Here is a 144,179-nt window from a genome sequence, read left to right as displayed (position 1 = left end):
AATGCCTTGACATCCTGCATGGATCATCTTTTGCTGGCGCTGCCCTTCTCCCTATTTAGGAATCTGGTTAGCATCAGAGAGCTGGTGCTAATTTTAGGCACAGTTATGCTAAGCAGGTCCTCTTTGGACTCACAGCAGCTCCCAGGATGATTTGTGTGGATCTCATTTTAATGCCATCATCCAGGCTCTTCCTTTGGATCAACTTTGCTAGCCAACCCTTTGCCTTTTCTTACCTGTCTGATAAATTATCCCAGCACACAAGTCCCATATGGCTCTATTCCCCTTTCTTACCCTTTCACCTGTTTCCTGGCTCCTTCCTCTGCTGCCCTAAAAGCACAAGAGGCCATAGCAGCTACTTTGAGGAGAACCTGTAATTGCTGCTTGGGCAGCCACTAAAAAGATTGAGGCAATTTTCTTTGTCAAAATTCCACCAGAAAAGGACTAAGCTGGCAGTTCAATGCTATTTTTCATATACCAACTGAAAGGTCTTCTAATTGATTATTAATTAGCCAGTTTTGAAAGATTCAGGATCAGACTCACAACTGGTATAAATCAGAGAAATCCCACTGAAATCTCTGATTCATTTTCTAAATGGTAAAAAATCCAGCAGGAGCTTTAAATTGCCAATGTTATCCATCCAACAGCTGGCTAAAATTCAGAAAGATAACACATTTTCTGTAATGCTCTTTGGCATTAAGTATTCCTTATGGGCCAGATATAATCAATACAAGAACTAAAGTGAAAATTCAGGGGTTAAAAAAAAAGCAGAACCAAAGAAAGCATGGATCTGATAAAAGTAAGTCTTAGGAATAAAAGTGAAAATGTGGAGTCAAATTTTACATTTTTACAGATGTGTGTTTGTTATCATAATGAATCACAACTAAGTTTTAACAGTTCTTCTGTCTCTTGTATGAAAGTTGGCACTCCTGTCGAAGTGACTTGAAGGATTTTGCTAGCTCTTGATGGGGGGTGAACTGCATCCCTTGTGAAGCCCAATTCCCTAGCAGATGTGGATGTTGCCTGTGTGCACAGCACAGTTGTTGCATTTTGTTTCCTTTCTCTTTTCAGTTCTGCTTCTCAAAACATTCAACTCTCGCTGTACCAGACAAATGTTCTAATGAAACTGAAGGCCCGGGAACTGAACAGCCTTGGGAGAAGGAGTGTGGCAAAGGAAGATGGGGAAAGCTCCAGAATCCACCCTTTTCTCCTGTAACAGACAAAGACTTTGTCTTAGGAGATAAACAAACATTGCCTGAACTTGCTTCATATGTTCTGGGAAGTCCAATAGCAGGTCTGTCTCTAACATCCATATATATTAGAAAACTTTTGGAAACTTGGTAATGCTGAGGGCACTTCTTCCTATATTTTCTTCAGCTGCCTCACAAAACAGAACTGGTTTGGGGCTGCTGCTCTTCAGTTATGCATCTTATTTCTGGACATAAGTTAGGCCATGCTGTTTTCTCTGTCTGCCTCACATTGTTGTGCAAGCATGTCACTGCTAGTGAAGTCTATAGCATATCAAGATAAGACAATTATATATGTCATATTGAGTGGTGATATTTCATTTTACAGGCCAGAAACTCTAATAATCATTTAGATAAATGCAAGACCAGAATGTAAATTACATATTTTCTTTAATCCTCTATTTATTTAACTTATAACCAAAACCATTTCTGACTTTAATAGAATCAGATACTTTTTAATATTTACTATACAATAAATCACAATGCAGAATATAAATCAATATAAGAAAACATGTATTATTAAAATAAAAACACTGTACTCAGGAAGTGGAGAAAAGGGTTTTACCACCTATAGGAACACCCCCTTCTTCCCTCTCAGGAGTTACTTGTAAACCTTTTGTGCTTATGTTGCCATAAGTGAATGATATTAAAATCTGTGCTGTGTTCTAATAAAGAGTGATCTTCTTGGTAGCAGAGGCATGTATTAGTCCTTATTTCAGAAATGCAGTCATTTAAACTAAGGACTTTTTCCCTAAAAGCTCAGCTGCCATCCTTCCTCCCACTCTCTGGGAGAAACTCGCCATTGTCTTGTTTGTTTAACATAGTTTGTGTAACTCTGACAGATACAGTGAAAAGCTAGGAAAGTCTTTGCCTTCAGTACTGAGCCAATTCCAATGACCTGTGCCTGAAGATTTGGAAAAAGGCTGGGCTTAACTTAGCAAATTCCATGTGCAGCAGCAAACTGCAGAGCTGTTCCAGCTCTAAACAAATCTACAGGGAATAAATACTCAAGCCTTCACCAGCCACATCCAGTGAGGGTTAAAAAAAGAGCCACATTTTTCACACTTCTAAATACTGAGAAAGTCCCATTTAGTTGAGACTTCATTTTTCTGTGGGGAGTTTGTAGTTTTGCAGGGGACTGTGAAAACTGATCTGAGTAAGCAGCCTCATTGGCTAAGTTAGAAAATCCTGCATTAAATTTGGAGCCTAGTAGAAAATTCAGGCACCAATTCAGCTGGTTAGGGTTCAAGTTATATTAAAATTTAGATGTAATTCTGTAATTTTCAGAATGTGGCATTCTGAAATGGTCTTCTACCAATAGAGCACAAGGTGGAAGTATGTAAAAAGATTCAAGAGATACATAATTTGTTCCACTATTCTCAGTACAATGACACTGGTGTTTAAATTATTCAATATAAGCATAAAATAATCTCTCATGGTTTAGGGTATGAGGACTCAGATCGGTAGTTACATTTTAATCCACTCTACATAAAAATGGGAATAATAGAAACATGCTCCTCACTATTAATCTGACTCATTAGGTATACTAAGGAGCCCTATTCTCATCAATTTCAATGTAGAACTCAATTAAAAATGAATGTGAGATGCAATCTGTACAGAGTTTAAAATGCTGTATTTATTAGTGTTATTGCTGAGCTTAAGCATCATTTCAGAGAGTTAAGCACCTGAATTATGCCAAGGCAAATCTACTTTGCACTTGACTGTCAAACTGATTTGCAGCAAAGCCCCAGCCTGGGATTAAGATCAACATCCAGACATCTGGAACTGGTTGAGTGATAAAGAAAAGTCCTGACTGTAATATCAAGCAGCACAAATGGGCAAGAAGGTGCAGCGTTACCCTTCAGCTGCCTCGAGGCTAGTGGGAGAAAAATAATTTAATACTGAATAAGGCAGGATGGTTGGGGTGAGGGCTGCCTACACTGGATCAGAATTGCTGATTTAATTTGTAACACTAGCTGAACCGTGCTGTCACACGGATCTGTACCTCCTAAGTGGCTGAACATAGAGATGGGGTTTGCCTGATTGGATCTACATGAAGAAACAAGGCCATGAATTTTACAGCCACTTCATGGTATAACAGCAGCCAGGTGCCAGTGTCAAACATCTGTCCTTTTCCAGGATGACAGGAAACAGAAGAGAAACAAGAAGAGGTCTTTTTTATCAAAAGCTGATGGGATATGTGGTACACAGTGCCAAAGAATTACTAAAAATGAATGTTCAAAATAACCTGAAATTCAGAATTAGTATCAGACTTCCCATTTCAAAGTGGCTCACAGAAAAGCATGGGAGGGTGATCAGCAGGTAATTATGTCAGAGCAGTTTTCCTTCTGTCCTGTTCTCATTCCCATCTACAACTTGTTAATTTTTTGTTAGGCCAAAAAACATTTAAGGTTATTCTCATACCTTATACCAAAAAGTATTGTCATAATCCAAATCACATAGGATATTTATTTGTTATCTAAATGCTCAGTAGTGTATCAAAATCTACCAACTTGGGTAACAAGCACTTTTAGATATTTCTGTGTTTAGGTGTGTATACATACTTCTTTAAAACATGTTTTTGCTTGCAATGCATGCCTTCTGATTTATTTTAGGAATGTTCTAACATGGAAGAGACACCTATCAAGATGACAAGACCCTTGTGGTGTAACTCTCTGGGAGGCACCCCAGCTTGATGCTGGGCCTGCTGAAACCAAGGGAGCTTACCACTGACTTCCCACGGCTTAGGGTCAGACTATCAAAAGCCCTGTGCTTATCATCTGCCCCCTGGCTTTTATTTTCATGCATTGTTTCCATTTGATATTGCTAAGAAATGTTTAGTCTCACAAACATGAAAGAAAGAATCACAGTTCATACTATAATAGGAGAAAGTATGTTTATTATATTTAAAAGCATCCATTCTCGTGGATATACAGAGATTACTTAATTTTATCACTACCACTCAGCAGGTATAATAACACAAATTGAACTTCAATCCACTGCAGGAAAAAAAGTGTACAGCTAGAATAATTTTTTTCCACTGTCAATTTTATTACAACACATTGCATTTTGTTCCACATCCCACATTGCAATAGTTTTAACCATGCAGCTGCTGAGAGCTCAGGTGCAGATTTTCAGGCCTGCTTAGGTATCTACCTCTTACTATAAAATAATTTAGTCAGTGTAATGGTAATGTTTGGTATGTCTAAATCTTAAGGATATAGGCACTGAGAGAAACTCATGATGTGAAGTTTAAGGCATCTGATTCTTCACAGGATGCTCTATGATGGTTTGATCCCAGGAGAGAAATGTGCAAATGCCAACACATCAGTTAAAGATGGAAAAATGTAGCCAACAGGAAACACGTAGAGAATAAAACAGAAGTGCAAGAAGTTATAAAATTAGAAATCAGAAGTGCTCTTCACAGGAGAACAGAAGAGAGAGGATTTGATCTTAGGAGTGCAGCTGATACAAATGTATGCAAATGTATCTCCCACAGCCGTGTCCAGCCTCAAAAGGAGAGGGATGCTAGCAGAGGAGTCAGAAGGAGCACCTGGATCAGCTTTCCCCATGAGAACAGACCATGTCCCTGGGGTTTGGGAAGCATCTCTTCACTGTGACATCCTGCTCAACCTCTCACACTGCAGATCCCAACTTCCTGACACTCACAAAATCATCTGACCTGCCAAGACTGTTGAGATATTGTCACATTCACATTTTCTGAAAAATCCCTTTGCCCAGGATTTTTCTCCTGGGAAGCTGAGAAGCCTCAGAGAAAAAGGAAACAATAATTATCTTGTTTGCTTCTCCTCTGTTTTGCACATGTGGAATGTGTTTGGAGATTGTTTACTCACGGGTGATTGTTTCATTGGATTCTGCTGTGAGTTGTTTTCACTCTTTGGCCAACCAGTGCCAAGCTGTGTCGGGACTCTGGAGAGAGTCAGGAGTTTTCATTATTATCTTTCTAGCATTCTTAAGTATTCTTTCTGTATTCTTTAGTATAGTATAGTTTAGTATTCTTTAATATAATATAGTATCATAAAATAATAAATTAGCCTTCTGAGAACATGGAGTCAGATTCATCATTCCTTCCTTTATCAGGGCACCCTGCAAGTACAATAAGATATAAACCAGCTAAAGCTCACTGCAGGTGCCCTCCCACCTCAAAGGTGCACTTCTAGTTTAGCTGCCTCCCTTCAGTGGGGCTATTCAGTGGGAAAAATCTGGGCCTGCATACCTGTATACCTGGACAGACATTTATACAGGACCACTAAGGTATTAGAGACAGTTGCAAATTTAATATACTGACAGAAGACTTTATAAAATACTGTTTCACTCCCCTATTGTTCAGTTACTGTGAGTGGGACTATCTTTCTGTAAGATGTGACCTTAATGGAGACAGCGAGAAGAGTCAAACTAACATCTAATTCAATGCCACTCAGAAAATGTTGAAATATTTTGTTCCCTACTAACATTTTGTATCCTACTTGAGCCCTGCAGCACAAGCAAAATGTCAAATGAGTAATTTTACACCCTTCCTTTGAAAAATTTACCACAATCGTACTCTGATTTTTTAAAAACTGCATTTCTCTGAGAAAGCCATTCCACAAAAAAATTTTTAAAAAAGTCTCTAGTTTTCTTCACTATAAAGATATGCTTCAGAAAAATTTTGGTAGATATTCTTAATTTTTTTTTAAATAAATAGCCTGAATTAAGTATAAATTTTTTTCTTTTAAAGAAGGATCATTGTAGAGTTGATTAATTTCTTATTGATTGGCTGTGGTTTAATCACAGTCTCTCCTAACCTAAATGGAATCTTAAATATTTCACTCTACAATGGAATCCTGTTAAAAAAATAATGAAAGTTCTTCTCACTTGCCTTCTATTAACATAATGTTTGTTCAATGCACAATTGCTTTTCTAGCATAGTTATTACAGCAATAACTCACTGAGGATATATGAGGATAATAACCTATGTTTAAAGAAGGACAAGCTGCTAGGAGGTGCAAATTCACAAAGGCCAAAGCCTGATGGGATCTTTAAGGTTCTGAAACAAAAAGAAATAATAGGAGCAGGTGGGAGTTGGATTTTATGTTGCAAATGTTTGCCTGGATCAAATAGAAGAAAAAGCAGGGAGCCCAGCACAGGTTTCATTATCCCTGTTTTTCCTATATCTATTTGTGTATTTTTTTTATCCAGCTACACATATTCTCATACAAAGTTGTATATAATACTACTGCCTCTAGCATTACTTATTGATTTTATTTTAAATAGTCATAGCTTTAAAAAAAAAAAACATAGTGAGAGAATTTGTTTTGGACTAGAATATATGCATTCTTCTCTCAGTATATATACTAATATACTAATACTTTTTCTTTCTCAGCTCCTGACTGTTTCATTCCTTTTTATCTTGTGGAGGGCTCAAAGCATGAATACCTTTATCACACTGAAAGAGGAAAACTTCAATTCACTCAAATGGAAAAGAAACTGGGAACTCCCTTCATCATTCATTTTCTGGGAGGATGGTCTATCCAGTATGACCTCCAATATGGCATGGGTAAACTCTTCCTTTCTTTACCAAGGAGAAAAGTGACCTCATGCTGTGTTATTCAGAAGCAGCAGTTTTCTGCTGTCCTGGTGGTACCTGTCAGCTGAGCAGAAACCAGGCTGCTGGACTGCTGAACAGCCCCATCTCAGACAACGGGGTCGAGGGCCCCACATGTTCCTGAGATCTGTGCATTTTTCACTCAGCTCCACTCTCGCTCTGTGCTTGATGGGCATTAAACCTCCGGGCACAGGTTTGGATTTTCTCTGGGACAATGACACGCTCAGCCCCCAGCTGCGGAGCATGTGAAACGCTTCCTTGGATCCACTCTACCTTTCCTCTTGACTGACTGAAGCCAGCCCTTCGACTGAGCAGCACTTAGAGAAGGTAACTGCAAATCTGGGGAAGGCAGAGTCTGCAGAGCTCCCTGGATGGTCCTCAACAACTTTAACTTCAGCACAGTCAGCTCCTTCATAGCCCTGACACAGCGGCAGACAATGTCTCTGCCGTTATTTCCAGATCTTCATTTGACCTTTCTCCTCTCACAATAAATCCTGGGTTCTCCAAGGTCTAGGAGAATATTTAAAAAATATTAGGCCCAAAAATTTAAATGTAGATATGTTGAGGCTCTTAAAATTCCAAGATCTGGAAGGTCTTAAAATTTAAGTGTAGATATATTGAGGTTCTCCAGGTTCTTTGCACACATGATATATTGTCCTGACAAAGATGCCTCCTTCACACCTCAGCTGCTGCTGTGACATTGATAACGTGGGGCTCAAATTCAGGATCAATGAATTTTTTCACTTATCTGCAGTTTCTCTGTAAATGGTAGAAATTTTAGCTAATATGAGACTACCCACTTTATTTTTTCCTTTTGCATTCTAAAAAATATGCAATATGTAAGGAGTCTGCATTAATTAATTCATCTGGGAAAACATAAATTTCACAAATTTACATTATTATTATGGATTTTTATACTGAAAATACAGTCCTGTTGAGGAGCAAATAACTTCAGCAACTTGTATTCCTCAGGAAACACCAGTGTGTAGACCTTTGAAGAAGCCATGATATATGCTAGAAAAGCAGGTGATGTCAGTGTGGCTGTGTGGCAAGACTGTGGGTGTCTAGAGCTGATGGAGAAGCTCCAGAAGCTTGCCTTTGTTACTTGGCAGGGGTAGAAGGAAATTCACCCTCCTATTCGTATTGATTCTGACAGAGACCACATCCAAATGTTTAAAAAATTGGCTGAAGTAATTGAATTTTCTGGGGACAACTGAACACTTATTTTCAGCCATTCATTCTCATGCTGGCTGGGTTTTCTATACTGTCTGCCAGGAGAAAAAAAAAGCCCAGAACACCCATTTCATACAGCTTTAAGGAAAAAGTCTTTTTTTGTGACAAAGTTTGATGTGTGGCTTTCTGAAAACTCCAGGACATGGCAAAGTCTCAAAAATCAATCTTTGATTTTAACGTGGCTAGGTCTGATATGTGGTGCAAAAGCTCTCCATCTGATCTTAACAGCCTGCTTGATTTTTCTTGCCCACACACAAGGACAGTTCTCATAACCTGACAAATTGCTGAGCACCACCACTAGACCTTGTCTGGTGTGCTAATCATGCTCTAGATAATTTCCTAGTGTTTTACCCAGCTGGAAGGGAATTTGACCAGGATGATAACTACTGAGGAACAGTCTTCCAAACTGCCTGGTATTAGCCATTGGCTTCCTACTACTGGCTACCTCACAAGAGGCTTGTTAGGCCAGGAAGAACTGACCACATTCCATGTTGTCCTGGCTGGAGGACAGCAAAGACTGGTTAAGCACTCAGCTCTGCTGGTGCCAAGTACTCAGGACTGGTGCAGTCAGATACTCTCTGTTAACAGGGTAAAATGGGGATCTTACACAATGCATTTAAGCCAGGCTAAGGTTTAGCTCTAAACAAGTTAAAGTCATATCTCACCAAATAACAACACCTGCAATCCCCAGGGCATTCTCTCCAATAGTGTTAAAAAGATCTTGCTACAGTGAAAAGAGTAAAGATATCACTGTCAGGTTAATTCAGCATCTCACAGCCTTTCTAAAGTAATCCAGTAGTACCTCACAGCCTTTCTAAAGTAATCCAGTAGCATGTTATGAGGCTGTCTCCCAGACTAGGGCTTCATTCTGGTCCCTATGAACTATATTTTATTATGGCTAAAGGTTTGTTGTCTAGATTACTGTGAGTATTAAACTGAAGTTGCAAACTTAGGTATGGCCTGAGATGTTGGTAATAAGGAAGTGAATAAATTGGGAGGAAAAAAAACATTTAATCCACTTTGATGCAAAAAATTAATCACAGTGATTTGATAACTCATAAATTAGGAGAAGCAAATTAAATCCTTTCATTAAAGTGGGATTTTTTTACACAAGAATTTCCCAAAACATTTCCTCAGTTCTCTTTTTGTTGATAAGGGGAAGGAGAGAGCCATTTTGCTATGTCAATCAGTTGTTTTCCAGTCCATCTCCAATTTGAAAGCTGTGATTCCAAAGGCATGCATTGTTCTTGCTGCTTTCCCTAGGAGCTCACTCAGATTCCTATAAAAACCTAGAAAAAGCAACTGTAAATAGGCCCACACTATAGGAGGGAAATACCAGCATTGTGCAAACTTAAATGAAAAACAAAGTGCAACAATTGGCAAATTTTAAGAATTTCAGTTACAATATTCTTTCAAATTTACATCCTTTCTCATTTTGTTCCAAGGAGATGTCTCACTGTCCTGCTCATACAGCAGGCTGTAAGGAGAAGGTATTTGGTGCTTGGATATTTATCCTTAATTTGAACCATGACTAAGGATCAGCAAACAGTGAATTACTATGCCATGAACACAGAATTTGAAAGGCCATTGATAAGCAAGTGAATCCCTAGACAACATCACTGATTTAGGGGAGTTTGAGGGCCACAGTACATCAAGAAATGACTTGATGTGAAAAAACTTCACAGAGATATGTTGTCTGAAGGGGAAAAGAGGCAGGAACTGGACATAAAATGGCAAAGAGGGTGCAGCAGTTATTGATGTCTGTCTATCCTCTCCTTGCAAAGCTAAGGAAGAGCAAGCTGGATAAAACCACCAAGGCAGGTGTCTCCATCTCCTTCAATGTCTTCAGGAGCAAGAGAAGTGAGGCCCCTTGCTGGGCAGGGCAGTGGGTGAGCACTGGTAGTGATAAAGGAATAGTGAGACCTGATAGAAGAGGAGCTAATGCTCCTTCTCAGACAGGGTGCTGACTTGAGATTCAGTACCTGGGATGAAATTCAAACATGGCCTTCAAAAGCAAATACAGCTCACTTGCTAAACTCCGAAACAGAGAACTGGGGGCTGCTGGTAGTGCAGTCACTGTCTACAGGTGAGAACAGAACCAGGGCAGTGACAGACAAATCATGCTGCTTTTTCAAAGGAATTTTACTGCCTTCATCTAGGTTCTGGGAGGATATCCAGAATCACATTAAAAAGGCCGAGGATAATGGGCTTATCTCAAAAATACTGTCATGTGTGTGCTTGTATGTGCTCAGCTGATGTGAGCAGTACTCTGTTCTGGGGCCTGGACCAACATAGGTATTATGGGACTAAATTATATGATTTTGAGGTGGAGGCATGCAGAAAGACTGTTGGTTCCAATTTTCCATTCTTATGTATACAGAACAAGTTGCTAAAATTTCTGCCTCAGTTTCCCTTCTAAAAAAAGGGCAGGTGTCTGGGGATTAGTGATTGCATACCTGAACAGCAGAAAGTACATGAGGGAGGATTAATGTATTGAAAGCCTCCTATGTACTACATCACATTTCTGAACTCCTTTTAATCCATTCAAATGCTTGCTTGAGTACAGCCTAGTTAGGAATTAAAGCAAACAAAAGCAGGGAAAAAAAGTATATTCAAGGCTGTGTTTTTTCTTCAGAACATTGCGCTCTTTAAAGCATGTGGATAATTAGCATGAACCAGCAGAGCTGGCCCAAGTAGGAGGTTTTCCATCCTGATGCACCATCTGCAAGAATGGTTAAAGGATAAATGCAGCCTACATTGTTCCAGCAAAATCTTCCAGTAGAGAGAAATAATAAAGACTCCTCTCTATGGCCTAGTCAGATATACACAAATACAGGAAAGCATAATATTGGGATGCCATGGAGGAAATCCCTATGGATTCATTCAACCTAAACTGAGAAAAGTACAAAATGTTTTTGCTGTTTCCAAGGGGTTTCTAAATGTCAATGGAAAGACACAGGGCTGCAAAGCTATCTCAGAAACAGGAAAATTCATTGTTCCTCAAAACTTCACTCTTTGGGCAGGAGCCAGTGTAGTTCTGATCATGGAAACTCTAATTATGACAGTCAGGCTATAAGTAGCATTCCCACAGGCCCTTTGGTTTGCTTTCCATTCCTAAAGCAATTGTTTCCTTCATAAAAGTTGTTGCACTTTCTTCAAAGGAAGAAATATATGAATAACATTCAACATCGTTTGTTGAAATATCCCATTTCAGTTATGAGTTTCCTGGACTTTCCTCTGTAGAAATCTTTTGCACCACACTCAGTTGCAGGCCCACTGAGGTCTCCAGTGTGTGCAGCTACCCCGGTGAAGACCTCAGTGGGGATCTAATAGTTAATGCCATGTCTTTTTTTTCTGGATGGGTTTGAACTCTGAAGTTTTAGGATATGCCACCATTAACATGGATTACTGTGATGTGCCTGCCCTCTTGCCTCAGCTAGGGGGCTTCAAACCATATAGAAGATTCTCGGGTTCAGTACATCATACCTCAGGAAGCACAGTTCTGTCAGGCATTCCAGGAGCCTTGAAAGGCTTTCTCTCCCAAACTAGTGGCCAGGCTGATTTCAAAGTGAGAGAAGTCCAGATGAGTGCTATGTGCAGCCATGCCAGGGCTGAACGGTGAAGAGTGCATAACTGTGTTCCAAGTACTTTTGCAGCTTAAGGGATGACATTGGGCAGATCTCCCAGTCTGTCTGTAAGACATAACAGAAAAGCTATTAGTATTTATATATATAAATGTATGAATTGATATTGTTCAATTCTAAGGCATCTATCGTGCTAACACTGAAGAAACAAGGTGAGCACAATCGAACCCAAACAAAGGGGAGAATTCCCAGCCAAAGTAAATTTGTGTAAGTCTGGAAGCCAGCACACCACAGTTGCTTTTCTCATCAATTCACCGAGGGTGTTGCCATCACTTCAGTGGGCCCCAGGATATCTTAGTGTTGTGGCTGTAGCAATGGAAAGCCTGATGAAGACATGGTTTCCTTATCATTCAAGCTTTCTCAATAACAATCAGAGTGACTCTGAAATCAAACCTTGGTTTTTATCCCCATCTTCACAATTTCATGAGCATCCCTGGCCTGTCTATGCAATGCCAGCCAGAGATACTCCAAATAGCTCTAAACAAGCACACATATTTCATTGTCACTGGGCAGTACCATAAAGGGATCCAAGTTCAAACCCCTGATAGCAATAAAGCAGATGCATGAACACTTGTCCTGAGCTATTTATTAGCCTGCCTCCACTATAACATGCAGCTAGTGCCTTCCAGACAATGTCTGATATCTCTGCACAGCGCTGCAGTGTGCAATGTGGACTTTGTTGCTAAGGCCTGTGCCACTAGCATGGGCAGCATCATTAATCACAAGGTCCCTACAGCAAAACCTTCATATTTATACGGAAGAGAGAGAGTCATATCATTTTCCAGCTCCAAGATCTCCCCTGCATTCAAAACCCTGGGAAAATCCCACACACCTATACAATCAACCATCACGGATTTGTATTTGAGCTCTGTTTTTGTTCTTCTTTCTCAGTCCTAGCCCACTTTTTTATCTCTCTTGGGATTGTGACCTACTGGAGGTGAGGATCACGGGTGGGATATGGGCAGCCAGGCTGTTACATATGTACTGCTGGGAATGATGTAGCTATGCTATCCTTCCTGTCTCTTAAAACAGAAACACAGTGAGGAATATCTATGCACCTGGGGTGCATTTATGGGCCTCCCCAGTCCCCTGCTTTTCTGCTATTTTAGGGTAAGCCTAGCACAACTTAATTTCATCAAAACCATCCACATCTAAGGTAACCAACCTAGGTATTTTTAAAAAGCCTTTGATGCTTTTAGGATATAATCTTCTGACAGTCTGAGGCACCAGATTTTTTTACAGCATACAAGGTGTGCCTGTTCCCTCCCCCTGCTGACCAAGCAGCCCTGGAGCAGGAGCAGTGCAGGAGGGGCAGATGCTGCAGAACTCAACGTTTTGTCAGAGAATCTCACCCCATGAGACTCACAGCACATAGCAAACCCAGGTTTTCAACTCAGTACCCACATAGCCACAGCAGCATTACTGAGCCATTTAGAAAAAGCTGTTAAAGAAAATTAGCCTGATTATTTCTCAGAAAGCATATACCAGAACTCAAACTTGGCAAAGACACTCAGGGCTTGTCAGCATTAGAGGGAGGCCAAACTGAATTTCTCACCAAAAGGCTGCACAGCCAAAACTGGAAGATGATTATCAGTTTGCTCTTTTGAGGAGACAATCAACAAAAGGACTACTTTCAGAGAGTCAGACTGCCCCATAGCTGCAGGGAGATGGAGAAGAGGGACAGGGACCTTCTGCCAGCCCAGCAGCCCTGATCCTTGCAGCATGCCTGGGATCAACATGTACTTCTGGCTTTCCAGGAGGGTTCCATGGAGGCTGCAGCTCTGCTGGTCAGCAGCTTTGGCAAAAAAAAAAAACAAAAACAAAAACAAAAACAAAAACAAAAAAAAAAAAAAAAAAAAAAAAAAAAAAAAAAAAAAAACAGATGGAAAATGCAGACCTTGCTGTGCTGGGGCACTATTGCTGAGCACTGCTCTTGGAGTTCTCAGAAAAACTGAGCTGTAAAAAAATCCTGCCAGAGGGCAGCAAATCCCTACAATTGCTTGTTTTTCACATTGTGATTCTAAACTGCAGCGAGTTTCCCTGTGCTACCACCCTGTGCTCCCTCGTTTGTAGCAGAGCAGACTGGCCCAGGGAGGTGTCACCACCTGTGCTGGGCACATCCTCAGGTGAGTTCCATGATCCCAGGGAGCACTTCCCACGCAGGACCTCTGTCACGGTGTGACAGTGGTGTGCCCTGGCAGGCAGCCATGCCCTAGGCCACCTCGTGGCATCCCACCAAAACCCGTGGGGCTCCCCAGAGGCTGCCCTTCCTGGGATCTGCCCACCAGTGGGAAGCAGGGTGGCTCAGCTCTCCCACTCTGTGGGTCCACGCATCTCCCCTCAGGCAGGACTGGGGTGCAATTAGCCCTAGGCTTTACTTCATGCTGAATATACTGATCTGCTGCTCCAAAGTCCTCTGAGCTGGCACATAGCAAAGTATCAGCAAGATGAAGAAAATAATAACAATAAAAATAGCAGCAGCAACAACAATACAACAACCACAATATCATTATAGGTTACTGAAGACTGCAAAGTGGCAGAGCACCTTGACCCCTGAGAGAAACCTTTCCTGGGTAACTCAGCACAGAAGGATATTTGCAGGAGCTCTATTGTTTAGGAGGAAATGGTTGCACTTTTTTATTCAGTGTCATGGCAAATCATTGATTTCTGACTTCTAATTTTATTCCATTTGATACATTTAGCCACAACACACACACAAGCTCCATCTGAGAACAGTCTCTTGTTTGCAATATGCAGAAAGGATGTGCCCAAGCTCTGCTCAATATCTTTCCCTTTCCCCAGACTTTTCAAAGTTGTTTCCAGTTGTGCAGGATTGCTAAAAAATTGTCCTCCTCTTTTTGCTTGGTATTTCTTTCACTTGTATCTATCATGGTGAACATATCCTTTCTGCTAACTACATTTTCCTTTGGCAAGGGGAGGCAGCCCATCTTGGCATCCAGCTGACAGAGAAAATGCAGAATGAACAGAAATTTCCAATGCAGAGAAAGTAAAAACTGTGACTTTACCAGGCAACAAACAGTCCTAGATAAGACTAAGCAAAATCAGCTTTAAAAAGGCAGTTCTGAAGTGAAGACACATAGAGAGAAGTACTTGAACCAAAACAAAAGATACTGCTGAAAAAAATAGCTGGCAAAATGATAAGAAAATGACTTAGCATTCATCAGTTTATGTAACCCCTGTATCTCTCTCCCCAAATTAATCTAGAACACAGGAATTCATTTTCAAGCTTTGTCATCTATCTTGTAACCTACTCCAGTGATGTTACACTATTCATATCAAGAGATTACAAGAATTAAGAATAAAGACAATGATCTTTTCTCCTTTCTACAACAATATGGCATTGAAACAGCACAGCCTTGATAGGCTTCAAGCAGGCTGTCTCAACAAGCAAGCCAGTTGCCAAATACTCTTATCAAAGACAGGAATGTTTTTTGAAAGAAGAATTTTCACACCCACAGAGATCCAATAAAATCCCTGGATTTTTACAAAATAATCCTTTTGTTGACTTTTTATCAGCAAAGCTAAAGTTGATACACTCAAGTCTGATGATGGAATGAGTTTTTTCCCAGTGGAAGTCATGCTGTCAGCAGTGAATTTTGCTGTCTGTGCTGGACCCAGATTTGGTGGCAATGTGCTTGGGGGCTGGTGGCAAAGGAAATGACCTGGAGAGCCACAGGGTCTGCAGCAGCCTCAGGCAGGGGGGCATGACAGGATGCACTGCTGCTGCCTCTGCCTTTCCTCACACGGATGGGGGCTTATTGGATCAAGGCAACCTTGAGAGATTTGCCTCATTGATATTCTGCAGGGTATCTCTCCTATTTTAGTAAATGAAGGGGATGGAATATGCAACAAAATGAATAATAAAAATGAATAAATAGTAATAAAATGGATCTCATTGCCCAATTATCTGCCTGACCCAGTGACACTGATGGCTGATTATAGCCACGATTCAAACTCTTTTAGTACAGTCAATCCTTCACTGATCCTGATGAAGGTGCTAGAAAAACTGAGCAGCATTAACTGCTGAGGGACATTTCAAAACTGGAGCAGGGCCTCCTCAAAATGCTACAAATTAAAGTATGAATCTGATACAGTAGAGCTATTTCCCTAGCACTGTAAGGAATGAGTTGAAAAATTAATCAAAAGTTAAAATGCTGAATTACTGGAAGGTAATTTTGCAGAGAGAGAGATCACATTTAGCAGACAAACTACAACTGTATGTTGGGCTCATCAGGACAACCATTTGGCCTTTATCATCTCAGCTCCTTTTGTTACTGTAGTGATTTCTTTTTCCTATTTACATGAGAATACATGCATTCTGGTGGCTACTAGATAGCTGGACTTCTGAACCTAAAAATGTCCCCCACTGCCCGCTGCATAAATATCTCTTTGTCTGCAGACAATTAGACCTGACAGCGGTCCAGCCTGGGAGATTAGACTCATGCTTAGTCCTAGCAAAAGGCAGATGGTTTGATGGATTGATTTAATGGCCCACTGAAACATCCATAGAAGCAGTCCTTCTGCTTAGCTTGTACTTTCCTTATGCTCTTGGTGCCAGTGGCTGGGTCATTTGTGCACACTCTGAAATAATCACAAAGCCCCTTTGGCCCATGTCCAGCCTTACAAGATTCTCAGCGGTCAATAGCACAATTTTACACCTGTTTTAAGCCCAGAGGTTTTCCAGAACTTGCCTTTTCCAAAGATGGCAGCCTTTACCCTAGGAGCTATATTTTGCATGCTTACACTATAGAGTCAGCACAGTGGCCTCAGTTGTAGAACAGCTGAGTGGGCTGCATTGCTACTCAATTGTCTTCAGGGGGTATAGCATATTAAAAATTTTATGGATTACAGCACGTACACAGCAAGAGTTTCACATTCTTTGAGGGTATATCAGCCTTATGACATAAAAACTCTGTTCAGGATGGGCTTCAGCTGGCTGCCAGGACATCCAGGTTTCTTGCCACACTGCTCATTTACCTGTAGTTCAAAATAAGCACGCTGCAAAGAGTGGGAGATGGGGCATGTGCTCAGACCACAATCCAGCATAGCCAGCCTCCTGCCTTCAGGCTGTGCTAGGGAAAATGTCCATTTAAAAGCATCAGAACTGCTTGGGCTCTCCCTCTGCCTCTCTTACAGAAGCTCAGAGCATTTTAAATTGTGCTGAATTGGTTCTTTTGAGAGGCAGCTTTCCTCTCTGCCCTCTTTCCTGATACAGATGTAGGGCAAATCCTAAATGAAAACTAAACCAGTGACGCTTAATGTTCCACGCATGTTCTTCTCATGGAAATGAAACAGAGGGTTAGCCCTGTGCAACAGAAAGGAGCCGACTCTCCTCCCACCGCCCTTCCTGGGGTCCAGCAGAGTTACTGTGTATTTGAAGTAGGGTGAGATCAGCCCCCGAAGTGAGCAGAACAAGCAGAACACGCACAGTGGAATGATTACAGCTTGCACCCAGCGCCAGCAGATATGGGGGACATTCCTCTCTTCCTACTCCTACAGAATAGCTGTAACACAACAACAATAACAACAAAAAGTCTGGTTTTTTTTAATCCCCACCAGCTGAGCATTTGATTAGAGCTAAATGTTAGTGTTGCAGAAAATGCAACAATTCAGTGTTGTCAGTCTAAGGGATTATTGCAATTATTTTAAGCCAAGGGGTCATGTAAACCTGGTTAAGCCTCATGTATGGATGGAGATTTGAACAAACCTAATGAGCCTCTCTCAGTGGCCATGCCCCTGTAGTGCCTTTTCATCTAGCTCTTGTCAGCTGTCACAGGACCTGCTGGCTCACTGCAGGGAGCACAGAGGGGATATTTCGAGGAACTGCTACTTACAGTCCTTACAGCAGCTGGTGGGTGCTGGGAACTAACAGACTAACACCTGTATAAAAGGAAAATTCCAAGGCTGAACAAAGCAAAGGTGAATATTTCATGCCTGCTTTTCAGCTACTCCACATCTATGATGACAAACTGTCTTACAACAAATAAGGTTATGCCCCTTTAAGAGTGGAGAATGCAAAACAAAATTAAAATAGGAGATTTTTTTTCTGGTGAGGTTAATGTGAAAAGTGAAGTATCTCTACCACTCAAATTAGCATCTTCAGTGAAATCATCTTGGCTTATTATTGGTTTTAAATCCAAGTATGCTCTGACCTGTGAATGGCTGCTGAGATATGAATACCCAGTGGTGCTTACACATAATTACCCTTTCTAAATCAAAGTGTATCGGTACCTGAATTCCTATGGAGGCCCACGGAGAATTTGTCTCGTTCCTCCCTACTTCTAGCTTTGGAAAAAATGCCCAGATTCCACACCATGAAGTTTTATGCTGACACTTAAGAAAAGAATACTTGTCCAAGAAGCAGTCCAAAGCTTCCAAAGGACTTCAGTTCATGCTTGTATTAATCCCAGGCGAAGAGCATCACTGTCCATTTAAGCCACTGTCCAGCAGGTACTCGAGGTCTCTGTGGGATCTTTGAGCCTGACTCGGTTTTATGAAGCTTGAGGAAGCATCTTTGATAGAGCAGTGAGTGGCTGCACTGGCCCTGCCTCTGTCCTGTCCCTACCAAAGCCAGCTTGCATCTTGCCTGGGAGAAGTGTTTCCCCATCCCTGGGTCCCACTAGAGGAAGATCAGAATCATCACCAGGGCCTTTGGTCTCCCATGTAGGGAAATCCTGTATCAAACTGCCCTGCCAGTGCTTTGGGTATTCCCCGTACCCACAGAGCTAAGACAGCTCAGCAAGGGAGAGGCAATAGCTGGCATGAGCCTTTTTTAACACTCCCACTGGGAGCCACGTGCAGAAATGGAGAGGCAGACTCCCTGGGCATTAAAATGCTCACTTCTCCTCAGGATGGAGACAGGCAAGCACAGCCACACACGGAGGGCAAGAGTAGCAAAACAAGGTGAGTGCAAGTGTCAGCTGAGAAACCCAGCTGTCCTCTGTGTGCCCGAGCCACTGGCCATACTGCTGTCCAGGAGGGAGGCGTCAGCCCTGCAGGGCTTCCACAGCACACAGGGCCGTGGGACACGAGCCAAGGCAAGGAGCACCTTCAGCAGAGGGAAAAACTAAATGCTTTTAGTTCTACCATGCAAACTCGGCATTGGAAGGAGCAATACAATAAATGCTCTTAATAATCTGCTGTCTAATTGACTGAGAAGGTTATTACTACCATGAAAACAAACATAATTTTTTCCAAAAACTGCCCGTAAATATGAGACTTCTTGACTGTCTGAGGAAAAAAAGCAGGACTGATGCTACAGGCTGCTTTGTTTTCATAGACATTGGAGAGCACCTTAAATAAAAGCTAGGAAAGTTTTTGCTGTAATGGGAAAATGACAAAAGAGCTCTGACTTTCTCTGAGAAAACAGGCTGCCAGTGTGTTAAAATATCACCCTAGTCAAAAAATCAATAAAATTTTTGAAGAGGCCAGATTTAATGTTGAAACAGAAGCAGCCACATAAGTGAAGTTTAAAATAATGTTGTTTGAAACTATAGAAGTCTGCTTATTTTTAGCTGGTTAGATGCTGTTAGCTTCCTGTATAAAAGGGGTTACATAATAGACATAATCCGAGCAGCAGCACAGGCCATGCATGCCAGGCTACAAGGTTATGCAACTGCTCCAAGCTTGCTCCTGCCAGGCAGAAAACAAAGCCTCACACCCCTCAGAACTGTTGTACTGCTTCTGAGTCAAACTCACAGACATGTGCAGTACAGTATGAACATGCATAGTCTCATTTACATGTGCGTGTAGATGTCTGTGGCTACCAACACATATTCACACATCCCCTGCTTTTCTTGTTACAGCTTAAACAAGGTGCTCCTTGAATCAGAAAAATGCTGCCGTGGAATTACTCTGTTGACATTCAACAGGGGATAATCTGATATGTTGTAACTGTTAAAAGCAGCAAAGTTAACTCTCAGAGTTAAATCAAACTTAATTTGGGAAGCCATGGAAGGAATTCTCCCCTTTTTCCTAATGGGACCTCTAGCTGCTCCTTACTGCCTCATGCTATGGTATTTGGAAGGTACACGGTGCCATGGCTGAGTGAGAACATCTCAGAGGCTTTAAATTCATTAAGCAATATGACAAAGCATTGTTTTTCCTTAGGCTTTTAGAAGAATAGAACTTTTGTATCTGAGAAGCTGCACTGTTCCCAGTCAGTACAGTTCTTCAAAGTGTACAGAACTATCATTTCCCACTTGTTTTTACAGTAACCTGTGTTTGCAAACACTCCCACCCTCTGAGTCCAGCACAGATTGACAGGAAATTAGTTTTCCTGAAAGGGAAAGAAAAGAGAAGTTGTGTCTGCCACAGCATCTTAAGCATCAAATTTTCTTTGGCAAAAAACTTTCATATGTACCCTTATTGTGCATGATGTGCAAATTTAATTCATTATCTACAACAAATGGTTTCAGTGCAAAACTGATATAATTTTTAATTTAAGCAACATCTTTTTAATCTTAGCAAGGAATTTTAAGAGAAGATTTGTATACAAAGATGTATTTATGTGCAGCATTACAAGTCCCAACTGTTCTCAGATTTCATTCTGTTAGTTTCATTGGTGAGAGCTGTTAGCTCCCTTCTAAACAATCCTATCATTCCCATTTTTACAAAGCCACTGATCCTAGCTGAGAACACTGCATTTGGAAAAAGCTGATGAAACACAAAAAAGCTATGTGATTATGTTCAGCCAGGAAGCCTTTCTCATCTTTTTTCAACCTTAAAACTCAATGGCAAAAGGGTACTTCAGAAAACACATTAAATATCCATGTTCCTGAGTTGGGCCATGCCAGGAGAGTTTTACCTATCCTGACTCTGGCATCTTGTGGGGCACCAAGGTCTGGGCTGGTCACTGCAAGGAGCCCTCAGTTTTGGGGGATCCAGCAGGTGCCCTGCCATGGCAGTGTCCCCATCCATGGAGGCAGGGAGGAGGGCAGAGGTGCCAGGCACTGCCCTTCCCCTGCCACACACACCCTGGGCTGAGCTGGGTGAGCCATGACAGATGCTGCCAACTGCATGCCAAGGCTGCTTACTCACAGTTGATTGTCTTGGGTGACAATACTCAGCTTATGGCTTTGTTACCACTTCCTTGTGGGTTTTGTCTGCTTCCTTAACCCTGGCTCAACATTATAGGCAGAACCTGCTCAACATTATGGGCAGAACCATGTGAGTCAGATGGAGGAATTCATGTGACTTTCAGAAAAAAAAGCATTGTGGGAAAGCACCTGTATTTTAACAGGGGAACATTTGACCTGGTGGGTTTCCCAATCCAGATCAGGTCAAGGGTCCCTGAGCAGCTGTGTCATCACAAGCAGGCAACAGCATACCATGATGGATAGGAGTGGGAGGAAAGTTTGGGAGTGGAAAGAAGATGCCAGTGGCACCTAAAGCTGGCCAAGCTGGAACCACAATCCCACACATTTACCAGTGAGACTGAAGTGGAACAAAATGAGTCTTTCTATATTTCATGAGTTGCTCAAAATATGAATTTTATTAAGTGCAACACCCAGCTGTGGTGAGAGAGAAATAGGAAATGACCATAATGCTTCCCCAAATTTCAGTTTTTGAGTGCTAAATCAGAAAACGTGATAAAAGCTGAAAGCCTGTCAGTGTGTTGGTATTGCTTATCCTCAGCTAATTAGAGGAGTCTACAGCTCAGCATTTGGGAAGAACTGGGGTCTGGGTCCATGATCATCTTGAAGCAGAAGTGGTTCAGATAAAATAAATCAAACTCCTATTTCTGTTGTCTCTGGAAATCAATACCTATTTCCCAGGATCAACTGTGGTTTAGAACTGGTTCCAGCTAAGAACATCATGGTAAGTGTTCTCTGCTGCTTCAAACTCTCCCTTCTCCAACAGTTGTACTACAGATACAAGCTGGATCGTGTCTCTCCAAAGACTGAACTTACAAACTGTATTAAGTAAACCTATTAGTTCATCATTTAATTTTAAGAGTAGTATTAATTTAAGAGTAACTGAAGGAAGAAAACTGCTCGTTACCAAGGTTTTCACTATATTTTGTGTTCTCCATGTGGTGCATGCTCTGTGGTCCTGCCTAGCACCAGTTTCCAGCCAACCTGGCATGATCCCTCCCTGGATTTTCCCTGGTAAAGGGCACTAATGCAGCACCACAGAGTGACACTGTCCTGGAAGGTGGCCCATTTGTGGAGCTAAGGAATCAAATACATCCTAACTTTGGTACTGGCTGGTGTAATTGGTGGTCCACATGGGAGCACTCAAGACATGAGATACCTGACATTCAAATGTGCAACTTCTACCTGTCCTCAGTCAGCAGCAGAGCTACCTCCAACTCCACCTCTTCCAGGGACATTGTTGTATGGTAAATGTTGTTTTCTTCACAAAAGAAAGGGCTCAAACTTGGTGAAATAGAAAATAAATTGTAAAATTACATTCACTTAGATACTTGATTCCTTTAATAATTATTAAGTAGCCTAGACCAAATTCTGATTTTGGTCTTCTACCTAAGACAGCCTTGTGATGCAGATGCAGACAGGGCTTGCAGCTCTTTACAGAAATATATGACCTAAATTCAAAAGCTTTTGTATCCAGATAGATGCACTACCACAGACACTCACACACTCTTCTGTGTGAAATTGTACCCTAGGCTACAGGAGAACCACTGGACAAATTCAGGCCTGACATAAACTGACAGAGCCTTATGTACTTGTACAGGTCTCTACCAGCATTTCCTCATACAGGATATCACCACAGACTGAATCATGAACATGGACATCTCACTCACATCATTTGCTTAGTTTGTATAAATTTCCCACAAGTTATCATAACTTTAGCTGATGAAGCCCTTATTGAATTCATACTACCCAAATAAATCTTCTATTTAAATCTCAACATCATTTATTCTTATAAGCACACGGAAATAATGAAAACACATTATGAAGTGACACAGAACATTTTATAAAGACATTTCACTGACACAGTGCATAAGCATTACATCTTCACTTCAGCTCTATGAGGCAGCATTACAGAAACCAGGAGCATCCAGTATAAATACAGACTGACATTGGTGACAGGTATTTAACAAAACTTGCTAACAGTTTCTATGCTTTCAAGATACTAAAATAGGTGTAAATTCCCAGAAGTTTAACAAAATCTGAACTGAATAAAGGAGGTAAAGTAGAATATAGATATAATATTTTATAAGGTAAACACAATTACTTCAATTTAAAGACTTAGTTCTTAATAGCTGTTAGTTTTTCTAAACTTCAATTTTAATCCTTCCTCTCCCCCACCAAAACAAGGAAGCTTTTTACCTTTACTTTTGCTGCCATCCATTGCTGTTACACATTACAAAGCAAAAGGTCAGTGGCAAAGCTCTCCTGGAGCTTCTCAGCACATGACATTACAATGACCCACTATAGGCCCCAAGTCACTCAGTCTCAAGTGAAGTCTGTTCAATTTCAGTGTCTAGGTTTCAAGGCAGGTTTAGCATCCACTGCAGGTCTGTAATGAACTGGAACTTTGGTTAAGTGAAACTGAGCATCACCTTTCACACCAGCTGTGAATCAGGTCTGGGCAAAGCAAAGACAGTTTTTGCTATATGGTGTTACCATGAAGAAATATTCAGAGATAAGGAGATTAGAGAGAATACATCAGATTATAATTCATAGAGAATTCAGACCTCCTTACACAGTAGGTGCTATATCTTCTCCAGATAGCCCTGCTGATGTTAATCAAACTGCTAAAGGAATGGTGTGCTGTGTAATGTGAGCAATGTAGTCAGGCCACAGATGATCAATACAGACACTTGTAAGGGCAAAAAAGAAGTCTTAGACCCACATGTGGGCTTCTTATTAATGTTTGTGTCCATGATCTGGAACAATATTCAGTCCAATGCATCATACAAAAATCTCAAATAAAATTATTTTATTAAGTCAGTGTGGTGTAGGAAATTTCTTGGGCTTGTCTTCAATTCAGTGAAGGTGTCCATTGTTTGTTACATTGAAAGGCTGTGTGGAACACAGATAGGTCTTTCATGGAATACATTTGTTCACACATGAACGTGAATCAATGAATAATGGCAAATGGACATGGCACAGCCCGACAGAACAGTGTGTTATGGACGCTAAATTAACCAGTAATCAGTAGTTCATTAAGCTATACCACCTTCAGAGAGGTCCCCATCTGAAGCCAAAGGCTGCAAGCCAAAGTATTTCAATGAATAAAGTTCTTCATTTTCTCCTGACCTGCTGAGGGAAATGCACACTGACAGTAGGATCTGTCAGCCTGTTCTCATTTCCCACTCACTGACCAGCCAGCAGAAAGCAAAGACCTGCAGCAGCTCCAAAGGCAGCAAGGATGCTTCCTTCCCAAGGGGTTGGGGTGAGCAAAGAAGTGCTTCCCTACTTCCTGCCCAGGCAGAAGCACTGCTGGGTGCCAGCTGCCAGCACTGCTCTCAGAGCTCACAACCCCTCACCTAAAAGCAATTGCAGAGATGTTCAGTCAGACAGAATCTTTTAAACTGATGGCAGAACACTAGTACTGGAAATACTTATACCTCTGGAAGTAACACAAATCAAATTAGGCCTCAGAATACTGAAATATAAATTTTTAAAAGTGTGTGCTGATGTCTAACTCTATACTCTTCACATTGCTTATGCAGAAGCAGCAGGATCAATGGATGTGGCTCTGGGCACAGTGCAGCTGCTCACACAATGTACCACTGGATTTCAGCAAGAGCTGCAGAGAACAGTTCCCAGTCCTGGGTCCACAACACTCTCCTCCTCACCATCTTAAATCACCCACCCCCAAAACAAAGAGGTTCTGTGTTCTTCTTTTTAAACTTCTGCATGGCTGAATCATTGTACAAGTTCATTCAACTTTTTTCCTCAGGTAAAATTTCCACTGCAACAACAGAATCTTTATCTGTCAAACACATGAGTGAAACACAAGGTAGGAGTAAAGGAGCAGGTAAAAAATGCTTTCAAAATTTTTAATGTCTAAAAAAATTCCAGGAGTAGAAAATTGCTAAAACAGAATAAAATCATTTAATCAAGAATGCCTTTTCCCTTTACAATATTTTTTTTAAGAAACAGGACTCTTAGAGGCACCATTTTTATTCCCTTGCACTTCCTTAGAAGACCTTAATGTGTAGAACAAAGCAGAAGAAGCTGCATGGCTCCTAAGAGGAAGACAAAAAGGCTTTGTTTTCTTGATCTACTAAACACCACATGAACCCAGTGTTCCAATAGCCTTTGGTCAGGCAATTCACAAAATATTCCTGTCCAGCCCTGGTAACACTGACAAATAAACCTCTGCTTCATGGCTTCAATACTCTCCAGGCTGGGTTTACCAGTCACCTGGAACCTGGGGCCCCTGTCTGAGTGACGGTCGTGGATCTTAAAATCAGCAGGTGACAAATGGAGGTAGGCAGAGGAGTCGCTGTTCTTGCGGATGCATCTGCCGTTCTTCTTGCACAGGACTTTGCTGCAGAGCTTGGCTGCTGAGGTCACATTAATGACATAATGTCCCAAAGGTCCGTCGATGTACCGCTTCACCGTTAAGCAGCTCTCCTGGGAAAAACAAACAACCACAACACATTTCTAGTATCTAGCACTATGTCCAAGTTTATTGTGTCTAGAAAGATGCAAGTACTAAACTGTTCTTGTCTAAAGTAATCCATTGAGATAAATCTTGTTGGACTTACATACTTCAGGGATCTATTTGGTTTAAATGAGTTTATTTCCATGTGTAATATTAGAAAAGTATTGACCTCTACTATAGTTTCTATTTGAGTGCCTGGTAGGAACATATAGTGTGAGACTAGGGAGGAGTCGCAGGAAGCAGAGAGGTCATATGGTTCACATCTGAGACTAACTGGTTGCTTAAGCAGAAATTTCTGGTAACTGCTGACTAGGAGAAGTGCATGTTTTAACAGGTTTTAAAGCAGAAATTAAGTCATCACTCTGGCCCTGATCACTCTAATACCTTCAGTTTACCAGGAGCCACATAATATTCATAAACCAGCACAGAAGTTGCTGCAATTGCAATTGGAAAGTTTCAGTTCAGATTTCCTGGTTCCTCTGACCAAGTCAGTAGTACTTTGCCAGAGACTTCAGGAGTAGGACAGCAAACTGCAAGAAAACCTGGGCACCAAAGAACAGGTTTAGGAATGGGGGTTATCCTGCCATGCCTCCTGGGAAACTCCAGTCCTGTCTCCCATCTCCTCAAGAAGATTTATTTATGAAAGTCTGAAGAACCTGGGAGAAGTAACTAGGGCTTGTCTTGTGACATTATTTTCCATGTAACATTTCAAGATTAGCACTGGAGAAAATACCTCACCTCCAGGCTCCATTCCTTCCCAGTCCATCTGGACAACTGCTGTAGTTACAAAGTAGAACACTGTAAAATAATCTGTGCTTATATTTGTATGGCATTGCTTTGAAACACATCTTTCTCCTCACCTGGACTCACTATTCCACCGAGCTACAAATGACCTGCCCAAAGCAATGTGCTCTGGAGCAACAGGACTTGTCAGCCTAACAGAATTAATGAGACCTGAAATTATTACTGAGCCATCATCCTCAGCTGTTGGCTGATGGCACTGATAAAGATAGATATGGAGGGTGTGGTGCCAGACAAGAGGTACTGAGGTGATTCCTGAGAACTGGCAAACTGATCTGACCGACCTTTGAGCTGGCATACTGCATACTGCCCCAGAGAACAACTCCAGCTGCTCCCAACGCCGCGCTTTCCCCGATGGTATTGACCAGATCCCTCTGAAAAAGAAAGCCAAATCCACACATGAGAAAAACAAATATACAAAAGTTAAAGTAAAAAGGCATTGGGATATGGGCATGGCTTCCTTTTTTTTTCCCCAGAGGGAACACTGGTCCTGCGGTATATTCTTCTCAATAAAATCACTGTTTAGTTTAGAAAGCTCTTCTGTATCTCTACAAAGGTTTGCATATGTGGCATTCATCAGTGTGCCTCTTAAATAATGAAATCTTTATCATTTATTCACAAGGGTTCCTCCAACCAAGCCAGTGGAGTAAGAATTTAGTGATCTGTTTTATGTACTAGTCTTTGAATGATTACCAAACCTACCTAGGTAACATTTTTGGCAAGTGGTGTTCAGTCTGATCACACATCAGTGGATCACCCTTACAGTGTCTAGCTGCAGCTGATGGCTTTAGGCAGGGTCTAACTCGTGCTGCTTTAGCCATGTTACAAACAGGGCTGATGCTTCTGCCAGCATGAGTGCCATTAGTCCAAGAAACATATATTTGAAAAATGAACCTCTCTCCCTGCTACAAGTGCCAAGTGGGGGAAAAACCAAATGCACACACCTGCATATTTAACCATGTCCACTTTTAGAACTGAACCAATAAGCAGCTGAGTTATAGCAATAGCAATAACACAACTCTACCAGAGCAGCCTGAGTGTGCAACAGCAGTCACCAGTGCCTTGCCAACCACATGGCAATGTATCTTGCAAGTGTCTTAAATCATTCTCTGAGATTATGAATATTGTGTCTAGAAAAATGCAATTAAATCTTCAAAAATATGTAGGAAGGAACTTCTTCCCCCAAATTTCGAGGCATACTCATTTACATAAAAAATCATTTCTGTCTTCAATAATTGATTAAAAAGTAATTCCTGATCAGTATTTGTAATGACAGACATTACAATATTTCTCAATTTGAAAAAGAGAAAATTCCTTTTAAAATATTCTTATGGTCTTTTATACAGTCTTTGCAACTCTTTTAGAGAACAATCAAAAATACCAGCCAAATTATCTCAGTACAGTGTTGGCAAATTTAGAAAAGCAAAATTACAGAATGGAAGAACTGTGTTATTATTAATTACTACTAAATAACATATTCCTCTGTGTAAATGGGCCTGCATTGATTTATCAATGCATTGTTATGGAATTTCCATTCCTGAAACATCTGTGGCCTGAGAGATACAAAAAAAGCACAAATAAATATAATGGGAAAGGAAGAAGCCACTGAAGAGCTGAAGACAATTACAGAGAATTTAGAGGGAATTTGACCCTCAACTAAAGGTTGGACAAAAAAGTGCAGGAGAACCTGCAAAAGTCTGGAAGAGTAGAGCTTGCCTACTGGTTCTTAGTGCAGAGTTCAGAGTGATTTAAGGTGTAACTGGTCTTGCCTGAAGCTCCTGTTGCTGCTGATCACCCAAACAGTCTTTTAGAGACTCTTAAAAGCATACAGATGAGTAGTACTTTTTAAAGGCTAGTGGTGTGGACTGCAGGTGTTGTTTTCAATGGGGTTAAGGAGGATGGGTATTTCCTACAGGAATTAATTAATCAGTTTTTCTTTAAAAAAGGAGTATGCTAATTAAAGATCAAAATATCAAGTGTTAGAAGAATGTGAAATTCTGACTGTTGTGTTGGTAATGAGAGTTCCCAGGCCTTCATCATCTGCAAAACATTGTATGAAGTTTACCCAGATGCAAAGACTGGACTGTGATTCTACATTACTCACATGACAGTTGAGTGATTTTGCACTAACACATTTCATACCTCATTAAAAAATGAATTCAAACTTGTCAGACCTCCAGAACAAATAATCAATAAATATTTAAGATTGCTGGATGAACTAGGACCTGAGAAAACCCTGAAATAAATTTTTTGTAAATAATATGCTCTGGGAATTAGAGTGCTTGACCAGAAGTCAGTAAATCTAGTTTTTATAACCCCATATGACTAATTTTTCTTTTGTTAGTTTTATCAGATCCACAAAAATATTACAGCACTTCATGTCTAATTCATATGGATATAAAACTGACAAAACTAATCCTTAAAGTTCATCTGGGCCTCTAGATGTGTGAAGTTCAATGGTACTGATAATTTCACACCTTAGGAGCCTACTCTTCCTCTTTCCTGCAATCTAGAATTACCACCTTGACAACACTGAGAAATTCAGCACTTATCTTTGGCTAAGGCCAAAATTTGGCATTTTATTGGAAGGTATGTTTTCCTAGGGATTCTTAAAGGACTCTTACAGCACCTGCACGGGTGCTAGATGCTGGTAAAAACAGCAGTTTACCACAATAATATTGTATAGTGGGACTTCATTTAAATGCTTTCCTTACACCTTACGTTTCCTCTTTTTGTATTCTTTGAAACAAAGGTCAGGTGCTCAGAGTCCTTCCCAGAAGGAGAGAAATAGAAAGAGCTGGTCTGATACATAATCTGCAGATAACCCTGTGGAGAGGGTTACATTCATCATGAGGTTTCAGGTGACATCTCTGTCTGATACCATTTCACTTTGCACCAAGTCAATGAATGCTCAAAGGAGAGAAAGAGAAATAAGTGGGAACCCAAGTACAGCTTATGATAAATTTGGGTTAATAATGAAGGACTGAGTGAGGCACATGAACTCCACCAGCAGCCTCAGACACAGCAGTCCTGGCTTTGAGACTGAACCATGTGCCCCTTCTCACACAGCACAGCCTGGCATTGGTGGGGGCTCACTGGAATGGCTCTTCTTTGAGAGTGTAATAAAAGCCTCATACGGAAGAAAACATGCAATTAAAAAAATAGATATTTTAAATATTAATATCTTAACATTTGTCTAGCTGGGGAATCCTAATTTGTTTCTTGTGTCAGACTTTGGCAACTGGTATTTGTCTAAGTGATTAACAAGTCAACAAGCTTCTTCCCTTGTGATGCTCATTTTTGTTCAAGCTTTTGGGAGCAGTGTGCAACTACCTAAGGTCCTTAAGACTAGGCTGGGCTACTCCCAAATGGACACCTGATTCAGCAGGGAGGAGGAAGCTCTACTGTCAGTCAATGTTTCTTTGTATTTAGATCACCCAAGTCACTGCACTGGGCCTTAAAAGACTAGGAGGTGAACTAAACCATTAGTTTTAGAGCTCAAGATGAATGTGAAACAAGACAGTCAATTTTAGTTACATGTTGAGGAAAGAAAAATATCTGTAATCTTGAAGATTGTTACAGATGAGAGTTTTCTGTATTCAGCAATAGTAGTTCAAGCCTGGCATGGTTGCAGGGGTTGGTCTCTATACACATGAACACCTGGTCATCAAAGACTATCTGTAGGGGAACAACAGGACTGCTATTCATTATTAATAATTTGCCAGTTGTCATCCTGCTTTATTAATGATTTCAGCCATCTAGTCAGGAAGCACAGATGCTACTGTGCAACTTCCCTCCCCCACATGCTTAGTAGTGAATTGTCTAAGCAGAAAGTTTCTAAATACCCTACAGATGGCAAAGTACTTATACACATTTATAGCAAATACAAAAACCTTTTGTAATGATTTGGATCCCAGTTCAGAATTTATAAATTGTTTCCAAGACAAAAAGCAGGATTAATTTCTCAGGCACCTCATGCACAACTCACCTGATTTCCAGATGCAGTCAGGGTGAAAGGTACAGCGCACACAGCTACTGCATCTGTCTGGGACCTGGGCCTTTCATCTTTCTGAAGGTTTGATAGACCTGTGTCTCTCCCTCAATGACTCTGACTCACAACCACTTTTTCTGACTCCACTGTGCAATTTCACATAAACCCTTTGTACAGAAGGGCTTGCACACAAGTCTTGAATGTCAGTAGTGTTTCTGTTGGAATAGAAAGTACAGCTCTTGCACAGCTCGATGGAGCAAGGCTGTGGTTGTCCTGGCCCAGTCCCTGCCAGAGGTCAGGTAACTATCCCATCTGCCCACTGTCCTGATTTTTCTGTGACCATTTAGCCTGGATGTCATTGTCCTGGGACCTTTCCTTGCCACCTTCATGCACATTGTTTCTGGAGCTCAGAGGTTTCATGCCTTTTTTGTAACTTTGTGAGCATCACTTAAGGGCTTGGCATGGGTCAAATGAGAAGCGCCAGCCTAGTCTAAAACCTGAACATACAAAACCTCCACATTTAAATCATCCTGGTGGCTCCAGGGCTATGAAAGAATACAAGAACATTATTTTTTGGATCATTTCTATGTTTTTAAATACAAACCTGCAAGTTCCTGTCAGACCCCAAGCTGTTCTCACAGATTATGTGAGTAGTCTGGCCACATTAAATGCTGTCCCATGCTGAGTACCCTGCTCATGCTGTCCTTATTAGAAAATATGTAGTGGAGCATAATCCAAATATGTTTCTCTGACTATGTAAAGATCTTTTTAAAGTTGTAAAGCAATCTTTCAAGTATCCAAAAGTAAATGGCTACATGCAACTGGAAAGCAGGCTGGTGAGTTAAAGAATGTAACCTGAGAGAAGCATCACTACAAATTACTACTGTACTGTTCAGAAAATATCTTAAGGTAAAACAGTAGCTGTGTACTACCACAGATTTTGAACTCACACATAACTGGTAACAGCATGCTAGTATTTGTGACTTTCAGTAACATTCATGGTATTTTTATATTGGTCAAGGGACTAATTAATTTTATAAAAATGTATTATTAGAGACTGCATTTGAAGAATTCTTATGTACTTCCTAGCCTGAGTTCTTCAGTGAAGGTGTTCTGGGTGACATCCTGCCTGTGCTGACCCCAGTGACTCCTTGCCTTCAGGACTAGGCTGGCCCATAATTTCTGAGTCAGCTAGCACCTGTGATTTCCACAGAGAAAACAGCTCCAAGAGTTCCTGGTAGCTGAAAATGAATGAGACCAAATTGCTGATTAGTTCTATGTACTATTTGCTTCTCAGGGGCAGCCTGAAAGTATAATTTTCTTTCTGGGGTCAGCTTGAAACATTTCTCAGGCTCTCAGGGATCTGCTGCACCTCCTCAGGTGCAGACCCAGGCTGAAGCCCCCCACAGCCTGTGGCTCACTGGACTGAACTTTGCCTTTTCTCTTGCCAATTCTCTCCCTTTTTCTGTTCTGGTTTGAGTCAGGAACTTGTCTCTGGCAGCATTAGAAGGAATGTCTCACACAGGTCCCCATAAAATAAAGGGAGGGAGAACCCCCAGAAGCCCTTTGTCATCAAGGGGTTATTTCCATGAGTTCCCGGTCCCAGATTTTCTCCTTTCTCATGGAATTGATAGAAACCAAATAAAAGCCTTTGGCACTTGAAGCAATTATTAGAGAATAAGTGCCTGTGCATCTGTGCATCTCTATTATGTGCATAAACAAAGTTGGAGCAATAATCATCATTACATATCCAGAAAGTCTGAGATTTTCACATGTATAATTTACCATCAGTGTTGTGGCCACTACATATTTATTGCACCTGAACACTGGTTAATGGAACAATTCATGACTCAAAAACTTGGTTTCTTTGATAAAAGGACACCACAGTTTAGCATTAAATGTTAGACATGAACATGTTGTACTTCTGAAAAGTGAGATAGATGGCCAATGCCCATCATGCAGGAGTTAGGAACTCCAGGACAGATTGCTTTACTTGAACTAGTTTATTTCTATATTGAATGAATTTACATTTGCATAAAGAAAAAAAAAAGCCCTGAGGATCCTTTGTCATGAAACTTTATCTTTCCATTGCACTAATTAATTTTAAATGTCACAATATCTGTCAAGCTCATTCCACAAGCTGCCCTGAAAAATAAAAATATCAGAATGAATTACTTCCTTAAGAAATATATTTCTTTGTACTTTCTTTCTAAATTACCTTCATTAAAAGTATACAATGCTATCTCACAGAGGTAGACCAAACCACTGCAAGATTAACTCTTGAAAGGCATAGAGTTCTGTACTGTGAGTACAGTACTTCCTCTGAGGGGTCTGCCTTAAATGTGAAAAACAAATGTGTAAGTGCTGTTAGAACATATTTCTTCTAAGAGGCTATTTCTAATTCCTACATTTTGAAAGAAGTCTGTCTGCTTACCTCTGTTAAAACATGAAAAGTATAGGCATAAAATGGTCTGGAGTAAACAAATACAGGCAAAACATAGTCTTTTCTAGCAATTGAGGCAATACGTATTGCCTCTTTAACCCGATAGTGAACAAATTTTAGTGCATTTGGACTTGACTTCAGAATATAATCCAGGTATATGGAAGGGTAGAGAGCAGTGCTTTCCTTCCACAGCCAAAGCAGGAGGTCGTTGCGGAAAGACTCGATGGGTGGGCATTTCCCTGTGTATGTTTGGGGGTGTTCTTTGTAATCGTAATTGTAGCAGTCTGGGTAAAGATAGTAACCCCACAAACCGTCTGGTCTCATGTGCTCAGCCAGAAGGATGGTGTTATTCATAAAATTCCTGCCAGCATTTTCAAATTCCTCTTTAGCCACTTTCCTAATTTTGTCCTCTGACCACCGAGGATGCCGTCTCCTAACAATCTCCAGAGATTTATTTCTATAAATGCTTTTATTGCCCCAGTTCCTATCCCACTGGGGCCTCCAGTTTTCCCAATCAATGACTGCAAGTCCCTGAAATTTCTTCATGGGTATGCAATAGTCAATGTCAGACTTTGCTTTGCTAAGGTGTTTGATAAGACTTTCGTTCTGGGGCAGCCCTCCATTAACGGGATCTCCATTATCTGAGTAGTAGGGGTAGTGTCCCAAATGGGTGTGATAGAAGATTGTCACGTTGGATCCACTCAGAGTCTCATTGATGTTGGATGCAATGTCAAAAACACCGAGATCCAGGTCCACCTTGTAGCGCAGCCGGCACTGCTCGGTGGGCGCGTTCCAAACGACCACGAAGGGCTTGTGCAGAACCGGAGGGGCCCGTGCCGGCTTCGGCAGCGCGGCGTCGGCCAGGGCGAGCAGCGCCACCGCTGCCAACGCTGTCACCCGAGCATCCATGGCTTGGGCTTTTCTGGGAAATTGCTAGGATGTGCCCTTGAAAACAAAAACCAAGATAAAATGTTAGAAGGGCAGCATGGAGGCAAGTTTGATGTAAGGGAATGTGTTTTGGTTTGATGTGCTTCTGATAACATTGAACTCGGCGCAAAGAGAGAAAAGTGCAAAACTGATCTTGTTAAAGTTAACGCTAATTTCAAATGCTTTGAAAAACGTTTTGATGGACTACACTGTCTGGAAACTTCACTTCCTTTTCATCCAGACTCCTCACACAGTAGTTTTAGACCTTTCCATAACATTTATTTGCTCCCTCATGTCTACAAAACTAGACAATAAAGTAATAACCTAAAATGACAGGATAAAAAAAGAATGTGCACTCATTCGAAATTTCAGCTTTCAAACAAGCTCTACTATGGTCAGCCTGACTTGCCTAGGAATCATCACAGCAGGGCTACAGCCTTTACTACCTGTATATTCAAATGGTCACAACAGGAAAGGTAATATAAACAAAAGGCAGACACTTCTACCTCATACAGATTAATGAAGACAACTCAGAAACTGCAATTTTCAGGATATGAAAATACTGTTACCTACCTCTGAATTTCATTTTCATTTTCTAAATGAATAGATGCAAGTATGATAATCAATCTGCAGGCTAGGAGAGGGATACTACTAATGACATAGTGGTCTAAGCTACTTATTCCAAAGACAAATTAAATATCTGTATGTTAAAGAAGATAAATTACATTAAACAGATCTGAACTAGCTGAAAGAACACGCCGTGTCTTTGAAAAAGGGGCTAGTTTTTAGAAATTAGGTGTTTTCATATTAATTTTTCCTTTCAGGGTCTGATATTTTCCCTGATGGTCACACTGGCTTGGGGCTGCAGTACTCTGGGAGCTGCCAGAGCAGCAAGGCTGCTGGGACCCCGGACACACCCCTGCTTTGTCCACAAGTGACTGCTCCAGAATTTGCCTCTGCTCCAAAATCTGTCTCTGCTCCAGTCTCATCATCAACAAGCACAACTCAGCTCTGTCCTGGGTTTGTTATTCAGATTTCTTTGCTGATCTTTTTATGCTATAGAGATTATTTAAAAGTTTTCTCTATGAATATGCATGGTTTATCATCTCAGTTGTTATTTTCTATCATTCACCATTTTAGGCACATGTTAAATTACTGCAATCATTGTGTGCGTTGCAGGTTCAATTCATGCACCAGACATGTGAATTTTAAATGTCCTGAGACTGGATGTTTCTCTATATTTACATCCATTTTAGTGATTTCTTTCCTTGCCTTTAAAGTCTAGCTTTACTTGTCCCTAGTATTTCCTCAGTTAACCACTGACTAGGAGAGCTTTCCCCTGTTTGAAAATATGTTTGCCTTCATAAGTTATATACTCCCGGATTTCTTCCTCTTTCATTTGTCCTTCCATGCCATTCCTCCATCCTCTGGGTTTGGTGGATCTTTTTCTGTCTGACACTGCTCTCCTACTTTTTTGCCTTTCCCTTAAACTCTACTTTGTCCATATGTCTCCTACAGAACAGTCCTGCTCTATTCTGTTTTGTAGTTTTTCATCCTCAGTCCCAGAAAAGCATTGAGTTCCCTCACCTGTGGTCTGATATGAGAACAACTTCCCAAGATGAGAAGGAAGCAATTTGCAGGAACTGTGGCTGGGGTAGGGAGTGAAAGATGGGACAGCAAGAAGCCAAGACGCAGGATTTCCCAGGAGCAAGCCCTCAGTACCAAGCTGGAGAGTTACGTTCTGTGGTTTCCTCACCCACTCTCTGAATGCTTGTTCTGTCGACCTAAATAAAGATTTAGCACCCAAGTTTTAAAATGTTGTTCATAATCCTCTAGATCCTATTAAGAACAACATCCTTAAAAGGACAGAAGGTTATTTTCACTGCACTGATCTGTTGGAAGGAAGTCTTATCCTTGCAACTGGTATATTTTTCTCCATTTTCCCGCAGTTTTGCATAATTATCTAAGTAAAGCCATGGCCCGAGAAAAACAAACAAATAAACAAAAAAGCCACAAAACCTGCCTTTCCCTTCCCGTTTTTAACGAATTGAGGAACACACCACAGTACTCTGCATTTCTTGCTTGATGTAGCAAAAGATCTTTCTACATCGGTAAGTGTTTTTGCATGATTTGGACTGGATTGCTTTGCAGTACATGTGAACAAATCCATTAGATAAACACCAATTTTCTCAAAAAGTGTTAGCTCAGATGAAATGGGAAGAGCATCAGGAAAAAGGAAAAGAGCTTTAGTGAATTTCTGTGTAAGAAAAGATCTGGGAAACGATCCCAGCTTCCTGTTCCCACAATCCAAATGCCGGATTGTTCAGCCTTGTGTTATTATGCACATATAATTAGATCAGCTTTTTAGATATCAATGACTAACACAGTACAGTTCTTGTCTAGATCTGAGACCCCTAGACATTAGAATATTGCAGATAATAAATCATAACAGAGCTAGGTCATGAGAGAATATTGCAGGGTAATTTTAAGTTATGTATTTTTCATTCTTGGGAAATTCTTGTTGCCTGACAAGATTTTAAAGCCCCTGACAACACTTTAAATAACAGAGTAGTTGAAACTGGAAGGAATGTCTGGAGGTCACCTGGCTCACCCCCAGAGCTGTTCATTCAGGACAAAACATCACAAGTGACAAAATGAAAACATTTATCTCAGGAAATGTCAAATAGTTCTCAAGATTTGAATTGACCAAATCCTTGAAATTGTGAAGAAGGCTCGACATGTTGCTCATCTCTAGACATGCAGATTTCTGCACCTACAAGATGAATCCCACAAAAAAAAAAAAAAAAAAGAAAAGTGGAAATCTGTCTGATCCTGCTCAAGCTGTTTATAAGTTAGGATCTGATCAAGGGCAGCCATTCAGGATCCTCTAGTGAATACTTAATACCTCCAAAAGTTGCTGTAAATTCCTTATTTAAAGCTACATATTAGCTACCCAGTGATCTCTATTAATCTATATATGATGATAAGTGCATAAATAACATGCCTACCTTTTAAATGGTCAAAGCATCTCACTGCAATTAAAGCACTGCCTTTCATTGCAAAGCATCTCACTTTTCATGCTACTTTTTATACCACACAGGAGACATTACCATATACACAGTTCCTTAAAGGGGAGATAATTAGAAGAAAAAGATCATAATTTGAAAAAGTTCCCATATAGTTTCATTAATCTGCAATTAATTCTCATGTTATTTGCAGATGGGAATTTAATTACAGACACTTTTTCTTTAAAAAGTCTTCTGAAGGCAAGGGAAACAAGTTTTCAAAGAAGCAGACAAGCCTATAGTTCTGAATGACAAGAAAATAAATTATCTGTTTTTTCACAAATGCATGAAGGAACCTCTAAACAAGAACAAAACATCTTTTATTACAATTTCCATTGCTCTGTCTTTGGACTTCGTCCTTTTTACTCTCATGCATGGGCACTAATTGGAGTGCTTTAATCCCTGTTTTTAATGAGCACAGACACTAACAATTCTTCCCTAAAGCTCATTATCAACTTTGGTTCAAATTCTCCCTTTTTTTTTTTTTTTTTTTTTTTTTTAATTCAAAGACACATTATCATGGTCAGTTTAACTTCTCAAACATGCAGATCGCTTTCTGTGGCACTACAGTCTTTTCAGAGCAGAATATGCTATCAGAGTTTCTGCTCTATATTCTAAAAACAAAAATTAGTTCAGAAGTGAATGAAATGGGGTCTGATCACAAATCTCGTGAAGCTAATGAGGGTTTCTTATTGATTGTATTCAGGAAATTCTCAATCATGTTTTCATTGCACAAAATAAAGTAGTTTTCTATTTGCTTCAGTTCTGTTATGCAGTCTAGGATGAAGCAGGTTATGGCTGGACTTCAATATATGCTTTAGTAAGTTTGAATTTTGCCTTTTCTTGAATTTCTTGAAAGATCAGTTCATTTCTGCATATTCCTCTCATAATTTTTGTAAAAATTGAAAACATTTACTTTTCCCAAGCAACTGTTTAGTCCAACCTGTACTCAACTGTGTTTATTAGTCAGAATTCCACTCTATTTTGATTTCCAAATAGTCAAAACCAACTGAACTAAACATCTTAATTGCACACTTTGATTACAAAATATACCACCTAAAATTCATAAAAATATAGTCTCTCATGCTAAAGAAACCTATTTGCACAGCATGTGTTCCAATACAGATCAATGGTGTTCTCTAGATGGACAATTCTTCTCTAATGGTTTTTATTGATTATCCCAGCATTTTTTTCACTGCAACACATGACATTACAGCTGCTGCTTATTACGGTTTTTATGTTGGTCATATAAGCAGACAACACAACTCCATAACAGCCAGCAAAGTTATCCTCTCATTATACACTCATTTATGTGCTGACATGAAGTATAGTCCACACAATTATCTATAAAACAATTGATTTAATCTGTGAAGTATGCATAATACTGCACAACTGTCATTGAATTCAATAATTACTTCAAAATTCAGAAACAAACTTAAAAAAAAAATCTGTAGATCCTATGGTAACAGCCACTTATGATTCCCTTATAAACAGTATCTGATTAACATAATTTAAAATCCAGAATATGAAAGAATACAGTTAACTCACAGAGGAAAAGTTATTTTTCCAACAAAAGAGTCATGTTTTGTAATTTAAACCAGATTTACAACATTCCTCCAAGTTTGTTTTCAGCCTCTCATAGATGCTATTGACTCCTGTCTTGGAACTGCTGAGCATACTTCACACTTTGTTTTGTGGCAAACATTCATTTTAACTAGTGTTTCTCATCTTCATAGGAAATTATTTTTCTAGGAAATGAAATAACTGGCAGCTAGAAGTGTCATTTTTTGAATGCAGTCTGACATCATTTGGTGTAGAAGTTATTATGGCTAAGAAATACAGACATTTCTACTGTATTTAAGAGTTTTGGGTTTTTTTGCCACACAATCACAAAGTTGCTTGCAAATAATTTTAAAAAATCTTGTGCATGGATACATTATTCCCTATGAGGTATAGTTTATATGCATATCATATGCATTTACAATGTGTTTATCTATGTGTTTGTATATTTCTCTATCTTAGGAAATACAGGAATGACCAAATCTGTCCATTTTGTCTCTGTCTTGGTCTGACCCTGTGTTATTTTTCTGTTTGAAAACTATGCAAAAATTCTTGGGTTTTTTCTCTTTTTACTGAAGAATGGCTTTCATGAGTAAGCTGGGAAAATGGACGGAGAATACCATCTTAACAGAAGTATTCTATCTTGCAACCTTCTGTGGACCACAATGTAAAACTGCATTAGAGCCAAATTAAGCATCCACTGTACCTCACAACTACCAGTTTTCAGTCTCTTGACTCACATATCTTTTTCATTCTCCAGTTATATTTATCAGATTAGGTTCCAAGCTAAAAAGTGGACAGAAGGACAAGAACACCCTGAGGAGAAGGACTTGGTGTGTTGGTTGATGAGAGGCTCAGCACGGCCCAGCACCCTGTGTTTGCAGGCCAGCAAGCCAGCCACACCCAGGGCTGCACGAAGGGAATCGTGACCTGCAGTCCAGGGGAGCTGATTCTGCCCCTCTGCTCTGCCCCCGTGAGAACCCACCTGGAACGCTGCATCCAGCTCCAGGACCCCCAGTGTAAGAAGGACATGGATTTGTTCCAGCGTATCCAGAAGGGGGTGATGAAGATGCCCAGATGCTCAGAGCACCTCTCCTGTGAAGACAAGCTGAGAGAGTTGGGGTTGCTCAGCCTGGAGAACAGAAGGCTCTGGGGAGACCTGAGAGCAGCCTTCTGGTACCTCATGGGGGCCTAAAGGAGAGATGGAGAAGGACTTTTTACAGGGACATGTAGTGAAAGGACAAGGGGGAATGGCTTCAAACAGAAAGACAGTAAGTTTAGATTAGATGCAGGGAACAAATTCTCACTGTAAGCGTGGTGAGGCTCTGGCACAGGTTAGCCAGAGAAGCTGTGGCTGCCCCATCCCTGGAAATGTTCAAGGCCATGTTGGATGTGGCTTTGAGCCACCTGATCTAGTGGGTGGCATCCCTGCCCAGGACAGGGGTGTTGGGACTGAATGATATTTAAGGTCTTTTCCAACCCAAACCATTCTACAATTCTGGTTCTATGTTTGTAATCTCTCATAAAGATCAAAGATCAGAAATTAACCTATGATTGACATATAACTGTTCACTTCCATTAGGTGAGCATAAATACCAGACTGCAAAGCATGGAGTAGCATCTCTTTATTTTTGTACAAAATATATGAAAAGAAATTCAAAGACCAAGGAAATGGAGATCCAGGCATATGCTATCATTGCTGATGTTTTTGTGAACTGTGGATTATTCATGTAAAAGCAAATGGAAAATGCCAGAGGACATACTTTGGTGCATATCAAAGATTTACAGTAAATAATTTTTGGGGCAGAGTTTTGCTTAGGCAATTCCTGTTTAGTTTTGTTCTTTCTGTTATGTGCAGCTTGTGTCATGCCTTAAACTGAGACAAAAGACTGCAAGGAAGCATGGAAATGAAAGGGAAAAAAACTGGTATTGACAAGATATTTTTCCCATGGAGCCTGAAATGATTCTATTAAAAATAACCATTGTAGTACTTCCTATGTCCTGGTCTATCCTCCTCTACCTGTAATGCATCTGTCTCTAGTTATTAGAGGCCAGACTGCTACATGTTCACACATGTTGTTTCTTATGCCAAGTCCTTTCACTAGCACCAGCAAGATTGAGGGCTACTCATCACAATGACAGAGAGAAAATAAAGATACAGATCATGAGTCCCAGCTTTATACTAGTTAAAAGATTGTGCTGTCATTTTAAATCACTGCAGATTATTGATGACACTTTGAATACCAGGGGAAGATAAAGTAATATGGTTTAAATCTGTCTGTGCTGTAGAGGGAGATTGAGCACATAGGTGCCACAAACAATTTTTCAATTACTGAAGGATTGAGTAAAAGAAGTATTTTGTGTGTGGAGAAAACATCTGGAGTATTATACCATTTTATATATCAAATACATGAATTTAGCTTGCATCTAATACATTAATCACTGATCTTTTTATGCAGAAGCCTGATGCATTGTTATTTTCAATTCCAGTCCATCTGCTTCTATTGCATTATAAACTGAAGACAAAGGTATTCTAGGAAAAGATATTCCAATATTTAAATTGCAAAATTTATGTCAAAAGTTTAGACTTTTATATGCAATTTAATATCTATTTCTTCTCCATATGCGAAGAATAAAGGAGAAAAATAAATTGGTGGGTTATACCTTTTAAAGGAGCCATATTGATTATCAGAGCTGTTAAAGCCTTAATTCCCTGAATAATTCAGACTAATATCCTCAGCATTGTTCAGTACCCTCTTCTGGCTCTGACCTTCAATGGGTAAAAGTTAAAGTGCCAGCCACCAGCGTTCTGTAAAGTTCTCACTTTTTAATAGATTTTCCTTATAATTTTATCACTAAATATTCTTAACTGAAGACCATGAACATTAATTGACACTAATAGAATACATCCTACCTTCTGGCATGGAATTTTAATAGCTTATAAGAATGCATGAATTGGTAATACTGTACAATAAATAATACATGAGTTTACATTGTTGCAAAGCATTTAAAATGGTTTAGCTTCTTTCACACCATCTGCTAAATTCACACATTCATTTTCTGAAAGGTTTATTGTTATTAGAGGCACTTATAAGAGAGAAAATTAAGTCAAATTGATAACAGAGAGAATGCCTACAATCAGGCCTTGGCTTATTCTTGAGAAAATGCTCTAAGCTAAATTAACTTTAGCTCACACAAAGATAAATTATGCTTTCAGACAGTGTAATTCAAGAAAATTCAATTGAAATTAATTGAAGGGTATAAATCTGGAAATATTCCAGTTGAATTCATGGAGGTATTAAGCATTTATAATCTTGTGAGAGGAAAAATGTATCCTTTACTCAGCTAAAAAATCCTAATATGTTGGCAAACTCTTAAAACATTTGTGCATTTTCACGGTAAATCTCTGCTTGCAGTAAATAATTCCTATTCTTTGGATAGAACAAAAGGGAATATTACACTTGGTGACAGAAACTCAAAACAAATTGGAAAATACGTGTAAAGCATTTGAGGTGAAATTAGCTTTACACTTGATTAGCATGCCAATACACAGCTTAGTTTGTTGTCTACATTGTTTCAAATAAATGAATTTAAAATACCTTTAGCTCTACAAAAACCCAGCACAATATATTGATACCAATCATTAATGAATAGAACTCATTTTCAAACAACAAACTGCATCTTCTTTTGGGCTCCTCTTGAGATTACTTTAAAATGCAATGTTCATAGGTGTGACTGTCATTTGGAAAAAGTTCCCCTGAATATTTTACTTCTAATGAAATAAGTATTTTTTTATTATTCCTATGGGATTAAATACCCAAACAGCATACTATTAGCTGTCCTCTGGGTGAGCAGTGCTGCATGCACAGCCCAGTGTATTTAAGTACTAAATTGATACATCAAATTCTGAAATATCCTTTAAGTCAAAACATTTCTATTTTTTAAAAAATGTGAATCTTATTCGTAAACAGCATCAGTATCAGTTTGCTAAACTAAAATTGTTGTTACACATTGGAGTATTAAACACCAAATAGCTATTTGACAGATAAAAATACAAATCAAGAAATAAAATATAGTCCAGAATTGACATGATACAGAAAACAACAGAAAAATCCTTCCTAACTGGTAGACTACAAGCAGCAGTGAAAACTTTGTCTTTAATGACGGTTAACTGAGTAAATAACATGGCACTTACCTCTATAAAATCAATGAATAGCAGAAAACTTTGCTGAAACAATTTACAACAGCTGATGTGTTTGTCCAGGAATGTGCTCCTCCTAATGAGTGGGCTTTTAACTAATGAGAAACTGAGGGCATTTGAAGATGAGAGCAGAATTTTACCTCAACACCCATCATATAATTGTAAAATAAGTAAATAAATTCATTTAAAAGGTAGATGTACTACTTGAAAGCATCTGAGCTCTTTCTGTAATAATTTTGTATCGCCTGCTTTTATGACCTGATATGGGATCGACCAGATTGGTGTTTGAGGGGAATTGTGTTTTGAGAGTTGCACTCACTGGACTCAGCAGAGACAGGCATTAGCAGAAGGGACATCTAGGTCATTGCAGCACGGGGAGAAGCAGGGATGCTGGCAAAACCAAGCAAACAAAGAGTAGTTCAGGAAGAGTTATTTCAAAAACTGGCTTGGGTGGCTGAGTCCAAAGATTTGGTGGTGAATGGACTCAAATCCAGTTGGCAGCTAGTGACTAGTGGTGTTCCCCAGGGATGATCTTTTCCAGACTCATTCCATGATTCTATCCTTTGTTCATAATCCTCCCTAAAACTAAATATGAAGTGCTCAGTCTTTGCTATTCCTTGAACATGACACATGGAAGTGGAGCTCAGGGACCACTGTTCCCTGATCCAGTGACTGCATGCCATGGGATGGTGCAAGTGACCGAAGAAGGGCAGAAGGGACCAGCAATATCACAGTTCCACAAGGAGGCTTTTAAAGTGGGTCAGCATGACAACAGCTTCAACAGCTACATGCCACCTCTATGACCAGCCAAACCCCCATCAGACGTACAGGGATGGATAGAAAGCTGTGATGGTCAAGGGCATTTGTGTATCCTAACAATGCAGACTAACAGGTCAAAAATGTCCATATCCCCATGTGGGAATTGTGAAGCGTAAAAAAAGGAAACCTTGGGTTTCCTCGTCTTGTCAAGCATGACTGTTGCTTGCCATTTAAGTATTAAATGTGAAACAAATACAGGAAACAAGTACAAAGAATTATTGGAACCACTACAGACACTTTTGTTATTATTCTTGCCACCTTTGTCTCTGATTCTGCAAAGCTATTTGGATTAAATAGGAAACAGGTAGCTCCCTGAGCCTTGGGAATAATAAAGGCAAGTTTCCTATGGGCCTGTGTCTCATCCTTGACTGAGCTCCAAATTAAGGTTTCCCCAGGCTGAGGCATGTACAGAAGATCTCTCTGGCTCTGGTTCTCCAGCTTGCAGCATGACTCCCTTTTTTCTTGCTTCTTACTCAGCAGGTTGTTTCCACCAATGAGTTGGTTTCTGAAAGGTATCTGATACCTGAACCACTCTGAGTCTGGCTAATATTTGCTGCCAGGGAGGGACATTCTTGCACAGACAAACAGACAGGGTTTTGCTCGTATCTGTATGGTCAGCGAGGCTCTGAAGATCACTCCTACAGTGGGAAATGCTGAAATAACTTCTGATTACTGGCAGTCATACCACCAATACTGTCAGCAGTTCTGCCTGTAGCTGCTGTCGCAGGCATGCCCCAGTGCAGCCCTGCAGTGCTGCTGAGGTGGGTGCTGCAGTGCTGCAGCCCGGCAGCGCTCGGGGTCCCACGCAGAGCACAGCCAGCAGCACCAGCAGGCACTGCTCTTCCCGAGCACCTGCCCCATCTCAGCACGCCTCATTCAAAACTAAGGGCCATCTCTTTGCCTAAAATAGATTATAGGACAAAGGGTAAAATTAAACAGACAGCTTTTCACGTTTGGCCTTACATCCATCTCTTTTTTAAGCCAAATTATCTCAGCCTCTAGGCTTGGGAGTGGAGGCCAATCTGACACATGTTTGAGATGCCTCTTTCTCCATGTTTCTAGATTAATTTCTCCTTTGGAGGGTGGTTGCTGTTGCAGGTACTGCCCATCTGCTCCTTAATACACGCTTACCCTTTTTGCAAGGGTTAGCATCCCCTTGGACCCTCAGCTCTGTGAAGCCCAGCCTTGACAGATCTGCACTCATATACCCTCTCCTGTACTTTCACTGTTCTTCTAGGTCTCATTTCACTTCACTTAAACATTTCCTTTTTTCTTATCTGCACTCAGAATATGAAGCAGAGGCATAATTTGTGAGGAATTTTTTCCCATTAATCTCTTTGTTCTCTCTGTTCAAAAATACCTGCAAAGAATAACTTCCCAATTAAATATTAATAAAATATCAGTATGCACGGCTAAAGTATGTACACACTGTTCACATGTATTTGGGTTATATACATTTGAAGGTAAAATCTTTGCCATAGTCAAAAAATAGGGCTGAACACACTTAAAATAGAGTGGAAAAGTGGAAGAAACAACTTAGATAAACCAGTAGAAAATACTGTATTTCCCCAAATAAAGTGGTAAAGAACAACAAATTTGAAATATTGCTTGTTTTAATTGATATTGTAGTTCATCTTGATATTTGGGAAATGGAGATCATGGGAGAGATGCAACAATTGCCATGAGTCAGCAGCTATTGATTCCCACCATCTGACAAAGGATGCCTCTGTGTGTATATATAATTCTGACAGAGAGGAGAATGACACCAGGATTTGCAGTCTAGCTCCTGCCAACCTCCTCCTGTGCCATACAAAACTTCTGCTAAATATAAAAGCCCCGAGCAGCTCTGCTCTGTCACCCTGAACTCAGGGGGTGGGCATCTACATCAAGAGCCTTCCCAGGTCCTGCTTCTTCTTGGCAGCCATGCAGAAATGTTCTGGGGGACAGAAGGAATGATGGGCTGAATCAGACGAGGGGGAACTATAAGGAGACACATTTGGATAAATAATTCAGAGAGACACTTATGCTTTGGTTTTATTTGAATTAGAAATGAAACCAAGTTCTTTGTAGTGGAAGGAATTTGAGAGAGAGTGCTATACTTTATGTAAAGCAGCATTTGTTTAGAGGTTGGGAGAAAGCTCAGCTGTCTCCAGCTTCTTATTATGTATCTAAGAATAATATTTTTATTTTCAATTTTATTCCTGATAAATGTAATTCAGCATCCAATGCACCAAGAAAGAAATGCCTCAGGAAATTCCAATACCTATGTGGGTTGTCACTTGAATAAAATGTAATATGTTCTCAAATACACAACTGATCTGATTTGGGGTTTTTTTTTCAAACAATTGACAAAATAATTAGAATACATGTTTTCCAGTTACTTATCAAGTAGTTATTAACATTAGCATTTAAAGACATTAAGAAAAAGACCAAGTCCTTATATATATTAAAACCCAGGTTTTGTGCCATGTCACCAAAGAATTTGGAAGAATAAAGGCTTCTAAAAATCTCACATGTAATTTAACAACTGGGGTAGCATAACAATTCTATCCAGAACATTCATTTAATAACAATATTACTTTTAATAGTTAAAAAAAGAAAATCAACACTGCCTATAGAATAACTTCGTTTTCTTCATAGCTAGGGAAAGAGGGTGAGAAGAGCATGGGAATAATTTAGTATTAGTCTGAGTTTTAACAACCATTTTTTAAATAAGTGTCAGGTTAATTAGACCTGTGGACTGTGGGTTTCATTTCAAGCTCATACATGTATCTGGAACTGAATTTTGCTCCTGAATCCCCTTTATTTAAAGTCCATGTGAAGCAAAAAGGCTTATCAGATTTCCAAGTCACATAATTTCCTAAAAATACAAACAGGCACTTGCTGATGCTGTTAAAAGCAGTTGAACTGATTGGGCCTCATAGGACTAAGGGTCCATATCTGCAAAAATATTCAAATATTTATTCTTATTTATTGGCAATTTCATTGCAGTGAGACATCTAGTTATCATTGGGCATGAGACTGATGGCACTGAGCCAGATTACTACTTTGGAAAGTATTAGATGGTTAACTGCACTTTAAGCCCTTATGTACTTTTATAAATCTATCCCTTCAAGGGTTAAAGGATTTGGTCCCTCTCTTGCTTCTCTGAACATGGTTAATCACGAATAATAGATGTTTGATTTTGTGGTTAGATAAACTACAACTAAAACACACCCTGAACCTATCCAGCTAACCATGAGACAGAATAAGTTGCCTCTCCCAGTTTTCTGTTTGGACAGGGACAAGTTTGGGGTGCTGGTACCAATTGTTAGCCACCTTTTTGTCAACACTTAGCACCAACACCTTTTTGAGGAACCTGTTGTGACAGGTGGAGTCTGGCTGAAGCTACGGATGCTTAGCACACCTCTGCCAGAAAAGTGCTTGGTCCCTGTTGCCAGCACCCAGCCTCCAACCCAGAGTCATATCCACCTCCCTCAACTTGCAGGACCAAATCCAACATATCCCACATATTCCGTTTGGAGGCAACTGCCAACGCAACCCCCAGATGCCAAAGCACACATACATACAAATATATATATATATATATATATATATATATATATATATATATATATACACTATACACACACACACACACACAAACTCTTCATGTAGGAGTGTCTCTGAAAAACATATGTACAAGCTACGTGTGAGTGGCACTTCTGCCACACAGGAAAGGAGAGTGGGCGTGCACAGCTTTAGGGTGAAAAAAAGGTCAAACCTGTGTATACCAGGGCAGTTACAAACCAGTCAACACCAGGGTGAAGTTTGGGCTAGCAATCAAACTTCATCAGGAGGAAGATCGGGGTCTAATAGTCCTACATGGAAATTTTGCTTTATGGTTAGAGGTTCTGCCCAAGGAACATCTGATGCTTACTCTTAGTCTAATACTAATCATGAGAAAGTCAAAACAACACCCGTTCACTTTTGTTTTCTTTTCTAAAGAACCAAAAATTTCATTTAAGACTGAACCTCTTACATCAATGCCTCTGCATTTCCACAAATGTTTAATTCCATAGGTAAATGTAAAAAGCCCGTCCTTCAGTAACATTCTCTGGATCTACACAGTGGTTTGGCAATCTTAGTTTTTAGGGATTCTTGCAAGTAGCTCCTGAGAACACATTTGGCATGATGGGCCTTTGCACTCAGGAATCTTACATGGCCAATGGTCACTTACAATAAAAAGATAGATGTGTTTAAACTTCAAAACCTGCAAACATTTATAAGCTTATCACTCTCAGAACACAGTTTTGGAGAAATTAATGCATTATTAACAACTCTCACAAAATCAGATCTACGGTGTCCCTGCTCTTTGGAAATCTCTCAAACAGAAATGTGGGGTCTGAAGATACAAGTTACCAGGTCTGAGACACTGATGTCTGAAGAGACACTTTACTCAAGGAACTTTTGCTAATTTTTTTTTTTTTCTGTGATATTGCCATTATTTTGGCACTGGTTTAGAAAAAGATGTGTGGATTCACTTTTTTATGAGCATAGATTAATTTTCCTTGTCACACCAAAGGGAGTTGGTAACCCAGTTGCACAGGAAGAGAATAAATAACAGACCTTGCCCCAGCGGAACAGAGGAATGAAGCTATATTTAAAGTGCAAGGAGGAAGAAATGGAATTTATTGTTCAGCTTCATGCAGAGAGTGGCTGACTCATAGGCCTGTGCGACTGACGGTACTTTCAAGCAACAGCAGGAGATAAATTAATAATAAGAAAAAAAAATGTTATATTGACTAAAGAGGAAGCTAAAGAACAGCCATGACTACCCACATATTCCTGCATGGCAACTTTCTTCTGTTTCTATTGTATAGCCAGAACGCAGAAGCTGAGGCCTGTGGCTAAGTCACATCTCATCAATTTTCATGTATTTTCTCACACGATAAGGAAGCAAGCAGGACCACTAAAAATCCTCACGAGATCAAGTTATTTCTTCATATTGAAATAGAAGAATTTTATCTGCAACAACAAGTAATTTTGAATGCTAATAGAAAATAATAAGACAGCAGTTGAGAAAAAAATCTTTTTTTTGAAGAATAAGTTTGCTTTTCTTTGCGTGTGTGTGCATACAGGAGTGACAGTCAGAAACACACTATGCACAAAACACACCTCACACTTCAGACTCATTTTCTAAAGTCTATGCTGTTAATCAAAACGTGGAGGGTAATAGTAAGCTACTGATAAAATCAAGAATTTTGTTTATTTGAAATTATTTCATCCTTTTCTTTGTTGAACATTCATGTTCATGAAATCTTGTCAAAAACTTGTTTGCCAGTTAGTAGAAATATCATAAATATAGATATTTGCAGAAGCGTTCACTTTGGTCATGCCCCCTGAACTTTCAAAAACACTCTGGGTAGGAGAACTGAAAGAGGAAGGATTGTAAAAAGTGCTGAAGATGAAACAGGGATGGAGGAACAGAGAACCAGCCCCCAGGCCCACAGGCACTGCACACCTTTGTTACAGCACCCCAGGACAGAGAGCACACAGCTGATGCTCCTGGCAGTGCTGTCTGTGCAGGGTGCAGGGCTTGCAGCCCTCTGCTCCAAGGAGGCAGCAGCAATCAGCGGTGGGGGAAATGCCACTTCAATCCTCTGACACAAGCCTTTCTAACAACCATCCTTCTAAAGTATGAGTTTCCTTTCCAGCTTCTTTTCCTTCTTTGCAGTACTTTTTTCCAATCCTTTCTTCTTTCTGTCTGGCTGAGATTCTATCCTCACCAGGCAGATCACCTTAACCCTGCTACATTTAGCTTAGTGCAGCAAGATAAAAACTTCTCCCAAACAATTGAGATAACGAAGGAAAAAAAAAGTTTTCCATGAACCGTAGAGAGGAAAATAAAAGTAAAAATGCAAACGTGTTCCCTGGTTTGAAGATCACAGTTTGGATCATGTGCTCCTAAAGCTATCCAGATACAGAAGCTGTATTTTCCTGCCTTTGCTATGCCTTCCTCCTTTCCCTTCCTAACAAACGGCTTTATTTTGATTTACAAGGAAGTATGATTCAATTTTAACTGTGAAATACAAAAGAAAATGTCTCAAACGAATGCACCTTTTTTTCACAGAATAAGCATTAATTATGACTTTAAAGAATACTGAGAGAGGTTATTTCCTCCAAAATATGGTGTAATATAAAAATATTATATAATATAAAAATATGGTATTATAAAATGGAACTATTTAGAAATATGGTGTACTGAGGTTTTTAATAAGCTTGAACTCAAATTAAACTCAATTAAACATTCCTTTTAAAATCTTGATTTCAAAGCTTTTTCTGTTTTCTTTCTCCCTTCCCTCTATTTACCTTTCCTTTGTTGCCATTTTAGTAAAAAACAAAATGCCATTTTACTTCTTACATAACTAGTAAAATCCAAGGGTCTTGCAACATAAGATCAACTCCAGATTTCAAGGAAGTAGTACAGTCATTTTCCATAGAATGTCATGTCTCATCCTTAATATAATTTTTGTTTTTTAAGCATAGGCAGCATATGCATGTGGGGAACTCCCACAAGGAACAGGAGAAACAACCTGCATGACATAGGCTGGCACGCATCCTTGGGCTTGCAGCTTGCCTAAACAAAGGAGGTACGGAGTCATCAGGCTGCTGTGAGTCACTCAGGATCCCACACTTATGCAATCTGAATTGCAGGATCTCTCCTGACACCCACCGGGATGCTGACATGCCCCAGGAGGTGAATAACTGGTGAATAGCCTCCAGAAGGTGGGGTTACCTGCATCACCTGGCCAGGGTGGGAGTGCAGAACCACCTTGGGACAATGACTCGCTTCCTGGCTCCGAGCTGGACTCATGCTTTGTCACCAGGCTGCCTATGTCAGGGTTTCTACATTTCAGGAGAGTTTGTCGGGCAATAAAGATGCTTGAAAGCATTTCAGTTATTCACACTGCTGTTCCTATCCGTGTGAAGGGAAGCAGGTTTGGGTTACACTCTCAAATAAGCCTCACCAGTCTGCCTGAGGGATGTAGGAGGCTTTGTGTTTTGACTTTCAGTAGGAATCACTCATGCAATTCATTTGAATGAAAGGTTGATTTTTCCACCTTAACTACAGACTAGGATTTCCATGATAAAACACATTACACCTCTATTCTTAGCAAAGTAAAACATAGTCTCATCACATGTTGTACTAGTAATGATGCACGTGGTCAAGTTTGTCCAATATTTTTGCATCATTACACCCTACTTTTGGGGTACTTGAACCCCAAGTGAAAGCAGGGAGACACTCCATGCTCTTTTGCTCCCCTCTCTTGGGATGACTCAGAGGAAGCAGCTACTAAGTGAGTGTGAGGGGAAGCAGACAGGGCAAACAACCAGGGAAGCTGGCAGAAGATTCCTGGAGAAGGTCAGGGCAAAGCCAGGGCCTCCAGAGGGACCAGTGGGGATGAGCAAAATGGAGCCAAGCATGGGGACAGAGAGCAGCCAAGGGACTGCCTCTTTTGCCATTTCCTACTCTTTCAGCCTCTAAGATTATTTTACAAAGTGCTGTACAAACCATAGGTTTTTTTGTTTTTTCTTTCTCTTTCAGGGGTTCACTCACATAGGCTGAAAAGAACAATAAACCACGGTTAGTATCCCAAAAGGTCTTCTTCTAAAATGGTTCTGAAAAGAAAATTGTGAATGGGTCAGATGGGTTCTCAGCCACACACTGGCAGCCACACTGTTCTTAAATTTCAGTTGTGTCTGTGCAGGTCACCAATCTTCAGTACACTTCCTCAGACATAAAGCTTTGAAATTTGCTAAATAATTGGTTTTGTGGTACACAGAAAGAAAGAGAAACCCACTCAGATGGAGCACCATGACTTGCTGAAGAGCTGGCAGTGACCATATGCACTAAAAGGCTATTTCTGTCACACAAATTAGCAAATATGTCCCTGAATTCAGGCAGGATGTATCCTAGTCTGCTGCAGAGGGCCAACACAAGAACCATATGTCATCTAAATGCCATTTAAATGCTATTTTAAAGGCACTAGTAGGACTACTCGGCTCCTTCACTCTTTCCATTTGGATTAATTTCGTAAATGTAATTTTTCTACCGTTCTCAATGGCAAATTATACTTTAAATTGAGGAAGTGGCACCATCTTGTGGCTGAAAATGAAAGTGTCTTTTCTTCAGCAAACGAAGTTGTTTTTCACTTTTCTTTCATTTCCTCCCGCCCTTTTTTTTTTTTTTTTTTTTTTTTAAGGTTCTCATAATTCTACAGAGCAGCCCTTTGAGTCTAAAAACTAATAATTGTTTCAGAAAACTTTTGCACAAAGCTGAGATCTATTATGCAAAAAATGCACAATATTATGAATACCTACCTTGCTACACAGATTTCTGACACATTGGCTAATGTCACAGAAAGATTTTTGAAAAATTCTTTTGAGGTCAGCTTCATAAAATTAGAAGAAAAGGTTACTAAAACATGTTCATCAAGAAAAGAATGCCCACATTTGCAGTGGCAATGTCCTACTCCAAGAAGTGAGTCAAAATTCTTCAAATCCACATGCAGAAGATTTGTTTATATATTTAAGCCTATAATTTAAGCCTCAGTTAAATTATCCAAACTAGATTTAATCCTAATGTGTGAATTTGTTTTTACTCATGAGTTTTCAGGACCATTAGTAAAGTTCCTGCAAGTTTAAAGTTAACAATATAGCTATGTAGCAATTTATTTAAAAACTGATACCCCTGCCTTCACTCTTAGAACTTACAAGTTGCAGACTTTTTTTTTTAATAACTAAATTACTTCTTTTAAAGGACTAGTCAGAATTGTCAGCAATCTAGAGGATATTGTGGAAGCTGAATATTTCTAGATTGCTTAATATGCAAACAGCTGTACAGCTAAGAGTAAATGTGTAGAGCTCAAGCTTGTTTAAAGGCTGGATCATAAATACTGGCAGTCAACTCGGCGACACTCACCTCTCTTTAGATTTCACCAGTGCAAATGTCTATGCCTGAACTGGTCACCAAAGCTTGTTTGGAAGTCTCTAGGGAGTAAGAGCTGCTTTTAAGGTGCAGTTCATCTCATCCTGTACCAGATATCAGAAGTTGATAAGCTGACTCATTTCTCTTCTTTGGTTATAAAAGGAAAATGATGTGATTAGCATAGGTGCAGAAAACTCCTGCAATGATCTGTGCACAGTCAAACAAATCCACTGTTTGTGCCTCACAGAAATAACATTATCAAGATTTTTTGAACCCTGTAGATGACATTTAATTCAGAACTCCAAATTACTTTAAAAAGAGAATCTTAAATACATAGTTCAAGAACAACCTCTAAAAATAAAATAAAAATTAAGAGCTATTAAAATAGCCTAATATGGACTACACATGCTGTGTCAGGAGGTTGGCATTATCCTTTGTGGTGAACCTATGAGGGGAACTATATATTATAGCAGCAGTTGCTTTACATTTAGAGGTACTTTCTGTTCATTTTGCCATTGCTAAGTATATGTAGAAAGTGGCACTAACAAAGATTAGCGTGAGAAGTAACAATAAATGCTCTTTTTAATCACTGAAATACAATGGCACCACTTAAAAATGAGGTAGGAAAGGAATATAAAGAGCTATAAATATAGATATACAGATATATATATATATATATATATATGTATAAAGATGTAAAGGCAAATCATAAGAAAATGCTTCCACAAAAACTTATTTAACAAGACCATAATTACCTAGAACGTAGGCAGCACAGATTAAAAGTGTTTATTGCAAACCAGCTCAATTATTCAACCGATGAGAAAAGATACCAGAACTGCACAATAAATGTAATTTAGGATGCTAAACTGTGTGATTACATATCCAGTGTTTAAGGAAATGACAATTCCTAGCCCAGCACGAAGCCCTGTAAGAATTAAGGAGTTTGCCTAGGCTCCCTGACTCCATGTTTGTATGGAAGCAATTGCACAGACCAAAAGTATTACAGAAATATTGCCTTAGGCAAGGCAAGGATCTGGTTGACCCTTTAGCCAATTATTGAACTGAAATTCTTTTGATGTTGGAAGCAGTCTGGCTCATCTAAATGCCAGCCACTCCACCCACCTTTTTATCTCCTGCTGTGCTCCTTTGGTAGAAAATGTCACCAAGATTAGAAACTGTTCCTGCACTATCCTGGGCCTGACGGCAAGTGTGGTGCATTTCCCCAAATCTCTGCTCCTGCCATTTGCATCCCATCCTCACAGAATTAAGACAAGGGCATAAGTTCAGTGGAAAACCCTCTGAACATTAAACTTTGCCTCATCAATTTGAACAGAATTTTGAGAGAGCCTGAGAGAACCCAGAGCCAGGTTTGTAATTGCAGAAAGCATTGCCACCATCAGTTGGTATACTGATTGCCATGCTAATTGTCATGTTCTCTGCACTTCCTTGATGTGCCTGTATTAGAATGAACAACACTTATTATAGTTTCTCTTTTTCAGTATTTTTGGTGGGGCCAAGTGAGAGATCACTAGAAACACTGGAAACAAACATAACATTATGAAACAGAAGCTATAAGAAAATTTATCCAGATTTATTTTTATCAATATTTATCAATCAAAAAAGTTGTTAACATTCTGACAAAAATATGGCACAAAGCAGAATAATTGGAAATTTCTTCATTTAATAATCATACATTTAACAAATCTTAATACTGATGATCCAGTCTCTGTACCTTTACTGTCTGTAACTAAACTGAAGAGAGGCATAAGACTTCTTGGTAACAAACCAAAAAGAGACTTCATAGAATAATTTAGAATTTTAAGTCAGCAGTGGCTGAAAAGAGACTACAAAAGAGTTGCGTACTGAGCTATGGCTGTTTTCAGGTCTGGAAAAATTCCCACACCTTTTCTTAGTAAAGACATCATCTACCTCACTTCAGGTAAGACTACACACTGGAGAATCAGTCATGTTTGCAGTGCATTTGAAGTCTCATACATCTGTTGAACTCAACATGCACCCACTACAGATCTCTTTGATTCATTGTAAATGTTTACCATAGAAAGAGATTTACATTTATAGGGCAACTGCTTACAAAACTTGCAAACACATCAGGACTTTGAGAGTGGGAGGTTTTCCACATGAATTTGGATTCACATTTTCTTGCATGACCAGCAGTGATTTCAAAAATCCACGCGAAGAAGCAGCGCTATTCAAAGCTTTCCAATAAAATGCATCTTGGAAATCCTGCCTCTCCTGAGGTCCTGGGCTATAACACCTCATCCAGCCAGGAAAGCCACATTAAAAGTCCAGTTACAGCCTCTGCTCCTGGAGAAGCTGCAGTATAAAATGCATTGGAAAGGCCAAAGACAAATGATGCTCTGCAAGATTGTTGAAAGTAAATGGTTCTTCTCTTATCAGAGTTTACTCAAGTGGACAGGATGCATCCTTGTTGGAATGGAAGTGCAGGAAACAAAAAACCAGTGGTTATATATGTACAAATAATACATACATATACACATAAACTACCTACACATATGTACACATGCTCGAATGCTCCCATCTCTGCAATACAAGGCAATTTTAATGAAACCAACTGTAAATAGCTGTGCTGCTCTCTGGATTGTGGTCTGGCATGAGCATGGAGTGATACAGACCTGTAAAGTGACTGTTTTGCTGGAGGGAGAGAGGTTATGGCTGGTGGGAAATTACTGCAAATCTTAGGGAGTATATTATGGCTGATTAATTTTATGGACTACATTGGTTAATGGATTATTTTGTTTCCAAATACTTTAAATCTCTGATTGCTCAGAAGAATGCGTAGAAACAAACTCACTTGTGTAGATTCTTTACTGGATTCTGTTCATTTGCTTGTTCAAACGTTTGGCATAACTTTAGCTATTCAGTTTTACCAAGAGAATAATATATGTACAGCAAAGCACAAACTTTGATCCTTTATTAGTAGCTGGTTTTGAGTGAGAAGACAAAGTTAGAGCAGCTGATCACTAGCAGTAAACAATTTACTTTAAGAAACAAGAAATAACATGTAGAAGTGGATGTTGACAAAAATTATTGCTACAAGACAGAAAATGTTAATAGTAACACCCTTGAACAGTGGCAGGGCCTCACTGCATTTCCCTTTTGGCACCCCTGCATTCTGAGAAGCACAGTGCTGATCTGCACGGGGCTTGTGTCCACACACGTAGCTTGCAATCACCTTGCAATGCCCTTCCCCAGGAAGCTACTACCAGTGCAGATCTTAAGGAATCTAGAGGTGGTGATAGCAAAAGGGTGAAAAGAAGAAATAACTTGCACAGCACCATGTGTCTGACCTGATGTCAGAAGGGATTATATCAGGAGTGGTGTTTTTTAAGCTCATGTAGCTGTGTAGACTTTGAGAACTGCTTCGAGAATTGCCACCACCAAGCATCCGTGTCCAAAAACTGAGCCCAGCCCAGCAACCAGGGTCAGCATCACAAAATTGTGGCCACACACTGGCATTTATGAGTGCCCAGATTGAATCAGAACTGGGATGTTGTGCTTTCCCAAAATAGCTGCTGGTGATGGCTCCTCTGTTGTTCCAGAAATCTGTCCAGCATCTTCACATATCCTCTTCTCAGCATTCTTCCTGTGCATCATTACAGTATCATCTGTGATCTCTCCAGTTTTCTCCTTCATGTGTATGGTCAGCATCCCAAGTGGGTTGACTGGCATTACATTTGCCAATTGTTTTAAATATGTGAAATTGTAATTTCCCCTATGCATTATTTCGTGTGTGTGTGTGTGTGTGACAGGAGTGGTGTTTGAAATTTTTAATAATTTTGCACACATTGACATTTTTCACATATAGGTAACCCAGAGTTTACAGGGGAAAACTCAAAATTAAACCAAACTGATAGTTATGGGAGACAAAGTTGAAGAAAACACGAAATAAGTTTAGAGGACTTTTTTTTTTCTAAATTTTGTACATTAAAAATACAAGCCAGGAAGTATTGTGATAGCTATTTTCATTTTACTGAAATACTTGTTTCAAGTGATGTTTGCAAGAGCAATACCCAGCTCTAATGTGATATTGAAAGAAACCCAACAATTTTTTATTTATGTGGCTGTTGCTTTATTCCTGTGGGCAAACACCATTTAGATAATTGCTGCTGGCTGATGGGCTCTGTACCATTAGATATCCTGTCCTCCTGATGGGTGTTCCAGCCAGGCAGATGCCAACCTTATGGCTTCTCACAGCTACATAAACTCTCTGCAGGTCATTCTCTCAGATACGGCACCTCAGTGCCCCCGCACCCAGTGAAAGGAATTTATCCCTCAGCTTTTATAGAAGTGCATTGTTTAATAGGGTTGCATTTAAATTTCTATAAAGGTTGTCAATCCAATGCTTATGACTCACAATGGAAAATTCCTCCCAGAGACTTTATTTAACCACTGACTACTAGATTCAGAGAATGAGCAGTATACTGCAAAGACAGGTAATAAACTTTCCTTTCTTTTAAATTAACCAGCAATCAGTTCTGGCTTCAGAAGTTTTATTACTTTTTATTAAATGCAGAGGAGATTGTCTGTTATTGGAAAATGCGAAATAGAATGAAAAAGCTTTTTGACAAGACCCATTACACATATTTTATCATGTATTTTCTATTCAAAGCAATTTCAGTGCTGTAGACTAAACAGAGACTTAAATTAATATTTGACAGATTTGTTTGGAAACTACTGTTCTTCAAAAGACCCCCAAATCATTATTCGTTTTAGACAACTTCAGACAGAAGGATTTTAAATTCCTTCCATAGCAGTGATTGGGTTTATTATTACTTTTTAGATGGCAAGATACCTAAAAGACAAAGATGAACAGAAAAACTAAAGGGATTTTCTGAATTGAGTCCTGTCCTTTGGCGTTAAAAGCAACACTGTATAGAATCACTTTGTCTTGAGCTCCAGCTTTAAAGCAGTAAAATCTTTTTGCTCCCACTTAATTCTGCTCGAGACACATTACAGACTGTCCTCAGAATTAGGAATCTGTACATTTCTCTAGAAATGTATCTGGAACGAACATCATCTTTTACTTAAAAAAATGTATTTCCTCCCTGTTGCTCATGAAGTCCCTCACCACCTGAAAAAATTACTCTGTTGATTGTTAAGAAATTTCATGTAGGAACAGAAATTATATCAAGTCAACAGAAATTATACCTATTCATTGATCAGGAAGTATATATATTTTTTTTTTCTTCTGTCATTTTGTTTTGCCATGATGCCTCATCTCCTCTTTCCTATTTTCCCAGACATGCTATCTGTCCTCTGAACCTGTTCCTATCTAAATTCACTTCTAGAAAATGGACAGAGAGAATCATACACATTATTCCTGATAAGGTGCTTTAGGGCCTTGCACAGTAGCACTAATGCCTCCCTGGCTTTAGTGGGAATCTCTTACCAGAAGCCCCAGGGACCTGCATTCATCTTTCTAAGTCCACATTGCCAGAGCAACTCCCAACCACTCCTGGATCTCCCCTTTAGTCATCAATCCAGAAACTTAAGCAGTGCTGTTTTTACTACTCAGTTTCATCTCATTTCTACAACTCATCCTCAAAGCCACGTGCTATTTCTGTCTAATATTCTGATCCTCTTCATATTTGAGCACAATAAATAATGGATAAAGACAGCTCATACTGTAAAATCAAGCAGAATGCAGGTTATGGGTTGCATCATATTTGAAATAAACCACACATGGTCATAGACTTTGGCAAATATCCTGTATATTCAAGAACAATATTAAGAATTGAGTGAGTTATTATTTCATTTCTTAAAAACCCAACAGTGCAAATATGAACTGATTTTGTCTTATCTTTTGAATGTTTAGAGTTTGTGCATTTATTTTAGTCCATCTGCTTTATACCATTTCTTAGGCAAACACTGGGTTACTTCAGTGTGAAGGAAGTCTCTGCATTCCACAGGCCTGGGTAACTTCAGCCTTGACCTTGCACATGAAGAGGGCCAGAGAAAGGAGAAGTATAGATTCAGTGCAGCAGTTGAATACACCTAAACCTGCTTTGGAGATTGGAACTATGATTGAGTTATACTTGAGGAGAGATTCTGGGTTACAGAACATCATAAAATTTAGAAGACCATTCATATTCCTACAGACTTACGTAACAACTGACAGAACCAGAGGACACAGTCTTAAGCTGCACCAAGGGAAATATAGGTTGGATATTAGGAAAAAGATTTTTACAGAAAGGGTGATAAAGCTGGAATGGTTTGCCTGGGGAGGTGGTGGAATCACCATCTCTGGATGTGTTTAAAAAAAGACTGGATGTGGCACTTGGTGCTAAGGTTTAGTTGAGGTGTGAGGGCATGGGTTGGACTCAATGATCTTGAAGGTCTCTTCCAACCTAGCAATTCTGTGATTTATAATAAGCAACCTAGAAATGCAAGGTAATTTATTTCCTGTTACATGTTGGCAATCTAGATGACATTCAGAAGAACGAGAACGTAATAACTAAAGGTTGCTTCTTCTGCCTCTAAATGTTTCTCGTGTTTTCTTGTTCTGATCACTCTAACTAGTAGAAATAAAATCACCTATCAAAAATAATTGTCATAATGTCTTAATGGAAATAACCTTATATTGCCTATACATTAAGTACACCTCAGCCTACCACAATGTGTAGGCAGAGTTAAAATAGCATAAAAATCTTACGGAGCCTTATTCCACTTGAATTGAACAAATTGCTTTCCACCACAGTTAAAAATGGCTTAGCTTTTAGGAAGTTTAGTGAAAAATTAAACCCCCCACCTTTAGCAAACACTGCAGGCTATGCTTATGGAAAATTATCCTCATGTTAATCAGCTGTACATGCTGACAAACTTGTTCTTTTCTGGTTGCCTAGCTGTCTACCAACCTCCTCTGGCTCCCCGCCATGACCTCTGTGAAAGAGCTGCTATAGCAGTAGCAAGCATGTTCTCAGAAAGCCTTATTAGCTGCGCTGTAGGTATCTAGTTATTGAACAGCAACTCGTTGTACTTTAATTATTGTGACAGTACATTAAATAAAAATGCTGGGTTTCTTTTTTTAAATAGATACGAGAAAATTCAAGGTCAAGAAAGGTAACCCAACAAAACGGGTCAGTGTTAAATGTTATGCTGTTGCAGCAAACACTATAAAGTCAAATCTACATTTCAAAATGGTAGATCTAAAGCTGTCATATGTATACACACACATACACATATATATGTATACATAAATACATATATCTACGAATAAAAAAGTTACACATCTTTCAAAATTTATTTGTCACAAAGTATAGAAACAACTAAATTTCACTACTTCAGTCTGTAGCACACAGAATCAGTATTTATTAAAGGCTGGCTAGTTTTAGGAGGGGGACTGCTGTGGATGTTCTCCAAGTTTAACAGTTTCTCCCTAGATCAGCCACTGGGTTCCCATACATGCTTAAAAGGCAGTTGGGCACCAAAACTATCCAGGGCTTCAGGCAATGCTATGCTACACATATATCAGCATTTTAGTTATAAAAAGTCAGGTAGGTATGTTCTTATTGGACAACTACTTCTTCAGGTAGAGTTGGTGAGCATGAGCAAAGTAGATATCCACATAAAGCACTGACATAATTTGTTTATGCCATCCTAACATACCATAGGAAGAGTCCTTAATTGAAAGCAATAATAGAGTAGCCAGGAATGTACCAATTAAAATAACTTGTCTGTCAGTGCTAAATTCCAGATATTCCTAAGGTCTTAAGGAAATTTAACTGCCTTTACTTACTAGAATGCAAAAACAAAGAATTACTTTTAGACTTAATTATCTCAGAGGTGAAGCAACTGCACAGACTACAGATTTTCTTACTGATGGGTCATATGCACTAAGCAACATAATTGTTTTGAAAAAAAAATTAAATTAATACTTTTCATCCACCTTCTCAAGCCATGTTTGAAGCATGTTCAATTTTGGTTTGTTTATATATGTTAAAACTCCTGCAGCATACATTTGTTAAGCTTTTAGATTTTTAAAGTATATTCTCTTTTGCCTAAGAAAACAATATCATTCACTGTACCAGTTGCTCTAGTTGGCCTGCAGCTTATGTAAGTGACCTCACCAAACACAAAAATCAGGCTGATCAAGATATGCATGATCTCAATCTTGCTTTATGAGGTGGAGCCATACACCTGCAAGAACAATGACACATAAAGACTGCTCTGTCTTTTCCCCCTCCCTCCCAAATATTTGCATCAACTGGCAAAACCCACACAGAAGCAAAGCAATTAAAGAAGTACCAAAGACAGTACAATGCAACAGAGAAGCCCCAGGTCTGGACCCGAATCTGCCCCTTGACAGGGTCTCAGCTTTTGGCCTCCTGGAGAACAGCAGCAGCAGAGCAGGACTGCCAGGACATGGCCAGCCCTGACACACCACAGGGGTTCAGTAAGGATCTGCTCAGCACAACCTCAGTGAAGAACAAAGGTGTAGTTCATGCCAATCCATTAAGGTTATTATCTGCCAGATAGAGAATTAAAGAGAAAAAAAAAAAGGAAAAAAATAAAAACTAAGTAAAAGTTATTAAGTCATCCATCAAAAGGATAAAAAAGTAATTGTTGCTGAGTTGCATTACATATTTGCCAGTTGCTCATTGACCTGTCGGGAGTAAACTATTGACCTCAAGGCAGATTTTAGAGGGCAAGTATGTACTTTGTTTTTAGCACTTACAGTAAAAAGGGTGCATTTGGAATGCACTTGCCTGTGCTTCCCTCCTCTCAGTAATGAAGAGGCTTCCTGGTCAGAACCATGCTGATCGGGGTGGGAGGTCAGTCACGCTGCAAATAAGAACTGACGTTTCAAAGCCAGAGCAAGATTTTTGTTGTTAAGGAAATGTGCTCTAACAACAGATTTGCAGATCACAGTAAGGAACGAACATGTTTCTCTTTTGCTTTTTTTAACTGGTGAACTTCTTGAGCTCCATGGTGGCTGACTAATGGCTGAAGGGGGATTTTATTACATTGAATTAAAAAATTGTCAGGAAACTTACAGGAAGGAATAAATATTTCCTTTAACACCTGCAAATAAAACAAGATTAATTTATTTACTCCACTCATGGTTATTGTTGAGTGTAAAATTCAATAAGTCATACCTTTACTGAGCTAAAAACCAAGCAAAGAGAATAAAAAGAGTGTTTCAAAAAAACCTGTTCCATACAATTTTGAAGATGAGCTCTAATGCAAGGCTAGATGCTAGCTGGGCTGGGGAAAGAAAAATGTTTTCCTCTAATTTGCAGAGCACCTATAGAACTGTTGCACAGTTGCTGCAGGTAGTGATCAATAAATAAGAGGAGAGAGAGGACACCTCAAATTCCAGTATGTTTTGGGTCCATCTTCCTCACAGTATTGAAAAGGAGAGCAATACAGTCTGACGCTTCAGGCCACAAAGGAATTGCTGAGGAGCTCTTGAAAAGAGCTAGATATCCCCATAGCTGGAAAGTACAATTCTGTATCCAAAGCAAAACTAATCTTATCCCTTGCTGAGTAAACTGGAAGGGCACAAATTTCTTTTCTTCAAGTAAGCAGTCTGATGTCAAAAATGAGGGCTAGAAAAGATACAAACAAATTATATATACAATGGGCACTACAGGAAGAGAAAAGTTCTAGCTGGCATCTAAGACAGGATTCGTGCAAGAAATGAAAGAACTTATTGTACCACAGCACTGGTTCTCAGGCTGCAGCCTGCTCAGTCTTGCGGCAAGGACACTCTGCTGCACAGCCTGCCCACCACGGGGGAGGCTGCTTCCTACTGACACACTTCCACATCCACATGGAATCAGCAGAGGCTTTACTGACCAATTAAAAAAAAAAAAATTAACCGTCATCTCTGGCAACTTTTGTTGCTAAAACATGTTGTTCTGTTATTGAAACCTACAGCGTACAAATTCAGTATAGAGCAAATAATACACCATAGGTTTGATCCTCTTTTTTCCAGACTATTTCTCACCTGAAACATGCAAATCATGTTTCAGGTGAGAAAAAGATCATGCAAAATTTCTGAGAAAGATTCAGTATAGAGCAAATAATACACCATAGGTTTGATCCTCTTTTTTACAGACTATTCCTCACCTGAAACAGATCATGCAAAATTTCTGAGAAAGGAAATACAGCAACTGAATCCGAAATGAACCCTAACTTAATGGATGACTCAGTTACCTCTGGGGGCTACCTCTCAGGGCTGCAATTCCTCAACTTCAAAGGCTCAGAACACAGAGAGCAGAAGGGAATGAGGCTATTATCACTAAAGTAACTAACATGTTTTTTGACATCAATTCAGTAACAGTGCAAACCCAATCCTCTTCAATGGGGTGTGTGTTGAGAAAAACATGATTTACCCAAAAAAAGAGAACTTGTGTCTTCACAGCTGCAAACCCACTTCCAATCACAAAGACAGTTCCTCATTTTCAGTTACCACAAGCGGTTTTGCAGTGAGCAGACTGGTGTTTTCTACAGGCCCAGCCAAAAAGGGTATTGAGGGAAAGGCAGCTTGCTTCACTTTTGCTCATTGCCAGGCTGCCTGGTTGACATACCCCTCCTGCATGGTCACAGTAATCGTATGTTCTCACTCCTGATCTCCCCCAGCCCTGCTCTTGCGGTCGCTGCAGCGAGGTTTGCACTGTCCCAGACCATACCACTTGTCACTGCAAATAACATAAGATGGTAGCAAATTTTTTTCCCCATGGAAAGTCATATTCCCTGTTACCCTTGCTTGTTCTTTGATGTAATCAACTCTCTCTTCATTTTATGGAAAACCAATAAACCAAACCATGACAAGATCAAGATTTGGAAAATGCAGTGATGCTACCAACAAAACAATAAATCCTTGGATAACTTTTTTTTTTTTTTCACTTATATACTTCAGTCACTAATAAAATCTTTAAGTTATGATTCATAGCACCAGAAAAATTAAGTTTAGGTAGCAAGTTTCCCTCACATGCTTACTCCATCTTCAATTGCAGAATGTTACTTCTGACAAGGATGATAAAATCTATTTATTAAATAAGTATTTATAATATGGATCTTTAAAATCAAGACGCTTATTTATAAGGACAGACATTATGCAATTTCCAATGTATTTCAGTACCTTGGTGCTATGAGTTGGTATCCTGAAATGGAAAAATATGGAAAAAGAGCAGCTTCCTAAGAAGCTCACAGACCTCAGCAATGGGTAACACAATGTGAACCCTAAGGAGTGCAGTGAGAAATTCAGAGGACAGCCTCCAATAAACAGCAATTGCCCTAAATCAGCAAGAGCACTCCTACATCTTCAAAACACACAGAGATAACTCTACTTGGTGGCTTTCCTTGAGAGAACTTTTCATCAAATTGTATGTTTTATGCAGAAACAGCAGGTTTTTGCTGACATTACTGCAAACATATATATCAAAGGAAAAAATCTATTTTTCAGTGGATCCCATGGATGTATTGACAGACATTGGTATTTCCCCTTTCCTTCAGCACTCAATGCTTAACCACAATATGAAAACAGAAAAAGCTTTTGAATAATTAATGAAACATAGGGACTGAAAATAGACCTCTTTCCTTCCCTTCCCTTTCCTGCCTCCCATTATTAAAAAAGCAAACAAAATCCTAACAATAGATCCTGAAGGTTTAAAGGCGCTTAAGAATACCTACCAGCCAGCTGGTCTGAAAAGAACAGTATGAAGCAAAATGCATCACCTGTAACACCCAGGCAGTATGGCAAGAGCTACACAGGAACAAATATCAAAAGTTTTTAGAGAGAAAACAAAATCAAATGATTAGAAGATGAGGACAATAACAGCATATACCCATTGAAGGTGTACTGTATTTGTTATTTACACCACCAGCAAGGGAGGCATGTAAATTTCCCCAAAATGGCTTCACCTAGACAATAACTGTTTTGTTTATGAAATAAAAACCCCAAACAAACAAACAAACCTTAAAAAAATAAAAACCACAAAAAATACCACAAAATACTGTCTTGTAAAGTGCTTCCAAGTGTTTTATCTTTTCACATACATTTGTAATGAAAGAAATGATGCCAATATTTTATAGCTTAAGCATTTCCCACTAAAATACACACGTACTTACACAGCAAGTGTGTACTTTACAGAAAGTTTGTAAAACTGAAGAACCTAGGATTGCTGAGAAGTACTTTAGAAGCACTTGGTTCCTACTGGTTTCCCTTTACAGTAAGACTCAAGTCACTTCCGAGAGACCTGCATATTGAGGAGTCCTGTATATACATGCATTTCAAACTATTTTTATGGTGTAAAATCAGGATTTTCTTCCATAGTCTCCCTTCTTTTGGGCACAATTACAAGCTCTTAAGTACAGGAAAAAGGGCCTGTAAGTGGAGCAGGAGGGGCTGTCATCTTGTCCCCACCTGATCTTTTGGAAGACACAAAGTCAGTACAGCATCATATAAAGACTTGTGTTCCCAGGCCTTTCTCCTGTCTTCCCTGGTTTGTTTCCTCCTGTACTTCTTCAGTTCTTCTGTCCAATGTATAGTAATTACACTGGGGGACCTTCCCCCTTTCACCTACCACCTTCCACACAGACAATTAATTTATCAGAGGATGAGACACACTCTTCACCCAAAACCACAGAAAACTAGCAAGTTGATCACTTTGATATCTGTTTTTCACCTTTGCACGTGAGAAACGTGAGCATTTCTTTTGTGCAGCTGAAAGCTGAGTATAAGCAGCAGTGCTTTGGGTCTTTGAGTTTTGAAACGTCTTCAACCTTCATAGCAGCTGGTTACCGCTGTCACGTGGAGAGAAGCAGGGGGAAGAGAAATCTGGCTGACAAAGGCTGTTGAGTGTGTACGTGATTTCTCCTCAGCAGCTGGCCCCCGGAGAGCGCGAAATACCTACTGTTCACCTCAGGCTGTGGCAGGCAGCGTTTGCCGGGGGGGTGGCTGACACCCCCGCCCGGCCTCCGCGCCGGCTGGGCAACAAGCTTCCTTTCTGCCACAAAACGGGAAAAGACTTTTGGGTTACAAACTACACCGGGTTCCAGTGACAGCTGAAGGGCTTCCAGCACACGCTGGTTCCCGCATCCCCGCGGGCGGCCCGGATACCCCGCGCTCAGGCGATGTTGTCGGGGCCCCTTCGCGCTCCGGGCGATTCCCCCACGGGCCCGAGCACCGGGCGGCACTGCCCCTCACGGCGCCCTGGCGGTTCCCACGGCTCCGGGACAGGGGCCGCGTCCCTACGGCGGCGACCGCTCCTCCTTTTCATCATCTTGTCCTTCTTCGTACCCTGACCACCCCTCTCCTCCTCCTCTCGTCCCCGCGGGCCGCCCATGCCCGGCCCCGCCCGGCCCGGCAGGTACCGAGGGGGCGGGCGCAGAAGGCGACGCCCTCCCCTCCCCCCGCACGGCGCATGGTCGCGGCGGCCGCGCGCTCGCCGGGCTCCCCCTTGGCTGCCGCGCGCCGTGGTCTCGCCCGCCCCCGCTGCCATGTTGGATCGCGCGGCCGCCGGGGCCGGGCCGGAGTTGGAAGTTTAGGGGCGGGAGCGATCGGGATCGGCCCCGGCGCGGAGCGGCTCCGGCGCGGCTGCACCGCCGCCTGGCACCCCCTTTCCCGACCGCCCCCCTCCCCGGCACCCTCCCCGCCGCCCCTCTTCTCCTCCCTCCTTCCCCGGCCCCGCGAAGAGGCTCCGCGATGCGGCTGCTGTGAGGCCCCGGCGGCGGCGGCGGCGGAGGAAGGGGAGGAAGGGGCCGCGGGCGCCATCGGTCGCAGGGCGGCGAGAGCAGCGCCGGGCCGGCCCCGGCCATGAGCGGCGCCCCGCAGCAGCAGCCCCCGCGGCGGGTCACTAACGTGGGCTCGCTGCTGCTCACTCCGCAGGAGAACGAGAGCCTTTTCGGCTTCCTCGGCAAGAAATGCGTGGTAAGTCCCGACCGAGGGGGGCGAGGGGACTGGGGCACCCCCAGCCGCCCCACCAGGGCGCGGCGGGTCGGGGCCCGGGGCGGGCGGGGGCGTGTGAGGACAGCCCGGCCGGGCGCTGGGAAGTTGAGGCTGCGGAAGTTTCATCCCGCTCCACTGCCCCGTCCCGGGTCGGAAGGGGGGCGGCCCTCGCAGGCCTCGCTGCTCGCCCGGCTCGCCCGCAGCGCGGGGCGGCGAGCGGTGAACGGCGGCGGCAGCGGCCCCTCGGCCGGCCCGGTCCGGCGGGGCTGCCGGCACTGAGCGCCGGGCCTGGCCTCGCTCCCTTGGAAGCCGGGCGGCTCCGAGACCGCCTCGGGCACCGGTGTGGGCGCCGTCTTTCCGCGCCCCGCTGTCCATCGGCACATGGATCTCCCGGGGGCCGGGAGACTCCCGCTGCCCTGCAGCCCACCCGTGCGCTGCAGGGGAAGCCGGCCGCAAAGGAGCAGCCCCGGGGCTCCAGCGGCGTAAAAGTTCCGTTGCTCGACGAGGTTGGGACGGACCCCAGGTGCACCAGCGGTACAACAAAGCAGTGTTGGACGAAGTTGTAGGAAGGCTCGTATCAGTGCTAGGCCTGCCTTGGGTTTAGTCTGTACTTTTCTTAGTGTAAACAACAAGTTCGTGTACTTAAATACTGCATATTTTCCTATTTCTCTGTCAGTAAGTTCGGTTTCAGAATACCTTCTTGCATGTAATGTAAAACTGTACTAAAACTACTTATCTGTATTAAAGAACTATTTGAAAGCTTCAGAAGATAACCATTTTCACTGGAAAAGAAGCTGCTTTTAAAAAATCTTATTTTTCAAAACATTGTGCATTGTGTTCCATACCTAAAATACTGTTAGGCACTTGCTGTAAAGCAAGTGAACTTAAAACTGTGACTTCAAGCAGGATATCCATGTAGTCATACTGATTCCACATAACTTTCTGGACTTTGAAATGGTATTGTTGATCAATCTGAGTGCTGCAAGGAAAACATAAGATGCAGCAACGGAACAGGAAGTAGAGAATATTTACGTTGGGGTGGGTTTGAAAAGATGCTGTCACAGTAACTAAGTTGTGTGTCAAAAGGTATGACCCTAAAGTGTATGTTTTGAAAAGTATAGAATTGTAGAAATGCCTCAGTTAATTTCAGGCAGCGTTTCATATCTTCAGCTTCTTTGCTGAGAAAGAAAAAAACCAGTATCAACTTTTCTCTAAATATGAAAAAATAGTGCATGAATTCGTGTGTAAATTGATTTTTACTTTGCTTTTCTATAACTTAATTTTTTTCTTGTCAGGTGAATGCACTTCTAATTTCTGTTATACTCAGCTGTAAGACTCACCTAGTTAAACTCCCAAATTTTCTGCATAAGTAGTATGTTGAAAGCAGACAGAAGTAAATATCTTCACAGCATCTGGGTGTCATGGGATTTATGGCTTGCTTGAAGTTACACATTCTTCCGATTTACACAGAATATTGGATGACTTTCCAGTTGAGGTTCTTAAAATTGTGGTCTGTTGTTTCCTCTTTTGCCCAGTCCTTTGTGCTCTATAAGTTAATCACAGGCTTATTTTAGTTCATTTGAGGTTCTCTGCACAATCTTGAGGGCTTGAGCATTGAAGATCTAGAGATACTTAACCAGGCATTTTTGGCTTACTGTGTGGCACGAGCCAGAAATTCGGAAACAAGTGAACACATTGAATATTCTGCCCCTTGGAGGGCACTGTCTTAAGCAGAGTAGTGGAATGGGTGCCTGGAGATGGTGACAGCCTTGGCTGTCTGACTTGAGACCACAGTATCTCTTGGAGCCCAGTAGGACACTCTTAGTACTCTTGACCTTCTAGGTTGACTCAACATGCTGTGCTGATAAATGCCTTTTTGCTGTAATGTTCATGGTATTTGGCCTCATAACATCCATGTTTGAATTACTCATTAGAGAAGTTTCGGACTGTAAGTGCTGCTTTTTAAGACAGGAAAATTTTGTGAGTTCTGTAGGACGCTAAATGCTTGCTCTTGTGATCACCTGAAAAATCTGGGCTGCCTTGCTGCTGCAGGTGGTGTTTCTGTCACTGTGGGGCATGGAGAGGCTGGCTCTTGGATGTGATGTATATCAGCCACATTGACATAATTTTAGGTTTTCTTTGACTAGACCTCATGTTTAGATCACTACTGCAATGAACACCAGAGTAAAGTTGAGACATTAAATTATGCTCCTAAGATACTCTTTGTAGTAATAATTTATAGAGTTCTTAATGGATGCCACAGTGCTGCTATCAGTCTTGAAGGGCTTAGTTAAGAAAGCGTGTTGTGCTCTGAATCTGATTTATTTCAGTCTTTCCTTTGTTTCTGACTGGTAACAAGGCAGCTATTTTGAAATAACATTGAGGACTCAACTATCTGATTTTTGTTCTATGGAAAAGCAAAGGAATATATCAAGTAATATAACTTTGTTTGAGTACTCACAGTCTCTGAACTCAGAAATGGACATAGTACCAATGGAATCTTAAGTAATGATCCCTGATAGAAAAATTTCCTGTGAGTGGGGGAAATGGTGAAGAGTTGTTGCTCTGTGTGTTGCTGAGGTTGATACCATTCTGCAGACTGATACTTTGGGAAAATCACTAGGAGGCAAGTGTACATACAGAGGGTAATTGATTTTTTTCTCTACTCTTTTTTTTTTTTTTTCCCCTCCAGTTGCTGAGCTGTAAAATGTTTATCTGAATCTACAAGCAATTAAAATACCTTTGCCCATGACAGATCAGGCTTTCAAAACCAAGCCACTGGCTAATAGTCAAAGCTGTAGCTATAGTTAATTTGGCTGAAATATGAATCCAGATGTAGAACTGTTTACAGAATATATCCAGCATAAGCCCTTTAGGACTTCCATTGTTTAGGCATGTAACTAATTTTCATTCAGGTTTGTAACCTTTGTTATCTAGGTCAGTTGTAAAATTTGCTATCTGTAAAAAGTTTTCTATAGCTTTCTAATAATAATGTGGAAATAAAATTTTATGTACACTTATACTAAGTGGAGCTATGAGATTAGTTTTGTGCATATTAATGATTTTTGTGGTTATGCCCAGCTTAAAAGTTTTTGCATAAGTTCTGGTTAGTTATTAATCATTACTTTAAAGAATGATGAGTTTTGTAAGAAAAAGTAAATGCTAGGTGTCCATTTTATAACCTGTAATAAAGAAGTAACTTTTATAATTTGCATGATTAATATTGGTCAGAGATGTCAGTAATGAAAAACCAGTTTATTCTGTAGAAATAATTTTTGAGAAAGGAACCATGAGAAGTATGTACTTGGTAGCATTAGAAGTAGGTAGAATGGAGAACAGATATTTTATGCTGCTTAGAAGTGCAGCTCAACACTTGCATAAGGTGTAATGAATAAGGCTAGGAATATGTTGTTCTGTGTAAGACTTTGCCATGGTTCATATGGTAAACAGGAACTGGTGGAGGATGCAGAAAGAGGAGTGACACAGCAGTAAGCTAACTAAGAAAACTGTTTTGGCTGCTTTTAAAAGTGCATGTGACCAGAATAAGTTTGTATATCAGAGCCAAAGAACAAATTGCAGTAATAGTTGAGATAACACAAAATAAAAACTTGAGTGGCAGTTATAGCTCTTAATTGATAAGAATTAAATGTTTTATCAGGAAGGGACTTGTAAGATTACTTGTGCTTATGAAAACAGTATGAACTAGGACTTGAGGGTAGACTACAGGTCTAAGTAATGGACAACTTCACATGTCTGAGAAGTGTTGGGACTCCTCAGTTTGGGTTTAGACTGTAGTCTGTACATCCAAAAAAGACTGACATTGCAGTTTAAAAGACTTATCCCCTGTACAAGTAGGGAGAACTGAGTCATTAATTCAGTGGTGATTCTCTCATCTTTGCATTTGTTTTTAAATAAGATGTGGAGGGAAAAGATAAAGTGTAAAGGATGGGGTCTTATGGAACAGGAGAGTATTGAGAATTGCACCTGGATTTCTTTTGAGATTTGCCCTGTTCTGCAAAAGACATGTGGCATCTTTAGACACCTCACTAGTATCCACTAGAGTGAGTTCTCTGAACTACTAGTCAGTGATAATCTTCCATTGTAGAGAGAGTGACAGTGGGATTTTGGTAGTTCTTTTGAACCAAACCTGTGCCTACAAAACTGATTTTCACAGTAATGGATCATATCAGATTCTGTAGAGCAAGTGATACAACCATTGTCCTTATCACAGTGTGTTTCTCATGCTCGCATCTTGCTATTAATGTCTTTACAGCATAGTTCACTGCCTTAACTTATTAACCCATGAATGAGAAACGTTTTGCAACTGCTTAGGAACAGTCTAGAAGGCACTGCATCTCATAGCTGTATGTATTTGAGACAAAGCATCAATTCACAAAGTGCGGGATATGGCTAAGAAGACAAGTGTTAATTTAGGTGTTAAAATCCCATAATTGTCAATAAACCTCACTGTCAGTTATCTAAATCTCTTATTCAACTGACTTTAAGATAGAAACTCAGCCAACAGAAGTTTTTCTCTTCAGTGACTGTAGTGGTTATATCTCTCCTGGCTGTTCTTGTACCTCATGTGCTAGACAAATTGTGTCTTGATATGAGGAGTGAGTCCTGCTACAAGTTTCATTCAGTGTGTGTCTGTTGTGAAGCATTATGTATTGCTGAATGAAGGGTGATCTACTAAGACAGACCTGGAACCTGTACCTCACTCTGTTAAGGCTCCAGCATTAAGCTCTTCTGAGCATCTTTGTAGTTATATTTTATCTGTTTTGGAGGCAGTCAAGTGCTGAAAGTCTCTCAGCATCTCTGTGGTTAATCAGATGGTCAAGTATGCCACTCACACTCCTGATAAGTGCTCTGGAATCCTATGGTATACATACACAACAGGATGAAAACAATTTGTAGTCACAAGCTGTTATGTTGTAACTTACTGGTTTTTCACAGCTAAGAATCATACTAAGGAATTTAGAAGAGGGCAGAGTTTTAATTTAGGATTCAAATGAACAGTCAAGTTTTGACTGCAAGTTTTTAATCAAGATGTTCAGATAGCCCTTGCTTAGGAGAACACCCAAGGAAGAGGTAGGTTCTTGTTAGAAGATAAGGATTGAGTTTGCTATTTCATGCAAATTTTTAAATGTAAAGACTACTTTGTTCTTCCTTTAATGGAAAATTGATGTGATTTCTTGGCATTATGTGCTTGTAAATATTGTTTTGAATTTTTTATCACTAGAATGTTTTTTTCTCTGCTTTTTTCTTTTGGGGTTTTGAAAGATGTAGTACTAACCGAATTTTTTGCAAGTGAAGCGTGTAAGATTCATCTTGTAAGAGCCATGCAGTTTCGGGCTAAAAACATGAAAATGGGGAATGCTCTAATTTTAGATCTTGAATATCTTTTTGAAAGAGTTCTGGTACTTCTGCCTGAAAAAACTCACCTGTTTTTTCTTTAGAACTTCCTATGACCCTTACTGCTCTACTTTGTGCCAGCATTAAGAACTCATCTGCTGCTTTCATTGATAGTGGCTGCAGGTACCAGCAGTGGCAGCAGCCACTGGCAGCTTCTAGCTTAGTGCTGGAATGGATGGAGTGAAGCATTGAAGATATTTGTATGTGATGAGTGAGTACCACCTAGGAACCTTGTACTAGTTCATTAACCAGCGTGAAAAAAAGCCCTTTCCTGTCATTGATTTTTTATAGGCAGAACTGTCTGTACATGGGGTTTGTGGAGCTCTAAATGCTCAGTTTGCTGAGAAAATTTGCTGTTGACTTGGAGCTGTGTGGTAAGATTTATAGTGTCCTCTCCTCCAGTGAGTGTGTTTCATAGGCTTGTCTCTTGAGGAATCTTTGTAGTACAGAAATAAAACTTAGTATACAGGAGACTTATGGTTTCATTACCTAATACCTAGATAATAAAATACAGGAAGTAATGAAAATGTGTCACAGGCACTAGACAGAGTTGCTTATTGGTAGGTTAGGGTACAGTTTCTTGAAGAAAGGCTGACATTGTGTTACTTAGCACAGAGGGATTTTTTTTATTGGCTAGTTTGTTTTCCTTGTAACAGTAAATCTTGCAGAGTGGATTTAGTAGAGCTAGAAGTGTGTCTTCAGGGGTGGTTTTAAATGGTCCACTCTGCTAGGACGTGGCTCAGATGCTATATGAGATAGTTTAGTTTCTCAGGGTATTTGCTTGGGTACACTGCCACACTGTCTTTTGTGGCTTCCAGACATCTTGTTGGTGCCTGGATATCCTATAAAATGGGAACAGTAGGTTTGACCTTCAGGTCAATTGTAGTTAAATTTGAAGATCCTGAAGTGCACTGTGATCGTCACATGACAGGAGCAGTGTTCTCAAAGGTCCAAACAGAAAAAGAAAATATGCAGTTCAAACAATCATAGGGACACTTTCTTAGAAAGCTGCTCACTTGCTTAATCCTTAAAATTTACTAGTGTTTTCTCAGACACTTCTGAGTTAAAGGTAGACAGTTTTGCTGACACCTCTTTGTGCAGTAAGTGACACTTGAGGTATCTCAAATTAGAATGTCTGTGTTAAGAATATATTATTCTGGAGTAAGTTCATTAAATGAATTACTCAATTCCTGTAGACATAATGTTCTGTGGAGATGATCATTGCTGGCAAGGAAACTGTTGCTGGCTGCAGAGCTCCACAACACATTTGCAGATTGCTTCTCACTTCAGGCACTTGCTTTCATACATGCATCCTCACCTTGGTGGGGCTGTTTGCCTCTACTGTTTATTTAGCTGTCCTTAAAATCCTCACTCTTAAGGCAGCATTTTCTTTTTAGGTTTTCTGAGACACAGTGTTAATACATTTTTCAGTTCTCCAGTGTGTCTAGTTTAAAGCTGAAAGATTGCACTATGGTTGTGTTTCCATTTCTGTAAGACAGTTTCACACATCATTTTCCCCTGCAGAGTATCGTGTAATTCAGAATTTCCCTGCATTCATCTCCTTTACTTTCAATGCAAATGTGTTATTTTGCCTTTATCTCCCCTTGCTCATTAGCCACTATGCAGCATCAGGGTGGTGTATTTAGTGAGCACAGATACGCTCCCACGTAAGCACATTTTGTATGTGAAGGTAATGTGCCTGCAATTTGAGAAACACCAACCCAGCTAAAGATAGTGTGAGTTTTGCCTTTTTGAACAGCTTAGAAAACTGTTTATCATTATTTGAACTCTTGATTATGCAAATGTAACTCTTCCCTCTGAGATTGCAAATACTTTTAAAAAACACGTTTACTTCAGGTATTACTGATGATAATGGCTTTCCCAAAAGTTAGCCAGCACTTGCTGAGATTAAGTAATAAGCCCTAGTACTTGCTGTCTAGGCTGAAGAACAAGAATATTTGGAAGTGGGGATTTGGCAGTAAATTTTAAATGTGTTCTCCCCTCTCAGGATCACAGCCAATTTACCTGTGTGTGGTTTGTGGATAAGAAATTAGTATTAATTTGTTGTATTAATATTTTTCTGTGTTGGGGATAAAGAAAAGTGACAAATTTTTTTACAACCTCCCTAGTACATTTTGTAACAGAAGCAGTAATTTATTGACTTGAAAAGAATTTTCTATTTGTGGAATCAGTTTAACCACTATTTCTTTTGTAAGCCCCATCCTACTGATGTACCTTGAAGTCCTGCATGGTGACCTCTGCCCTCCAAATCTCGTGTCTCTGCTTTTATCATGTTCTCATCGTGTTCATCTTTTAACACGTGCTTTTTATGTTTTCAGTAAGTTTTCTGTCCTGTCCCAGTAACAGGGTTTCCTCCTTTTCTGTTTTCCTCTTGCACCTGAAGTGCTTCCAGAATTTTCCTTTCTCCCTTCAGCTTCTGCATCCATAATCTGCACAAAGATCTCCAGGCAGGACTGCCTCTCTTCCTCACAGTGTTCTCCCCTCCACTCCCTTATTCTCCCTCCTCAGTTCCTCAGCTCCTTTGTTCTTAAGGATGAACAAGGAAGGATCTGATTGGTGTCTCATCAGATGTGCAGTCCTACCCATACGCAGTGCTGGGATAGACATGGCATGTATTGTAGCTCAGCAGAGCACTGGACAAGGAAAGTCGTGAGGAGAGGAGGCAATGTCTGTGCCAGGCAGCTTTTGCTGCTGCAAACATATGGAGTGCACTGGAGCCTGGGACCTGGCCATTACACATTTCTCACCTATATTTGTCTTCACTGGCCAGAGTCTTTGTTAGTGTTGTTATAGGAAAGAGAACTTTTAGTGGATATGAGAAGGGTACACAGAAACAGGTATGATATTCCTCAGGCTTCTTGCACTGCTCCACCCTTCACTGCTGCTTCTCCAGGCAGGACTGGACTCTCCAGTTTGTAAGCTGCTGTATTAAGAAACTGTATACTGGAAGATACAGCTTCAGCAACTCTACAGGCTCAGATTTGAAACCACAGAATTGCTTAGTCTTGCTTCGACTGAACTGTAAGTTATTTCCTGCTCCTCTAACCATGTGACAGCTCTCTCTGAGCACAGCTAAGATGTGGTCATTCTTTCTAAGTAGACATTTTTTCCCTTTACTCCCCCTCAGTCAGCCAAAGCAAACAGAAACATCACTTGGCTTATGACACTAAATATACACAAAGGCATCCAAATAAGCTCCTCTCTCTAAAACTGCATTTGATTTTTGTGGTTAACTGAAAAGAGGAAGAAAACTATGAACATCCTGTAGTGGTGTGTGTTCTGTGCAATACCACAGGCAAAAGCTTCCCCTCGCATTTGCAGAGTAGGAAGCAGTAGTTTCTAACAAATTAAGTGCAGGGCTATTTTTTCCCTTATTTGCTTTAGGTTTTAGTTAAGAGTGTCTCAGGTATGAAATTCATTTTATAACTGGATTTGCATTTATTAGCATTTATGTTTTTATCAAGCTGATAATTAGGTTTTTAAAAATTCAAGGTTTGGGCTTAATTTTGTGTGATATGTGAACCAATATCTTTTAGCCATACAATAGTGTTGTAATTTTGCCCTTTCTTAAATAATGTTGGCCTCTTTGTGTTACACTGTACAGTTAGCACTGTGGTCAGTTTGTGTAGCTGGAAATTTAAAACCTTGTATAGCTTTAAATTTAAAGTGTGATTGTGACAGAAAGTGCTGGTTGCATGTGGTGTCTAGAACTCAGTGATTCAATACACCATGTCTTTATTTTAAAAAATAGTTTTGTCTTTAAAAGATTTGTCCATATCATATTCAGGTGCCAGTATTTCTATACCTGAGAGACTCATAATACAGCTGTTGCCTCTGCTCAGGTCATGACCCTCCTTGCCTTAATTCAAGCATCTAGATGCAACATACCTATAGTTGTGTTAACAGTTACAAAACTGTTATAGTTTTTTTAATAGGATGCATGGAGATGGATTTGGTGCTAAATGTTTTGCTGGGATATGTAGATCTCACTCCATGTCATGGTTTTAACTTCATCTTTTTATGTAATTTAGAAGGTCTTGCTTTGAATGCTTCAGTTCGTCATTGAGGCTTTTCCTTAACAGCCTCTTCGAATACCTCTGGTCTTCTCTGCCTGTAAATGACAGAAAAAATCCTGTTTCTCTGTCCTCTTTTCATATTGTTTATGGAAATTTGTTTCTCAAAAAAGCGTTCATGCTGCTGCTCCAGGCTTCACACTGTGTTACCAAGAACTCTCTCACACTGACTATACCTGTCTGGACCATACCTTTATGTTGCTGATAACGTTTAAGCTTGGTGGCAGAAGGATGCATCTTGTCTTTTTTCTCATTTGTGGTCTGTCAGCCAGCTATGCTAACAAACTTAAGTGGGGCAGTAGCATGAACTCAGGCACTGTTCCATGACCATCCATGGTGTTCAGTTTGTTGGCACACTTCCTGGCACAGTTTTGAGTGCTACCCTTGTAGTTGCTCAGATTAGTATGAGTGTGGTTTTGAGATTAGAATGGTGTAAAGAGCTCCTGGTACATCATATGGGGTAGGGCCATCCTTACCCAGTTTGTGTTGTGTTGGGAAGAGAGTTTGTTCCTCTGTGCATATATGCATTCTTCACCATTTCCCATCATATCCAGAAAGTGGTCCCCGTCTTACTAACTCATATCTGTACAACCAGGGAAATCTGCAAGAAGACAAAAGCAGTTCTGGGGATGGGGAGATGTGAACTGTCTGTTCTAGCATTGTCAGTAGCATGTAGGTCACAGAATAAGTGTCAGCTCTGCTGCTGTGCACATAACTGTCTGCTTTGACATTAAGTTCAAGTCAAACCTGTTTTTCCTGCCAGCAGCAAAATCCAGTATTGTCTTTCTGCTCCTAGAAATTACTTTTGGAAACTGGAGAAAATGCAGGTACCTAGAAGTTTACAGCAGATGAAAGTGTGCCTGTGTACGTAATCACCTGATGCAGTGGACACATTATCAAGTCTATTTGATACTGATACTGTGAATACAGGCTCATAAGGTTTCTGATCTCTGATTCCAGCAGGGAAAAAAAGATTTTGCCTGCTGGTAAGGAGATGTAGCTGACTTGTAGCTGTGCTTCTACAGAGTGCATGAGGTACAGCAAGGATGACCTTAAAGGATGCTGCATTTCTTTTATTTCACTTCTTGTTTGTAGAGCAATGGCCTAAGAAAATGTATCCCTTCTGAAGGTTTCTTTTCTGATGGGTAGTTTGGAAGTAATTTTGGAAAAGTTCTGTGCATCTTCAGAGCCTCCAGAGATATGCTTCGTTCTCTTAGAATCTTAACTGCATTCTGGAGTGTCGTAGCAGTTTCCCATCAGCTCAGATGCAGTAATTTGTTTCCTGATTGACTTCCAGAGACCATTCTAGGGTGTCAAATAGTGTAATTAGTGATAGTTTAATCGTCACATACTGTGCTGGTATGTCACCTTAGTTGTTGGTTCTGTCTGGGGTATGAGCTCAGGAAACTTTTCAGTTTGTTCTGTCTTCCATGTGCACAAGATCTGCTAGATAGCGTTTGCATGCCTCAGTTCTGTAAACTCTTCTCTCAAGTTTTTATTTTATCATTTTTTCCCCTTGAGTGTCTGGTTATTCCCTCTCTCCCTTCAGGCCATATTTTTTCCCAATGTCACTTTTATAATCAGCACTGGCAGGAACTGGTCCCCTGGTGAGGCTTGGTGCTGTGCAAGCAGTTTTCTCCTACAACAGGTTGCATTTGGTTCAGAGCAGATGAGTGTTTTTAGTCTTTATTTCAGGATGGTGACTTGCATGTCAATTCTGGCTGCAATACTTATTTTAGCAATGAGATGATGCAGTACCAATATCCATTTGACTGGAAATAACTTCTCCAAGGACGCCACGTACAAAATATCACTATGGTGCAAGTCTGAACTAGCAGCAGGTGTTACATGGTTGGCTTATTCCAGATAAACAAATCAGCCTTGAATATGGATGTCTGCCATGCATCATCAAAGGCTGTTTTTCAGTTCAGGTGCTCTGGGCACTTTAAGTGCAGCATGGTGCCTGCTTTTTGAGAGTAACCTACTCCTGGAATGGGCTGACTGACATGTTACTTCTTGGAGTCTGGAATTCTGCAGGGGACTGTTGCATTTGTTGCAGAACCGAAGCTTTTATGTAGGGATTGGCAGATTTAGAGATATTAGTTCCACATAATCTAATAAAAAACTCTCAAGCTGTGTGTAATATTGCACCTGGTGGATGGCAGTGGCATTCTGAAGCATGCACTTTTGAGTAACAGATGTTCAATGGGATACTTCCATTGGTGAAGCTAACTAGCTTTCAGTGTGTTCTGTAAATCTGCTCTGTGTGCCCAGGAATGGATACTAGACTATGAGGAAATCAAGATTTTTTTTTTTTATTTACCCCAAACCCCTCATCCCCCTGCAAGGTTTATAATACCTGACCTGAGAGTTTAAACACAAATCTTGTGCTGCAAAGGCCATGCTACAGTGGTGTTTTCAGCTCCTAGGGGAGTTTAGGGGACCAAGTAGCAATGCCAAAAGCTAAAGTAAACTCTCCCTAGCATTTTTCAATGTAGCCTGAATCCTTTGTAAATGAACCTAGATGATGGGGATGATGAGATTACCCCTATTGAAGGGCTGTGTCAGAATTAGGCTAGAGTGCCTAGTTTTCAAAACTACTTCTTTTTGGGTGGGTTGTCTTATATTTTTTTCAATGCCTACATACTGAGACTTCACGGATTATTATTGCTCAGGGCTTTTCATGGAATAGACCACTGAGACATTCCGAGTACATGGGAAGGTTTGAGTCATATACATTGTACTCTTTAATCTTCTATCATAAGAATCACAAGTTAAATGTACTGTGTAAGAAATAAGTGTGATGGTGACTTAGAGAAGCATTATTAATTTTGTTACAAAGAATTTGCAGCCATGGTTGGTCTAGAATAGAAATAGGTGATTTAAACTGTAAGTCTAAGATCTGTGTACATTCGGCCATCTAAGACCACCATTCTGTGACACTGCTTCCAAACTAATGTTTCTTTACAGACAAGTGAATTTAAGTGGCTTTTGGTCTCCACAGCACGTTGGTAAATGTAGTGCTGGTACCTGCAAAGAAGGAGCCCCTTTGGGCAGTGATAATTGAAACTGTTAGCTGTAATAAATGTCACTAGACTTAAGGGGCTTCCCCTGCCCCGGTGAAAGAATATCTCCATTTCCTTACCTAAAACAGATGTGGAAATTAACCTGTCTTAACCTTTGCTATTAACAGAGACAATCATGTTGACACATATCCCACACCCTCCAAAAATAATTTCTGTCTGTGACAGCATAATACTTCTTCATCAGTAGTTCTCAAAGCACTTTACAGTGATAGAGGTCAGTGTCTCCCTTACATGGTACAGATGAGGAAACTGAGGCACAGGGGACAAACAAACACTAGCATGCAACTTCTTATTACCAGAACAAAATGAAAACCAGGAGTCTCCTGGGCATTCAGCTGGGGTCTAATCTTTTATCCTGCAGTAAACTTTGAATATAGCAAGGGATCATAGAACTAACACATCTTCATGCCTTTTTTTCCCCCCATAGTATATCAACTTTTTAAGACTTGTCACCAGGAATAGCTATTCATAGCAAATTCATTTGCTGGTATATATATATTTTTTTTTTTAAAATCTTACATGCAGTTATGTTTTATTGTATTTGACTTGAATTGCCGTAACTATTCTGTTTAAATGTGAACTACTCAAGGAGGAATTAATACATGTTGAATTGTGGCACAGTGAAAGTGTGAGGGGGGGGTTGCATCTCTAAGTACCTTTATGTAAGTGGATTGAGTCTGCTTTACAGGACAGGACACAAGTTGTATACACAATTGCGAGACCAGTTGCTGGCTATTATTATAAAAGAGGTTTTACTTTTAATAGCCTTTTCTCATATTTCTTAATATTTTGAAGGGAGTTCTTTGTTTTATGTTGGCATGTAATTAATGCACTCTTTTATAAAAGAGTTCTTTTAAACTATTGAAGCTGCTTTATTTCAATCTTCCCTAAGTATCAAAAGTCAAAATTCCATGTTGTTTTCTGTCTTCAGGTGTAAAGATCATGAGTGAAGTTCACCTAAATATCATGTCTGCAAAGCAAATACTCATTTTTTTAATCTGTTTTTTAAATCTGGGCCTGGGAGTACCAAGGGGATGCTGAATAGCATTTTCAATGGCTCATTAATGAGCGTTCCAGAGCTGAGATAATTCATGAATCCCTGAGGTTTATGCTTTGCATCCTTTCCTTACTCAATTTACTGTTCTGCAGATTTCTACTTCTAAACTTCATGATACCTATATCACTGAGTGGGTTGATAAGGAGCTGCATGGATCTAACTTTAAAAAAATGGGCCTGAATTCTGATGTTTATCTCAAAGCACTCTCATATCTTCAAAGTGGTTACGAGGATTTCCTTATAAGAATCCGCATTTAATATGCAACTAGTATGTAGCATCTACAAACAAGTTTCTGCGCAGAGAATGGAATGGTTGAAGGCTGAAGGAAGAGGACCTTAGTGCATGAAGGCAGTGAGTTGCTGTAGAAGAGAAAAGGGAATGTATGGTCAAGAGGCTGTGTTTTCTTATAGCTGGATGGGCAGTGGAATAGGACAAAACAGAGGAGATTTCAAATTTTATCCTGTGCGTTGCATGAAACTTGTGATTCTTGACTTGAATCTGCAATTTCTGTGTATGACCATGAAACATAGTTTTGAGAGCTGGTTAATCTATGTATCTGTGCAATCTCTTACATGGTTATATAAGGTTCATCCTAGTGTTGGGAGTCATGATAAATTTAAAATGGATCAAAATTGAAAGGTAGACTTCAGCATTTCATCTGAAAATTCCCTGAGCTTTGGCAAGAACAGTCTTACATGCTTTGAATCTGAGTGTTTCTTAGGAGACTGGAGAGGGAGTGGAACTGCAAGACAAAATGTCATCTTTAGTGAGAATTTCTGTTCCATGGCAGTAGACAGTAACAAATTTATGGAAAGCCTGTATGCAGTCAGTGTATTATCTATTTCTGAAAGTAACTATATGAAACAACTTCAACTCCAGAACACGGGTAACTGTTTTGCTGTGTGTGCTGTTTTGTGGCCAGCCAGGGTTTCAGCAGTATTAAGCAGTGAGGTGCAGCTCAGTGAGTGATGCTGCAGGTAAACAGGAAGTGACAGTGTTCAGTTTGCTCATCAGTGGAAACCACAGCTTGTGTATGTCAGCTGGTAAATGATCTGCTAGACTGAGATAGCTTGGAATATTATAATCTGCAGCATGCTTGTGGTTATGGTTATGTCATATCTCAGGAAGGCTGAAGTCTTCCATGTGCTGTGCTGAATGGAGGGTGTAGGATTTAAAAATATCTTCGTGCTGTATCTGGTAAAAGAATGTCTCTCTTAATCATGTGCTATTTGATTAGGTTTTATATGCTGTGCTGTTTGCCCACACCTTAATTGTTGGTTTTCTGTGATCCACCATTGAGCAATGTTTTGAAAAGGAGTTGGCCAGCTCTAACTGAACTGGGGGGTTGTGGGAGGTACTGGAAAGGCAAATGAATTTTTATCTGAAGACACTGATTAAAATGTGAGCTGTCTGTAGCTGGCTGACTGAGGATTAGGAGTGAAGGATGTCTTTACTGGACAACAGCAGAGTTAAGTTCAGACAAGCACTTTTATGGCTTAGATTTGTCAAACAGCAGTCCCTTGTTTCATCCCTGTTTTGTTCTAACATCACTTAGTGATCACTGGTACCTTCTTCACATCAATAAAATATCTTTAGTGAGGATGTTGCAGCTGACTTGTCTGGTTGTCAGGGCACAGGCAAGACAAGGAATCTGTTACTAAGTGTTAAATTTTTGGTCTCTTAATTCCTTAAATGTTTCCACATAACACTATGCGTTATGTGGAGTTGTCTTCTCATGTTTCAGAAGTGATAGGAAATACCTGAAGTGGCTTTGTTACTTCTGAAAAAATTTCTTTCTTCCTTCTGCCTTCAAATAAGAAAAATCAGCATCTCTTACACAGTAGCTTTATTTCTAGTAGCCTAACTTTTTGTATAGTTGGAAAAAATTACTATTTTCTTGGCATCTATGTATGTGGCATTTTTTAATCAGTGGGTCATCATTGGAAATTAATTAAAAGCGAGCTTTAAGCTTAAAATTAAACACTTGGTAATTGTAGCAAATAATTTCACAAGCAGTAGAACTGGTGAGGCCTCAGTGTTTTCAGCTGAGTAATTTCTCGATTTGCACAAAATAAAGTTTTGCTCCTGTGGTTGGATATTTACAAAAGGCTTTCTTTTGTCACTTCTGTCAAATAATGTTAAGTCTTGTTTTAGTGTTCCTGTCTTTGGAGCAATCAGTTGGTCTTTGGAAAACAATGGGGCATAAAAAAGGGCATAAAAATTAGAAGATTGTTTCTAGCTGCTTAACTTACTGAAAGTTGCTAGCAAACTTCTGAAGTTCTGTATGTATTCTTTCTATGGGAAACTAGTTTAAAATCATGTTGGTAACATCTGAAGCTAGCTTTTTTGCAATATGCAATTGTCTTTAAAGACGAGATTATTAAGAATTTGCTAAATATATCTTCAGAAGCTGTAATAGCTTTAAAAATTGAAGTAATCACAGTTTGTCCAAATTAAAAATAAAGTAGTAGTCAAATCCCCACTGGCTGAATGCTGTCACATTTAGATTCAGTTGTGAAGATTCTGGAGGCAACCTGGTGTGAAAACAAATTATAAACCAGTCTGAGAGTTGCGAAATCTGACTGATGAAAATTTAATTTTGTAGTAAAAATATTGTGGAGTCCTTGAAGAGTATTTTAAGCACGCGCGTGTGTGTGCATACTATCAAGACAGTATCATCACGCTTCTTATACAAGATGCAGTAACCATAAATAGCCTGATGCACTGTTTTTAGAGGGAGAAAGCCTAAAAAGCCAGTTAGATGCATCTGTTGTGCTTATTCTGTCGTCTGGGGCCCTAATCCTTGCAGTCCTTCAGATAAAGGTGTCACCAGTAAGCAAGAGTAGTCTGCCTTCAGCACCACCAGTCCTTTCTCTCTCCAATCTCTTCCCATCTCAATCCTTTCCCATCTGTAACTGAAAAGCAATTACAAGTTGACACTTGTGAATGCTTCCTGATACTTCAAAAATTTGGTGGTGATGTTATTTTGTGTTTGTATTTCTCACTGTTAGGCCTGAATTGCACCTATACCATCATACCATATACACCCATGCTTATGAAAGTTGACTTACCTACTCTTCAGGGCTTATAAATATTGCAGGATTCTGAACCTAATTAAACTCTTTTAGGTTTCTGTGAAAGTGCTAGGAAGTCTTTTTGTCTACTGTAGCAAGTGCCTCTGCTACTTGAAATGTTGCAGTTGTTAGGGAAGCATACTCACATGTTTTTTATGTGGCTTAATTACTTAGGGGTCATTTCAATAGTGGCAGGCTTAGTCAATCTGTTTAAAATTACTGTTGGTAGAGGTTGCAGTGCATGCCTTCTGTAGGAGTGCATGGTGGAGAGAACGTTCCCTCTGGAAGTGGGTTATCAGCTCTTCCTAGCAGGAAGGGAACATACTGTTCCCACATGACAGGAGACTCCTCAATGCCAAGAAAAAAAGCTACATTTTTTTTTTCCTTGAAACAGGTCCACTGTGCAGAAGGAAAATTAAACTGCCAGAAAGAGCAAATAGAGCTTGCTTGTGTAGGGCACCAAAATCTTCCTTTGAGGAAGGGGTGGAAGTTCTGGTGCCTTGTCCCTGCAGCAGGTTTTATGTTTCTGTATTGAATGATGAGATTAAATGCATAGCTGTATTGAGCACTACAAAAACGTTTTTGGAAGCTCCATGTATTTATGACATTGAAGATAAGGCAATTGCAAAACAACATTATCACTGTCTAATTACAATTGCATTTGCATTGAATTACATGGAGTAATTTAAGTACCAACATTTAAAAATGTAATTGCTAAAACGTAAGCTTTTTTTAGAAGAACACCTAAGATTTCAAGTACTGTCTCTGCTTGATTAGTCCGTGCTATATTTTGGTTGGTTTTTTCCTTCAGAATATTTCTCATCTGGAGAAAAAAATGTCAGCCACTGAATTCTATCTAATTGCAGCTTTTTCTGTGAATGAAGGTCAATTTTCTATACAGCCTGGTCTCACTTCTGCTTCTTGTTTTTCTCATTCACAAATCTTAATGATGTTTCTGTATGTTCTTTTCTGAGTCAGCTAATGCTAGGCTATTAGAGATTGCTTTGGTACTAGGCTTCCTGCTGTTCTTGTGGTCAAGATTAAAGTTAGGCCTTACTAAGCATTTCTGCAGTGAAATGGTACTTGATAGCATGCCTGTGTTCCTGAACCCTGCTCTCTGAGAAAAACTAATGCTGCTGTTGTAGTGTCAGAGAAAGCCAACAGCTCTTCATTCTTGAACAGTCACCCTAGAAGCAAACTGCAGGCTATCTTCCTGGTCTTGTATCAAAGAAGAAATGTGTTAACCAGGAGCACCCTACATCATTTGTCAGACTGCAACATGTTGGCTTAGCTATAATGAAAATTTCCATCATAGCATGTCTTGAAAATACTTGCCATAGGTATCTTCTCACCAGCTCTAGTATTTATTAGGACGTTTCCAGACACCTGCTTTATGGAAAAGAGAAGAGAAGAGAAATACTGATTTATATTGTTAGAGGGTTTGGATTGCACACAACTATTCACCATAGCTTGCTGTTTTTCCCACACAAATGTAAAAGTAGCTAATTGAGCTGAAAGTCCTCAGACTGACTTGGTGAAGAAGCTGCAGCCATTGTATAGGCATGTGTTTTTTCAAGAGGTTACTCTGCTTGAAAGCAACTGCTACTACTTGCATTCTTGCATTACAGGACAAAGTGTTCTCTTTTTTTATTTAATATTTTTTCCTGGTTTTGTTTGTACGACACTTTCAGGGGCTGGGAAGGATAACTTGAGAAAAGCAAGCCTGTCATGTGATTAAGTTCTGTGTGTATGCATGGTTCTGCCCCTTTATGGGAAAAAACCCATCACTCTTAAAATTAGGAAAAGTTTGAAAGTTGGTGCTGGTATGTTTTCAGTAGTACTGTCAACATGTAACACATAACAATACTGAACCACTAGAGAAATATGTGAAACCTAGATGCATTTGTACAAGCACCAAAATGGGAGTTAAGTACAGAGGTGATTTTGTAGCCCTTAAACTTAACTGGACAGAACCCTGAGCAAATAAACTCTAGGCTTTTAATAACCCTTTTTGTGAGCAGGAGCTTGGCCTGGAAGACTTGGAGAGGTCCACATCCAACCAAAGTCATTTTATGAGCCTTTGATCTTTGCACCACAACCTGTTGTCAGCTGTATGTAAACACCGGGACAAAACATTTAAATGGGTCTTGCTTTCTGTTCTGCTGTATACTGAGGTGGCTGAATGTCTTGCAGCTTGAATCTTGCTGCCACTCTTTGTTGTGACTTTTGGCCCACTATGTTGTAATGTCTGTCAGCCATAAGCCATGCATTGTCACGATTCTTTTTTGCAATGAGATGTGCCACTGACTGGGTTGGTTTGCTTTGCTGTTTTTTAAGAAGACTTGAGTTACAGCAAGTCAAACTTGACAGGCCACTGCAGCAAATGGTCACACCAGAAGCCGATCAAAGTACACGTCTATCTGCTGCCCGGTCGGAAACTGTCAGTGGCTGTTGTGATCGCATTCTGCAGACGTGTGATGACTGGTTGTGGCTGTGTCTTGCAGGCAGAAGGTGTTTTCATGAGCCTTTTGTTGGTACCACATATCCTGCAGTATAGGTCCAAGGGTAGGACCAGCTCTTCCAGTGAGGCAGCCAATGCACAGCTGACAACACAGGCTTGCTGCTTCATAGCTCATCAGCTTGAGGGGTGTGACAGGTTCCTGGAATCAATGGTATGTCCTCTAGCTGGAGGCTGACTGTGGAGAAAGTAGAGGGAGCTGAGCAGGGTTGGTTTTCACCTCCACGGCCCATCAGTTTTTAGTAGACTATCTTATTTCTTTCCCCTATGCACCTTTTCTAGGCATACAGCTATATAAAAAGGACAAGGTCCTCACCAAAGCTCTTAAAAAAAGCAGTAGTGACAACTTCAAAATCCTCCTGAAAATAAAGTAGTAACAAAGTAACCTACTATGTCAGAAAAAAATACAATCATTACATTGAATCAGTGGTCTGACCTATCTGAAGAAATATTTACATATAAAAGAACCCATACTTTTAAATGCAAGATTCTCTTCAAGAATGCTGTGAGAAACTGAAACAATTAACTACATTAATTGGCTTCAAAATAAATAGTAAATACTCAGTAAATGCAGTAGAATATTAAAATATGATATTTGTGTAAATGTTCTCAGATGCTGCAATTATGCAATTAAATTAGAACTTTTTAATTTGAATTTATGTGGCTAGGATTCATATTGAATAGCAGTAGATTAAGTTTTATTTTCTCAAGTTTTAAATTTCACTATGAGTCTGTGCAAATTTCAAAATCATGTGGAATCATTACTTTTACTATCTTTGTTCCAGAAGCTGAATAGCAGAAAGCTTGGCACCACTGCTCTACATAATGAAAATGAACAGGGGAATGAAGTAAAAGGAGTTGTATTTGATTGTCCTCTTCCCCCTACCCCCCAAAATATACTTTGTATTTTTTTCCTTTAATGCCCTTTTAATAAAAAAACCTGAGTGGTATGACAGCAGAATTTGTAGCTTTATATTCTAATATGCAAAAGCCTCATTGTGGCTTGTCAACACTAGGAATTTGTACAATTCTAATGCGTATGTTAAAATGCAGTTGAACTCTAGACTTGGTAGACCTCAAAACAAAACCTACTTTAGATTCAGTGAAATTGTTTTCTATCTTCTAAATCAAGCTCTAGTCACAGGGTAACCAAGTATATACTAAATATATTATGATTATGCAGAATGAAGACACACTCTGAGTAATATTCTTCTTTGTACTCATGAGGTAGGCGTTGGTTCAAGGTTTTATAAGCAGTTGTCAAGTTACGACAGTTACTGGTTTACCCAGATACTCCAGTTGGTGCTTTTGCTGTTAGATATGATAATAAGCAATGTATAAAGAGCCATATCTTGACAGAGGTCACTGTTTCCTGTGCCTTGAATTTAAGTTGTATAACTCCTTCCAAGACCACCCATTTCTGTGGGAAGTCCTGTTGGGTAGAGGTTAGTGAAACTGGACTTGTCTTGGAGTATTGAGAAGGTTTCTTGCAGGGGTGGAGAGATAGTTGCTGTGCTTAAATGTGAACTGTAGAATGGCCCATTTTGCTCCAGTGTGTTGTCTTGTGTCTATAAGGTTATAAATTTAACAAGTAGACAGTATTGGAGAAATGAGTGGGAGAGGCTGTTAAAGAAGCAAAGATTTTGAACAAAATCTGCCTGGCTGTGTCCAAAATTAGGTCATTTTCTGTTTGCAACGTAGAGGGGAATATGGAATCTCTTAGATGACATTAAGGTGCAGATGTAACTGTTTTGTTATGGTAGTATGGGTAATTCTTAGGTCCCTTTCTACTTATCTGACAAGTGCAGTTATGGTTAAATTACTTGTATTACTCTGCAGATTATAGGGAGAGAAGTTTTACTCCACATTTAGTTGTAGAGCATTTGAGGAAGCAACTACAAAGCACTCTTTTCATCAGACAATCATGCTTTAACTTCTTCTGTAGGTTACCAGTAAGATTAGTAGTCTGACAACTTCTGATGAGGTGACTGCAAAAAGAATCAGAAATATATCTTGGCTTGTGAAAGTTAGCATCACAGTGTCTGGGCAAGGGTTATATAGCTTCCCTAAGGTGTAGCCATCAGTCTGACTGTGTTATGTTGACTCTATTTTAACAAAACTGAAGGGTTTTTTATTTAAAAAAAAAAAATCCAATGAAACTTGGGTTATTCTTTTGGGGTTTTAAGCCATTTGAAAAGTATGACCATGGTGACAACAACATTTAGTAGATAATTTTATAATGCAGGAAGGCATGCCTGCATTCTGGATGTCTCCTGTTTGGGCAAGTAGTCAGTGTCAGTGAAGGGAGAGTAATCCTTGTGGAGCAGGTGGGGAAAACCTAATACAGAGCCCATTACTCAGGTAAGGTATAAGCCATCCAGAAAGGTCTTGGAACTGTAACAGATCTAAAATAACATCTGCTTAAAATTTTGGATGATATTAGTGATAAAGGAAATGCAGCTTTTTGACTGGTAGTGAAATAAGTAGAGAACAAAGCAGAGAACTGTTATTGTGATCCTATGTTCAAAGGGCTAACAAACTGGATTCATACAGCATAAGTCTCATCCCTATGCAAAGAAGGACATAGTAGGACTAGTTAATATCCATGTAAAAGTGACAAGGGTAACGTGTAGTATGATTTTTTTTTTCTTGGTACAAGAGTGACATAAAACTAGTGTTGCTTCCTAAACTTCCTAAAGAGAGTGTAGAGGCCAAAGAAATGTGGCAAATATCTATAAAAGGATGTGCAGCATAAAGGAGCAACTGTGAAGCCATCAACACCATCTCTTAGTGTGAGAGTAAGGAGGGACAATCAACTGAAACTAGCAGGTGGCAAAAGTCTAGATAAAAGGAGCTAATTATTCACACAGTGCATAAGAAAACTGTGAAACCCAATCCTCTGCAGTGTTATCATGCTTAGAATTTCACATGGGTCTGAGTGAACAGACAAATTCACAAAGAAACAATGCAGTATGTGCTGCTGACCTGGGGATCTTTGAGCTCCAACCTAGCAGTTTCTGGGGATATGCTTCCATAGTATTCAATGTATTCTTCTTGCGTCTTGTATTCTTAGCTTCTTTTGGCATCTGGTGCTGCTGGAGCATAGATCCTAGGCTAGACAGCCTCTGGTTTGGCCTATTACAGATCATTTAAGCTTTGTGTCCTTATGACTTGGCTGTTAAATATTCTTTGAGAGCTTCCATTTTCCTTTCCTTATGGGACTCTTAAGGTAAGGCACAGATATACTAGAAAATATGCCCAAGAATGTTCTAGTGACTGAAGCAATCTGGTTTGGAATAATCTTCAAGTCTTACTAAAATCTCTCTGTTTGAAAGCAGGACAATTTTTGGTTGCTAGCTGGGAATGAGCCTAGCTCATGTGAATTCTCAAACTGTGCCCAGGAATTTTTGGAGTTCACTAGTTGGCATAGGTTAAAAATGTGCCAGAGACCACTTAAACAATTAAGCAATGTCTTCCAGTACCCATGAGTGTGTCCAGGAACTGTGTAATTTACAGTTTCATCTTCAGTATTGTGTTTGTATTCAGTTTGAAGTACTAAACAGACATTTCCTTGAGCAGTAGGGCTACTCTGTGTGACCACCGTAGTTATTGATCTGCTTCTTACATGCAAAATTTCTTTGCTGTTTTTCATGAAAAAGAATGATAAGTTCATTTGGGCTCTTAAGGTGTCTAAATCTTGCATAGAAGTGACATCTAAAGCACAGGAGTGATTTGGGGACATTTGAACCTTATGGTGTTAACTCCCTGGGAAATCAGCAAAGTTGCTGCCTAGAAGGAGCAAAACTAAAAGATGCTTTGGAAAAGGATCAATTATAGAATTTATGATTTTTTTTCCTTAAAAGTAATAGCTACCTTTTCTTTTTAGACGATGTCTTCAGCAGTGGTTCAGATATACGCAGCAGATCGCAATGCCATGTGGTCAAAGAAGTGCTGTGGTGTAGCTTGCCTTGTAAAGGACAATCCACAGAGGTCATACTTTATCAGAATATTTGACATTAAGGTAAGCATCTTTTTTCTTTTTCAGAGCCTTTAAGTTTGGTTGTATTCATTCTCCATTTTGAATTCAATGAGTATAGGTTGCAGCTATGCATTCATAGAAATTCTCAAGTGGTTGTGTTTTAAGCTGTGCAATTGCAGTTGTTATCAATAGATAATTACAACTTTTTCAGGTACTCCAAATTCGAACAATTTCATATATGTCATCTTTAATGGATGAAATAAATATCAATTATTCTTACAGTTCTCAGAAGCTGTCCTCTACAGATGTGATTATTCACATTAGTGGAAATTAGTTTAGTGTCACTGATATGGATAGCTATCAAAATTCTAGCAGGTGTCACTACTTTGGATGGGTTAAAGAAATAGATGCTGTCTTATGTATGGGTGGAAACAATCTTTTTGGTCAGTGTGGTGCATGTGAAAACTACAGGATAAAGAAGTTGTGTGTTCTGACTTTCTGGGGGGTGGGGTGGGTGGCTTTTTCTTTCATTCCCCCTCCACAAAAAATAGAGTCATACTGAAGATCTTTGTCCTATTACAATACTCCGATCAAGAGAGTGGGAACTGAGAGACAAAGTGTCCAAGATGTGTTTTCATAACAAAAATGATGCTACGAAACCTAAGTCCTACTGACTGTGCTGAGACTTTGGAAAGCTTCCCATTATCTCTGCAGCCAGGAAACAGCTCCTTATCTGTCAGCATTCAGTGCTTGAAGTTTCTCAGATTTGTTCAGGATTGCCAGTTGGCACTTGCATTTGACTTTGTGATTTGGTCACTTGATTGTTAAGACTCTGTCAGAAACTTCTTCCTTGGGTGCTGAACTGTAATGTCATTTAAATACATGAGACTTTTTAAAAATATGAGATTTTTGTTCTCTTTAGTCAACTGTTTTCAAGTCAAGCCTGAGATAAGAACAGGAGACTGGAAGTCTCCTTAATTGCAGTTGCTGTTTTGTCACTGTATTCTTGTGACTGGTTGCTATTACTGCTCTCAGTATCACTGTTGCAGGGTTCTAGAACTTGAAAGGAGTTTTTGGAAATATCCAGGAATTTTAACAGAACATAGTGACCCATTGGAATAGGCTTTCACAGCTCTTCCACAAGCTCTGGTGTACTTTGATTTGATTGAGCTTATCTATTGGGTTAATAGCAAGGCAGATGTTTAACGCTATGCTGTGTCCAATTCTTAATCGATTCTGTTGTAAAAGAAGTTAAACTCTGGAATTTCATCTGAAGTTTTATAGTCTTTTTCTTTATTTGTTTTCTTCTTTTCAGGATGGGAAATTATTGTGGGAGCAGGAGCTGTACAATAACTTTGTATATAATAGTCCTAGAGGATATTTTCATACCTTTGCTGGAGATGTGAGTCTTAATGTCTTTGAATACATATTTTAAAATGCCTTTGGTTTTGAACAGTACTTCTTTTAATGTGACTGTGGTTATTAATTCTATGAATTATTTGTAAAAGCTTATTTATTAAAGGAATTTTCGTGGTATCTCGACTAGAAAATTTAATATATAGTTCAGACGCATAAAATGTGGCTTTTTAATTTCAACTTTCTTTAATGAAATTACATTTTGACTTGCAGATGATATTTATGACATATCATGTATTCTTAAAGCACAAATTTTCCTTTCCCCTCCCCTCTTTGATTTGAAGCTACAATATTTTGCTCATGCCTGTTAGTCATGATCTTTAGAAACTTGATTAGTAGACAGATGTTCCTAAGATAAAATGTTTCACTAAGACTTGGTTCCTAATTTGCAGTGATTTTTTTTTTAGTTATACCTTTAGAAAGGTGTAAGATAATATTTAAGAAAGCCTTTAAAATATTTTCTTAGTCATGGGTGGGGAAATATTAATGTTTTTCAGACATGTCAAGTTGGTCTTAATTTTGCTAATGAAGAAGAAGCTAAACTATTCCGCAAAACAGTAACAGATTTACTTGGACGACGGCAGAGAAAATCTGGTAAATATTCAAATTAATCTTAAATTCAGGCTTGTTTATGTTATTTCTGGGGAGAGGCAGGAAGCTACTGCTATGTGTGAAAGCCACTGGAGGCACTACTGCCATATTTATATTTTGAAGTAATTATGCTATTAAACCGTGCTTCTTTCTCTAGTGTGCAAAAGCTAGTACTTTGCTGAAACAACTCACCTTGGTGTTCTGTTCTGAAAGTGTAAGCTGAGACCCCAAGGTTGTGATTTGAAAATACAGATTGGGGGAAAGAAAAATTGTAAGCTGACATTGGGAAAACTAGAAATCTTTCTCTTAAGTTGTTTTCATATTTGAATAAACCCTCTTTTAGCCCTGGGCTGTTTATAACTGATTTGTTAAATTCTGCCCAAGTGCATTGTTACAAAAATTTTACCATCTGGTATGTTCAGTAGTTCATGAATTTTTGGCATTGATCCAGCAGTTAATAGAGAAATATCTTTTATTCAGAACTAGTGATCTTGGCTCAGGCCAAGAACAGAAGACATAATGTGCCTATACTATCCTTAGGAGCACAGGACAGCCAGTGAAGCACAGCATGCTTCTTGCCAGCTGCAAGATTGCCTTGGGAATGTGGTTAGTGCTTTAAAGGCAGCTCAGGCTTCCTACAGATCTTGTCTTGGTCATTTTCCAGGGAGCCCATAAACAACTTTCCTGTCTTGACAGCCATAAGTCTGTGAAGGATAAAGTGATACAAAATACAGGCTTGGAACCAATAGATGTGTTCAGACTTGCTGTAAGAGGTAGGGTGGACTTGTGTGCAAGCTACAGGATGCATTTTTGTAATCCATTCTGGAATCGCACTAGCAATGCAGTAGGGATCTGTAGAAGGAGGAAGCCTTCATCCTGGAGAGCTGCCCTTGCAGCAAATTATCTGTATGTATTCACTTGAATTTCACCAAGGCATGGTGACTCAGGAGCAGAGCACTTGTTCTGGGAGCTTAAGACTTCTTTAAGATTCCCTCAGCTCAGAATAAGTTCGTAAGGTTTCATGAGAAGAAGGGGCATCATTAAGAAGTGGCAGTTATAAAGTTTCTCATACTCACATTGCAAAAGTAATTTTGCATCTACTGTTGCTGAAGTTTTCTTCTATTACATTTGAATCACAATGCTACAATGCACAGACGTGATGTGCGAAGAAGTATATTTGCATTATTGGCCGTAGCAAACCTTTTTTGAAAATAGTGGTTCAGTCAAAATTTCTGTTCAGTTTTCTTCTTGTAGTGATTTTTTTTCTGCAGAACCAGATTAAGTTTTTCTTGTTTACTCTCTGAACTAATACCTTTGTTTGTATGCTAAAGCTCCTGTTACTTTGGATATTGTTTTAACAAACAACTCCACCTCCCAAACACCTGTAACTTCAAGACAGCTTTTATTTAAAAAAGAAAATGAAATGAAAACAAAACAATAGCCTTCAAAACAAAACACTTCAGGTTTTTCCTTCCTAAGAGCTGGAAACCAAGAATTTAAAACAGTTACGAGATTCCTTAGTCAAGCCACCAGATGGAGTTCTGTATTTGTCCTTGTGACTGTTTATTTGTGCTTCTAAAATAACAGGCTTTGCACTGTTCAAATCAAAGCTGATTTTCTGTTGGTGTTTATGTTTTTATGTATTTATAAATGTTTATATGAAACATATAATAATTTAAGTGTACATTTATATATTTATATACAAATGATACCAGAGTTGTATATCATCTATAATATTAATACATTTTAATTTCTTAATCACAGAGATAATAGTCTGATAATTTTGATGCTTTTCTGTTTTAACGAGATTTTTACTTTCATGCCTTCCAAACGATGTTTCATTTCATAGCAGTGCCACTTGAGATGCTTTAAACTCAACTAAGTACTCCATGTGGTCATTTAGCTGCCTGTTATGCCATTCAGGGCTTGTTAGACTTCTCCAGGAATCTTATGGAAAACTTACATTGTTGAAAGGTAGCAGTAACAGCAGTTCTGGCTCACAATGCTATGGCTTGGTGCTGAGGTTAGGACACAAAACACTGTCTGACAGCTAAGAGAAGACACAACAGGGTTCTGCTCTTCCTCACTCAGCATGAAATGCACTCCAGTATGCAGACAACTACTGAGTAAGTGCATCTGGAGTTCCAGAGAGGTGAAAGTTTGGCTCCAAACAGAGAATGTACAAAAGCTTGCAAATGTACAAAATATCAAGTAGAGTGAGGGACAAAGAATATCAAGAATGAGGGACAAAGGTAGAGAAAGAATTCTTGATTTGTTGTCTAAATCTTTATAATAGTGCGGGGTTTTATCTAACTAAACTCTGGTTTGGGTTGGCCTTTTCATTTTGGGAGTTTTGGGTTTTTGGTTTTGTTGGTTTGTTTTTTTTTTAGCCAGTTAAATTCTTAACCTTAGATTAGAAAAAAATTGCTATAATTCATTAATTTGTCTGTAGATTTACTTAAATAATCTCTCCATTTACTTATTAAACCAACCCCAAATAGTTCCCCCAGTAAACAGGATGAACACAGTGTGTCTCTCCTCAGTGCTTGTCACTGTATTGTGCTCTCACTTCGGGTATTGCACATAGGTACCATTACTTTTTATTTTTATTATCTCGCCTCAGAAATGGTAATGTGTGTATACACACAAGTGCCTTCTCCACATGCTGAGCACTCATCCCTAAAAGGGAAATAGACAGTTGTTCTTAACTGCAAGTAGTTCTTTCTGAAATAGGAGACTTGTCTAATTTTTATGTACTGCTTGTAGCTCATGGGTGGGAGCTCTGTTGACCTTCCATGAAAGTGCTTTTTTCCTTCACAAGCTTTTGGCTCCTGAGTACCTTCCTAATGGACTTCATAAGTTTCAAGGTAGATATTTTCATATGGAGAGGGATTTTTTTTTTTTATTTGCTTTGGTTTTTTTTTTTTTTCGTCTTTGGTCACAGATTTTGTTTTTGCTGCCTGGACAACAAGGGCATCTCTAACCTGCTCGGCTTGCATTGGGTTCAAGTCTTGGCAGAGATTATTCTCATTTCCAGGAATGCTTATTGAAGGGAGCTGTGTTTTTTGTACATAGGCAGCTGCTGATATTCATCTGTTTTAGATCAGTAGGCATGTTCATCTTCAAAAACCGGAAAATCTGCCACTCTCGTCAGGTCATCTGCGCTTCAGGGACAAAAGTTCATACTTTCTTGTCAGCAGTGGTAACCACAGAAAAACAGAGCTAGTCTCTTTGGGCCACAAATTAATCTAGCCAGTAAAAATTACAGGAAGTATATATAATGTTTTGGGTTGTTTCCCACTACTTTTTCTCTTGAACTATTTATTATAGTGAAAACTTTAAAGGATTACCATGATGTGACTCAAGGCCACCTAACACTTCCTATGAATGCTTCCTGCTTTTGCCATCTTCCCATCCTCTGACAGGTGATTTGCAACTGGTCCTGCACTCTCCTTTGCTGTCTCTGAGTTTCTGACTAGAACTCTGCTTATGGTCCAAAGGTTGAGGTGGGGGTTGATTTATTTTTATTTCTTTCTAGGGGACAGTAGAAGGTGTGGTTTTTTAAACTGAATCTTGTAGGAGGAGAGAGCACGGTACTTAGTCAAAGAGCCTTTTTTCTTTTTCTCACCTCAGACCTGATGCTGAGGCACCCTTGCAGAGGTTCTCCACCTCTATGCCTGAAACTAGCCTGCTGTGACCTAACAATCAACTGTCTTGGGAAGGCTTGTTCATCAAAAGTTGACTCTCAATGGGTTTTGGTCACCTTCCCATGAAGGTTTGATCTTGACAGATTCCTTTATTCCTACCTGAAGATCAGCAGACTGACATGAGGCTGATTTGTCTTGCATACTTAGGATTGTATATTTTTGGGGTTTTAAGTATTCCTAGGACAAGGTCAGCACCATCTATGGAGACACTCTGTCCCTTCTTATGTTTGTGAGTCTGGAAAAATATCAACAAGTTAACAGATTTTCTGGGCCTTGCTGGAAAGTGAAGTGCCTGTGTACAAATTCTTCTTACACAACTCTTGAGAACCCCTGTTAGACTACAGATACTCCAAATCCTTAGAGAGCTGTGGCTTTTGCTATAGTGAGATGATAAACTGCTTGCCTTTATGGGTGCTGCTAAATCCAAATTTCTTAAGAGTGTGTCTGTAGATGTACTGTGTATAAATATGTACTGGGGGTGTAGAGGAATTAATAGTAAGTGAGGGGAATCTCCTTTAAAGGGGAACTTATTATTATAGGCTGAGAATATTGAGGTGTAAAAATGTTACATTTTAAATCATCAAGCCAGATTCTTCAGTCTGTGAAACACTATGGTGCTGTGAACAGAATATCATACTAATATCAAGGAGATTCTAGTTCTTTCCATATAGTTATCTGTTTTTGCCTATGGTATCTGTTGGATAACATAGGTGAAGTGTCTTACCCCTGTGTGTCCTATTTTTTAGGCATAAAGCAAAAATGATTTAAATTTTAGATTCTGTGAGGGAACAATACTCTATAAAAGTGCTAATTACATTTCAGATAAAAATGAAAGAACAGTTTCATTCAGTGGGCATCAGAAAGCATAATGCTTCAAAAATCTTACTTTGACAGGTTGTATTTAAAACAGATTATTTTTGAATATTTCACTCTACTTCATAGTTGAAATGCCTGAAACCAAGTCCGTAGCTGTTGCCTTATATGCTCCTGCTCAGTTTGTACACTTCAAATCAGTGCTTGTTAACTAAGATAGGGGGTTTTTTTGTTCTGTATACTTTTTTTCAACTGCGCAAGTAGACTTTAAGGATTTTAATAGATTCCTAAGTTTGAGGTCAAGGTCATTGAAAGCTTCACTAAACACTAAACTTTAGAATTCATTTTTCCTGTGATACCTATGATTAAATGGCTCTTTTTTCTTTTTCAACAGAAAAAAGACGAGACCCACCAAATGGTAAGCTTTTTGCATGAATCACTGCATTTTATTTTTTCCTTCTGCTGTCATTTACTGTTTATGTATACCTTTGTTTCAGATTTGTTCAGGATAGTCATGTAGTGACAAAAGCAGTAAAACTGGAGGTTACAGTATTCTTTTTGTTTCTGTTCTTCAGAATTTGTTGTGGCTTAAGAAACGTTATGGCTTAGCTGGCATTTGTAAAGAATGTTTCTGGAGAAGCATGTTTTGTTGCAAGTAGGAGAGGGGGCCCTTCAGCTTAAACTGAGAAAACTTTGTGGCATGTGCTTGCTGCTTGATCTTCAGAATATGCATGTGTAGGATCACAGTACAAAGTTAGTCCATTTGTCTTAATGTCAGGTATAATAATGATGGATTTAATAGCATATAATATTTCAATTTCAGTATATCTGGCTAACCATGTAACATAATCTTGCGGGTTTATGTCATATGTTCATCAATATTAAACTCCTTTTGAATGAAGAATTATTTGAATCTCCTTGCCTCTCAGGAGCATGTCTCACTAGCATGAAGATACTGGTTCCTTAGGAGATCCTCTTACTAAATCGATGGAAGGAATCAAACTGTGTGTTGATTTGGTACAGAACTTTTTTGCTATCCATTCTGAAATCATGAAAAAGGCACATCAATGAATATCAAGTTTGGTACTTTTGATTTCTGAATTCACACTGAAGTTAAAAAGGGATTTCTTCTGTCGTATTTCTGTCAGTGATCCAGATCATATAGGTCACAGCATGTATCTGTGAGCTTGCTGTTTGAGCAGTGGTAGAGTTAACTGATCTTCAGAAATCTGCTTATGGTTTGAGGTGATAGCCTTAAAATTTGTTCTGACCAAGTCATCCAAGCATTTCTCTGTAGGTCACCAAAATAGGTAATTCATAACTAAGCCTGAATTATGGGAACTAATGATTCCTTTCATATACCCAGATAAAACCTCCCTCATATGGAATACTTCTCAAAAAATTGCTTTTCCTTTTTTCATAATCTTGACGTTTTGAGGAAATTCAGGCAATCATCAGTTTAGGTCAGGCATTTTTAGTATAGATAAAAGTTTGACTGGGCTGTTAAGTTTTGAAACGCTCACAGTAGTACCATGCGTGATAGTCTTGCCAGCTTTTCTGAGCTTTCAAAAGGTTTTAACTGCTCTGCTTACCTAAACAGCACATCCCTGACAGCAATGTCTGCAGAGCAGATGGGAATTAGAGCAGCAGTGGTGATCATGTAGTAACACCTCCCACAAAAAAAATTTAACCTTTATCTCTGTTATAACACAAACAATTTATTGGTCTAGTTTGCTATCCTTTAATAGAACAAGATATAAGAAAACTAAGCCTGCAAAAATTTTTGTGCTTAAAATACTCTCCATAACTCATGCCATAAGACCTTGAGAACAATATTTTTCTGAGAAAAATTCTCCCATACTAAACTTGCAGTCATTATCCCTGTGCTGAATTTATTCTGAGTGTTCTGTGGAAGACATAGGGTTTATGCTCAGTGTTTCAGAATTATAATCACTTCATGTTATATACAGGTTTCAGCATCTGTTTTTTAATAAACTGTTTCCTTGGGACATCCACATACTCTTTCAAAACCTATTAAAACCTTTTCTTTTTCTGATTTTATCAAATTCCGTAATGCCTGGCTTCTCTCTTGGTGAGAAGTTGTGTGGCCATGTCCTCAGCAGTCCCAGATAAGATGTGGCCAGGGCGTGGATTATAGCCTCAAGTTGTTGCACCCTACACAGACTTCTCATTTCAGTATATTGAATTAAGACTAGTGCAGATACATACTATCAGCATGTAACTGGACCCAAAAAACCCACACCTATTGTAGTAACAGCTGCTTTTTATTTTGCTCTCTATATGGAGTTGTTTCTCAGAAATTCTGTTGGGAAGGAAGGATGAAACACCTGCTTTTTTGTGCTGGGTATTAATGCATTATTAGCTCTAAAACTGAAAAATTAAAACAGTCACATTTCTGTACTCACATGACCCATGGTTGAAATATTGTGAGGAATTTTTTTTCTGGGCTTGTTAGTCTGGATTTTCTGCATACATTGAAGCTGCATGGAAAAATCACTTGGTCTTTTGTATGACGTTTTCAATGATAGGGATTTAAGGTTTTTTTGTTTTTGTAGAATTGCAGGATTAAACTCAAATTGGCATTAACAGTTATGTAAAATGTATTAGTCTGTAATTTCCTGGGATTTGTGTTCTACTCATTTGTAATTGCTAGGTCTCTTTATGCAAATAAAGAAGAGTTATTGTGGTTGAACTGACCTCGTAGTGGAGTACTGGATGAAATGAGGATTTGTCAGAGTATTAGGTTTTGAGGGAATCTTGAGGAACCATGTGGCAGAATTTTGTTTCAGCTGTTAACTAGAACAGTTTGCATTTGTTGTAGAGCTGTCTGTAGTCTGGGAGAGATATCTAGAGAGGCTTTAAATAAAATACAGACTGGAATTAACATTTCAAAATGTTCTGTACAACGTTTTCTGGAGCCCCTTCTGAAGATGTCACAGATTTTGATAACAGTGGATGCTTAAGGCCACTGTACTGTCAGGTACTTCCTAATGATGAGCTCTATATGCCTCTTTCATCTTCGTTTATTGAGCTGTCTACACCTGCTGGGGAAGGTGCATGTGTAATGATGGGAAAAATTTTACTGGATATAAATATGGCAGTTCTAGAAGAGTACAATTCTTTCCAAGGTTCTTTTATCCCTCGTGGACATCTAAGGTCTAAACCAGATGGTAAGAAAAATTTTCATCTTTAATTTTACTGTGACCTCTTGTATGAATATTATTGTCAAGGAATCAGGCTATCAGTCCTTGTTTTTAGCTCAGCTGAATTAAACTTCCCCTTTGCAAATTGCTGCTGCTTTACAGGCAACTGACCATGTTTGGTTAGTTCAGGATTTGATATACAGAAAGATGCACTTCAAAGACTGCTAAAAATTGAGCGAAGAATATCACCAACTTACTAGCATTATAGAGATACCTTTTGCTTTTTTGAATGTCAATGCAGCAATTGAAACTGTAAATACGAATATAATAGGTAAAAATGGGCAGAATATAACAAAAAATGCAATAGGTGATTAAAGTGAAGATTAACTCATAGTGTTTTGTACCAAGGAAATTAAGACTGTAATTTTCAATTCATTCTGAAGATTTTACTGAACTTCTTGTTAAGTTTAGAGTCGATAATATTAGAGGATTAGTGAATTCAGTGCTAATTTTAAGTGGAACTCTTAACAATGCAAATTGTTTTGTGTAATCTTACGTGGTCAATTTATGTTTTGGTATTCTCAAAGGACAGTTGTCTAGATAAAAAGATTTCTAGATAAAGCATTTCTACTTAGCAGAAAACATTTTAGAATTTTTTCATGCAGTTTCAATGCAGTTTTTAATCTTGTCTTTTAAGACTCCTGCAGAAGTGTTGGAGTTGTCATATGTTTTAGATTAGTTTTGTGTAGCCCAGTGTCATGTTTCTGTTTTTGTTTTTTGTCCTGGCCAGCACTAGGTGCCTCCCACTAAGGTGTTTAAATGCAAGTGTCAGCTATGTTACCTGTTGTGTTGTGTACTTATCCTTTCTGATTTTTATATTGCACTGTGAACATAAGGCTCGTTGGTTCTTTCTGAATGCCGTTATGAAAAAATAGTGTCAAAACAAGGTTCAAATTTATCAAAGTCTAATTATACATTTTTATCATCTGCCCAGTAAGACTGTGTCTTTAGTTCATTTGTTAACTACTGGCTCCTAACTCACAGGGAGGTAGGGAATGTTTTCAAACTATTTCTGACAAACTGGTTTTAAATGACTGCTTAATCTCATTCTTCGGAAATTGAAATTACTTACCCTTTTTGTAGTTTTCTTTAAAAATACTCCTGTGTATATATGTATATAATAAATGCATAAATTGCCTCAGTATTTGAGTACTGCTGTCACTTGCTTATGTCAGGAACTATCTTCTGTCAAAGCTAAAAAACCTGAGTGGAACATACGCTAGGTATGTCAGTATTGCTAGTATTACGCAAGTAATACAATATTAAGATGCTTAAATGAGCAGGAGTATAATCCAGATGCATCTTAAATAAATGGAATAATAATTCAGAATTATTTATAATTAAGATCAAAGTTTGAGAAAGTACACAAACACAAAAATTAGAAATTGTATTTCTAGTGCTCTTTTTACTGTTTCTGCAAGCTGTTTCTTATCTGGGACTTCACTGTTTTGAAAACTTGTCAGAGAGTAAGACATAAGAAATTCTGAATAGTTCCACAGATACGGTCCTGTGTTTGAAAGACAGTAGTGTGTCCAGAGCAGCTTTCTGAAGCCATTGCAATGCTCAGGTTGTGTGTGTGTGTGCGATGGCAGAAAGCATTCCCACTTGCGGTTTATTAGAGGAAGGTTGTGTCTCCTGTAAGATCAGTTTAGTGTGCTGCCCAGGTGATGGCCTGCTGGCTCTTTGGGTCTAGCTGTTTATGAGAGTCACATCTTTGATCTTATCTAGGATTGTAGCTATGTTGTATCTTACGTGACTCATCATTCCATGTGTTCTGTGCCTGTTGTGAAAAACAAGCTGTAGTTCAGAAAATATTCCTGTTGCTCTGCTCTAGCAACGTTTTTTTAAAAATCATATATCTTAGTTTATGCATTGACATCCAGAACCCATCTGGATGCATGTGGCATGTGGAGCTGCAGGTAGAGTACAGGTATTCTACAGGTCAAAAACAACTCCCAAAGTTTGTGGATTGAGCATGGCATTGGTGAAACACAGTAGTAAAAATCCTGTACTTTACTTTCACAGGCCCAAATCTACCAATGGCAACTGTTGATATCAAAAACCCAGAAATTACAACTAACAGATTTTATACTCCACAAGTCAACAATATTTCATATACCAAAGAAAAGAAGAAAGGAAAAACTAAAAAGAGAAGATTGACAAAGGCAGATATTGGAACTCCATCTAATTTCCAGTAAGTGTGTTCTTAAGTTTGAGTTTGGTTTTGGATAGGTGGGAGTTTTGTTGCTTGGGGTGGTGGGGAGGGATATTGTCATTTTGCTTTTCCGATTTTTTTTTTTTTGTGTGTGTCAGTTACACTTGAAAATGGCCAGCTCTTGAGCTTGTGTAACCTGAACTAAGTGAATGCTAGCTGGAATGCTATGGGGTTTAAAAGAAAGTTAGCTTGTACACAGTTGAGAATTTTCCTGTGGCTGTAAACTAAAAAGTAGCTTGTTATCAGCTTAGAAGAGACTTGAGCTGCATAGAGGTGCCTTATTGAAGTTGTCAGCTCAGTGAAGACTCATATTCAGGCTCAGAGGTCAACTCTTTAACACTGATTCCTACACCTGCACATACTTAGCTGTGCTTTGTCATATGAAATACACATTTGGGTCCTGACTTGTCATAACTGCAGAAATTACTTACCATGATTTCATCTTTGGCTTTCTGTTTACAAACTTTCTGTTGTATATCTTGTGATGAAAGTACAGCATACGTCCTTCAGAAATTTTTCCTATTGTCATTTCTTACCTATCTTTAATCTTTTGGAGTAGTTATGATGTACCACTTTGAGCTTCGCTTTCATGAAACTTAGTTTTGGTCACTTTACTCAATTAACTGTTGCTTTCCTGAACGTTAATTGTTGTAATAATCGTCTGCCCTTTAAAATAAATATACTTTATTTGCTGAAGCAATTTAGGAACTTAGAGCTTGAGTTAGTTACAGGAGAGATCAGTTTCTGTGAAGAATGAGAAAATCAGTGTGACATTTACATGCCTAGTGAATGTCTTATTCTTTTGAAGTGGTATGTTGTGTCATTACACTGATGTATATATAATATAATATAATTCCATTAAAGTAATGTTGGCATTATTAGTTACAGTAACATTACTACACAGTGTTTTGGGACAGTGCTCTGTAGAATGGGATAGTGGATGGAACATAAAAGAGGTGGGCTAAAACACTTCCCTAAACAGACTCTGCTTAGAAATTTCAGGCGTCAACCTTGTTCTTACTGATCTGAGTATCAGTGAAGTGCTGCATCTGTTAGTGTCACTTGAATAAAAGTGACACTAAAAGAAAAGGAGGAGGAGGGAAACAAAAATGAAGAGTGCTTAGTAGCTGGTCACTGTTGTGACTGTACTGATGCAGACTTGAGCATATGTAGACAAAATTTGCATTACCCTGTCAGACCTCTGTTAGGAATTTGTGGAAGGGGTTGTGCAGTAGCATAGATATAAAATTACTTTGAGAATTTGTTTATGATATATATCAGATTGTGACTTAGAGAAGTTGAGAGTAAGGTGATAAAATATTTAATGACATTCAAACAAAATATGTGTTCCAGTATCATATAATGTAACATTAAATTGCAAATGGTGAACCTTTACAAAAGAAGTCTGTTGAAAGTCCTTTTGGCTTGAGGTCTAAGTTTCCTGTAGAGTGCAACAGCTATGTGTCATCTTATTATGTAAGATACTTTAACTGCTGATTTTGCATAAACATATGGAAACTGGCATTTGGTATTGTTAGGCAAATAAGCCAGTAGGATAACTTGTATCACTTGTGCTATGATACTTGTGAAGACCAGCATTGTCACTATTTATGCCAGATCAAAGTTGCAATCAGTAGAGAAAATTTTTGAATGTCTTCTGTTAGACAGGTGTGGAGTTTCACTGTTTTGAGAAAAAAAACAACAGTCTGTACTCGAATGTAACTTATTACTGTGTACATTCTTCTAAGTAGCATGGAGACTTGGGGTTATCTGTTAAGTATGCATTTGCATTGAAAAGATCTGAAAAATGTGTGTTAGAGTCAGTGTGTAGAAGTAATTTATCTTACTTTGAAGGGTGAAAAATGAACAAAAAATAATGCTAAAACTGTGGCATATAAAACTTCAGTCAATTAAGTGCGCTAAATTGAGTTGTATGCTCACCTCTTAAAAGATCATCCCAAGTCACACAGATGTGCACAAATATGTGGGTAAGATTATATTTGTAGTGAACTAATGTAAATTTACATAGGCCAGGTTAATACATTTTGATCAGCTGCAAGACCCTGTTAGGAAATGCGTGTATAATTTATGTGAAGCAAGCTGTATCTTAGCATTCAGAATTCTGTAAACAATTCTGGTAGTTAGTTAAAGGCATTTAAATAATTAGGCAAAACAGCTTTTCCTTTTTTATGGCATAATTTCACTTTAAACCAAACCTTTTACTTTTCTTGCTTCTTAAAATAAATAGTTAACTAGTCGTAGTTATACCAAAACAAAAACTGATCATTGTACTTCAGTATTTTAATGAAGAAAACTTGTGCTGCTGATAAAAACAGACCCAAGCAAGAATACAAGGTCTGTTGTGCAAGGCACTGTTTATCAGCAGCCAAACAGTCTCAGTAATTTATCAAGTTTAGCCTAGACTGCATTGGCTACTAACAGCTGACCTGGTAATTTTTATATCTCTGAGCTGAACTTCATGAAAACTGTATCTTCCTTCTAGAAGTCACCATATGTGAAAAGAATCACAAAACATGGAGTCCTGGTAAAATTATGGTTCTCTTTTCCATATCCAGTAGCAGTATTGTGAAGTAGCTTGGAGGGGCACAAAATCTATCTGTGTTCTAACTGCTCATAGCATCACGTAAAATAATACTTTAGTACCCACATGAAATGACTGACTGCTAGAAGCTTAGAAGATGGCAGCTGAAAACAGTCCTGACTTATCTTTGAAAGATGGGAATGGGAGAGGGGTGATATACACAGTGATGACAGGAAGGATGAGGCTTTCCAGCTGCATGGCACTGAAAAATTTGGCAATAGCGCAAGGTCCAGTTGCTATGTGAAGGCTAAACTTCTCCTTGATCTCTGAGCAGTCCTTCCATCATTGTCCGTATGCACCACAGGGTGGCATGAAGCCTTCATGTTTTGCCACAGATTGTAACCTAAGGAGAGAAATTCTCCATTTGGTCTTCTGGACATGAGACAAAAAGTGAAAATAAAGACATTTTACTATTCCATTCTCAAGTGGGGCACTGAGGAATAAGAATTGCTTGAAGCTGGTATCTCTGGTTATCTTGGTGTCCTCTTATTTTAGTTAACAAGATCCTTTTTATGCTGATTAAATGGACTTTTCTGCTTTTTTAGACACATTGGACATGTTGGTTGGGATCCAAACACAGGTTTTGATGTAAGTAATTTAATAAGTTGCTGAAGAGAATGATTAAAACTTTAGATACTTTTTACATTAAAGAACAAGTTACCATAAATTAAATAGTTATAAATTGGGATTTTATGATGTGATGTAAACAGAGAGATGTTGGAATAGAAGGGAATAGGCAAGGGGGACTGAGTGGGGGGGGAAAGGTTCAAAACCTTCCTGCCAGGTACCTTTCATGCAGGGTACTTCTTCTCCTAGAGTGGTACTTTCTGACTTGAAAAGTCAGCTCAGAGACATGTACATCACCTTGCTGTTCCTTTTAACTATATGGTTTGTGGGTATTTTTTCCCCTAATACCAACGATATTTTAAAAATATGTCCACATTCCACGCTACCTAAAACTATGTATCTCACTTGCAGGTGAACAACTTAGACCCAGAACTGAAAAATCTGTTTGATCTGTGTGGAATTTCAGAGGCTCAACTAAAAGACAAAGAAACTTCAAAGGTCATATATGATTTCATTGAAAAAACAGGAGGTGTGGAAGCTGTTAAAAATGAACTGCGCAGACAAGGTGGGGATTCCTTTTACTTCCATGTAAAAATTAACAGGGTATTTTTTGCCTTAAGGATTAGAGTAGAAACTGTTGATGGTGAGCAGTTTTTGATTCTCTTCTCTGGGCTTCATGTCACTGCAGTTGCACTGGATCATGTTTCCATACACTGTACACTATGTAAAAACGTTCAGGCGTGACCCATGAGAGTACTTGTCCCTGAGGAATAAGGATATTTATGCCAGTTAAGTAATTTCCAGTAGCACTTAGTCTGAATGCAAATCTACGCAGTATATTTGATACAGCTGTTTCAGACTGTGTACGTTAAATATTTATTTATAATCTCAATCTTATAAATAAATGAAAGTGGTGAAAGACATAATGCTGTTGTCAGCTGTAGTGGTAGTAGATGGCTGGCAGGTATGTATGCTGCCCATTTATCCTGGCAGAACTCTGTAGAGAACCTGAAACAACTGCAGACCTGCAATTTTTATATTTTTTAAAGTTGGGTTTTTTCCTAATTTGAAATAAAAAATTCTAGTTTTGAGCATGCTTCTGCTGGAAAAAAAATTCTCAAATAAACTGCTGCCTGCCTAACCTTTAAATGTGACCTCAGCTGATGCATTATCTAGTGGAAGAGAGCAAGTCAGTTTAAAATTATACTGCCAGTGTCAAACTTTCAAAAATTTTCTTAGAGCTCTTCTCAAGGGAAAAATTATCTGAAGTGAAATTACAGTGGTTTGAAAGCAGTGAGTAAGCTGTTCAGTGACTGAAGAGATACAGAATCAGGGTACAATGACTTGTTACATTTGTTTCTTAGGTCCCCCTCGGTGGAGCGGTATGTACTTGAGCTGGCATCTTAAGCATATGCTTCAAAGTATTCATGCTGTTGTGTGTTTTCTTTCCTAGATGACACCTTAGTCTGCACCTGTTTGAATGTAGTATTAAAAATTATGTTTGAATTTCTTAGTTAAATTGCAAACAAAACTCCCAATTATGAATTTTTTTTTATCAGTAAGAAATCTGTCAGCTTCTCTATAGAATCTTAACTCTGTTTAAATGTTCACAAGGTTGTTGATCCCATATTGCTAACTTTTAAACTATATTGAGGAGACTTGCCTTGGAATCTTATGACTAGCTTAAAATATTTTTAAAATGCCTATTTTTCTAATTTGTATGTGTTAACTTCACATTATGGCCATTTGCATGCATGCAATTAAAAAAACAACTGCCTCATCTATAATATGCATGATGATAATCTATCTCTGTGCTTTTTTATAGAGGTAGATAAAATATTCCAGTATTTCAGTGGGTTTATCCACAACTGTGTTATTTGGTGTATGGACTTGACTGCTGTTTGAAGTGTTCTTTCTGAACTGAAAAACATATTTCTGTGTTTATTGCAAGAATTTCTGTGCTTACATATTCACCCTGCTAGCATGCTGACTGGAGAGTTGCAGAAAAGCCATTCTGCAGAGATGGAAATTATTTTCCTGTTTTCCCTGCCCTTTCCCTAGTTTTGGTACTGGTCATTATTTTTTTGGTGACAGTACCATCTATAGGTGATCATACAAATTCTATTGTTAATACCAGTGTACAGATTAGTGTGCATTTATTAAAAAAACTAAAATTATTTTCTTGCTTTGCTTGTACCATCTGTTTGAGGGGGAAGGGAGAGAGGATAAGTTAATAGTGCTCTCTCCTTGCTGGTCCTCCCTCAATTCACTGCAGCTGAGTGCAGACAGGCAGAATGCTGTTCACACAGATCGGATGTGGCATATCTCTCTAGTTGCAATGCGAAGAAACCATTTTCCCCCAGGAAAACCTTAGCCTTGTGTTAGAAATCTAGGGAGAGTGCAGACCGATCATCTCCGTATTGCAAAAACCCGTCACGCTTGGTAATGCCGCCCTCCCGTGGCCGTAAGCGGAACTACAGCCACATCAGCCAAACACGGCAGTTGTTAAAAAAGCAAGAATATTTGCAGTATGTCTCCTGGAAAATACATGGCATTTCAGAGGCAGTTCCCTCTGTGTTGTTCTTGTGAAGGGGTAGAAGAAACCCCAGCATCTCGTGGAATTTAAGAACATATCTTTTTCTAAAGATGAGCAGGGAAGGAGGCATTTTTATGGATGTTCCCTTGTCTATGCCAGTGCAGCCAGCCTGCTTTCTTTGCCAGTAACATGAAGGAGATAATAGAAGAGGTAAATAAGTATCTTCTTAAGTGTAATACCCTTTGTGTTATAAAGGCATGTGAAATCAAACATGAATTTTCTTAGTTATGTGATGGCACATGGATTATTAAGTAGTTATGTGCAGCAACCACACAACCTAAAGTACCATGAGCCATTAGATGCTTAATGGAAGAGGAAATGAAACAGTACTACTTAAAATGTCATTAGCAGAGCAAGTACATTTCAAGGCCACTTCACAGATAAATGATCCTGTGTGTAGCCCTAAAGTTGTTTCCTTTTGACAGCCCCTGCCATAAAGATACTGTTGGAAGTAATTTTCAGTAAAAGACACTAAGAGTCAGTTTATGCTGCATTATAATGCTTTAGTGGGGGGGGGGAAGGAGTTGTTACTAGAAGATACTACTTTTAAAAATGCTTGATTTTGTAATTACTTAATAAAATAGTGGATAGATTAGAAAGTGGAAATTCTGTATTTCACTGTAAGTGTATTTCCTGAAAAGTTCTTTTCTTTTGTTCTGTCCTAGCTCAAAAAAATTTTACAGGATTCTTCTGAACTTCAATCACTCATTCTAAGTCTTGCACCTGCTTCCTGCAGTGGTTACCTCTTTTAAATACATAACTGACATAGGCTATGTTTCACTTGGTTTGCCCTATAGGCATAGCTTATATTCAGCTGTATCCGTTTTAATCTAGAATTGGTAAAATTTGTACAGGCACAGAGATCCTTGCAAAAGGCAAGGCACAGCCTTCTTTTTCTGCTGGTCTCTGAGGGACTTAGGGGGTGTTGAGTAACAGGTAATTCAGAGTTGTTTTGTTTCATTTCAGCTCCACCTCCGCCACCACCGTGCAGAGGAGGACCCCCTCCACCTCCACCTCCCCCTCCCCACAGCTCGGGCCCTCCTCCTCCCCCTGCTAGGGGCCGAGGGGCACCACCTCCACCTCCTTCAAGGGCTCCCACAGCAGCACCTCCACCCCCGCCTCCATCCAGACCTGGTGCAGCAGTGCCCCCGCCTCCTCCCAACCGGATGTATCCTCCCCCACCGCCAGTGCATTCCTCCTCTGCACCGTCCGGCCCTCCTCCGCCCCCGCCGCCGCCAGCAAGTGGGTCATCGGTTCCTCCGCCCCCTCCACCTCCTCCACCCCCTCCTGGTCCTCCTCCACCGCCAGGCCTTCCTTCAGAGGTTGATCACCAGCTTCCAGTTCCTGTGGGAAACAAAGCAGCGCTCTTGGATCAAATCAGAGAAGGAGCTCAGTTAAAGAAGGTAGAACAGAACAGTCGACCAGTGTCCTGCTCAGGAAGAGATGCACTGCTAGACCAGATACGACAGGGTATACAGTTGAAATCTGTGAGTAAAAGCTGTTTCTCACCCAGATCCCCTTGGGACTTGCAAATGCAGTGTGAACAGTGAAATGTGGCTCTGCTTTGGGGGCTGGATTGTAAGTTTTAGTAAAGTTTCTGAAGTGATGACTAAACAGTAGTACTAAGAAAATGCAGAGAACACACGTTTGCTACCAATGAGTTTTGGTGCATGAAATTACCCTTTCAAACTCAATTCTCTCTTCTGAGTAAAATCTGTAAATCCTGCAATGATCATGGCTGTACAGAACTTTTGCAAGGATTATGAAAGATTGCTAGTTTCTTGACTATTCAGTTAAATAATCTAAACTGCAGGGGATGAATTTAGGAGTAACGGTACTGGAAGGCAAACACTAGATTTATTAGTTTGTTTTTATTTTCATCTTAAAATGGACCTGTGTTCTGCAAATATTGAGGCTTGTAAAAAGGTGTCTGCCTGTGTTTCGACAAGTGCTGCCCATAAGAGATGCTGTAGCTGTCTCTGCTGCAGAACAGGCTATTACTGTTTCTTATTGTAGCCACTGATTGTCTTAAAAATAATATCTTAAAAACTACTTTGCCTATTGATACTTATTTTTTGCCACTCCTCTGCACTCAAGGCTTCTGCTGTAAAAAGTGTAAGGGTGTGTTCATATTTATTTCCCATTAGAGGTAGGCATTATCAAAGTTAATTACTTCAGAAAGGATTATCAGCCCAAAGCAGACTCATTTTTACAAACCCAAACAAAAATATTTTGTGGTATATTCCAAATATAAAATAAATAATGGTTATGCAGCCACACAAGTCATACATGTACAACCATATTAAGAAGCTTTCTTTCAGATGAATGCTCACTTCATCAGAGCTGAAGTATTTAAACTTGGGTAGGGCTAACTACAGTTCTGTTATATGGTAAAAAAGATGACTTTTTTTACTAAAGATTTTGCAGTTTGAGCTAAAGTAACAAGATGTTCCACAGTTTCTTCTGATGGAATATAAACTCATTAATCTTACAAGGAAGTTTGTCTTAAAATACAGAGGTTCTGTTTTGCTAATTGCATCTTTCTATTGTAACCCTTTTTCCAAGGTATCTGATGGTCAGGAGAGTGCACCACCTACACCTGCACCCACCTCAGGGATTGTGGGTGCGTTAATGGAAGTTATGCAGAAAAGGAGCAAAGCCATTCATTCTTCAGGTACGTCTGATAGAATTTTTCTGACCCCACAGTGTCAGGTTTTCAAGACTTAACACTTCTGTGTATCATAAAATGCTGCTGGAGAAAAGCATGGATTCCAGCAAATAGTGCAGGGCAGACTGCTCTTGGCAGTGCCCTGGTGATGGGCTGAATGGTTCCTTCATGCTGCTTTGAATTACTGGGGTCTAGCAAGTCTCAGTAATCCTCAGCTAAGTTACTAAGCAAGGTTAATATCCTTAGAAAAACTTTTTTGTTGTTGTTGCGACTGACTTGTTTTTGTTTACTAGCTGTTTGATTAAATAAGTGGTCAGAATATTTTGGGAGAAAGTTTTTGATGTTTCTGTTTGTTGATGCTAAATCTCTTGCCATTATTCAGCTCCTGTGCTGTCAGTTCTGGTGGGCTTTGGCTGCCACCTCCTGGACAAGGAGCAGCGTTACTTGACCAGGCGTCTGCCAGGACTGAATCAACTTCCCATGCTTAAGTGCTGGGAAAAATTAGGGCTGCAAGAGGATTTGCATTTCACATATACCAGCTTGTAATAAATGTAGTTCAGTAGCTGCAATGCAGCTGTTTGGGTACATCTGTTCTGCTTAGACTTTGTTACATTTCTGAAGCTTGCCTTGATATCAGAACTGGACCTGCAGTCTGCAGAGCATCTGACCAAGTGCAGTATGGTTTGTTGATATGCTGCCCTATGTGGTAATTGCCAGTTTTGGTACTTAACATAAATTAAATACCTGAAGGGAGCTAAATGCTCCCTTACAGTTTTTTCCTATGGGAAGGAAATGCTCTTGTCCAACAAATAAGTAGTTTAATTTTATCAGGGTACATTTTTAAACTATGATGCGTATTAAAAATGTGGAAGGCTAAATAAAGTCAACAAGTATTGACTTTGAAGTTGATGTTCATTACACAGCTTTGAATATTCCAGTATCCACAATGGGTCTTTAGTTCACCAGACCTTTTTTGGAGGGCTGTTTTTTTACCTGCTTGTAAAGTAAACAAATGCCATTATGTAACAAATCTGGGGAAGCAGTTCTTACATTCCAGAAATTAATCTGTTCCTGAAATGTAACACCCAGTCTTCAGCAAGCTGGCAACTTGCACATTCTTTAAGAAACAGTAATAAATAGTAACTGTTAAACGAGAACTTCTGATTCTTTTTCTCTATAGCAAAACACATTTTTCCTTTGTGAAGAAAAGAGTGAGTAAAGAAACAAATTAGATTTAACTTCCAGCTAATAACTATCTGAACTGGATGTCATGTCTAGCAATCTTAAAGTAGAATATTACTAAATGTATTGCCATTATGACCTTGAACTGATTGTTCTCTTTTCAGAAAATTGTGATAGAAATCAGTAATACTTTTATCATGTTAAATCTGTACACGCAAGTGACTTGCTTTTCCTATCTTACAGATGAAGATGAGGATGAAGACGATGAAGAAGACTTTGAGGATGATGATGAATGGGATGATTGATCATATATTATTATATATATTTTTTAAGGTGAATGATATACTAAACACTGCTTTCTGTCTATGGATTCTGTAAAATTATCATGTAAATGTTCTACCAATTTGCTGTATATTTTTGTTGCCTTTTGCTTTTTTATTAATCTGTGCAATACCTCATTTAATCTGTAAAGGTTTGTCATAATCCTCTACAAAGCTACTCCCTGTTAATGTGTGCAAGTTTACACCTGGATGATAATGTACATGTGAATACTTTCCATTCCATCAATAAGGGAGTTTAAATGTAATATGTGAGACTGACAAAAACCTTAATGTAATTTAGTTATAATGCAAGAAGGAAAACACTATTTTCATACCCTACTTTTTCTGTATCTAAATTTTCTTATTAAAGCCTAGTATAGCACTATGTTCTTTAAGTGATGCAGCTCTTAGTTTATTTAGCCCCTTGATTTCAAATTAAATGCTATATGAATGTTGAGGCTGGTTTATCCTATTGCATGGTTCCAAATACATCAAAACATTGCAGTTCAAATCTTAGCAGTATGCTTTACATAACACAAAAGCACTGCAGGAATGCACAGCTAGTTGTGAAAATCACCTTGCCCTAACTATAGTACTGACTGCTATTGAACAGCAGTAGTAATTAAATTCTTCAATGGGGGACCTCTGTCTGAAGTTAAACAGGGTGGCTCTGTATTGTCATAGTGGTAAATGCAACTTTGATGCAAACAAGTTCAACTTGCAGTTGGTTTGTTTTGGTTTGGGGTTTTAGGGAGGGTTTCTGGGAGGTTTTTGGGGGGTTGGGTTTTGTTGGTTGGTTGGTTTTTTTGGTTTTTTGTTTTGTTTTTTTTTTTTCTTCCCTGCTCTTGCTTTCAGAATGAAGATGTCTAAATTACTAGGGGCTGTACTGGAGGCTGGCAATTGCTACAGCTTGATCTATTTTTAAAATCAATTTTTTGTCGTTTTTAGGCTGAAGGGCTGCATTTAAGGCTTGCTTCAATAGCATTTAATTACTTGTTAAAATTTGTAGGACATTGGTGTACTAATAAACACAAGTGGTATTACTTTGCAGTCTTTGCTTTATGGTACACAGCAGATGCTGAAACACCAATCCTACATCCTGTAGGGTGGAAAGTCATTAACTCAGAATTATACACTATGGATAAGTACTGAACTTTATGGCAGTATTTTGTCTTCATATGTTGGCTTTAAGACCAAGGGTTGTGATGAAGATCAAGAACCTGATTCACAAGAATAGTATTTGAATAAGTGGACAGAAAATGGGATTTTCATTTCACAGCTTGCACATTTATATACATTGTACTTTGTAGTGCAGTAAACATTGGAACATCTGCCTGTTATGAAATACTAATCTATGCTAAGTGGGTATTTAATATCTGCAGCATTAATTACTGTACTTACTGTAATTTTCAGGTAGAAAATCTTTTTGAAAACCACATTATCGGACACAGAATGTTTATTAAAGTCAGTTACATTTGGAGTGTTGTTAATACATAGTGTCCTGGGACTTTGACTGTAGTCAGGGTATCAAACGAAATTTAAGTTATCGGAAAAGTGTTGACTGAAACCCAGTGTTGACCTGATCTTGACAGGCTGGACCTGCATGATATGGCTTGGATTTCTAACCCAGTTATAACCTAGTCTTTAGCAAATTAATTTAGTCGTAGGAGGAGAAAAGAAAGTTGCTGAAAAGTAGTGGGAGAGGTAAGGTTGTAGTTAAATTATTCAGAGGACGCTAACTTCCTTCCAAGAGTAATTTAAGCACATAACTTGAGAAAAAAAATTGCCAAGTGGTCTCACTTTCTTGCAGTAACTTTCTCATTGGCCTCTGCTGCTGGAAACACTTCCTGCTAGCTTTGCTGCTGTAATGGCTTGAGCTTTGGGTAAAGTGCAGCCTGGTGTAGCTAATGGCAGTGGAGTTAGCAGCTTGTGTATAAGGAAAATATTTGTATGGCTTTCATATAACTTCTGGCACTGCACTCTTATTTTTATTGCATATAGGGCATTTTAAAATTAAGCAGATGAGGCCTAGAGGTTTTCCTAACATGCTACTTACTAGATATGTTTAGCTGTTATGTTCCCAGAATTGGAATTTCTGTAATATAGTTAATAATTAAGCATCACAGTTCATTAATCAAATTTCTGTTCTGGATTTTGGGAGCTCTGAAGTTGCAATATTGAATAAAATTTTGATTTGTAGATACTGGCCAAAGAAAGTTTTTGGGTTTTCTATTTCTTCATATAAAAAGTACACTCACACCTGTGGTGTCCGGGTTAATATTTACTTTCAAGTAGTGTTTGTTCATGATAAATTTCAGACATACAGGCTGTGATGGCAGTTAAGTTAGTCATAGCTGCATGCTTCAGCACTCTGCCACTTCAGCTCCGAGCAGAAAACAGCATTTCATGATACTGGTGCATTGTTGCTAAACATTGTAATGAAGGCCTCTTATATATTCTGGTTAATTGACTGTCCAGATAGCCTTAGCAATTAACAAACTAGCATGAGGCTTTTGTATCTCAACACTCTATGTGCATAGACAATATCAGCTAGCCACTTGTACGTATGAAATTCGTAAGAACTTCTCAATCATTCAGTTTTCCATTTATCAAACTGAAATTTTTAGTATGTGAAATTTTTGAAATGTACAGTGAATAGGATGTTGCACTGGTGGCAATTCATCATGAAGCATAATAAAATTAATTTGACCCAACTAGTGTAAAACTGTGTGGTTTTTAAGTGCTGATTGCGGCACAGGTTTTAAAATAGATCTGTAGATTGATTACACACTTTAAAAGTGACTTTGGCCACCTGGCCAAGTTCACAAAGCAGTAAATAGCCACTGTCAAATCGCAGTAGTTTCATGTCTGGAAAGTTGGATTGTGCTGTTGAGTAAACACAATGAGTAAGAATGTGACACCCCGTCCTCCTGGCACATCTCACCGCTGCTAAGCAGCCTCCTTGGAAACAGCTACTGCTGCAGGCAAGTGCAGTAAACCAGCAACATTTCAAGGTCAAACAAACATGGGATCATTAATAAACATTCTAGAAGAAGTTCTAAATAATTAACTCTTGTCAGTGGATGCTCTAACTTAACCTGGGTTATACAGATGTAAATCTTTGTCCTGCATGTTATAGAGTTTGAGTTCAGGATACTTCAGAAGTTTGCTTCTCTCTCCTAAAGCATCTGAAGAGTGCAGCATTTCAAACTGTTACCTGGTGTACACTTTGTTTCGGGGTTTAGTGCTTATCTGATTTCTCAGCATTAAGCATGGGGCAGAGTTGAAATTGTTAATTGCAGGATGAGCTGAGGTATATAATCATTTCCTTTCCACTTCATAAGCAGAATGTTAAAATATGCTTTTTAAAGAAGCCTGTTTTTTATTTAACAGTGGTTACTTTCCCAAGTAAGATTCTTGTAAGGAGGAAAAGGGAGGAAAGAACCTATTGCTTTTAAGACTGTTAGCAGTCCACTGCAACAGCCTTTATCTAATCATTAGAGGAATTCTTGGTCTAATTAAAGTTCCTGAAGCTTAAGTACAGTGATAAGCAGCTTTATTTATAGAAAAGTGAAAATGGTTTAGGGAAGCTTAGACAATACTCAGCCTTTGTCTCTTAAAAGACCAGTGTTACCCTCTAGCACTGCAGTAAGGACTCCTGTTGCTATGTATTTGTTTCCTGCCTGGAATTTTCTTGAGAGTGAGAAGATGGAAAGGATGGGGTAGTGAAAACTAGAATGTGATCTGGGGAGGTTTAATACTGTGTTTTAACTACCTTGTCAGTGACTCTAGCCTGACAAGTCTAAGACAGTCTTCGAATGTTTGAGGATGTTTATCCCGTTGTGAAGGAGCCTTTTTGGTTTGTTTTTTTGTTTTTTTTTTTTGGTTTTTTTTTTTTTTTTAATTGCCGAATTACTATGGCTTGTCTGCTATATTGTGCTTGAAAAAAAATAAAACATTGGTTGTTTGAAATCGCAGGTTTGGAAACTATTCAGATACATGTTGAGGAATAGAATCATTGGCCAAATATAATTAGTGGCATGTTTTTCTCACAATTTGCATTTTATGCTGAATTTCATAGTATTTGCAGGTGTAACCTACTAAAAGGAATTAGACTAGTAATTTATCAGTTACTCAATTTTTTCTCTAACATACTTTGAAGTAATAACTGTAGGACTTACCCATTTATATAAAAAGTGCCTGAAATTAGGAAGTTTTATATGTTACATTTATTGTGGGGTTGGGTTTTTTTTTTGATCTGTTATCAACAAATACACTTTAAGGCCTTTTTCCTTGTGCTCTAAAGGGTTTTTGGAGTTTCTCTGGAGTGAAATTCTTGAACCATTACTTCATGTGTGTGCTTTTTCCTCCCTGAAGCTTAATCATCTTGAGTTTGGTTACTTGTGCGGTATGAATGCGAAATTTATTACTTAAGGACTAGATGAGGGAGTGCAAGTTTTGCTTGAAAAACAGCCATTACCAGCTGGTTTTTTTTGCTTAAAAAACAGCCATTACCAGCTACTATATTTTTGTATGTACCACTTTGGGAACACGATGAAATCTGATGTTTAAAGCTTAAGAAATAGGATAATGGTTGTATCATATATCAGACACAAAGTATTTGCTTAAATTACATCGGCAGGAACATGGATTTGGGAATTGGCTCTTCTGGATGTTGATGCCAAAAACCAGGGAACTGCTGGAGCATCTGAGCTGGATTTAGAGTACTTTGTTGGTAGCTGGGTCATTCCCAGGTGCTTGGGATTCAAGGAGCATGGACAGACAAACTGTTGAGAAGCTTGCACATTTTCTGTTCTTTCTTTTCTGGATAATACTACAGAGTAGTAGTCCTTTGGACCAAAGCAGTGCTTATTTAATAATCAGGAGAAGAAGTAATCCTCAGAATATAGTCACTCAGAATTACGGCTCTCCAACTGGCAGCAGAGAATCTGGCTTTATTTTTAAGTTCAAAGTGAAATGGAAAAAGCAGACTACACCCAATTAATATAAAAGGTGTTTTTTTTATGGTTCATCTCCTGTGTATGAATGAGAAAGGCCCATGGTTAAAGCAGAAATCTGCTAGTTAGTAGTAGTCTTTTTCACCTCTAGTAGCTACTGGTATCTAATCCCTGGAGAATATGTTACTGAAACTCACCTGCTGTGTTAGATAAGAAGCATTGGACTTTTTGGAGAGCAAACCTCTCTGTTCTCAGTTGTGTTCACAGTGCTCAGGCCTGCAGTTGTTAGAAGAAAAACAGTATGAAATCATTTTGTAATGTTAAAGGATTTCTTGTACTGTATGCTTGCCTTACAGGAGTTGGGATACTCTTCCTGCACTAATGTCCTGGATAACTCAGATGTTACCACATCTCAGCCCTTACTACCTGACTATTGTCTTCACTAACAATGCCCCTAAACCTCCTGTTAGAAATACAGTTAGCACAAATACCGTCAGCAGCTTACAGCACACAGCTGTTGTTTAGCACATATCAAGAAACAAAAGTTGTCCTGATGTTTCCTCTTTGGGAAAATAATGTCTTACCTATGTATCAAGGTGAAGAGCAACAGAGATCCTAAATGACCAGCTGGGAAAACACCATGCTGGTTGCTCTCAAGAGCACTGTGAGAGGTGGGTGGCTGATTGAAGGATAGATGTAATCCAAGAAGCATTCTTCCAGGAACCAACCCAACATAGATCACTGCTGGCATAGAAAACAAACAAAAAAAATACTACAGTCTTTCTTTGGTAGTGGACACATTGCCTGGATCATTGTGTGTGCTCACTCTCCTGGCTATGAACCTCAGGAAACCATGCAGACCTTGGGCAGCAACCCGTCAAGCTGATCATGATCACACATTTTATATATAGGATCTTCAGTCAAGCTGCCTGACCAGTCTAGAGATGATTCCTGGATTAGGAATGAGCTCAGAGCAGATTCCTTGTACTTTGTGCCCTGGATGACAGGTTTTACCTGGGTTACCTTCAGCTATGCTGCAGTGGGGAGGATTTGGTGAGACCTGTGTGTTCTGCCAAGCAGAAGTGAATTGTCACAGTGTTACTTGTAGACACAAAGTATCTTTGTTTTCTGAAAGGCTGTCATTTCAACCTCCTGACTGAAGTCAAATGCTGTGGTAGATCAAGTTGTTAGTTCATCCCTTGTGTGTTCAGTCAGGACAGCCTTTCTGTTGATCCTAAAATCCTCCAGGAGATTGATGCAATATGTAATCATTATGGTATGAAATTATTACAGATCTTTGTAGTTCCTGACTTTCCACCAAAACTAGGTTATATGTGTCCTTCTGTCCTTCCCCAAGCCATTTTGAGCACTCTCTTAGCCTTTGGCCCATTCTTCAAATACTCCTTCTCTGCCTAGATAGAACTCTGCCTTCTGAAAGACAGAGAAAAGTCAAGCTGTCTGTACATTTGCTGTCTTGTCCATTCTTTGCCATAAAACAAATTCAGGTTGTTAGCAGGAGGACAGAGCCCTGAATGGAGCTGCTGCAGTGTGTGACAGAAGCATCTTGTCTAACCTCAAGCAGGCTCTCTGTTGGTGCCCTTTTGTAGGTGACTTCAAAGAGTCCCCAGGCATCAGGGCAGATTGTCTGCACAGGGTATGTCAGCGGTGTGTGCAGAAAGTAGAACAGCGTGGGGGTCGTGTCCCCTGCACCAGGCCCAGCCTTCAGGAGGCGTAGCTGTGCTCTCTCAGAAGTATGTGATGTGTAACTGAGCAATCAGGGATGCAGCTCAAAGTGGAATCCTGCATTTGTGCAACTCAGTCACTCTTCTGACCCTTGCTCATCTCCACCCCCTGTAACCAGCGTGTAGACACTGAGCAGGTGCCATCTTGCACTTCAGGCTCTTAGATGCAGGTGTTTTCACTGAAACCAAATCTGTTTTGCCCTGTGCCTCAGTTGCTCATTTGTCTAATGGTGCTAATAGCACAATGCATATAAATACATCTAGTCCAGACATGTACTGCAGTCCAGACATGTGACACTTAAAATATTTTTAAATGCGGTTTTCCTTGTTCAAATTTAGTTATCTCAGTTCTCAGAACAAGAACATTAGGTAAGACTTCTTCATTTCTACAAGGTCTAGTTTTCAGAATCAGTAGCCATTTTTAAGCTCTCAAAATGAAAACCAAAACAACGTGAATCATGTCTGTAGAGCAGTTAATCTGAGTTAAGCAGTTTCAAACAGTTAAACTGTTTCAAGTAAGCAGTTTGATTACTTGTGTGTGCAAATATTGGGTCATGCTCTGGTGTTGCATCAAACCGGTTTTTGATTTAATATTTTGGAAGTCCAGCCACAACATGCAGTTCCCCATGGATTTAGTTTTAATAAACTAAAAATGTTTTAATACACCATGTGAAAGACATGAGGTTTGGGACCTACAGACTAGTTGCTAATCCGCTGGTTTACAAGCCAGGTTTGCAGCACAGCTCCCATCAGGAGCACTTCACTGTGAGTGACGGTGTCAGAAGCTTAACTGATCCCGGACAGGGAGTCCTGCAGCAGCGTGGGCAGCCCTATCGTATGGCTGCGCCCGGGGCTGCACCAGGCTGCCTCCCCTGCCCACCGACAGCCCCACAGCCCTCCCCAAACATGTGAAAAGCGACAGTTTCATGGGCGTGAGTCCTTCTAAAACACCAGAATCGCTGCTTCTCTGACTGCCTATAGGTCTGCAAGGTCAAAGGTGCAGCGGTGCTGCTGCCGTGCTTTCAGAAAGTGCAGGGTCCTTGGAGGATTTGAAGTGCAGGAGGCATTCTGTTTATGGCTCAGATTTACTGCAGCTCTGCGTGTGCTGGCTTCTGCTGGTTTCGTCTTACTGCCTCGTCTGTCATCTCACTTTGAAAGGGGCCATCCTGTTTTCATCAGGGTGCACGTTAGAGCTCTGACTTTGTTAGAGGAAAGGCAGCCAGTAGCTTTGAAGTGTGTGATAATATTTTTGCTCCTGGATGGTAGTCACACTATATTCCCCAGCCTCTTGGATCATCATGGAACATTAGGAGAAATTGTGACAGGATGTGGCTGAAGTCAGATTGATTTACTTTCCTCTATTAAATTTTTTTTTTACAATTTGCACTTGATAACTATTACAGCCATAAGGTAAAAATGTGTCAGCTATTGCTTCTGAACAACATGATCCATGCTTACTTAAAAAACTTTTGGACTTGCCATATGTTTTTAGATTCCAACTAAGATTTTATTAATCTTTCTGCATAATTTTCAGTAAACAGCTGCACTGTCAACATGGAGACAGAGAAGGCTTCTAAGAAACACAAGGACAAGCGCAGCTCTTAAAATCTGACCTCCTGTTTTACTACTATGAAGACGGGTGCTATATTGTTGCATTAAAGAAGGAAAAAAGAAACAAAACCTTTGTCCTTTGTGTTGCTAATTTGAGTGAAACTGGCAAAATGTTTCTGCCCTCCTCAGTTTCTTAAGGTCTTGCTGAGCAGAAGCTCATAGAGGTACTTACACCAAATTTCTTCACGTGGTTTAAATATTGGTTGTCCTGTGCATGCATGTGCTGTTGGGATGTCCTGGAAACAGCCAGGATGGGAGCTCTGAAGCAGCGAGTGCACAGGTACAGTTGTGCTTCCCTAGCAAGTCTCAGTCCCAGAGAAGAATATGTGTTTAATTGGTGTGGTACTTGAAACACAGGAATAGAATTATTAGTCTGCAGAGAGAGAGTCCCTGTAGGATTAGTTTCATGATGACCACTGAGCAGTTCTTCTGTGCCATAGCTACCTGCTGGGGACTCGTGCCATGAGGTTGTCTCTGTGTTTCATCACTGTTTCTCCTCTGAAGTGTGTGCTAGCTCAGAGAAGCACGTAGCTGATACACAAGAGACAGGCTTACACTGCAGATGGGAGCATCTGAAGCAATCTGTACAGTGTGTACAAAGCCCTCTTCTCTCTGCTGTGGCACACGAGGCTATGGCAGAATGCACAGGGCAAAACAAAGACTGGAGTTACAGAGTTCAGAAGGGATTTGCTAGGCTATCTGAAGCAGTGCCCCATTGCACAGAAGGATATCAGTGTGTACAAGGTTATACCAAGAGTTCCACAAGTTCTTGCTACAGTTTTGGTGGTTCTTGCAGACTGGCAAAACATTTGGCATTAGTAGTGGGTCATTGTTAGGCTGACCAGAGACTGGAGCTATATAAAGGACATACCTCTGTGGTACTGGAGAAGGTATTCTGAAAGAAGGCTGATTCTGCATGCTGCACTGTATTTATAAAATTCTACTGATAGACAATTTTTATTAACAGAACAAGCGTATTTTGTCCTCCAAGATACAACTACGTATTTTGTATGTGGTGCAAGTGATTATGTAACTGCTTTCCAAAAAAAATCTGTAAAAAAGATTTTTAGAATACAGGACAGAAGGAAATCTATATTTAAAATGCTTTATGAATTTTTTGCTTTTGACAAATTAATGCTGAAGAACATTTATTTAGATTCACAGTGGAAGTTTCAGATTTATATTTATATACCAAGGAAGTCTCATTTATGTTTATCATATTTACAGCTGTTGACACAAACACAGGCTTGTTGTCGGGTGCACAGCACCAATTCACGGCGAGATGAGGTATTTCTATTTTTTATTCTAGTTTGTGCAAAGTAGGGAGCTGGGACATAACGCATGAAAGGCTGGCTCTTCAATCATCAAAACATTGTGCTATTTATATATTTTAACAAAGGCATCAGCATTCATTGGTTACAGATTACATAACTCTTTCGTTAATTAGTACTGAAACTCCTATTTCCAAGTTTTACCTCTCATTCTCATGCTAATTAGTCCATGCACAGTTCTTCCCTCCATTTGAGTTGGGTTCATTGTGAGTAGGTGGTCAATGGGTTGGTGGTCAGGATCTCCCACTGCTGGAATTACCTTTCCCCCAGTTACTGCTCAGTTCTGCTGACTTCACTCCTGGTGGCTCTTGTCCAAACAGCCCATTCAGCTTGGGACTGTCTTCCCTTTCCCTTGAAAGATTGATTAGTCAAGCACACAATGTTCACAATGCAATCACTTAATCATAACTGTCCAGCTCTAGCTACTGATTAAGAACAAAAAAAAAAAAATTAGATTCAAATTTTGGGGGGCTCAGATCTTGAGGGGCTTGATATTACAATCACAAGGCTATGACCCTTTACCTGAAACACAGTGAGGGATGTCAATTGAGGGATTGTGTGATATCTACCAGGAGAGAATATTCTTCATCACTAGTGAGACATAAGACGAAAAGATGTCTTATTCTTTGTTTTGGTTCAGAGCCAGTGGGAGGAAAGAGCAGCTTGATGAAGCTTTGATTCAGACTGTCTTCATGGGTTAGGCTTGGCTTTTCCTTGTCTCAGGTACTTTCATCTCCCATTACCTGAGCAATGCCAGATGAAGATTAAAGAGGGGGGGAAAAAAAAGTTGCAGGGTGTCTTTTGACATAAAAAAGTGGACTCAGCAGAGAGACATGTGAGGAAAGAATTGACACCGATGAGAGGCCCTGAGCCCAAGCTGGTAACATTTGAATCACACTGATTTTGTCTCTGAGAGAGTTATTAAACAGACCCAAAGCAAATGTGGGAAAAATCAAGCCTCTTCTATGTAAAACACTGCAATGAAGGGAAGGGTCAGCAGAAGAAAATGGAAGGGATGGAGAATATTCTTCCATATTTTTAAAGTGTTAATTGGAAGAACAGCAGGAGATTGGGAAAGAAAAAACAAAAACTGACCATAATCAAGCTTTTTTTGGTGCTATGCAGCAAGGAGGCCAAGCTGGTGAAAAAGCCCTTCAAGTAAGAAGTCAGGTCACTGGCAGGATGGTGCTCACCTCTCCCCCGTACCCTCTTCACACACCACTTGGGGGAAAGGCAAATAAAATAATGGAGTCATAGAGCCTGAAGTGGAAGAGACCTTAAAGATCCTTTAGTTCCAGCCCCCTGGCATGGACAGCGACACCTTGCACTGGACCAGGTTTCTTAGAGCTCCATCCAACCTGGCCTTAAAGATTCCTAGGGATGGGGCATCCACAAATTCTCTGAGCAACCTGGTCAGTGTTTCACCACCCCCACAGTAAATAATCTATTCCTAATATCTAATCTAAATCTGCTGTCTTTCAGTTTGAAGCCATTCCCCTTGTTCTGTCACTACCTGGTCTACAAAAGTCCCCTCCAACCTTCTTGTAGGCTCCCTTCAGGTACTGGAAGGCTGCAATTAGGTCAACCCAAGCTACCTTTTTTCCAGGCTGTACAATCCCATTTCTCTTGGCCTTTTCACATAGAAAAGGTGCTCCATCCCTCAAGACAACCTGTTGGCATCATGTGGACTCACTTCAAGGTAGCTGTCCTTACTGTGCTGGGGTGTAGCATCTTTTCTTCCTCATATATTTGAATGCAGCCTTCCCCTCTGCAGCACAGTGTGGGCCCCACTCAAAAGCAGCTGTACAGATACTGTGAAGAAAATTCCCACTGGTTAGCTCAGTGTTTGCATTTTGAAGGATTATAATATAACTGGTGTAAGAGGCAGGAGATCAGAATAGAGCCAGAGCTTCAACAGAATTTCCAGACTGAATCCCCAATTTCACTTAGAGGCTAAGTGTAATTATGCAACTCCTGATTTGCCTTCAGGTCATCCCCAGCTGGTTTCAACTAAACCAGATGTTCTGCTTTAAAGTATGGTATTTTGTGTCAGAAATAACTACTCAAGCCCACTGCTTGCTTTTAAATGTCAGGAAGGGCCCTGGAAACCTCCCATGACCTCAGGACAGCAGGCTGCATCTTTTGCCAGCAAATACTGGAACAAGGTGACCACATTTGAATCTTCTTTTCACAGATCATTGCAGCTCCCCCAGACCCAGCAGAAGGACTGAACAGTCCTGCAGTTTTCCACCTCATGGCTTGTTGAAGAACTGAGCAGTTTTACTATTTGCCCCAGCAGTAATGAACTCTCCAGGCTTCTTAATTTAAAATCAAGTGAGAGACCCTGAGTGTGCCCAAGAGATGCATTAACCTTGAATTTCAAAGAAGAAAATATCCTATAAACACAGCTATAGCCAAATTAAAAATCTTTTGAGACCACTGCTCCATTTGGAGGAGGGGTTAAATATTTATCATCTTGGAAAGAAGCTGATTTGGAAAGCAGGTGTTTAAACATTCATTGAAATATGACAGCGAAGTTCAGGTCTTTGCTTTGAGCCATCTCAGGCCTGTCACTCTCACCACAACAGCAACACTGGACACCCAGAAATGCCACCCTGGAAGTGATGAATTGACCCATCTCTGATGAAAGAACCTCTGCATCTATCACCCCATTGCCACTTTATCCCAGGTGGCACTGCTAATGTCAATACAAGGATGAGACAGTATCAGACAATCAACAGGCAGAGCAGGTGATGGGAGAGCAGTCCTGGGTAATGCAGATCCCCAGATGGGATAAGGACCCCACGTTCCCAGTTACTCAGCACCACATCTCTGGTGAGGAATAAAGCTGAGGAGAAAGGTGGTGCAGGGAGGAAAGCTGACTGCTTCAGGACCAGTCTGACTGCTTCAGGGTCAGTTTGACTACTTCAGGGTCATTCTCACTGCTTCAGGACCAGTCTCACTGCTTCAGGGTCAGTCTCACTGCTTCAGGACCAGTCTGTAGTGGGATCCTGGCTGGCGGACAGGGCAGGGAGCTGAGGGCCCTGAGGGTGGCTGGCTGTCTGAGGACCTGGTGCCCTCTGCATTGAACAGGTCTGCTCACCCTGCATCGAACTGGGCATTAGAATGAGACACAGCAAGCTGTAGTATTGACGTGCTGTTCAGTCACTCAGAGATAAGGCCATTCATTGCCACTCTGAGGTAGTCAAATAATGGCTATCCAGGGTGAATGGTCCTCCACATCCAGCATGGTTGATATTAATGACCTTACTTTTCACCTAAGAAGATGATGGAGTACTAAATAAGACTTTCCAATGGACATTGTTTAGGGAGACTAGGAGCCCCATCTACCATGTATTTTTAAGAGCCAGTCTAATTATGTTTGATGTTTTCTTGGAGCAAAGGCCAGTCTGGAGGAGCTGTTATGCTCTACAGACAGGAAGCTGACAAAATGTGCTCGGTGCCCTTGAGGTAACACCATGTCTTGTAACAGGGAGCTGTCAGAGCAGGATTAGGGCTCAGGATTGTCTGACACCCAGCTGTGAGCTCAGTTCTCCATGTGACCTGTGGGATTCTTTGCAGTGGGAATTCGAGAGTGGGAGCCAGTGGCACAGTGGGGTTATTCAGGCTGCTCAGCTGTGCTGGCCTATCAACTACCAACATCTGTGGCTCTGTAGTCACCAAGAGCCTAGGGTACTGATCCAGAAAAATTAAATCCAAGCTGCCCAATACTGTCCTCCCTCTGTTCCTAGCTAGAGGTTCCCAGCATCTCCTTTGCACCAGCAACACAGCTCTGAAACTGCAGTGAGAGTTCTAGGGAAGCAAACTGGAACAGTCTTCCTTTTTGTTGGTTGATTTATTTTTTTTTTTCTGCAGTGCACATCTAGAGCTGCAAAATTGTCCTGGAGCTGCACTAGCTAGTGTTGCACCTAAAATTCAACTACTGGGATGTTTGGAGTGATTTGATCTCAAACTGATTTTAGTCACTTTAAACTATAGCAGAGACTGAAAAGTTTAGCTCATGAGTGGCTAGACAGAAGATAATCCTGGCATGGGATGACATAAATCTTCTAACAAGGGCTTGTAACACACCCAAACCCATGCTAAACTGGGATGAAAGGCAGGAGTATTTGCCCTGGAGTATTTGTCTGGGTGCCGCCTATGCAGCCACAAACCTTCTGGGCTGGTGCTGGTGCCAGTTTCACCCCTCACAACATGAGCAGAGTTTGCTTGTGCCTACCCAGCCTCCACAGCTGAGACTGAGCTGCCACAGTCTGGGCACACTTGGTGAAGAGGAAAACAAAGGGCTGGAATTTGGCAGAAGTGATTAAGAGCACATGAAACCCGAGCACTGTTGCCTTCCAACTTGTTTGTGAAACACAGCAACACATGCATGGGTTGCAGATTTAGAGAGCAGTAAGCTGAGACCAAGCAACAGGGGTGACCCCACACTGTGTACACATAAACACTTCCTTCAGGTGCCTGCAAAATTCACTGCTTTAACTGGAGCTCATTGGCAGGCCTCGAGAACATTGGTGAGTGTGATAATTAAAAAATACAGCTATACATACACACAAGAAAAATAACCTTCATACGTGGAGGTTATACTTGGTTAGTCTGGTGAAATGTCTTCTAGGCCACTCCTGGGAATCATCCCAAATTTATCCTCCTCAGAGTGCATAAGTATTTCTGACTATCAGTTCCTTAGATGCTTGTTTCTTAAGTGAGGAAATGGCAGAAATGTCGTGTCTTCCTTTCCACAGGCATTCTTTCACAGCCAGGTCAGCTGTGAGACTCCTGTCCTCATGGCTTGCCTCATCTGCATTTACAAAATTTCCTGCGTTGGATCATGGGCTGTGCTTCTCTCACCATTTAGAAATACACCTTTTAGAAATATTCACTTATATTCCACCAGCTAAAGTATTCCTGTTAGCAAAAAATAAAACAAAATAAATATAGTAGTAATGAATCTAACAGCACTTGATGCCTGAGGATCTTGGAGCACACTTCAGTCTGTGTAAACATAACCTTGCAGTACTGTGAGATGGATCAGTACTGATGTCTCCAAGACAAAGTAGAGGTATAACAAATAAAAAATATACCCCAAAGTACACAAACAGCCCAGGACATAACCCTCAGTCTTAGCTTTGAGATACATGTCTGGACTCTTACCATACACTCGGTAAGAATTTCTACTGCGACTGTATTTTAATAAAAGAAAAATATCTTTCCCTGTGTTATAGAAAATAACTCTTTTTTTTTACCATTAAAAAGGCTTTATAAAACTCATATTCATTTGAAGGTGAAAGTTGTCAAAGATTCCAGATAGAAATAAATACATTTGGCAGATAGACTGTTTCCTTGCTTTCCACAACAACAGAATTCTTTCATATCTCCATTTTTCTTTTGGACCGATCCATCCTTTTGACACAGAGCAGTTACATCTGGATCTGATAGTGCCCCAGCTGCCCTGCAGCCCGCGAATGACAGCTGCCCTGTTTTTCCATTATCTCCACAGAAAGAAAGCCCTCACATGTTGTGCTCTCTCCTCTGCCTTCCAGTTTCACACAAGGCTGCATCCCCCCGGCTGACCTTCAGCCCGAGCTGCCCGTGCAGGACGGCCTGGCAGGGCAGGGAGCAGCGTGGAGCTGGGGCAGATGAGATGGTCAGTCCATGCTGGGAGCTACCCCATCCTTACCAGCCACCCACTTGCTTTGCCCAGATTTACACCTTCACTCTGCCTAAGCTGTGACAGCAGCCCTGTCCCTAATCCTCCTCCTTTCCGGCTCCAGGTCTTGGCAGCTCCGGGTGAGGCTGCGGACTGGGAAGCTCAAGTCCCAGTCAAGAGGTTGGATATTGAGATATTTTCCCTTGATAATGGTGTTTTCTGAGTAACAGCTCTTAAACGTGAGCCCTCTGCACTTCCCAGAGCAAGAGAACTGTCAGATAAAATAACATTACTAAAACACTGCAAAAATCACAGTCCTGAACAGAAAATTCATTTAGGGTCCAGCTTGAAACACTGTGAGTGGACAGATACTTCAGGTGTGTGAAAAGAACAACATCTCATGCTACTTATATAAAAGGGGCCACCACAAATCACCAGGTGATTTTAAAGAGCATCTTCTCAGTGACACAGGCATGCAATCATTCTAAGCAAGGCTTTTTTTTTCCTGAATGCAGCATTTCTCCTTATGTGTATGGCACAATTGTCACTGTCCTATTTAAGAAATTAAAATTCAAAATTCAGTAATTGAACTGGCAGTCAGAGTAAACTTGTTTTTTAACTTTTGAGGAATGAATCTAAAAATGAATTCTGTCATAAGTGCAGCATTGGACAAATGGATCTGTCATACCCAGAGAGTGTACATGCAGTGCTGTGTGCACGTATCAAAATGTGAACAAAATTCTACTCCCTCTAGCAAATTATTAGTTTCCTGCTGGAATCAAGTGTGGATGGTATTAAGCCAGAATCTAGCAGAAGACTTTGGTTTCTACATGATAGTCTTTGTCTAAAGTAACATCTTACTTGAATGGATTTGAAAATAGAACATCTTACCACAAATTGTAGGAGATTTTTACAAATTCCAGGTTGCAGATCCTGTGGAGTTATCACATCTAAGAGCATTAATTTAATAATGTCAGAGCTTCTGTGTTACCAGTTTCAGGCTTCTGCTTCTGAAAACACCAAACCATACTACAATTTTCATAAGCTTCTTGCATTATTTTAACAGTAAGAATTTGCCCATTCTTTTTTAATGGGAAGGCTGTTCCAAGCACCTTCTTATTCTAAGAGTTTGGATATGTCTTCTAATTTCTGATCCAAATGAAGTCGTGCACAGTTTCTGGGGTTTTTTTCTACTGCTAACTATGTCCCACAGCTCTTTCCACATTGTAGTATTTATAGACCTGAGCTGAAATCCCTTTGAGCCTTTGTTTGGCTAGATTGATCCCACCACCTGTTCTCATCTCTCTCACAGGACAGCCTCTTCAGTTCCCCAATTATCCCAGCCATTTTCTGTCTCGCTTCCAATTCAAAACAATTTTTCCTGGCTGTTAGTTACTGAAATTGTACACACCCTTCCAGATGCAGTTTCACTTGGGCCTGCACCTGTGAAAATAGTGTTTGGAGCTACCTCTCCCCTTACATCCAGGCATTGCAAGTACCCCCTTCATGGCTAGCTCACGGTGTTCATTGGTGTCACTCTGCAAACAGCCTGCAGACAAGCCCTCTCTCTTTTGGGTGTGGAGCTGCTCTGCCTTAATCATAACTTCCCCTGAACTGATGGACTTCTGAGAAAGATGTACGAGTGGTGGCATGGAAGTGTGCAATACTCACAGCTTCTGCTGTGTTCTGCAAGAGTCATAACTGTGTTTTCTGCCATGTGGGCAAGGCAGAGGCCGTGGCTGCAGCTTCCCGCTCCTCTGCCTCACAGCCTCTCAGGACATCCATTCTCCCACCACGCCATGCAGGGGCTGTCCTACACCAGCTCTTCTGGCTCCCTACTCGTGTGCAGCCCAGACTTGGCCTCCAGAAATGGATGTGGCTTCACCTGGCAGGAGCCCCCATGGCCACCTGCCCTGTTTGGTGGGAAGGAATCACCTCTGCAGGGCAAGAATCCCCTCTGCTCATCCAAGCCCTAGCAAGGTGGGGCACTGTCCAGAACACCAACAGGGAACTCAGCAGGAGGCAACAAAACTTTCAGAAGATGTGAAAATAAAATTTCTTGCTCTTTTATGAGCTTCTTTTCTTTCTACAATTTCAGCCACTTCCCTAGGTGGTGAGGCATGACCTAAAGGGCCACATACTGGATTTACAGGTAGCAGTCAGGCTCTGGTATTCCTGGTTCTTTCAGCTCTTTTATAGAAGCACAGAATGGTTAAGGTTGGAAAAAACCTCTAAGATCACTGAGTCTAACCCTTAATCCAGCACTGCCAGATTCACTTCTAAACCATGACTCTAAGCACCACACCTACATTTTGTGAACTCTTCTAGGGACATTTCCACCACTTTGCTGGGCAGCCTATTTTATTACTTGATCACCATTTTGCTGAAGAATTTTTTTTTTTTTTAATAACCCATCTAAACTTCCCCTGGTGAAATTTGAGGGCATTTCCTCTCATTCTGTAACTTTTTGTCCGGGAGAGGAGCCTGAACCAGGTTACAGCCTTCTGTCAGGTAGTTACAGAGAGCAACAAGGTCCCCGTGGTCTCCAGGCTGAGCACACCCAGCTCCCTCGGACACTCCTGATATGAGTCACTCTCCAGACTCTTCACCAGCTCTGTTGTCCTCCTCTGGACCTGCCCCAGCCCCTCAATGTCCTTCTGCAGTGAGGTGTGCAGGATTCGAGGTGCAGCCTCACAGGGCTGAACTGTGCTGTGGTACACATGGAACGCACAGATGATGGATTTTGATGTGTTTGTTTCTCTGACTGGTCTTTCAGAGGAAATGGATGGCTACCCACTGCAGGAGCCTCATGAGTCCAAATGAGGAGCATACCTGCACCCTGGGGCTCCCGTGTCCAGCTCTGATGGGAGCATAGAACAGGATGTGCAGGAGCTGACTCAGGACACCTTTCCTGCAGGTCAAACAAGAGGCAGTCAGCCCTCCAGCAGAGATCAATTGTCTCCTCGTGAGCAAAAAGAAGTGAACTGAGCTTACAGGCAGAGCCTGGGCCCCAGGGGTGCCTGTTCCCAAGACAGAAACATATCTTGGCACCCCTTGGCTCCTTCTAAACCATATGACTGTCCAGGAAGGCAACACTAGCTCCCAGAGGAGCTGGGGCGCTTTGTCGTAGGGTGCTTGCTTGCCTGTTGGAATGGAGAAGAGATTGCTTCTCGGACACATCTGTGAGGGAGCTCAGCACCACTGGCAGCACAGCTGGAGGGAAGGGGACTGACTTTCCTTTCAGTGGGGCATCAAAACCTTCACAAGGCGTTTGGGGGTGCCATGTGGCTCTGCAAATAGGAGCCATGCCTTGAAGTGCCTCCAAGGAAAACTGCTATGGAATGTATGCAGGCAGAAGGCAATTGCCCAGATTAGACTTTGGCTAAGGCACAGGACTTGACCCCTGGGGAGGGAGTGTGGCACAGAGCCTCGATAACCGCGCGTGGCCGCTGCTGCTGGGGTGCACAGCACCTCAGAGCAGGGCTCACGCCGAGAGGGCTCACGGCCGCTTGACAGCCACCACTGGCAGCAGCTCTGGACAAGGCTTTACAGGAGCTGTGCCCATCGTCCTCTCCTTCTGCACAAGGGTAATTCCAGCAGCTCTTACCAACCTGAAAAATTAATTCTACCCTCTTCCTTTTTTTCTAGGCTTTTTCTCCTTTCACATTTTTCTCTTCTCTCATCTGACAATTTTCAGTATTCGTTTTCTTTATCATTTCCTTTTTCTATATCATTTTTCAACTCTCATACAGTTTCCTCACTTGTCACTCCTTTTCTCAAAAGTATGGTATTGTTTTTTAAAAATGTTTACTTGTCTTGTCCAAATCCTCTCCATCGTACTTTTCCTGAGTTCCTCATTGTTTTTTATTTTCCCTTTCAGCTGCTTAGCTGCTTTTGCCATTTGATTAAACATCCAGGATTTTTCTCATCCTTCTCAAGCTTCTGTGTACAAGGTCTGGGGCCACAGGTCTACTCCTGAATGTGATCTGCATTCCAGTACTGCTTCCATCCTCAGAAGATCCCAAGCCTCAGCTTCCATTTGTTCACAGGAGATTGACCACAGGTCAATTTTTATGCCATGGGAGCCTATGCAATTATAAAGGCAGCTAAAGACCAGTCATAATGTAATACTGGATCTAGAAATACTCATGAGTTGTTGTGATCCTGAGCAAGAAGAAAATTGTGTTTCAGTTAGTTATAAATTGCTTTTGGTATGTTTTGGTCAATAAATACAAAAGAAAAAGGTGTCTTCACTCTTTTCTTGCCATGGCAGTAACATTTCTTACAATTCATTTGAAGACCCCCCTCTCCATTAGGCTTAATTTCCCTTCAGTAATTTGTTTCTATTTCTGGGAAAATCTATCTCATTAATATTTGTAGGTACAAGCTTACTCATATTTTTTCAGTACCACTGCTGGGTCACCCTAAGTAATTCTCTTTGACGTGGCTTTATAGAAAAGAAATACTAATTCTGCTATTTATAGTTGCAATGAGTAAACTAATTAACACTTAGTAGTGCTTCTGGACATATCTCTCTTCTTACCTTTCAACATTTTGGCCACTACTCAGTTTCCTTCATGTTATCACTGCCTTCACACTAGCTGAAGCACCCAGAACCATAACTAATTTGACAGAGGGAGATGTCTAGTGCTACATGAAGAAGGGCTATTCGTGCCATTGCCTGTGATGTGATATCTCCAGTTGTGCATCTCCAAGTGACATTGGCTCTGCTTCCACTGTATCATATTGACAGTTCACACCCTGCTTGTTGTTCAACTGATACCACAGGAAAGCCTTTTTTCACCTGGCTGGTAGGCTGCTTTTCAAGTTTCTCTGTCTGACTGGATGGCTGCACTGGGGTTAGTTCTGATTACAGACAGGACTTGTACTGAAGGGATCTCACTTCAGTAGCTCTGCTGCATCCTTAAAATATTGACATTGACTATCAACCTGTAAGTCAAGGTGAACTACAGCTCTGTTCATCTTCCAGTTCTTTAGGCCAAGGTTCAGCACCTGGTGTGCCATATTGATGACCTGACACAACCCATAGCTTAGTTTTAATGGCCTTATAAACCATTTTTTCCAATATAAATATGAAACTGCACCAACATATGGGCTCAGGTACTGTCCTCCACATATGCTCAGGTGCAGCTGAGAAAAATCTCAGGTTCTTTTCCAGAAGACTTCCTGAATGCTCATGAACTTGATGCAAGCATCTGGAGGATCTTCACTCACAGAAATCCAGGACTACGTGTCTGCTTGAAAGCTTCAAACCACATTTATTGTAATCTCATGGAAAAAAAAAAAAAAAAAAAAAGAAGAAGAAACCACAGGCTGGTAAACTATTACATCTCAGTGTAAAGAACTTGTCCAGTTATGTGCAATCAGATATTGACAAGAATATCTAAATAAGCAACAACTTCTCAATATAAATCTCATTAAATAAAAAATTATTTCCATATTTACAGATTACAATGCAAATGGATCCTTAAAGCATTATTTCGTATTTAGCAGGTTTATTTCTTTGAAATAAAAGAGAAATGGCTTGAATCTAAGAGTGTACTTTGGAAGCAGCTTTCTAGACAGTCTATGTTACCACCAGTGAAAGGACAAGCAGCCTCCCCTCGGTCACTGCTCTGCTTCTTCTGCCTCCCAGGCTTTCACCGAAGGGCTTCTGGTACCTCCACCTATGAAACAGGGAAGGGAAGGGCATTCATTACATTTGCTGTACACTCTAGATGGCAAAATACCTGAAATTCCTGCCAGACATACACCGCCAAGAGCTCTGTGCTTCATCTGTGCATCATCTCCCACAACAAGACTGAGCCTGGGAAAGTACCCCACTTTCTGTCAAAATCACAGTCAGACAGAAATCACTGTGCTGAGAAAAGCCTAATCAGAGGGAAGCCTCCTCCCAAGTCCTTTATTATGCTCACATTTCTGAGATTTTTTTTTTAACTAAATGTGTGTACTAAAATTAACTGAGCTTGTGCTATATTTGGACCACAATCAGTTACTGAACTAGGATCCCTTACTTACCCGCCTTAATTGCTTTATGCTGCTTGCCCGAATTGCTTCCATAAGGTTGTCATGGAGAGACCTTTGTGGGGTGGATGGCCGGGTGGAGGGTCGTGAACCTTCCTCTGATTTTCTGTCTGAGACTGATTTTAAAGAATCTTTAATTTCTTTCAATATGCTGTTCTCATGTTTTCTGCTTTTTTTGCCTTTTTTCTTTTTCTGTCCGTTATGTAAGGCTTTTTTTGCACTTTCCTGCTGTTTGATTACTTCAGCTATATTCCTGGTAGGCGCCTTCTTGTCTGGAATAAGCGGAGGAGGGGGAGGAGGAGGGGGAGGTGGGGGCGAGGGGGGAAGGGGAGGTGCGGGTGCAGGTGCTGAAGGCTGACATTTCACTGGCAGTGCCTTCTTAGGGAGCTTTGGGGAAGACCACGGTGAACTTTTAGGTGACACGTAAGGTGAGGAGCGAGGTGTCCCCTTCTGCAAAACTTTGGTCTTTGGATTGATACCTCCATCACAACCTGACTCTTGCTGCCGCTGCTCCTGCATACGCTTTTGCCTTTGTTTATCCATATTTCTTGTCAGGATACTTGTCATGCTCATTCTTGGGCCAGCAAGGTCAAAGTGGTACCCCAGCTTTACCAGAGTGGTGTTCTCTTTCAACAGTTTGACTATGTCCATTTCCACCTGGCTGCCCATGATGTGCCTTTGATTGTGGAAGCGCAGTTCTGTTAGAACCTTGTTATGCTGCAAAGCTCTCATGATGGCCAGCACGCCTTTGCCTGTGATAAAATTTGACTCAATATTCAGGCTAGTTATATGCTGATTAACCTTTAACATACCAGCAATAGCTATTGCCACGTTGTCATCAGCATGGGTGTTAGCCAAGCTGAATGACTTAACCACTGTGTTGTCCCTCAGGGCTTGAGAAAATTGTATAAGCATCTGTGAAGTGATGTTTTCAATGTTGTTCAGATTGACCTCAGTGGTGTCAGGGTCGTTGCTCCTAACTTTTTCCAAAGCATCTTCAATAACTGTTGGATTTCCACAAGGGTGGATGGCACTGCTTTTTGAACTCCGATTATCACTGTCTTTTCCATCATGGCCGTTGAGGAAGCTTTCATTGTCCTTTGCACCATTACACTTTTTGTGTCTGATGTGGTCAGAACGCCTGCCAGCTGCAGCATTTTGCTCTTCCTCATTCTCATCATCACTCTCATCTTCATCTTCCTCTTCGTCTTCTTCTTCTTCATCATCCTCTTCAGTATATGCCTCCTCAGACACTTCACTATTGCTTTCTGTGAAACATTCTTCTTGAAGTTCTTCTGAATTGTCCTCTTCTTGCTCAGAATCCTGAACAGGAATGTAGGTGTGGGTGTTAAACATGATTGAAGTAATGCAACTGCTGCCTTTTAGCACAGGAACAATTATACTGACATTATATAAATTAACATTGAAAACTATAAAAACAAACAGATACAGTTAGAAGAACAGAAAATGATTCATCTAACACCTAGGTAACATTATTTCTTTTACATTCTTTAGAAAATGCTTAGCATAAATTGCAAACACTTTACCAATGTTAGTGTTTTCTGCCAAAAGAAAACTTGATACAAGATATTATGACATGGACATACTTCAGGTTTTCTATGTGTTGGCATGTCTACAAGGGGATATAATTTGGATCCTTGACAGCAGAAACATAAGACAACAATTTCAGAATGAACATGAGCAACAAGCTTCTTCATTTCATGAGGACATCTCAGACATCTCAGACTCCCTTGCATATGTTAGTATGTCTAAAAAATTAAAGGTTGCCATGCTTTAAAATACAAATAGTGTCTGCATGTGTGGTCTTGTATGCCAGCATGCAAAACAGTACAGGATTACAGAAGTCATGTCAAAAATACTTTGGATGTACTGCATGGGCTGCACATAATAATAAACTATTTGTGAAGAAAGGATTGAGATGCATTCCCACAGGTAAGATACAACCACATGTCAATAACCCCTGAATTTCTTCGTGTTTGTCAGGAGCTAAGCTGGGGCTCACCGCCAGCTGTCACGGGTCACCCGCCATACTGTAAATTGTTATAACTCATTTCTACAGAGCAAATGCATTGTTTTTCTGAAACACAAGGTTATTTTGGTGTGTTTGGTGGGTACCAGGAAGGCAAATTTGGAACCATGCCCCAAAGCTCTGTATGCTGCCTTTAGCAATTATGGTGGCTAAAGAGAACTTTATGCAGAGGAGCAGGAAGGTCTTCACCCCAGGAAAGACTCGCTCTCCCCATGGAGGACTCCAGTAGTATGATGGGGATCTATGGGCTGTGGCAGAACCCAGAATCTACAACCAACCTTAAAACTCTGGTTCAAAAGGTTTTCCATGTCATGTTTTGCCTATTGGAAAAACTATAGGTACACATTTTTCTTTACAATTGTAAATGTTTGTAAAACTTTGAAAGAATTATGATTGTTCTGTATGCACTACTTTAGCAATACTTGTGTTTTAATCTCTGTAAAATACTAGATTGTATTTTCCAAAGTGAGTACACTCTGCAGAGACACAGTGATTCTGTTTCTGGAAAACAAAAGTGTTACTAACAGGACAGCCTATTTTTAGACAACCTGTGCAGTTTTAGGTTTGCTTAGTTATCTGGCTCTGAAAATAGAGAACTGTTAAAATGCAGGGTAGTGTTTCACAATTTTCAGTAGAATTCTGTGCTGGGACATATGCAAAAAAGATGCTAATTGTAATGTTTGCAGAACTGTGACTCTTAATGAAACAGGACATTGAGTTGTTTCTGCCTGGTGCTCCTGAGCATTCAGTACCTGGGGTCTGGCAGGGTCTGACTGCACTGGCCCGCACACAGAGATCTTGTAGGACCCAGCCCTGGTGCTTGTCCTGTAGAACATGTGCAGCAAGGCCCTTACGCTGAGAGACACTGTGCTACCTATAGGCTTGGTATGGGATTAAGATTTATAGCTGTATCTTCTCTATATGTCTGAATATATATATCTTCTCTATAATGCCTGAAAACACCGGGTATCCAAAACCCTGTCTTCATGGCTTTGGTTTTATATACTGAGGAATATATACTACACATGAGCAAAAGGAGGTGCCTTTAAATTCACTATTGATATGTTTAGTGATGTTAAATTAATAAAAATCTACTTGATATTTTTTTTGAGTGACATTTCTGAGGTCAAAGGCAGAATTTATTTGCCTGTCATGTACATTGTCTGGTGTCACAATAATGTGCATGATAATTTTGAAATTGAACATGGAGACATATTCCTACTGTAGCAGCATTGTGGTACAGGACCACTGCAGGCAACCTGTAGGGCTTCACCTTATTTTGTGGGAGTAATATGATGAAAAGTTAGGACTAAGAGAGTCAATGCTGAGGTAAATCTCTTGGGAGGACAAGTTATTCACCCTAAAAGGCTATCTGCAAGTTGTTTGCCTTTTGGACCAGCTGATCTGTCACCACTAACTATAGAAGGAGCATGAATAACCATCTTAGATAAAGGTGCATAACTTCCAAACAGTCGAAGGCAAGAAGAAAATTGTTTTCAAGGACCTTTCTCATTGCCATCAGTGGAGAGAGTCTTTGTGACCTTTATATCAGCATATGAACCTTTTCTAATTTAAGAATGCATTTTGAAAGTTTTTTCTCAGATCAAAAAGTATAGAATCTTTTGCCAGGCCTTGGAAGTTTAGCCAGTACCCATCATTAATGCTGTATATACATGGAAAAAGAAGAAAAAAAGAAAAAAAAAAAAAAAAAAAGAAAGATCCTGCCATTGTATAAGATTTTTAGAAGTGCCCATGTTTCGAGTTCCAGGCTAAGCTGGAAATAAACATTAATCTTGCCATTTACTCTCTAGGACTGACAAACAGGGAGTGAAGTCAATGTCTGCAAGCTGATACTAATGGTCTGATGACAGCTACTGGTCTGTGCTCTTGCCTGCAAAGACCTTATACTGCCATTCACAAACAAGAGAAAATATTTACATGTAAAAACATCCTGGATATTGCATTTTAATCTATCTGACTCTCCTCTAGGAAGATATTTTATCTAATGTATAAACTGCAATTATTTCCTTGCACATTAAATAAGCTCCTGCATCAAGCTGTTAGAGGTTCTAAGTTCAGTTTTGCTGTCTTTGCCTTTATTGTATTACTTTCTGCTTAAATGTGGGAAAATGTGCCCCATAAACATAGCAAAAGCTCAGTATGAAGCAGTGCTTAAAAAATCCCCAAGTCCCCACTTTGTTTTGAAATTACATGGAACCATCATGAAAATAGAAGTTGCTTTTTGGTTGGGCTCAGTCTCACATACACTTTCAGCAAGGATCAGGAGTGCCAACATGGACATCAGCTGAGACTGAGAGCGCTCACTGCTTGCCAAGACTGAGCCCTTCACTCCTGCCCAGCTGTACTCTCCATTTGCAGTTCAGGAAATGGCTTTTATTACGAACATTTTTATTTTGGGGAACGAGTTGCTTAACAAACACTATTGGTTGTTTTTTAGGGAATGCAGTTAAATGGCTTGACTGATGACTCTATCCCAGGCCACTTTTTAAATAATGTACAGCTGCCCTCCGACTACAGTTGCCAGAAGACTCCTGAACCATGCCAAGGATCCTCAGCAGGAACAAAGCAACACAAGCTGCTGACTGCAACACAAGCCGCTTTCTTCCAGCGAGCACAAAGCCTGGCATCCGCTTACTCAAATTCTGACATAACATGTACTCAAAATTATCTTCCTTACGTGTTTCTCAGCAGTCAACACTGGTTGTTTTTTAAGGAAAGGAAAAGGCATTTTGTGTAGCTTTCCTAAAAAATCAAATGCTATCCAAAAGCCCACATGTCTACCTATTAATAATTTCTAACATGCCCTTTAATTTTTGTTCCTATTTTAATCATTAGTGATAGTTTTTATGGCACTTTCTTCTGTTCTGAGCTGAGCACTTAAGGTACCTCCAGAGAGAGCAAACACTCTCTCTAATACTCAGTGCTTTAGCAGGCACAGAGGTCTGGCTAACAATGTTCTTAAAAATGCTACAAGAGGCTGAAAAGAAATTAAATCAGTCAGTGAGATCATGCCAATGCAGAATAAAACCAAATATCTATAGGAAACAGCAAATGCCTCAGCACCTTACCTTCTCGCATGCACCCAACCTCTCTTTTTCCAGGAGTTTCTTGGTCTCCCTCTCCCAGTAGGCCATCAGTGCTTCCCTGCTGAAAGTCCCTGTTGGTGTTTTCTCCGTCAGGCTCTTCTGCCGTTGTCCCACTGGAAGGTTACGGTCGGGCTCTATGTCCTCCAGCTCCCGCTCCAGCTCCTTCAGCTCCTCTTCCGTGAGAGAAGCGAGGAGCTCATCTTCATCAATGTCTTCATATTTACTGAGCTCTCTTCTGTACCCAAAGGTAGACATGGTCCTGCTTGGTCAGGCTGGTACAAAGCTACAGTGACCAGGCATTCAAGAAGGCTGAAGCAAGCAAGCTGTGTCTGGGGTGGTCAGCAACTGTTTCCCTGCATAGGCAGAGGCACCCTTTTAAGAGTAATCATCGGGGCCTTACGACAATGCATGAAGGGATGAAAGCATGCTCCGTTTTAAGCATCAGACGTCAGCTAGACATCTGAACAGCAAGAATGTCCCAACACTAATGTTTGCAAGTCCCTTAAAGAGGGGGATTATTGACACACTGGCCATGGCCATATTTAGAGCAGGCAGCTAGTGGGAGAATACCAGCCTCGCAGACGGGGGGGCGGCACCAAATAAAACCCCGGGCGCACTTACACTGGCATCGTGTCCAAATTGCAGTGGGGAAAGAACAATGAAAATCCATTTAATCCTGAGCTGTCACAGGGGCTGGAAATAAAACACCCTTGCTGTTGTTCTGTGGACTTCCTCTCACAGTTTTCTAGTGGAATGCTGTTATCCCAAGGTGTTTGCAGGCGGCTGGGGTCGGTGGAAAGGCAGCCAAGGGGAGGAGGTCGGCAGCTGTGGGGAGCACTGCTCCCGCAGTGCCACACGTTGTCTGTAACAAATCACACAGCTGAATTTTTTACTCATTCCCTTATTTTTTCTAGGACTACCAGAGTGAGAATCAGCTGTTCATGTCCTTTTGGAGCACCTGTGAGAGTTTTGTTCACGTGGAGAATTGTGCTGTGCCGGGGGGAATGGACAGAGTCACCCAGAGATTTAAGGGTAACAAGCCCTGGCTGGGCAGGGGGGCTGTGCCTTCATCACTTCTGACAGGCCGAGCAACTGAAGGCATCTAGTGGCTATTCTTTTAATGGCTGTTGCTCGCTGTCACTGACTGACGCGCAGCTGGAGAGAGCCCTTCAATTCTTTATTTTAAATGTTTAGCTACATAATAGTTTCTGCTAATAGATTTTACATTATTCTGATATTATTTTTATTGATAGGCATCTTTCAGTAAGAAGAATTGCAAAAAGAAAGATTAAACTGTGTACTGTTTATTGTTTGCTTTTCTGATGTTGTTTTTTGGTTTTTTATTTTTTCTATTTAGCAGTGAATGATGGTGAGCTAGCAACATCTTCTGAAACATGCTGGCCACCAATATCTGCCAACCTGTTTTCTGAGAGAGGGGGAGAGACAGGAAGAGAGAAGGTTTTATACATGGAAGTAGGAATACATCTATAACAACATGTATCAACCTTCTTAAATGATAATACACTGTGTGTTTTAGATGGTCAAGCCAATATTAATGGAAATGTAAGTGAACATAATTTGAACTATTGTTCTTTTCTGACATCATCTCTTTGGTCAGTATGGATTGGACACCTGCACTGAGGTATGTTGTTTAGCCAAATTGCTCATTTAGTTTCATTATTATGCATACAACTTTACTGACAGTAGAGAGAGGAGATTATCAGATCTTTATGAAAATCATGCTCAAAGAAATTATATTTTTCCTTTGATAATTTGTCTGTATGAACTTCATGCAGTTATTTTGATCAAGAAATGGTATGAAAGCTTATAACCTTAATCTTTCCTAACTTACAAAACACATTATTAAAGCAGACATAAGATGATCATGCAGCTTAATATAAAATAAATATTTGCAGGTCATTTACATTGACAGAATCTTTGGATAAAATAAAAAGGAGGCAGATGCTTGGCTTATGGAGCTAAGAGTGTTACCTTCACCCTTAGGCCTTCATGGTATAAGGTCCCATGATGGGCCAAGTGCACACACACAGGTCAGTTGGTCCACAGGAGTTCTGTTCACTCTTTCAGCTGCACCTGCAGAATGAAGCCTGGGCCAAATTCTGAAAAATGTGAAAGACTAGGAAAATATAAGTTCCTTTTTCTCTTAATTTGGCATTATCAATGCTTTTTGGTAGAACTGACATAGGCAATAATTATCTGTATATAGCTGCACTGCAAGCAATTTTATTTCTTTAATATGTCTAGGACAATGGTTCACATCGTTATCATTGGAGTTAGCCAGAGAAGCAGCACAATAAAGTTATATTTCTTGAGTGCATTTTTGCTGACAACATTTTGTTGCAAACATATTTTGATGGAGTTAGGAAATATGAACTGGACATATTTTCTGTTGGAAAATCCTGATTGAAACTGAAATGCTTTTAGAAATATGCCATATTTTATTAGTACAATGTTGATATGTACAACACTGATATGTACAATATTAAAAGCAAAAATATGCTGTTAAAAATGAAAATAAATAATATACTGTTTATGAATGGAAATAAAATATACTGTTTCCAGAAAAAAAATCTCAGTTTTCCGCTCTTCCTTTTTTGTCAGGTACAACAAAATTTGTAAGTCTTTCAATTTTCCTGAGCTGAGAGTCCATTATACAAAGTACAAACATACAGATATGTTTAAATTGTCTATTCAAAGTTTTGTATCTATAAACAAAATTTTCCAAAATTAAAGAAACTTTTAAAAAGCAGCATGTATTATTCACTTCTAAAATAATATTCCAAAGGAATATTAAATAACATGAATATTACCTTCAATGCTGCTCCTTGCTGAGACATGATACAACACTGGGCCAGTGGTGATGTTTTTTCTACAAAAAATGCCAATGATGTCCACCCTAGCCATAAGATAATTTAAAAACATTACTAAAGATGGACAAGGTACTTTCTTGCACATTTCTCCCCTGAAGCAGGGGGAAAATTGGCAGTCAGGTGATGTTATAAGAGGTTTGTTTCCCTTCTTGATCCTGGATGGCACTCATGGTATTTTATGACCTATTCTTTACAGGGAAATGGCCAAAGGTGAAGAACCACAAACACTTTATAGGAAAATTTTAATAAAAATAATAAGGCTGTAGCACATGGAAAGTTACACACAAAGAAAAAATAATATGCTAAAACTGTAAAGACAAGTGCTCACAGGTCAGAAAATGTGGGAATAGTATTTGTTGTTGCCTACTGATGAGCACTTAAACACATTCCTTAATTCCATAGTTCTCTAATGTATACTTTGATCCTAGACACCTGAGTGTCAGAACCTTTACTAGAACCTTTATTCTTTTTCATTGCATGGGAAGGATCACACACATTTAATAGCCTTTCAATGTTTTATTTTGCCCCTGTTCTTCAGCATAGTAAAGCTATCAATGATTTTAATTGTCCAGTGGCCTTTTCAGAGGACATGAAGGTTATCACTTTTTTAAGGAAGAAGAAGAGAGGTACAGAAACCTTAAGCCTTAAAGTACCCACTAATTTGGAATTTTGGATTCCCTTTTTGGCAATATTTGGCATTATGCAAGCATTTCAGCTGATCAGGGCTCAGTTCCTTTGGGCATCAGCCGTGGCTGAAGCTTCCCACCCTTACAACATTTCAGATCACAGGTTCCAACTTCCAAGAGGAACTCAGAACAAAGAAAGGAGGAATTGTGTTTTCCTGTTATTAGCATTCTTACCTGAAACATTTTCTTCCTGTTTCATAGTCTCCTTTCTCAGGCACTATACATGTTCTGATTTCTAAAAAAAACCAAGCAAAAGACCCAGAGGTCTGAGCAAACATTTCTGTGTTCTCAGTCACACCATTATAAACAGTTTAGGAAGAGTCCATTGTGTGCTAGTGAGGTGGCACAGGGAACTTCTTCCATCACAGGAGGCAGTGAGTAGAGCATGAACCATATGTAGTAGAGGAAGGCAGATTTATAGTGGCTACATTGGCTGCTGTTTAGGATGAATCCTCCAATTAGACATTAGGAAAAAGCTCTTTATGGAATGGGTTGTCAAGTATTGGAACAGGTGTCCATAGCTGAGTAACCATCCCTGCCTGTATTGAAAATACATGTAGATGTGGCACTTAGGAACACAGTTTAGTTGTGGTCTTAGCAGTGTTAGGCTAACACTTGAACTTGATGACCTAAAAGATCTTTGTGATGACTTGATGAAGTGCTTTGCCAACTCCGAACAGGAAACCCAAACTCACCTCCCTAATGCCCTGCTGAAATCCTGCATGCAGGGAATTAACCATTTCACCAATAGGTCATGAAAACTCATTTCTCATTTGACAGAATTATTAAAAAGTTTGCTCACTTCAGAACCTGAGCTGAGAGAAAAGGAGATGCATCCATTTTATAGGAGGAGGATTCACTCTATCACTGTAGACCTTGGCACTCAGGGTTCCTGGCTTTCAGCAGCTAGATTTCAGACAAGACTTTCCATCTTTCCTAACCTGGTGGAAAGATTATTTATTGTCTTGGTTTTACAAGAGGAAACCCTTTGAAGTGTCCATTTTGCCTTTTCAAGCAATTAATTATTTCAATCAGCAGCCAAAGGAACTCTGTTCTTCTCACGTTTCTACACTTGGGGCACATTGGCTCAATTGCTTAAAGGCCACAAGCGACACGTGGCAGACGGTGCTCCCCCCTCAGCAGGACAAAGCCCACGGTTAAATGTATATTTCCACTCAGATGAGTGCAGGGAAAACTACAGGCAGGAAAGAGAGGGCTGTACAACCTTGTCCTCAGGCACAGGACAGTGGCTATTTCAGTCCCGGCTCCAGAGGACAGCCTGTCAGACAGATGCGTTGGCTCATACTGAGCTCAGTCCCACATTGCAGGAACAGCTCCAATTGCCATAGAGCACATTAAAAACAATGCATCACAGCATGCTGGGCTTTCCCCACGTCTCCTGCTGCCCATCTGCAGTGCTGCTTGCTCCTGCCTCCCACCACCACTTTTGCAACCCTCAGTCCTCAACCAACTCCTTCCCTCGTGCTGTCCACTCAAGGCACCAGCCCCTGAGCTCTCTCTTCATGCCTTATTGCTGCTGTGCTGCCTACTCCATCCCTGCTCCTGCATCCCCCCAGCTCCTGCTTTCCCTGCAAGCCCCTCACTGTTCTCAGCCACCTCCACAGCCTGTTTGCTGACCTCTCCTTCCTACTCCTCCTTGCACGTCTCTGTCCTGCCCTCGTGTTCCTCACTGCCTGCTCTCCCCCTCCCACTATAGCAATATATATATATATATTTATCTCTATATATGTCTCAGTTTTTGTATGCTGCGTGTACAGGCCCAGGTTGAATGCAGAATTCAAACCATCCTGGAGAGACACAGGGTCAAGCAGCCTGGCAAGTACACAAGACCACGAGGCAGACTGATGGGACAGGCTGCAGCTCTTTCCCTTGGGAGACTAGCATAACTTGTGAAAATCGCACACACGGTACTGTGCCTGAAAAGGATGTGTCATCACCTACATTTAACAGTGGTATCAGCAGAGCAAATGGGATGAAGCATGCACTGAAGGTATTTGAAGAAACAAATTTTCAGCTGCTTTTCTCAATGCCAGATGATTCTGTTGTTCACTCCATCTCTCAGGGTGATGCTGTAAACACGGAGTCACACAGAAGAAAAAGATGTTTTCTGTCATACATGCTGGGGGAGCACAAAGCGGGGTAAGTGCAAACATGACCCTGATTCAAAACCAGTCTTTGCTTGGGAATCAGATTCAGCACTCTAGCTCAAAGACAGGTTTTTCCCACAGATTCCCTGCAACACACCCCAGGCTACCAGGAGGGCAGATTCCAGGTCCAGGCTGTAGTTTAAAAACTTGGACCATCACAAACAGTAATCAGCTTTCACTCAAAAACACCTGCATGTGGGCTGCCTTATTGCTCAGATCAGTTTTGAAAACAGCTTTCTCAACAGTTGCTGGGGACATAATTATGCACCATATACCAACAAGGCACAGAGCAACCACTAATCTAATGTATTTCAGTGGTGGGGGTGTTTGCATTGCCTTACTTATCAACACAGAAGAGTAAGAGGGAGTGAAGAAGTGAATGGGCTCTGATAATGCTGCTGATGGGAAGATAGTATGGATGCATCCTGGAAGGGGAGTCAGGGGGAGTCAGGTAAACCTGACTGCAGGGAAGGACTGGGGGCAAAAATACATCTGAGTGCAAATAAGAACATTTCTGAACTAACAAATTTCTCAACCTTTAATGAAAGGAAAGAAATCTCACTGATCACATTGCACAGGCACCTTTGTGCATGGATCCTGGAGGTCTATTTTATTATACAGAGAGGATGCCACTGGGTGCCAAAGGTGCAGCAGACTTGGGATTTATTGCTCCTTTTGCCTACCTGAATCACACTAAAATAAGGAAGACATTGGGGAAAAGAAATCTTATTGAATAAATGTCATTCCCATTCC

General features: G+C 40.0%; 3 protein-coding genes, 1 long non-coding RNA gene and 1 pseudogene across 6 annotated transcripts; 2 read left to right on the top strand and 3 right to left on the bottom strand.

Moving 5' to 3' along the window:
• Nucleotides 1-8,698: 8,698 nt before the first annotated feature.
• LOC121355778 lies at nt 8,699-11,686 on the bottom strand (annotated as a pseudogene).
• Nucleotides 11,687-24,871: 13,185 nt separating this feature from the next.
• Nucleotides 24,872-33,475, bottom strand: LOC121355777 (hyaluronidase-1-like). Its single transcript, XM_041471478.1, has 3 exons — nt 32,558-33,475; nt 26,417-26,506; nt 24,872-25,300 (listed from the first exon to the last, which is right to left on the bottom strand). Exons 1-3 carry the CDS (start codon nt 33,473-33,475, stop codon nt 24,872-24,874), a joined length of 1,437 nt encoding a protein of 478 aa, XP_041327412.1.
• A 32,074-nt stretch (nt 33,476-65,549) lies between these two features.
• WASL (WASP like actin nucleation promoting factor) lies at nt 65,550-119,527 on the top strand. 3 transcript variants are annotated; one of them, XM_041471483.1, is made up of 13 exons: nt 65,550-66,027; nt 89,176-89,310; nt 90,584-90,670; nt 91,182-91,278; nt 96,190-96,213; nt 101,045-101,213; nt 104,382-104,424; nt 104,815-104,968; nt 105,768-105,785; nt 107,966-108,486; nt 109,565-109,673; nt 111,093-111,182; nt 119,404-119,527. In XM_041471483.1, the coding sequence occupies exons 1-12, from the start codon at nt 65,914-65,916 to the stop codon at nt 111,152-111,154; spliced, it is 1,533 nt and encodes a 510-aa protein (XP_041327417.1). In that variant the 5' UTR covers nt 65,550-65,913; the 3' UTR covers nt 111,155-111,182; nt 119,404-119,527. The 3 variants fall into 3 exon arrangements, with proteins under 3 accessions (XP_041327417.1, XP_041327416.1, XP_041327418.1); XM_041471482.1 differs by lacking the exon at nt 119,404-119,527 and having other exon boundaries at nt 65,551-66,027; nt 111,093-113,883; XM_041471484.1 differs by lacking the exons at nt 105,768-105,785; nt 119,404-119,527 and having other exon boundaries at nt 65,552-66,027; nt 111,093-113,883.
• Nucleotides 119,528-131,733: 12,206 nt separating this feature from the next.
• LMOD2 (leiomodin 2) lies at nt 131,734-138,149 on the bottom strand. The gene is made up of 3 exons (XM_041471551.1): nt 137,664-138,149; nt 132,519-133,847; nt 131,734-132,166 (listed from the first exon to the last, which is right to left on the bottom strand). Exons 1-3 carry the CDS (start codon nt 137,934-137,936, stop codon nt 132,140-132,142), a joined length of 1,629 nt encoding a protein of 542 aa, XP_041327485.1. The 5' UTR covers nt 137,937-138,149; the 3' UTR covers nt 131,734-132,139.
• A 136-nt stretch (nt 138,150-138,285) lies between these two features.
• LOC121355813 lies at nt 138,286-140,234 on the top strand. Its single transcript, XR_005955464.1, has 3 exons — nt 138,286-138,450; nt 138,596-138,713; nt 139,039-140,234. It is a non-coding gene; the product is annotated as an uncharacterized LOC121355813 (long non-coding RNA).
• The last annotated feature ends 3,945 nt before the right edge of the window (nt 140,235-144,179 follow it).

The sequence above is a fragment of the Pyrgilauda ruficollis genome, unplaced genomic scaffold (assembly GCF_017590135.1).
Source record: "Pyrgilauda ruficollis isolate IOZ18807 unplaced genomic scaffold, ASM1759013v1 scaffold27, whole genome shotgun sequence".
NCBI classification, from domain to species: Eukaryota; Metazoa; Chordata; class Aves; order Passeriformes; family Passeridae; genus Pyrgilauda; species Pyrgilauda ruficollis.
The sequence above is the reverse complement of the archived record's forward strand: the minus strand, read 5'-3'. Positions and strand labels throughout refer to the sequence as shown.

What these genes read in the sequence shown, in the direction of transcription:
- LOC121355777 (XM_041471478.1), bottom strand. Translation starts at nt 33,475, where the DNA reads ATGGATGCTCGGGTGACAGCGTTGGCAGCGGTGGCGCTGCTCGCCCTG. An exon ending in CTTTTCATGTTTTAACAGAG is followed by an intron (nt 26,507 to 32,557) that starts GTAAGCAGACAG and finishes TTTCTTTTTCAG; the next exon opens with AGGGATCTGGTCAATACCAT. An exon ending in TGCAGTATGCCAGCTCAAAG is followed by an intron (nt 25,301 to 26,416) that starts GTCGGTCAGATC and finishes TGTTTTTCCCAG; the next exon opens with GAGAGCTGCTTAACGGTGAA.
- WASL (XM_041471483.1), top strand. Translation starts at nt 65,914, where the DNA reads ATGAGCGGCGCCCCGCAGCAGCAGCCCCCGCGGCGGGTCACTAACGTG. An exon ending in TTCATACCTTTGCTGGAGAT is followed by an intron (nt 90,671 to 91,181) that starts GTGAGTCTTAAT and finishes AATGTTTTTCAG; the next exon opens with ACATGTCAAGTTGGTCTTAA. An exon ending in GGAACTCCATCTAATTTCCA is followed by an intron (nt 101,214 to 104,381) that starts GTAAGTGTGTTC and finishes CTGCTTTTTTAG; the next exon opens with ACACATTGGACATGTTGGTT.
- LMOD2 (XM_041471551.1), bottom strand. Translation starts at nt 137,936, where the DNA reads ATGTCTACCTTTGGGTACAGAAGAGAGCTCAGTAAATATGAAGACATT. An exon ending in GGTTGGGTGCATGCGAGAAG is followed by an intron (nt 133,848 to 137,663) that starts GTAAGGTGCTGA and finishes ATTCCTGTTCAG; the next exon opens with GATTCTGAGCAAGAAGAGGA. An exon ending in GCATAAAGCAATTAAGGCGG is followed by an intron (nt 132,167 to 132,518) that starts GTAAGTAAGGGA and finishes CCTGTTTCATAG; the next exon opens with GTGGAGGTACCAGAAGCCCT.